The 144,179-nt window shown below is 42.0% G+C and overlaps 1 protein-coding gene across 1 annotated transcript; it reads left to right on the top strand.

Annotated features, from left to right (window-relative positions):
• The first annotated feature begins 48,081 nt into the window (after positions 1-48,081).
• On the top strand, positions 48,082-129,494 carry UQCC1 (ubiquinol-cytochrome c reductase complex assembly factor 1). Its single transcript, XM_075277269.1, has 10 exons — positions 48,082-48,168; positions 56,160-56,261; positions 64,864-64,965; positions 71,144-71,251; positions 80,475-80,547; positions 81,787-81,844; positions 90,512-90,620; positions 116,854-116,931; positions 118,399-118,512; positions 128,948-129,494. The coding sequence occupies exons 1-10, from the start codon at positions 48,145-48,147 to the stop codon at positions 129,080-129,082; spliced, it is 903 nt and encodes a 300-aa protein (XP_075133370.1). The 5' UTR covers positions 48,082-48,144; the 3' UTR covers positions 129,083-129,494.
• Positions 129,495-144,179: the final 14,685 nt, after the last annotated feature.

Raw genomic sequence — 144,179 nt, 5'->3', positions numbered from 1 at the left:
TGTTCCACTTCCATGTATACTAGCATGACCAAAGAGACATAAACTCCAAGATAAAATTGGAGAGACATGCCAAAATAGGCACACAATCGTAGAAGAGAAATATAATGGAAATGTATTACAATGGAAATAGCAATGTACCTCTACATGTAAAAATTAATCAAACAAAACCCTTTCAGCATAATGTGCTGTTTTAATAAATGCAGTAAATTATAAAGGTCACAAAAAAATATTCCATTTGTGTAACAGCCTTTTACAAAGAATAAGCCAGACCCACATTTATGACTCTGGTGTATTCATGAGAAGAAAGTTGCCCCCGCTTCCTTCCCCTTCCCATCCCATGTTGAGTGACTCCATTTTGTATACTATACTCAGTTGTCACTCAGATAGTTCATAGTTAAATAGCTGTACCACTAGCATTAGCTACAAAACTGAGCCACATGCCTTATCACAATCTGGGTGACGTAACTTCAAAGCTTGAGTAGGATCCCCTTGACTGGCCTGTTATCCAAAAAATTAAGGAGGTACAAACATTTATGCTGAGGGGACTAGATATTAACATTTTCATGAAAAATGCATAGCCACGCTGCAAGGGCCAAGAAATACAGGTCAATTGTAATAATATTTCAATATATTTGCATTAAATTATCACTATGTTGAACTTTTTTAAATGAAAATTAAGCTTATAGCCTAAATTTTGATGGGATTGTAGGGGACTAGGAAAAATACATCAATGGCAGCCTCTGCTTACTGCCTGGGATAAAAAAAACAAAAACATTACTGGGGCAACATGATGGCTCAGTGGTCAGCACTGCAGCCTTGCAGCGCTGGAGTCCTGAGTTCAAATCCTGCCAGGAGCAACATCTGCAAGGAGTTTTTATGTTCTCCCTGTGTTTGTGTGGATTTCCTCCCAGTCTACAAAAGACATACTGATAGGGAAAAAAATGCACATTATGATCCCTATATGGGGCTCACAATCTACATTAAAAAAAAAAACATTACTGTTTAGCTATATCTCTGTATGTCCTTTGATAGCCACAAAAGCTACATTTTTTCCCTACCAGTATGTCTTTGGAGTATGGGAGGAAACCCACGCACACATGAGGAGAACATACAAACTCCTTGCAGATGTTATCCTTGGCAGGATTCAAACCCAGGACTCCAGCGCTGCAAGGCACTGAGCCACCATGTTGCCCCAAATAGCCAGGTTATCTGACATATTGTATACACTAAAGATTATGGACTCCTGAAAAGTCATGTTTTTGTGAAACAAAAAAGTGCAACGGATGATAACCCAAGCTGAAACTTTTATCTCCTGTATTACATGTTTTCCTGTATGTAGCACAGAGAGTATACTGTACACTGCTCATTCTGGGGGGTAAGTGGTTGGAGTCCCACCCTGGTTTATAGGTCCGCTTGGATTTAGTGCTCCTTGTGTCAATCCAAGCCTGATGAGAATAACTGCTTATAAGGCAGACTGATCTTAAAGGCAGTCTATCACCACCCCGAGCATATTCAACTATCACCACTGTGTAACACTGCACATTGCAGTAGAAAATGAACATACTTTTTTATGTATGTCACTTTTGTACATTTGAAAAAAAACTTTGCAGTCTTATACAAATGAGGCTTTGGTGCACAGCAGGCAGTTCTTCATTTCCCTTGAGCACTTGCCACTCGGCCCCTTACAATCCCCTGCTTGCACCACCCAGAGCAGTGAGATTTGATCTTCCCACTGCTATGACATCACCCATCACCCATACTGTGATAAATTATGTATTTATCATACCATGTGTTATAAGTTGTGTCCAGTTATGTTTTGGATTGTTGCAATGGGGTATTGGCTCAATGTATCAGTGAGTCTCACTGAACTGAGGGTTTCCTGTGTTCAGTAACTCTAGTTTACATGGAAATTTCCAACCCTTTACCTATGGTGCAGCAGATGAACAGTTGAGCAGGATATGCATTCATTACAGAGAGCCACACATTAGGAGGTCTTTGTGTGTGTCTACCAATCCCAGACATTACAACTCCTGGTCAGTCTGAAGGCATGACTGGTCAGGGCTGAGTATACCAAAGTAAAGTTATGACATCCCAGTCATAGGTGGAAAGTTCCAAGATGGGGAATGGGGATCCATATAAAGCAATGAAGTACATGAGCTCAAGGCCAGATTCTTTGAAGCCACAATGTAATGTTAAGTCTGTCAATTTCTTCTGCGTTGTTCCACCACCAGGCTTATTTTTTATTTATTCCTTTTTATTTGATATTGTTAGCATGTATATGTCTTTTTACTATGCAATGTACCTATTTTTGTTAGCTATATCTGAAATTTAACAAGGTTGCCCTTGGCTCTAAACATCCCCTACATCTCCTACCCTGATGACAATAAATATTGCTTAGGCTTGTAGCCCTTTAGTTTGCAGTTGTTGTGATTGGGATATTGGTGTGGTGTGTGGTGGACACTATTTGTGTGGTTGTGTGGTCGCTTCACTCATGTGTAGCCTAGTGTTATAGGTGTGTATGGATAGGAGTTACCCTTTAAGGTCACATTTATGGTCAATCGTGCATGTGTGATGAGTGAGGTGTATTCATACCTGACAGAATTGGTATACAGTGAGTCAGATATACCTTGTATTAAACCGATTTTATAACACTACCTAAGCAGCAAGCGCAGTGCTCCAAATGCTGAAGATCATTATATTACAACGTTTTTTTTCCTCCATATCTACAGATATAAAATGGTAGTAGTCGAATATCCTTGAAGGAGGTGGTAGACTCCCTTTAGAGTTCCAAGACTTTTCTTTCTATGGATCTTCACTATGGAGTACATACAAACGCATAGAGCATTCTACGATACGAGAGATTAGCTGCTACTCTAGCATGAGATCTTCAGAACCAAAAGATGCCTAGTAGTCAAACCAGCCAAAAGGAACATAAGCCAACGCCAATACCTTGAAGTGGTTCCCATGAGCTAAATCACTTTCTTGGACAAACACCATGAAACAAGAGTCCATTGGAGATCCCATCAACAATAACTGTGGCTGTAGTAGTGGTTGATCCCATGTGACTGTATGTTGATTCAGTTCCTTGCTTTAGGTGTACTGCAGGCCTCGGTAAAGCCCAATCCTTTTCAAAATAGCTACTGTGCATCAAGTAACACATCAGTTTAATAGCTATGTGTAGCCTTCTGAGTATTTTCTGGCATTTTGTGATCTTAACGTTCATAGCTTGCCCTTAGAAAGGGAACTATTCCAAAAAAGCAGAACACGGCAAAGCAGATATGAGTGTTGTATTTGGCTTAGGCCAAGCTCTGAATTTGGAAATGTAAAGCAAACAGTATGGCATTCAAAACAATACATTTCCATTACCAAGTGAATGTGATCCTAAACCTTATGTACACTTTAAAGTGTCTATGTCATTTCCTGCGTAAAATGTACTTGTTTGTTCAAGAGATGTAGTAAACCTCTGTGAGGACCATATGAACTTAACCGTGAGTAACATAAAAATCCCACGACACTAGCATAATAAAAGGTGTGAAAAGATATTGTTTTTCTAAGAACATGGGCAAAACTAATAAAAATGTTCAAACTGAAGACAAATATATTCGGTCTCTTAAATTACTCTGTTTTTTTCAAAACTAATTCCTGATGTAGTAAATGAGGACACCATAAAATATAGAACAGACCCAATATACACAATAAAAATGTAATGTAATCAATGCAATGCCTGTAAAACTGTCGTCTTAAGGCGTGATGTAATAGGAGAAAAATTCCCACAAAGGGACTCCTCCCTTTATCTGAGAGGATTGATTTCGTGTATTGGTGGAGTCCATTGGAATCAACAGATAGTTATTGGTTTCAATAGCATGGGATGCAATACTTTCTATTCTAGACATTACGTATGTAGAGAAAAAAAGGATTTATTCTTTAGTTCTCTCACATAGAAACACATAGGAAAGCAAATTGTAACTGTAATCTTCTATGAGAACCTAAAGGACTATACTAAATAATATGTATAGAGCACTAAAGATTCATGCACACAGGTATATGCATTGTGTCATATTTTTCTACATTAGCACATGGTTAATGTTCTTAGCACAGGGTCTACAGAAACCAAATATCATTATGCTCCATCTTATGCCATATGTAAAAAAAAAAAAAAAAAATTGTCCCATAGAAGAACTGTTTTAAGTTCTCCTATGGGGAAATATGGGCAAAATAGTGCAATAATCAGTATTCACCACATGCATTATATGCACACAACTGTGTGTATGAAACTTTAAAGGTATTCTCCACTTGGCACAAGCCTTGTTCAGTGGCATAACGAAAGTTTTGTGGGCCCGGGTACAATCTTTTGTCCGGGGCCCCCTACCTCATCCCTACAGCGAATTCTTGATAGTGATGGTTATGGGTGCTAAGGAGCTTAATCATCCTTAGTGTGGTTCGGGTAATCTGTGGGTCTTCTTGGCTTATAGTCCAGATGGAAGCTGCAATCTCAATACTGATGCCAGTGCTTATGGGCCCACTAAGGCTCCTGGGCCCTGGTGCGACTGCACCCCTCAAGTTACACCCCTGGCCTTGTCCTGTGTAGAGTGGAGGGCTACGGCAAGAGTATGTTTCAGTTTAGATAGCTCAGTGATGTATTTTATGGTCATCTATTTATTGCCATATTTCTTCCCTGATTCTTGTCATCAAAGATTTTAGTTGTGGGATATGTGGCTGATCAGCGTAACACCAATTCTAAAACTACTTTTTTATAAATGAGTACTACAGGTGAGTATAAGAAAATCTGTAATATATCTTAATAAGGGCTCGTTCACATTTTTGCCCAGTCTCCGTTCATGCAGGTTTCCGTTTCCTGCACAAAACAGAGCAGGAGAAGCAAAGCTGCAGGACTCTTTCAAACCCACTCAGGCCGTGAGCACTGGTGAGCATTTTATGTTCTCAGCCACTAAACCGATTTTTTTAAAGCGGACACAGAGTCAGACATGCAGTACTCTGCGTCCGGTTTAAAAAAAATGGTGTTGCGGCGGAGAGCATAAAACGCTCACCGGTGCTCACGGCCAGACCCGGTCTGACAGGTTTTCGTCTTCTGCATGCAGAAGACGGAAACCTGAAAACGGAGTCCGGGCGCTAGTGTGAGCCCAGCGTAAAGAAATATGTCTCCTTATCCATTTAGCAGGCTACTTTTTTTTATACAGAAGACTATGGATAGGGGCTGCAGGAAAAGACACAAATAACTGCAGCTGCAAAACTCTAATACACTTTAACTGAGAGAGCTCCTCTGATACTTTTGTACCTTCAAGATAAGACTCTGCCATTGCACAGAATAAGACAATAACTCAGTTATCAAATCCCCCTCCCATCTCTATAGACTTCTATGTGTGAGTATGCAGATGAATTCTGTGCTATTAATTTATAAAAAGTTGTTTAATAATTGGAGCTAAAGTTAAGGTCTTTATTTTGTTAAAATGGGAGAACTCGATTAAAATAAATCCATGCCTTTCTCTTAAAGAGAAAGTTTCACCACCTTCACCCATAAAAAGGATGCAACTGTTTGCATCCTTTCATAGGTACCACTCTTTCTGATTCTGGAACTTTTTCTCTAGCTCCTGCTGTTTCTGATCAATCAATGATGTTAGTTTCAGGACTGCATATACCAATTAGACTGTCTACTGTCAGATGAGTGTTCCCTCGCTATCTGTTCAAGCCTAACACTGCCCACCTTACAGTAGAGAGTCAAATTAGAATATTAATATAAATGGTGGGGGCTAGAGGAAATATTTAATCTATGCTGGAATCAGTGGATCAGCAGCTATCGATGGATACAAAAAGTTGGAGTTGGAAGAGGCGGTAAAAGATCCCTCTAATTTACAGCAAGTACATATCACTACTTATTTTATAGGATTTTTTGGTTGGATAAAATGTGTTGAAAGAAGGGGCACCCAATGGTAACAGCGGTGACCGGCCTCAGTCAGTGAATGGTTAGGTGGCAATTCTTGTCGAGATAGGACTTGCAAGTAGAGACTCAGTAAGCCTCATAAAGAGAGGCAGGGCATAGGTAAGAAAACTAATGCTGATTTGATTTTTAACCCATTCTGCTCTTCATACACAGTTAATACACAGAAATAACCTGGGTTGTGAGTGGTAGAACTCAATCTAGCTCTTTCTTAATAAAATAGCTGAAGTGAGTACAATAGTTATATAAATACACTAATCTTTCATGCACAGATTTGAGGTATATATTACCGCATGGTTTCCAGAATATTTATACATGTATGTATTACATATCTAGCCTGGTGTTTTACTGCTTACAAGATGTGTTGTAAAAGTGAAAATTTCCCTCTGATCATACATCAATGACAATTAGTCAAGTACATTCCAGGAAACACACGGTCTGATCCCGGTGTGATCACAGCCCATGCACGTTAATGGATCTTTCCCCTTCTCCTTCCCACATGTGAAAGTCGGCATTCTAGTTAAAAGCTACAGCAGCAATATCTCAATCAGCATGTAGGGCCACTGGGGAGCAAGGCATAAGGCATTTATTGACGCAGGAAGGAGGGTTTCCAAAGCTTGAGTGCAGCCATGGCTTGAGAACACACAACTCAGCCACCAAGAAATCCAGGTGGATTATAACCCCATTGACCTACAGTCCCAGGGTAGTCTACATGATGCTGCAAATAGGTATCTATGCCAAATAAAGCAAATGATGAATTTGAAAAGCAAAATACATCATAATATAGACTGGTAAAATGATAGATTGCTCCAATATTAAAAGGGCCGAGTGACAAGCCCTGTGACTGAAGCTGGCTAATTTGGAAAGTTTCTGCTACAGAAAACGTATGGACTCCTAAGGACACCAAAGTTCATCAAACATTCGTTACAAAGGACTAAAGACTATAGGGAGATGTACAAATGTAACGAGTGAACATAAAAGCATACATGTAACACCGGGCCCTGCATATGTTCACTGTCACATAGGGTCTATTTTCTTTGTCAGACATGGAGTTACACTCACTATGATATACGTTTCTACTATTAAGCCTACAGACGGCAACAAGTACTGTTCAGAACTGCTCTGTAACATCATCCATAGAGAGTTAGTGAAAGGCTTAGGGAACAGAATCGCCAGTTTCCTCTATGTGCTATAAAAGTCATATAATGGCCAAAAATAGTGTACACACATGGCACCTTATCCTGAAATGGAATCTGTCATCATATCCTATGACCTCTTGAGTTGTACATACCCATAGACTGATGCACAAATGTTTGATTTTTTTTGTTAGGGTCCCCTATTACAAAGATATTGGTGCCAAATCCAAATTAGGCAATGGAGGAGTACCCACGTAACAGTATACCTGTACATGTAGCCAAAAGTAATGGCACCAATAGCTTTAGAACAAAGGGCTTTAGAGGAAACATAATAACAGCTGGGGAGCACCAGTCTATGGCTATATAGATCAGGTGGACATGATAGGTCCACTTTAAAAACTTTCCCAGTTTAATGTTGACAAATGTAAGGTTATGCATTTTAGTTGACGTAATAAAATGTATGACTATGTACTTATAATAAATTACTGGGTAAGACTGCCAATGAAAAAGACTTGGGGATTCTGGTGGACAGTAAGCTTACCTTTAGTGACCAGGGCCAGGCAGCTGCTGCCAAGGCAAATAAAATTATGGGATGCATCAAAAGAGGTCTAGAGTCTCATGACAAGAACATAGTTATGCCTCTATACAAATCACTGGTATGACTACATTTAGAATATTGTGCACAATTTTGGGCCCCTGTATGCAAGAAAGACATAATGGAACTAGAGAGAGTGCAGAGAAGGGCAACCAAAATTATTAGGGGAATGGGTGGACTGGAGTACAATTATAGATTACCAAACTTGGGGTTATTCAGTTTAGAGAAAAGACGTCTACGGGAAGATCTAATAACAATGTACAAATACATGAAGGGACAATACAAAGAACTTTCTAAGGATCTTTTTACTCCTAGGCCAGTGACAGTGACAAGGGGACATCCTCTACGTCTGGAGGAGAGAAGGTTTCACCAGAAACATAGAAGGGGATTCATCACCGTAAGGACAGCGAGGCTCTGGGACTCTCTGCCCCAGGAAGTGGTGATGGCGGATTCACTGAACAAGTTCAAAGAGGGTCTGGATGACTTTCTTGAAGAGAACAATATTACATGTCCCCGTCGGGCCTCATGGATGAGGCCCAAAGAAGAGACAGACGGGGCGGACGCAGCTGAGGAAGAAGGCGGCGCTGGCTATGGCAACAGGTAGGAGACGAATAGCCTTTTTTAAGGCTATTCCGACGTGGTCAGAGGAAAGAACTTCTTTTAATGGAAGAATCCATTTAACTCCTCGCGTGCCGAGCGCTTCCATTTATTTCAATGGAAGCGTGCCATTGAAATGAATAGAAGCGGCTGGCACGCGGGGGGTTAAGCGGCCGCCGGCAAAGTCCTTCTTCACAGCGCAGTGCTGTGAGAGCCGGGGGGAACGCCCCCCTCCCTCTCCGGGGAGTTCCCCCCGGCTCTCACAGCACAGCGGAGCCCCGTGTTTCCCCGATACAGTAACATCCCCCCCCCCGAAAGTAAGACAGTGTCTTACATTCTTTTTACCCCGAAAGTCCCACTATGTCTTACTTTCGGGGTATGTCTTACATTAGCCGACCTCCCTAAAACCCCCGCTACGTCTTACTATCGGGGGTGTCTTACTATCGGGGAAACATGGTATGTACCAGAGAGAGCTCCGCAAGGAAACTCAAGACCTTTCGTATTAGTGTAAAAAAAATTTAGCAGCAGTAAACAATTTCTTCCAAGGAAGGAGTCATATGAAACATTTTGCTAACCATGGCTACTATTCTAATAGGATTAATCATTGTATGGCAAGAAGTTCTTCAACTTTCTAAAGTTCCTCGAATTTAAAGGTCTCAATAATGTCATTAACTTTGCTTGATGTCATTCAATGGAAACATTAATTTTTACATCCAGAGGTTGTTTAAACATCTGTTTCTTCAAACAGCTGATGGGTTTGTTACAGTGTATTAGTGTAGTCACTGCAAATGTCTGTGCTGCCAAGCAATTCTTCTAGGTGTTACCTACTGTACATTGTTTGTAACAAACTACAGCTGTATTAACAGGGCTAGGCCAGACATTGAATATTTTCATTGACTCATCTTGATAATGGTGCTGAAGTCACTGGTCTATACATGGATTATGTTTCATCGGAATGACTATTGTATACAGTGGGTGCATTAGGAATGTTAAACAGATTATAGCTTTACTTTTGGTTGTACTATGTGGAAATAAAATTTGCTTGAAGAAATACAGTGAATGGATTTTCTAAGCAGAGTAAATGTGCTGACACTTTTAGTGTGTATGGTGCAGAGCTGCAGGAATTCTTGGATGCTACCATGAATGATGGAGACAGTGGAAATGTAATTGGTTTATGTGCGGAAAGTAGAACTAGACAACTTGGCTTTTTCAACTTTATGATCATTGTAACCATCTTTCATCACTAGTCATTTACTGGTGTTATAGCCGCCCTGAAAATTATACAATTAGATTAACATAGTATGAGGGGAAGAATGAATTTTGTAGGATTTTGTAGGATTATAGCTTTAAGAAAGGATGCAGAACTTTATCACTTTCATATCAGAGTCCCTGTGGTGATACTATCCCAGGGGTGTAACTATCATGGTAGGTGTGGTAGCAGCTGCCACAGGGCCCACGAGATTAGAGGGCCCAGGGAACCCCACAAACACTGCTATCATTATGCTGCGGGGTCTTTTCAGACCCCGGAGAACAGTGATCGGAAAGTGTGGGGAGGTGAGACAACATAAAGAACAATGTTCCTTACCTCTCCTGCGCTCCGGGCAGGCTTTGGGCCTGTTTAGTGATGTCACAGATGTCGCACAGGCCAGGCCAGTATGATTATGCGTTGTGACGCCGGCCTGGGTCAGGTGAATTCTGATCCATCATTGAATATGGCAGGGAGTGCACTGGACCACAGGAGAGGTAAGTAACAGTGTTTTTTATGTTTGTATCCTCCCCTGAGTTTCTGATCATTATACTCTGAGGTCTGAAAAGACCTCAAAGTATAATAATTGTCCATGGGTAGTTCACAAGGGACATAATACTGTGTGCATGGGACACTATGGAGCATAATACTGTGTGCAGGGGCCACTATGGGGCATAATAGTGTGTGAAAGGGCTTCTATGGGGCATAATATTGTGTGCAGGGGCCTTTATGGGGCATAATACCGTGTGTAGAGGCTACTATGGGGTTTAATAGTGTGTGTAGAGACCACTATGGGGCATTATAGTGTGTGCAGGGGCCACTATGGCGCATAATAGAATGTGTGTAGGGGCTACTATGGGTTTATGTGCAGGAATACGGTTTGCTCGCATGGTGGTGGTGGTGGTGGGGGATTTGGGGGTGGTCGGTCAGGGTCAGGGAGTTAACACTGTGCAACTGTAGTCCACTATACTTACCTAGCAATACTGTTTGTTCATTCTAAGGTTCCTGGATGAGTCAGAAACCCACATATCAGTTATGGCATATCCTAGCATTTAAGCAACTGCTCCAAAACAAACCATCACCTGCCCAAATAATAAGACTGAGAACAGAATAAGAGAATTATGAACATACAGTATAGCATCATGGTAAGTTTGTTTGCAAATATTTACTATTCATAAGACCAACCAGAAGATATAAAGTCTCACATGTGCTGCTGGGGACATACAGAAACTAGAGACTATTATGTGTCGAGTTCTAGTGTGTCTATTTGTCATATCTATTTTCAATTGTTATTTCAGGACTATGGAGAGCACCATGTGTCTCCCATTTTAATTCCATCTAAAAGGAATATGCCGCTAGTTTCTACCTCTGAGTAATTGTCTCCAAGTGCTGTTAGCATGAAGCATAAGTCTTTCCTTTTAGATCTTTTACGGTACAATTTTGTTTTCTTTTTTTTTCTGACTATATAGGCTTAATAAGCACTTTATAGATGGCCCTAATAATATTCTAATAAAACAAATTGTAGAGGAACTGTCACCACTCCCCATATGTCTGTCTTAGTAAATACCTGCAATTTCCATGAAATAACAATTATGGGGCATCGTCTTATAAAACTGTGTTGTGCCATTTCTATGTAATATGCCCTTTAAATTTATGAATAAATTGCCAACTGGGTGTTACCATTCTCCTTGTCAAAATGCTATACAGTCTGGCACTTTCTCCTTTGACTGGACAGTGGGAGATGGCGTAGGGGTTCACCGCTAACTGGTAACGTCCTGCTACCAATTTACAGAGGAGCAGCACAATGCAGAATTATAAGAAAAGATGCCCCAAGATTGTTGTAGGGAATCCTCTGTGCTCCTGAGTCACTGCTTCTGGGTCTCTGGAGACAGGCTGGAACCTCCACAGCATTGTGTGGGGTTGCTGGTCTGCTCCTGAGCCGGTCGGGGGAGTTCCAGTTTTGGCTTACCGTGATGGAGCCTATTTAAGGAGGGCTCTGGCTCTGGACCGCTGCTGGCTATTCAGCTGCACTTCATTGTCCTGGCTCCTCTGATTCTGATTACCTGTGTTCCTGACCCTTTTGCCTTGACCTTTGACCTTGCCTCTGCCTCCTGATTTTGTATTGTCCCTGTTCCTATTAATGATCTCAGCTTGCTTCTAGACCTCTGCTCCCTGAACTCTGCTTTATACTTTGCTATCGCTCCTGTTACCGACTCAGCCTGCCTGACGCCCCATTTGGATTTCCCTCTGTACTGCACTGCGCTCTTGCTGACGACCCGGATGCTATGACTACTCTCTGCCACCACCTGCTGACCACCTGCCTCAGCCTTCTGGACCCCTGGACCTACAGTGCAACCCAAAACATGTGCTGGTAAGAGTTCTCAGTGTCTGGTTTACTGTGATTTGTGGTGCGCTGTGTGTTTGGTGTGTCCCAACCCAAACAACTCTGCACGGCACTGCAGCCAAGTCCATCCCCACCATCTGGGGCTTGGTGAACACCACTGTGGGGTTGGAGATGGTGCGACCCGGGAGGGGTTAGACACACGGCGCCGTCTTTACCATTTTAATCAGTGTATCTAGTACTGGTTTTTACTTTGGCTCTGAACTGCATCTGCTGTAACAGTGAACATCATATAAGATCATGTCAGCAGGCAGAGCATATTGTGCTGCACGGGGCGGATGGTTTACTTCCGTAGTTGTGTGCCCCTTCCTGTCAAGCATCAGCTTTATTGATGTTGATGTTCACAACCGAGACATTATATAACCCGTCTCCTTAAGAGACATTATATAACCCGTCTCCTTAAGAGACATTATATAACCCGTCTCCTGTTACAACCCTCTTATGTGGCCACCTCACCCCTACACAGCTAACCCAGCCTCCAAATGCATCACTCAGATGCATCACTTTTAACCTAATGTTATAATGCCCAGTGGCTGACAGCAGCCAGGAGGCTATACCATAAGGTTAAAATGAGGAGTTGACGGGGGTGTCTACACATCGTAGACAGAAGTAATTTATAGGGAGCCGAAGGAGTCTGCACTTTTTATTGAGCCGATCCACATGATCCAACTCACTAAAAAGAGCCCATGTTCCCCTCACTAATAGGCTCCTCACTTATCAAGAGAAAGTCTCTGTTTCTACCAGCTTTGTTTACATTGTAGACCAGAGCCCATAGAGGGGGAAGGGATCACAGCCTTGGCATCTGCAGCAGTATTACTTCTGACTAGTCATTTCTTCAGTCACACACACGTTTATTGACCCCTGCTACATGAAACCATTGCCTGCACGACACAGAACCAAGATAAAAGATATGCATGTATGAGTTGTGTATATGTGCAAATGAATACATGTATGACTGTGTAAGTGAATGCATGTAGGACTATGTAGAGGCAAAAACATCAAGGTAATTGTACACTGCAAATAACTATATATAGTTCTTTCCCTGTATGATGTATTGGTATGTAGAGAAATATCTCTCTACAAGTATATAATTTTCAGAATACAAAGTACGGACATATAGGAATAGCTCTATATTTCAATTATACCAATACATTATGCAGGAAAAGATATTTGCAATTGAGAAAAGTGAGGTAAGAGGAAATAATTCCCACTGAACTTAAGGGAGCTTGTGGCTCAGTCAGTAGGATAAAAGCTAATGAAATACACTTTAAGCATATGAAAGGATCTCATGGTGGAGTTAATATCATTGACCTTGTATCAGGGTAAAAGTGACTATTGCCTGGGTGAGTTGAAATGTCTGTAAATGAGTACATGTAGATATAGAATAATTGTGCACATATAAGGATACAGTAACCCTTTCCCATGATTTTTGGCCACACCTTGCCTTAACTTTTTTATTTTTATGTTCACAGAAAAGTTTTTGGTGAAATGTTTTCTGTTCTGTTGCATATGAGAGCTCAATGTCTTTGGGACAAATTGTACTTTATAATGATACCATGTAATATTCCATAAGATGTACTGGGAAGCTGGAAAAAAAATTCAGAATGTGGTGGATTTTTTTTTTTATGTTTTAACCCCTTTAAAAAAAATCCAAACCTTTGCAAACAAAAAATTTCTTGGAGTATATATTAAGACACCCGTACCTTTATTATATTTCTGTGTACAGGGATGCAGAAGGCTCCTTATTTGCAGGTCCAGATGCACTTTTTAGTTATACCATTTTGGGGATTGTCTAATTGCTTTGATAAACAGCAAAAAAACGTCATTGACCGAATCCGAAAAATCTTTTAGTAGTTTTTTTTTTTTTTACTGTATGTATTAGACCCTCTATTAATTTGATTTGATTAATATGATGCATTGCATAGAAACAGCATTTCTATTACAAACTGCATAGGGAAATTGGTTCCTCGGTCAGTGTTGATTGAGATGCTGGGGGCCTTAATGCCTAGAAACAGGCCCAGCAGCCATGGTGATTGCTCATCTCATCTGCCGCCACCATACTTAAATACGCAGCATCTGCCGTACTGTTAGGATCCATTCACACAGAGTAACGCGAGGCGTTTTTTGTGCTTATTTTGTGCTTATTTTTACGGCCGTAAAAAGACGTTTCCATTGAGTTCTATAGTAAAATACGCCTGTATTTTTACGTCCGTAATTTTACGTCCGTATACAGGCGTATTTTACTATAGAACTCAATGGAAACGTCTTTTTACAGCCGTAAAAAATAAGCACAAAAAACGCCTCGCGTTACTCCGTGTGAATGGACCCTTATGGCGAATGTCAGATAGAGTTACGAATTAGACTAGCAGTTTAATTGTGACTTTACAGTGATTTTTGCTGTGGTTCTTCAGAAAATCTTGCCAAGACCTTCATAAAACAACCATTTAACTGCAAAATGTATTTATACCTTAAATGTAATTGCAGGTGTAATATACATCTTATTTGACTGTTATATAGATATGGCACAGTGGTAGCTAATAGAGATGAGCGAACAGTAAAATATTCGATATTCGTTCGAATAGCCACTCAATATTCGACTATTCGAACGAATATCGAACCACATTATAGTCTATGGGGAAAAATGCTTCGCTACAGGGGATCCTACCATTCGACTCAGGAGAGTCACCAAGTCCACTATCACACCGCAGGAAATGATACCAACACTCTGGAAAGCAACTGGGACAGCAGGGGAAGCATGTCTGGGGGCATCAAGTACCTTTATTATGGCGGGATACCTGTCAGCTTGCGATATGCGGAAGCTGACTTTTTCCCATATGAATATATGGGATATGAATTTTTACTGCGTTTGCCTCATGGTATTCGATTCCAATCGAATACCCCGAACGGCCTGATATTCGATCGAATATGTATTCGATCGAACAGTGTTCGCTCATCTCTAGTAGCTAAGCTTGTATAGCGGTCTCTGACCAGCCGCAATAGTAATGTATAGAATCTCCCATAAAATAGTGAAAAAAAAGAAGCTTTAAAAAAATATAATAAAGAAATAAAATAAATAAAACTTCTAAATCCCTCCTTTCCCTAGAATACCTATAAAAGTAGAAAAATACTGTGAAACACATACACATTAGGTATCCCTGTGTCTGACAGTGCCCGGTCTACTGAATATAGGGGATCTGCAGTGCTCCTGTTCCATCTGGAAGGGGTTAATAGGAGCACTGCAGATACCCTATATTCAGCCAGGCTGAATTCCACGTGGGGCAAAAAAAAAACAGTCCTCAAGCTCGGGGAAGGGGCAGACAGACAATCAAAACACCCCCTCCCCTTCCCCAGCACCCAGCAACTACTGCACCCAAAAACCATTTTAATTTTTGAAATTTTCCAGTAGCTGCTGCATTCCCAACCCGCCCCCCCCCCCCCCAGGCTTATATTCAAGTCAATAAGTTTTCCCAGTTTTGTGTGCTAAAATTAGGGGGGTCGGCTTATACTTGTTTCAGCTTATACTCAAGTATATATGGTATATATAAAGTACTCTTTTTATCCAGATATACGGTGTTACACTGTATACCACCACAGTTTATTTTAGACACAATGGGAGTTCAGCTCTAACTCCTTTGGCATGTTGGCTTATTTAAATAATGTGAATTCTCTGATAGGGGTCTTCCTTTGTCATCTCATCAGCTCCCTATAATGCATTCATGGGGTACTATGGCAACTGAGGGTAGGCCTCTTAAAAAGTTTTCTGTGGGACCCAGCCATTTCTTCTTACACTCCTTTGTAGATCCTTCAATGTTAAACATTTTTTAAACATAAATAATTAAAAATTTTGCAGAATTTTAAAGATTTCCTCTAGCCATTTTAGTGTGGACATTTTTTTATTTTGATTGTCATCAGATACAACCATAAATGCAGGAATTTTCTATGGTTTGGGATATGTCAGAAACCCAGCCTTGATTTCTTATTGTGGACAGGTTATCAGGTAAGGAGACAACATGCGTGAAAAGATGACCTGGTCGCAATAAGGTATTCATGACTGGTTTTCTGACAAATGTCAGACCATAAAAAGTTGGGGATTCCTGGTCCTATCCATTAACAACTGATCAAGACAGAAGACTGTAACTAGATGATTAGAAAAAAAAATCTTTAAAACTGCGCAACATTTTTAATTATTTATATTTACAAAAGTTTTAACTGATAATTGTCTGCAAATCTATATTTGGTTATTTTCATAGGAAACCCTCTAGGATAAACAGCTGGTAGTTACTGCCTTGTCGAGTCAAATATGCTTTCTATACCTTGCAGAGGTAATATTTTACAACTAATGTAATTATGTCACCGGCAACTGATCAGTGTAGAATGGGGACAGTGAGGGAGACACTCAATGTGAGCTGTCAGACTCCTCTCGCTGGCATGTTCAGACACAAGTTGTGTGGAAAAATACAGAGGCTAGAATTGCCCTACTTCCCATGTTCCCATCTTGAGTCTGTTGGTTTCTAAAGACTGAGTTGCCCTAGTAACAGGAAGCGGACAGCAAATTAGGACTAAGGAAGAAACCTAGTGGCAAGAACTTTAGAGAAGATTTATAGGCAGAAAACAGCAACATTTTCAAATATACTGCATTATGTTTTGGTCCTGTATCCCATGCTCTGTTACATGAGACTACGTTGTCTTAATAGTGACGGTTTAGGGTAGGATTGTTCTTATACACAAAGTAAACATTTTGCCATGTTTAGCATCAGTGTACATCATGGTATAAGGTTAGAGGTTACTTTTTTAGAATCCCATTAGACTGGTTCCAATTATGGAATGAAACATTGCATGAACATAGATAATGCACAAATCATTAATTCCCTTAAAAGTTCATATGTCAATATCTATATGACATGAGGCGATACGATAGAGTAAATTTAGCATAAAGCCCCTCTGTCTTTTTCAGCTGTGATGACTATGTGGCTGTTGCATGTTTTCTTTAACTCAAGTAGAGCTGTTAAAGATTTGCTTTAAGTATCTGTTACTATTTCACCATAGGAGTACACTGTATTACTGTGCTTCTTCCAGACGCTCCCATTCTACTCTTCAGTACATGGCCTCAGGTTCTAGTACTTCTCTTCCTTTTAAATAAACTGAACTATGTGGTGTCTCATAAAGAGCGGTTTATAATAGCACCCTCACGTACAAATTGATGATTGATGAGTAAAATATTTTCTAGAGACAGTAGCTAACAGCATATAACTTTTTTTTATTTGTCAAGAGTCTTACTATTTATTGTTCTTTTTTTAACTCCTTCCTTACATGGTGATTTTTGTATTTGCATTTGTATTTTTAGTCCCTGTCTTTATTTAATTTTCCATTCCCATAACCATATGAAGGCTTGACTTTTTGTGAAATAAATTTTACTTCCTAATGGCACCATTTAATATTCTGTACAATGTAGCTGGAAGTTGGATACATTCAGAATCAGGTGGAAGTAGAAAAAACACATTTGCGCTATTTTCTGCCCACTGTGCAGACAGCCATTTTCCTGTGGCTGAACAGGAGAGAAGAAGCGAAGGCGAAGATCAAGAAGAAGGCGGTGCTGATGAGTTTTCTCGCAGCACAGGGGACGCCAGTGCTGCGAGAAGACTCAATACCATAATGAAGAAATCAGGAATATATACCGAATGGTGGTGCAGAGAAGACTTCTAAACTTAGGGGAAGAATAGCCTTTCTTAAGGCTTTTCCGACATGGGTTTAAGTAAAAACAGTTTCAAATGATAGAATCCCTTCAAGCAGTATTAGTGCTTTGGAAAGGCAGAAGCCACTGTTTGCAAATTGACACTGTGATATAGTTGTGCTGCATTCCTATGTGCTTATGCCCATGTCCATTTTTGGTGGATCATGTAAACAGTCCATTTAAGACATTGTAAGGGAATTGCTAGGAGAGCAATTCCCCAGTAGCTGCTGGAAAACCCTGGAGGAAGGGGCACAACAAGACAGTGAACCCTAACGCTGCCCCTACCTGCTTGCCTCAGTGCCCTAGGTGGCAGAGGACAGTTGGTCGACAAAGCCCTTCTTTTATAGGTGACAACAAAGAATGGAGAGAAGACAAACAACAACAAAGGAAGGTTAGCTAGCCAAGGGTCCAGAACAGTCAAGCAACGCAGTACAGAATCAAATACAAGAGGACAGTCAAAAGGGACGCCAGAGGTCAGTAATACAATAGTAGTGGACAGAGGAGCTTAGCAGGGACAAAGTCTAAGGACAGAGTCTCAATAGCCAGCCAGTCTGTGTGGGTGGATGGCATGTATATAGATAGCCCAGGACCAGCTCTAGACTTGATTGGAAGAAAGGCTGTCAATCACAAAGGCAAGGCTAGAATTAGCCATTTGAAGAACAAAGAGAACCACGGTACAGGAGATGGGTGTGTTGGAAATTCAATTACAGAGATACAGCAGTGTTCACACAGTGCAACGAAAAACACTAAGGAAAGAATCAAACTGAATTTGCCTCCTGCGCTGCAGTGTGCGAGCAGGGGGTGGCATAGAGACCAGAGCAGGCACAGACGCTACTATTTTAGCCCTTTCCTTGAATCATTGAATAGACAGATACCAGTCTATCAGGAATCAGTGAACACGGGTGCGGCAAGGATGCAAATCATCCAAGAGGATTCTACAGTCCTCCGGTGGACCAGTCTGACACTGGATACACTCACTAAACTCACTACACCAGCACCAGAGAAGTCATTGGACACATCTGTGACGAGATAAAACAGTTTTCCTATTATTTTAACTTAGTAGCTAAATGCAGTAATGCAGTGTACATTGTATAGGCCATCCCAACATGTATCCAAGGATTGCCAGTCTATTGCACTCTATTATCGCTCATCGTGTTGCAGTGGGTATTTTTGCTCTTTTTTTTGCCTTCTTGAACTACTTTACTTAATTATTACTGGTGGACTTCATCAACAATAGATAGGTATGCAAATGATTATTGTCCCCATCACCACCACCACCCCCCAACCATCCTTCAGATATGGGACAGGGCTTTGTTTTCTATCTTATCCTTTACCTTGGGGGTTCTGCTTCATAGCGTCTGCTCCCTGGTCTAAGGTGTGCAGGACGCAGGGTCAGGATGTCTTTGTCAGTTGACCACCTGGGGCCACCCAGTTTCTTCTACCTGTGCTGCTGGTGAGAAGGCTTCCGAATTCTCTCTTGGCAACAATGGTCTGGCCACCCATGACAGTCCCACCAGATCTCCTATTTCACCCTCCACTTCATGGGAGATAGGGGCAGATGTTGAGGGAGTGGACTCCTTCTCCCCCTGCTGCTCTTCATCTTGGACAACAAGGAACCCCAACTGGGTTTGAGATTCCTCACAACTTCTAGCAGATCTGTTAAAAAAAATAAAAATAAAAAAATATGTGTAACAATGCTTTGTTGATATGAGGCAGGATAAGACAAAGGTTATACTGAGTTCAACATAAAGCAATGTATAAAACAACTTAGGTAGTGGACCCTTAGTCCCCAACCGGATGGCAGCTGCTTGCGGTAGCGAGAACATAAAGATTGAAAGATTGATGCCGTGAGGAAGGCGCATGGGCGCCGAAACGCGTAGCTAACGAGATTGTTCACAACCTTTTTTAATGGATTACCAATAAAGTTTATACTTTTTAAATAATCTATATACCTCGGATTGTGTTGGAATTGTCCTCCTGGTTTGGAGCCGGTTTTTACCTATCTTTTGTGGAATATTTCTTCGGGAAAAGTCCGTTCCGACACCCGGTCTCCCAGGAGAGTTCAAACTTCATATGGACTGGTGAGCTGATTACATACATATTTTTCTATAAAGATTGAAAGATCCAATCAGTTAACTAGACAGTGTAACCAGACAGTCCAAAAACAAACAGAAAAATCAGCAGGACCTAATTCAATATATGAAACTGGAAACAAAGACGTGACACACTCACACACTGGAGTAGTAGCGCAGGACATGGCGGATGTCATAGTGGCATACAAAGAAATAGCAATGTGGGATATATATATATATATATATATATATATATATATATATATATAATGCTCTATATTCACTGCCTAACACTAAGGCATTAAAAAGCACAGTTTGTCAGCCACAGCCAGTGAGACACCAAGAATTTACAAAGCATAGGAGTCCACCATAAGAAACAAAACAGATAAGGTATCAGAGCTGACTCTATACTAAAGGCTTAAAGGGGTTGTCCCATCACAAGGATCCTAGCTATACTGCTGGTTAATGTGGATGTAAGACTTTTCCTAAATATATTGCTTCAGCAAAACTGCTTTGTTTGGCCACTATCTTACTTCATTCAATTCTTTGTGGCCACAGCCCTGACCTAGCTGCTCCTGAGTCAAATGATGTATCTGCTGCTCTCAGGGGGGAGGGAGGAGGGGCTAAGTGCAGGGAGCCAGCCTGTGTATCTAGCTATTCCTGTGTCTACACCATGTGACCTAGCTTCCTGCTATCAGATAGAGGAGCTGCTTTCATTTCTTCTGTTCTCCCAGTTATCAGGCTAGCTAATTCAGTTGTGTTCATTATGGCAGAGACAGGCAGTCTCTGTATGTAACACAGAATGGAGTTGCTGCTGCCTGTACTTCATAGTCCAATGTGGGTGGGCGGGGCTACACGTGAATTTGGGGCGGAGCTAAACGGCAGGTTGCCCGTGAAACCCCGCCCACCAAATGATGCAAGAAACCAGGAAGAAAGAAGATTTTACAAGAGTGAAGACTGCTGAGTATGTGAGGTGGGAATACCCCTTTAAATCCAACCGAGTCAAAAACCATTCAGCCAGTAAGGGCGAGGTAAACAAGATTGTAGTTTGTGGCAATATATAGGAATACAGGAAATGGATAAACCAAAAACCAATGCACTCAACATAGCCATTGTCACCTGCTGGGCAAGATGAACATCATCACTTTATAGTATGTTCTCCCTGTACAGTCATGGCCAAAATATAAATTTTTACAAAGTCTACTGCTTCAGTTTTTCTAATGGCAATTTGCATATACTCCAGAATGTTGTAAAGAGTGATCAGCCTAACAGCAATTACTTGTAAAGTCAATATTTGCCTAGAAAATGAACTTTATCCCTCAAAACACATTTCAACATCATTGCAGCCCTGCCTTAAAAGGACCAGCTAACATTGTTTCAGTGATTGCTCCATTAACACAGGTGTGGGTATTGATGAGGACAGGGCTGGAGATCAATCTGTCGTGATTAAGAATGACACCACTGGACACTTTAAAAGGAGGCTGGTGCTTGGTATCATTGTTTCTTTTCTGTTAACCATGGTTATCTCTAAAGAAACACCTGCAGTCATCATTGCACTGCACAAAAATGGCCTAACAGGGAAGAGTATCGCAGCTAGAAAGATTGCACCTCAGTCAACAATCTATCGCATCATCAAGAACTTCAAGGAGAGAGGTTCCATTGTTGGCAAAAAGGCTCCATGGCACCCAAGAAAGACCAGCAAGCGCTAGGACCGTCTCTTAAAATAGTTTCAGCTGCGGGATCGGGCTACCAGCAGTGCAGAGCTTGCTCAGGAATGGCAGCAGGCGGGTGTGAGTGCATCTGCACACACTGTGAGGTGGAGACTCTTGGAGCAAAGCCTGGTCTTAAGGAGGGCAGCAAAGAAGCCACTTCTCTCCAGAAAAAACATCAGGGACAGACTGATATTCTACAAAAGGTCCAGGGAGTGGACTGCTGAGGACTGGGGTAAAGTCATTTTCTCTGATGAATCCCCTTTTTGATTGTTTGGGACATCTGGAAAACAGCTTATTCGGAGAAGACGAGGTGAGCGCTACCACCAGTCTTGTCTCATGCCAACTATAAAGTATCCTGAAACCATTCATGTGTGGGGTTGCTTCTCAGCCAAGGTAATCGGCTCTCTCACAGTCTTGCCTAAAAACACAGCCATGAATAAAGAATGGTACCAGAATGTCCTCCAAGATCAACTTCTCCCAACCGTCCAAGAGCAGTTTGGCCATCAACAATGCCTTTTCCAGCATGATGGAGCACCTTGCCATAAAGCAAAGGTGATAACTAAATGGCTCAGGGAACAAAACATAGAGATTTTGGGTCCATGGCCTGGAAACTCCCCAGATCTTAATCCCATTGAGATCTTGTGGTCAATCATCAAGAGACGGGTGGACAAACAAAAACCTACAAATTCTGACGAAATGCAAGCATTGATTGTGCAAGAATGGACTGCTATCAGTCAGGATTTGGTCCAGAAGTTGATTGAGAGAATGCCAGGGAGAATTGCAGAGGTCCTGAAGAAGAAGGGTCAACACTGCAAATATTGACTTGCTGCATTAACTCATTCTAACTGTCAATATTAGCTTTTGCTACTCATAATATGATTGCAATTCTATTTCTGTATGTGATAAAAACATCTGACAAACACATATAAAAACCAGAGGGCAGCAGATCATGTGACAATAGAAGATTTGTGTCATTCTCAAAACTTTTGGCCATGACTGTATATATATATGGGTTTTCAACCACACTCCAAAGATACACTGATAGGGAATGTAGATTGTGAGCCCTATATGGGACAGTTTGCACTGCATAAGTAAGTAAGTAACATAAATAACTAAATATAGTACCATATTTTCCGGCGTATAAGACGACTGGGCATATAAGACGACCGGGCATATAAGACGACCCACAACTTTTCCAGTTAAAAAGACTTCCCCTCTTCTGTGGGGTACCTTTTTTTAATGCAGACTTACCCCTTGGCATACTCTTTAATGCTTTTTTATTTGCTATCTAGTCCCGAATAGAGATGAGCGAATAGTATTCAAAACTATAGTTTCGAATACCTCGCTCCATAGGAATGAATGGAATGGAGTGAGGTATTCGAAACTATAGTTTTGAATACTATTCGCTCATCTCTAGTCCCGAGCCATCTTTTATGTAAAGGAGGGTTCACATTACCACCGCTGTCCGCCCTGGGATTTCCGTCCTTAACCCTGGAGAAACTGGACAGGCGGCGGCTTGCCAGCGGTCTGCTTTACAACTCATTCATTTGAATGGGTTGTAAAGCAAGCCGCCGGTGTCCATATGCGGCCTCTCCACCTGGATAATCGTTTTTTTTGCACGGACAATCTGGCGGGGCCAGATTTACCGTAGATATACCATTTTGGGGAATGTCTATTGCTTAGATCACCTTTTATTTAAATCAGAGGCAAAACAATGAAAGAAAAAGGGGGTTTGGCACTTTTGATTTTGACATTCACCGTACAGGAAAAATATTTTATAAGTAGTCCGGGCATTTTCGGACATAGGTGTAACTAATATGTATATGTATCACAGTAGTTTTCTGCTTTTATATGTATTCTAGGGAAAGGAGGTGATTTAGAACTTTTTTTTAAAAATGTTTTATATATATATATATATATATATATATATATATATATATATATATATTTACATTTTTTAAAATTTTTTTGTTTTAAACTATTTTTATTAGCCCCCACCTAGGGGCCTTGAACCTGCAATCATTTGATTGCAAGTCCCCATAGAAGGCAATACAAGTGTATTGCTGTCTATGAGAGATTCTGAACACTACTATCGCGGCTGGTCATAGACTACATGCGATAGTAATATTGCTATGACAGGCCTGGGAGCCTTCATTAGGCTTCCGGCTGTCACTGGAACAGGTCAGCTCCTGCGACCTTGTCACGCAGGAGCAGGCCTACAACTTTAAAGGTATGGGGCCAATGGGTACCTGTCCTGGCGGTGTTTTTTGCACTGTTGGGGTGGGTTAAGTTTTAATGCCCACAATTAGAATTCATTCTGATTGCAGGCATTAGCAACGGGCCTCCGCATTAGCAGAGCCGTCGACATTAGCTTTACATACCTGGATGATGCCGTGGAGGCCGGGGCTGGATTATCACTCCACTCCTGCCGCTGCAGGAAGCCAGCGGTGGTGGCAGGAAGGTTGCGTTCCCGCTCCTCCACCCTCTGCCCCACCGTATACCTGGCGTATAAGACGACCCCCAACTTTTCAGAAAAGTTTTGGAGGTTAAAAAGTTGTCTTATACGCCGGAAAATATGGTATTCAACCTTCTTCTTGAAGGAAGAGGACCAACCTACTCTTCATAGCTTTCCACCCCTCCTTCATGAAGCAGACATGCATACTTTTCCACTGTTATAATATAATTTTCTTTTCAGGGAAAGTCATACAATAAGAAACTTAAAATTTTGGGGTGGAGACATGATGTTCTATTTCCTAGAACCACATATTGTTTTAGTACAGTTTTTGTAAATGAACAAAACCAAAAATCAATGAGGACGTTCAGGCCGTTATTTTTCTGCCTGGGAGGCAGACATTTTTTATGTAGATTTTCAGATGTAAAACCTTAAAATCTGCCCCCAAAACTCTTCTAAACATAAGGTTAGAAATTATGAAGTCAGTGCCCAGGAGGAGTAGCATATTGTTGCATGCCACTCTCTGTCGGGGGTGGGTTTTGCTGAGTTTTATGACTCACAGGACAGTGGTAGCCAAAATAAAGATTTCATAGCGAGCTACTGCCTTGCTAAAAAAAATAGCATTTGGGGGACCAATTCCTTAAACTTGTGTGTTTATTGAAATTTGGTCCATCAACTATCTTTACATACGTTCTATACGGCTACTCATCATTTGTTGTTTCATTATTGCCTATAGAATAACAAAACAAAAAACTTGAGAGTCTTCAGTAGTTGATACCTTTTTTAATGGCTAACTAATAATGATGACAGATTACAACGTTTCAAAGCTCCCAGCTTCTTCTTCAGGTATATCTAAAAACAATTTCTGAAGGATGCATATTTATGTACAGAGGGACACATAGGGATAGAATTCTAGTAGGGGGGCTGGAAGAAGGTGTCAAAACATTTCAGCAGTGAAGATCATATCACCAATGACATGAAAATTTTGGTTTTAATAGAGAATTTTAAATCAAGGAAACAGACGGATTTATGAGTACAAGCTGATGACCTTATCTAAAGAGGACCTTTCACCGATTTGGGCACAGGCAGTTTTATATACTGCTGGAAAGCTGACAGTGCGCTGAATTCAGCGCACTGCACTGTCGGCTTTCCCGATCTGTGCCCCGGGTAAAGCGCTATCGGTCCCGGTACCGTAGCGCTTTACAGTCAGAAGGGCGTTTCTGACACTTAGCCAGGGACGCCCTTCTGCCCAGCAGCGCCTATCACACTGTACTGTGGAGCGGGGAGGAACACCCCCTCCCCTCCTGCTAATACTCGTCTATGGACAAGCACTGTGAGCAGAGGGAGGGGGCGTTCCTCCCCGCTCACACAGTACAGCGCGATAGGCGCTGCTGGGCAGAAGGGCGTCCCTGGCTAAGTGTCAGAAACGCCCTTCTGACACTAAAGCGCTACAGTATCAGGACCGATAGCGCTTTACCCAGGGCACAGATAGGGAAAGCCGACAGTGTGCTGAATTCAGTGTACTGTCAGCTTTCCAGCAGTATATGGAACTGCCTGTACCCAATCTGATGAAAGGTCCTCTTTAACACTCTCGAGAATGGGATGAATCTGTCACATGGGTTCATGGCATCCTACAGAAATCACTGAACTGAAACAGCCATAAAAGACATCCTCTGAACTGATAAGAACATTTCAAACTGATGAATTGTTTAGTTGTATAACCAATAACCTTCTTCCAGCCCCTACTAGAATTCTAGTCCTATGTGTCCTCTGTACATAAATATGCATACTTCAGAAATTGTTTTTAGATATAACTGAAGAAGAAACCGAGAGCTTCAAAACGTTGTAATCTGTCATCATTATTAGTTACCCATTAAAAAAGGTATCAACTACTGAAGACTATCAAGTTTTTTTGTTTTTATACTTCCTACCCACTGGCTAACACGGTACAAAAACAACATTTTCCTTAGAGAATAACAATGCATGCTCAAGGACAATACATTTTTCCTCGACTATATAACTTTATACTTCATAATAGTACAATGCAGAGTGAGAATGGGTTAATTGTGTTTTCCGTAACTTTGTATATTATGGATTTTTTTGTTTATATATGATTATGGATTTGACTGAATAAAGATGAATTTTGTATATATTGATTTCAGAGTTTGGGGAATATTTATTGGTTTTCTAGATTCTGTTTTTGTTTTAACAACAGGATTGGCAGAACCGTGGAGAAATGGCTTAATCCCACCGCTGGTGACTGGGTGCCAGGATTGCACCCAGTATTGACTTCAATGGGAGCAGAGCTGCAGTGATGGTACCCAGCCACTATACAGGTATACAGGGCACGGAGCTCTTTGCTTCCAGCTCCATGCTGTTTATGAGCCGGTACAATTGATCTGAGTGGGGGCCACCTGTCAGCCCCCACCAACTAGGCAATAAATAAAAATTCCTGGCCAACCCATTTAAATATGAGTTTAGAATTCCAAGAACTTCATAGTAAATATTTCCAGGTTTTACATATACATTTCTTTTAGTTCTACAATACCAGAGAATGGGCTAAGAAATTGCAGGGGGCTTTTTTTAAACCCAAAGTAAAGAATTGGTAAGGCCTGATATTTCTCTTTTTTAACAGAAATTGATGGCTCTTGTCAAACAACCAGTGTAGATGAAAATGAAATAGGTTAAGAAAACACTCTACTATTTGTTACACATGTTCGTTATCATTATACTGATGGATATTGCTGCTGCCACTTGACCTTGTAGTTTCAGACAACACATCAAATTGCCAAGTTCAGATTGAATCAAGGCTATATCAACTCTTCCTTCTGGACATTTGCTTGACATTCCAAGGGACTACCTGTTCCTTCCTCTTTCCTGGCCGATTAATGTAAAATAAACAAAGTTCAAGTAAGGGCACATTCCACAGGCTGACATTTATATGGAATTTCACTGCACTATATTGATCTTATCGGGTTTGTCTGACCCAATCTACTTTGCATGTCATCCAATGATGAGCCATGCAAACATGTCGGGGCATATTTATCAATACTATCAAAATTTGCACTTAAACTACAAATCCCGTTCGCAGTTTTAGACATATTTATGAATCTGTCGTATGGACTTTCATAAATATGGAGTGTTTCTAGAAGCTCCAAAATTCTGACTCACCATTAGACAACTATATGGCATAAAAAATGACAAATCTGTACAAAAAAAATCTACCTTGCAGGCTATAAGGAAAAAATATTTGGTGCACACATCATTTTTGTCACGACATAAGCGGATGCAAATCATGTCTCTCTTATTGAAGGACACAAGAGGAATTTATGGCGCACAAAGTAAATTATTGTAAATTCATGACACCATTTTAAACTTGGTCTATTACATGTTCGTTCTTTCTGTTTCATAAATGTGTCGTAAGGTGAGGCAGTTCTATCTGGGGCTCATTTTTCAAAAGTGTCGAGCCTGTGGATCTTTCTGTTCTTTCTGGTGCACACTGTTCAGAAATATATTTTAAATACTGTGTACCATAAATTTTGGCAAAAAAGTAGAAAAAAAAAAAGTGTTGGATTTCGATTGATAAAGTGGTAAAGTGATATAGTTCCAGTTCTAGTTACAAATGTATGATGGCCCTATGGGGGATGCCCTATGGGCATCTTTGCTACTCCCAATATTCAGTATTGGAATTAGTTCTGCACCAGGGCCAAATGGCTTGCAACTATGAACCAAGAGGTTCAAGATACGATCCTAAGGCTAGGTTCAAACTACCATTATTAATGTCCATTACATTCATCTTTCATATGATGAGACCAATGAACATTACCTTCTGGTGACTGCCTGTGTTCACCCCAATGTTTTCTCTTCTGCCGGAAAAAAACCCCTCCATGCAGAACATTTTCTTCCAGTACTAAAGTAAACAAACATAATGGAAGAAAGTCCATTGTTCTCATCCTATACTACACAAAGGTAGTGTGAAAGTCCCCTAAGATTAATATAATTAAAAGCAAAACGTAACTTATTACTGGAACTCTTTTTAAATGGTATTATTTCATTTTAATCTATCAGTTGCTGTCAATGTAACGTAATGTTTCAGTTCATCTTAGACTTGTGGCTTCAGCGGAACTTTGGAAGAGACCCGCCAGAGCAGAAAACTGGGACACGCGGGAGGACACCAGAGCATTGGGGACAAGTGAGTATGCGTGTTTTTTTTTTTTTATTATTCACTGCCCTTGGCTGATTTAAACATTAAAAGGGTTGTCCATTTTTGCCTAGACAACCCCTTAAAGTCAACAGAAATAGTTCAGATTTTAGTGGAGTGACCATCACTTAATGTGGAGTGATGAACATGAAACTCAGTGACCAGAAATGAAATTGGATCAGACTGCACAAGCTGCCTTGTGAGGAATATGGCTTCATCACATATTAGTAACTTAAACAGTGTGGGTCTCTTGTAGCTTCCATCTTTGCATTATAAACATTGAAAGCCGCAAGTAAAATCAGCAGCAATATCTGACATGGTGCAACTTTTGCATGTGGATGAGATTTGTAGATATTTCAACCACTCTGCTGCTACTGTATATCACAGAGGGTTATCTTCTGGCAGGAGTTCTGCCTGTCTCTACCCTAAAAAGATTTACTTAAACCATGACCAAAAAACGCCGCGGTTTACAGTCACTACAAGGTGGATGAGATTCTAGCTAAACTCCTCCACTCCTTGCAATAAATACATGTTGCAGACACTCTGGGATTTCCAAAACCGTTGCAGTTTTGGAAATCTCAGCATGTCAATTATACCTACGGAAATGGCAGCATTTTTCCTATAGGTATAATTGAAGCAGAAAGTTCGCAGAGGAAAATCAGCGGACTTTCTATAAGAAATGCAGTGTGGTGCCGCTACATTTTTTTTTCTCACATTGCTTTTTTGCAGTGGCCCCCTACGTGGGGCATTAGCCATACAGAGGTTTTAGAAAATTCTTGGAACGCCTTAACTCAGGATCCAGTTTACACATACTGAGCTGTATGAAGTCCATAGGGATAGGTTTGCTGGGAAAGCTAACCGTGAGCGTTATCACTGAGAAGAGCTGTACTGCTGCAAGTGGAAGGGAAGAGTGAGAGGAAACACAGACATGACTGCAATAAAGCCTAGATTCGGTTTACATAATATTATGATTTTAATCTTCCACTAGGATTTGTGCCCACTAAATTAGCTCAATATTTTTCTAACATTACAAATTAGGGACTTACGTATAAACATTCACTTAACAAATGCCAGGAATAAATAGCTGGCATTATTCCTTTGTGAATTGAAGTGTTGCAGTTTGCAGTTACTGAAACAAAATTCCTTTTATAGTACTTCAGTGGACCATAAATGACTACATCAGTTGAACTCAACTATTTCCTGCCTTTGGGGGAAAATAATTGCATGTGAAAAGATAATTATACCATTTAGGCAAGCTAAGTAACAGGATAGCACTGGCATGTATGGGGCCCACAGGTTTTATTGGTGTCAAGAGCCTAATCTGTCCATACTACCTTATCTATTTCTGAATTTGACCATTTTTGCTATTTATTTTTAATGAGCTGGTTTGGGCCGGCCATAAATGTCGAGATTCACCCTCATTCTGCCTAGCTTTCATAATTTGGGCATTCTTCAGTAGAAGGGTATACATGCTAAAATATGTGATAACAATAGTCCAGTTGTAATGTATATGCACTGGTGGTTCTTTATTGAGTACCTTCAATTATAAAACAACTTTTCATAAATTCATAGTATGGATGAATATATAACGTGTGATATAACTTAAGGAAATATGTTTCCTTCTCAACTTAGCAAGCTGAGTTACTTTTTACATATTAGTTTACAGAGAGAGGTGGGGGAATAAGGAAGCTGTTGGAAAAAGCACCCTAAAAGTTGCAGCTGCTACACTCCGCTACTCTGTGAGTGAAGGAGCCCTTCTAACACTGCTATGTTTCAAGAAAAAGGTCTATCACTGCAAATAACAAAACAATAAATCAATCAACAGCCACCACCTACTCCCCCCCCTCTCCATAGAGTTCTGTGTGAGGTGAATACAGAGATAGAGATTGACTCTATGTAAACAAACAGTCTGAACAACGATAAGGAGGAGAGGATTTTACCCAATAAGTAGAGAAAGAAACAGATTTCCTTAAAGGGATTCTCTTATTCAGAAAACTGATTTTGAAATTTCAGCTAAGCATATGCCTGAATAGCCTTTAAAAAGGCTATTCAGGTACTGCCTCCAGTTCCTGTTCCAAAGACACCTGCCCCCCCGTTTTTAGTAAAAATGGGTAAATACTATATGCTAATGATGCTCACCGAGCACCCTCGGTGTTCCCAAGGGCCAGTGAGCACCTCCCCTTGTCATACCTCTGTAACGCCCCTCCATTGCTTGCACTCCAAGAGACTTCTTCCTGCACGGGATTTCAACCGCCAGGAGTGAGAGAACAGCAGATATAGGCAGTACAGCAAGTGTGAAGACGAGGGTCTTTTGGGGTGCAAGCAACAGAGGAGCGTTACAGACAGGGGTGAACCTGCCCCTCTCGCCGCCCGAAGCGTACGAGAGAAAGCCGCCCCCCCGCGCCGGGGAGGGGCTTGGTGGAGGGGCGGGGCTTAGTGCCGTTCACAGGCATGAGAGCAGGCCTGCTCTCTGCCTGAGTGTGAGGGGGCGGGGCTTAGCGCCGTTCACAGGCAGAGAGCAGGCCTGCTCTCTGCCTGAGTGTGAGGGGAGGCTGCCGGAGCAGCGCTACTTCAGTGGCCTCCCCAATCCACCGCTTCGTACTAAGCCAGTCCAGGACAGCTTGTCCTGGACTGGCTTAGGTAAGAAAAAATGACGCCCTCCCTGAGGCCCTGCCATAGCGCCGCCTGAAGCGCTCGCTTCAGGTCGCCTCATGGGAGGTGCGGCAGGGGTTACAGAGGTATGACGCGTGGGGGATGACTCCAAATCCAGGCCTCCATGGGTTAATCAATTTTATTTCCATTGATGATTTTTGTGTGATTTCGTTGTCATCACATTGTACAGAACAAAGTATTCAATGAGAATATTTCATTCATTCAGATCTAGGATATGTTATTTGAGTGTTCCCTTTATTTTTTTGAGCAGGTTATTTTCAACATATCTGTAACAAAAATATCTTAGTTTGAACAATTACCAATTCTTAGTCCATCCTATATAAGAGTTTAATAAGATATACCGTATATACTCGTGTATAAGCCGACCCGAATATAAGCCGACCCCCCTAATTTTACCACAAAAAACTGGAAAAACTTATTGACTCGAGTATAAGCCTAGGGGGGAAAATGCAGCAGCTACTGGAAAATTTCAAAAATTAAAATGGCCAGAGTTTTTGGTAGCAGTAGGTGCTGGAGGAGGAGGGGGCGTTTTGGTTGTCTGTCTGCCCCTTCCCTGAGCTTGAGGACTGGGTTCTTTCCCCCCTACTTAGAATTCAGCCTGGCTGAATGTAGGGTATCTGTAGTGCTCCTATTAACCCATTCCTGACGGAATAGGAGCACTGCAGATACCCTATATTCAGTCTGGTTGTAGTCAGACTGAATTCCAAGTGTGGGGGGGGTGCCCCTTTAAGCTCAGGGAAGGGGCAGACAGACAACCAAAACACCCCCCCCCCCCCTTCCCCAGCACCTACTACACCCCAAACCCCTATGGATAGGGGATAAATAGTTGAAAGATCACTCTTACTTATTCATTTCAAGGGGGGGTGGGGGTGGAAGGGGACATTGTTATATACACTCCAGACACTGTATTGTTTGCACGGTGTAGGTTGTACTCACATTCTGCTGCAGTTGTTCCAGGGAGAGAAGGTTGTTCAGCCAGAAGGTCCATGGGGAGTGCAGCAGGATGCCCTCACTGTCCGGCTCCTGCGACAGCTCCAGGTGATGGTTCAAGTGCAGCTGCTTGTCGCTCTCTGCCTTCAGCTCCCGCCGGCCCAGACCCACAGGGAGTGCCATCTTCATCTGCCACTCCAAGAAATTGTCATACTGTTATTGCCTCAAAGATAATAGTGGCACACATAGCATCCAAAGAATATCTGTGCCCCTAGAAGTAATCACTGCCGAAAATAGTGCCCCAGAAAATAACTGTATAGGGATAGTGGCCTAGCGTTAGATGTGACATTATGTTGTTACCTCCATTGTAAAAGAAGCCATTATGGAGATGTGAAAAAAAGTATTTTACAACGAATAATGTGGAAAATCTCAAAAATAAGAAATATGCAATTTTCATGAAAATCTCTTTCATTACCAGCACTTTCTATCCTATTTTGAGAACCTCTAACAGAAAAGTCAGAATTCCTAAGTGGCCAATCCATGACATTAAATAATTCACTGATATTTTGTGTCCTTTGAGTCAGGTTGACTGGCTGCATCTTATAACTTACAAAAATATAATAACTTATCCAAGAAAAAAGGTGGAATCGGCTTTGGGCCATCACTAGTCCATTAACCTGCCTCGAAAGACAAACCTTTAGCAGGAACTTGTGAGTTTGACCTGGTCCGCTGCCAGTCAACTTATTCCTAATGGAAGGGCAGTGATAAAATGTTTTTAGTTACTAACTAGCTTCAAAGTTATGTTCCTGTTTTGAAATTCTCAATATCTGCTCCCGCAGCAAAAAAAGATAATTTGCAGCAATATCAATAATACCGAGAAGAGAACAAATAGTGTTTCTTCTTCAACAGAAACATTATTTCACTGGGTTTGACCTCATCACTCAATCGTTCTGCTTTCACTCTGAGCTCAGTTGACCACATTATAAAGTTCTTTATCTTCTGGCAGACATTTCGGCAGCACATTAACATTTTGCTGTCTAGGAAGAAGAAAGTTAACAATGTACCTTTTTACAGATCTCATTTGCTTGAATGAGGCACTTTGCCAATTTGTACACACGTAGAACCACAGGCTGGAAAATCTTACTTTCTGAATCAGTTCAGTTTCTAAGTATATTTCATTTTTCCAATTCATTTCAACATTCATATTTATCTTAAACTTGCTCAAAGTTAAAGTCCACCATTTATGTGGTGGTCTTGTCAGCGCTGACCTTTTATGAATATACTTATTTTACATGATGATTAAGTCTTTGGAAAAGAGGAGTCTGAATTTGGTTTGGGTGATGCTTCTAGGGTAGCATCCACCTTGTGCCCATTGTGCTTGCTGAAGCAGTATGTGCAATAACATCTGACCTAAAGATAAATAAGCAGGAATGTCATGCATGGTTCTGTTTTCTACTAAGTTTTCACACTAAGGTGTGAGAGATGTTTCCTAGTTTAGCTTCATCATGGTACCTATATTTGTATATGTGAGAATATATAGTGTGCAACTCAAATGCAAGTCTGGAAGCCTACACTATAACCACTGTTGGTTGGCTGGATGGGTTGGCGGTCTTCTAACACTGAGCCAGACAGGTGTGAGGAACTAAATCAACCCCCTGATGTTGGATGGGCCTTCGTAGGCGGTGGGCCCAGTATGAGCAGCTATGTGCAATACTGAACTCTCTTCACATTGACATCCCTTCATATAGGACTTGATTATTTTGACATGGTAAAAATAGGCACTGTATGACTACCATCGATAAGATCTGTCACATGAGCCCAGTTTAGTCTAACTACTTTATATAAATATATAGATGAGCTTCAGCCTGGGCATTATGGACAAAAAAAAAAACTGAGGGGTCACACGGTGGCTCAGTGGTTAGCATTGCAGCCTTGCAGTGCTGGAGTCCTGGTGTTCAAATCCCACCAAGGGCATAAAACCATCTGCAAAGAGTTTGTATGTTCTCCCCGTGTTTGCATGGATTTCCATCCCATATTCCAAAGACATACTGATAGGGAGAAAATGTACATTGTGAGATCTATGTGGGGCTCACAATCTACATTTAAAAAAAACCAAAACGGGTGCAGAGTGTATAAAAGGGTGTAGAGGTCCACATTTATGGATTACATATGATAAACAGATAACATAGTTGGATAAAATCCACTGGACCCACTGCTACTGTATTACTTTTAATCTTGGACTAATTCAGAGGGTGAAATATAAGGTCTCGTTCACACGGGGCAAGAGGGGGTGGATTCTGATGTAGAATCCACCTCAGAATCTGCCCCCTTACAATAGAGGTCTATGTAGACCGCTAGCTTCCTTTTTTCTGTGAGCGGTATGTTCCGGCTCACGGAAAAAAGAAACAGGCTGTCTTTTCTTCAGGCGAAATCCATGGCTGAGTCAGCCCCGGCGTCCGCCTCACGACAGAACCCTCCGGACTAGGCCCATTCATTTGAGTCTATTCCCGGGGAGGAGGGGGGGGGAGCCGTGACTGTCGCGACAGGCACACTTTAGTCCTATTCTGACGAGATTTCTCATGTCAGAAACATGACCAAAATAAGCAGTCCTGTGCCCCGTATGAACGAGGCCTAAGGTATCACTTGATCTTCACCTTTAAAAGCCATTCGCAAGGGTATGAACTTTCCGAAGGGAAACCAAGGTTGTGTCTTCAGAGTAGTCTTCAATAACAAGAGCTAATGACTTGCAGATGGTATTCAGAAATGTGGTATCAGAATCAATATGGAGAACTATGGTAGTAGAAATCTGAGGTCATGCAATACACTAAACAGTAGCATAGCAGGAAGTAATCAATTAGTATAGTCAGGAAACTCAGTCATGCCAAAATACCAAATGAATAGCATCTTTACAGACTCGGAGGAACCATAGAACCTTGTTGCCCAGGCAAGGTATGGTAATTGTGAGCAGGTTTATATAATCAGAGGTGTTTGTTGTAAGCTGAAGTGTATCTGTCCCTTTAAGAAGATACATGCTGCTATGGAGAGCCTGGTACAAAGGTACGTGTTTCAGCTGGCATCCTGTTATAGTCACAATAACTGTAATGAGCTGGTTTTCTCTTTCTTCAGACAATGAGACTCTGACCCTTTTTATGTTTTCTGAATTTACAGACTGGGGCTGGTACAAGTGAATGGAGTTGGCATCCATGAGTCATATGAGGTCATACTTACATTAAGAAAATAAAATTGGGCCTCTGAGACGCCTCCTGTTTGAGTTGTACCGCGTTCTACCCCTATAGGGGTTCTACTTCCTTTCACATGGTGAAAACTTCCAAACCATAAGGGGGGAAAAAAGACAAATTTACGGCTTTTATCTGTTGTTTAATGGGATAGCTGTCAAAGCCATTTCTATATTTCTTACACATACACATAAAACTAGATAGGTCACTACAGGAACAACACGAGGCAATAAAAAGTGCTTCATACATAGACTAAATTGTTGATGGAATGTTTTTCTTCTCCGCTAAACTCCTAAAAAAGCATATATTTGTCCAGGTCTCTGAGTTTTTTCCTCCTCCTGACCCTTTGACATAGCCTAAGTACCCAGGACTGTTTGTGATTCTTATTAAAATACTGCCGCTTGACACTAAGTGACAGAACAGAAACATTGGCCATTGCCTTGGTTGGCAGCAGAGTGATGCCAGATTTCTATAAATCAATGACATTCTATCACAGAGCCCTACTGAACATTAGTCCTGCAGCCAGCTAGTTCAGCGAGACCCATGGCGTCTGTACACAGGAAAATGAGCAGTCTCTAGTTTCAGCTTCAGTGATTACTGGGAAGTCAAATAGGAACCTTGGAAATGAAAAGAGCTGGCAGAGGAGCCGCCATCTATCCCTACAGGTGGAAGAATCTTCTCCATCACTTTGACGCCATATAAGGCTTATTCATTAGGGAAAGCGCTGACTGTAGCACTATTGAATGTGAAATCCCATTGACACTAACACTTGTTAAGCATCTACTTTTCCCAAGGTGAATAGCTGTAAATTGACATGATATATGGCTGATATTTAAACAGTAATAAAAACTTTACTTAATTTGCTCTCGCTTGTTTTATTAGAGGATGTCTCTGGATGGCTCTACTAGTGGAATAAAGCAGAAAGTGCATTTAAAGAAGGCTTAGAGGATACTCCAAGATTGCTAAATAGGTTAAAGAGACAGTAACATAGTTTTACATTAGTGATGTCCAGCACTGAGAACATTACATGTTATCCTGTTACCCTGCACCTCTTGTGGCAAGTTCAACCCATACATGTGTTAGGAACCTGAAGCAACAGATAACTCAGTAAGTCCTGGACTACTAGAATCCCCAATCGCTGAGGCAAAAACAGTCCTGGGTGTGCTATACTATCCTAACCGGAGCGGAACCAGGCCCCGGAGTTCTTCACCAGAGCTCCTGATGGTGGAGATGGACTTGGTAATAGTCTGAGGCCTGGACCCACAACTGCCCAGAGAGCGGCACAGACCCAGCGAACCCCAAGTAAGAGGACCCAGAAAGACCCAAACACTAACCTTAAAGTGAATTCCAAGAAGGCAGGAAGGAATGGAGTAGTAGATGAGCAGGAGGGTTATCCAGGGAATACACGCAGATACATCAAATGCATCAAACGTTTCAGCACAGAGGGCGTTAATAAAATTTAACTTTTATTTTGGAACCACATTCCATATTCTTTAAAATAAATAGAAAAAACAGAAAAAAAAATGTATATACACCAGACAAGGGGAGTCAAAAGTAGGAAAACTCACAGTGTGTGTATGTGCAGCATTCCGGCCCAAGAAGCCTACGTGTTTCGGGACCTCTGTCCCTTACTCATGGCAATACACGCAGATACACGAGGAGCAAATCCGTGGTCAAGCAAGTCGGGTCGATAACTGGAGGTCATGAGGTAGTAGAAGGCAGAGGCAGAAACGAAGTTAGGGAAGCTGGGTTATGCACAGGAGGTCAACGGAGTAGCCAAATCAAGATCACGGAGGAGAGGTCTGTAAAGCAAGCCGAGTCAGCAATCCAGGAATCCAAGAGCAGGGACAGGAGGCAGGAAACAGTTGACGGGGAAGCAGGAAAGGCTCATCGCTAGGGAGCTGATACTGCGGAAAAAATGAATAACCAGAAGCGGGCCAGAGCCAGAATGAGGCCTAAAAAGCCTCTGGCCCGCCGATGACCCCCTGAACCCAGAAGTGCCGATCCCGACACTAGGGAGAAACCGGAACCTCCGCACACTCAAGCAGAGGCCTCTGGCCTACCCCAGCGCTGGAAGCAGCAGTGACTCCGGTGCTGGACAGGGATCGGGTCGGGCACCTCAGCGCAGCACAGTGGAGGCCCCGGCTCGTCCTAACAATATGTAAACTCTTCTAGAACACCCAAGTAAGGAGGGCTTCTGAACTACTGAAAGAGCCATCAAATATCCTGGTCTTTGCTAATATGAAATAGTTTGGATATGTTTACAGGGTAAAATATCTTTTCGGACTTCAAATAAATGTTGGTCCATGTTGATTCTGCTCTTTGGTATCACTGTCACCTAAGTAGCTTTGAAACAGCCTTGTGCACTGTGAAAAATGTATGGGCTGCAGGAGGAGGGAGATGCACAAAACATGCCTTAAAAATTATCAGGCCGTGCCCCCTTTAAAGCAAAGGTATGCCCCTTTTGGAGATCACCAAAAGTCCTTCATGAGTGCCCAATGCACTCGACATAGGCTCTCTTCACTGCCCAGGGTTCAGGAGCAGGTTGATTATTAAGAACTGAGTCAACAGGTTGGGGAGAACCAACTACATCCCATATATTGCAATATGGGCCTGCTTTTCGTCATGTATAGAGTAATCCCACTTAGCATAAAGTAAGCATTAAAGAATTAAAAGAGTATTAGGTTTTTAGCAGTATCGTACAAGAAGGAATAGGCTTCAGTGACTACTGTCATGCATAGCATACCGCACTGCTGCTGCTACTGTGGATGTGGCTACTGGAGTACAAGATCTCATAACTGAACATAGAGTAACCTGGAGAGACCACAAATCAAAACCAGAATATCAACTGTAACGGAGCTAAGGTATACGTCTTCCTCCGGATGGTCTTTTGAATCAACACGGACGCAAGAGGTCGGGAGACAACAGCAATTTATTGTAATCCACAAAGTTAGTAGCCGGCGGCGGTCACATCAACCGTAATAACAATAAGTCCACAGAAGTCACAATCCAATGATAGCTTTGGTTCCTTGGTCCTGTAACTAAGTCCTGGCTCTCTGCAGAGCTGTGCACAGGCCGGCTAACACATACTAACTGCTAGCTACATCTATATACTAAACTGTTACTTCCTATATCTGGGGGGGGAAGGGCTGAGCCACAGATCCTTCCCCCCTCACCTATGCCAAGGAGAGCAGACTCCCTGTCTACTATGGACAATGCACCGTCCAACATCTTCTTGGAGACACCGATCAGATTATCTCCACCCATTGTCCTCACTAGTTAGAGGTATTTGCATACAATGTGCTAACACACTAGACCCTAATCAGCCAACTACACATTGATGTATACAACAGGTTAGAGAATACATTCCACATGAAATATATATTACACATTGCCTATAGTATAGACTCTAACCATCCCGTGACAACCCCTCCCCCTCTCAAAACATGTGCATGACACAATTGGCCTACACAGGTAAATTGGGGAATGCACATCAGTCTCTATAGGTCATATGTCCTCCTGCCGGGATAACCCATCTGCGTTCTGGTGTTGGCTCCCTCGGCGGTACTGAATGGTAAAGTTGTAGGGTTGAAGGGCCAGACTCCACCTCAACAGTCGTCCATTGTCCCCAGAGACTCTCTGCAGCCAAGTGAGGGGGTTGTGGTCGGTCACTACGGTGAACTCCCGACCATACAGGTACGGCTGTAACTTCTTGAGGGCCCAAACTACTGCCAAGCATTCCTTCTCTATAGTGGCATATGCTACTTCCCGGTCCTGCAGCTTCCGGCTGAGGTAGGCAATGGGGTGCTCCTCCCCGGCGGCATTTACTTGGCTGAGGACGGCTCCCAGTCCATATGTGGAGGCGTCTGTCTGAACAATAAACCTTCGTTTATAATCCGGGGCAGCAAGGACAGGTGAGCAGGCAAGGGCGTCCTTCAGTTGGTTAAAAGCTCTGTCGCAGGCCGGGGTCCAGCTCACCACTCTGGGCAGGTTCTTCTTCGTCAGGTCTGTCAGGGGCTTGGCCACGGAGCAGTTGGGAAGTTGGGGCCGCTGGGCTGGAATCTGGCAGCAAATCCGGTCGATCCATGTTGGCTTCTCTCTGAGCTTGGCTTCGGGTCACTGCTCCCACAAAGTGGCACTGTAGATTTCCAACATAGTTGCCTAACAGAACATCGGCCGGCAGCCCGCTCATCACACCAATTGTGCATCGTTTTGGTCCATAACCATAGTCAAGTTCCACGGTAGCTTTAGGAATACGTTTCCGAGTACCCTCTGCCAACTCGATAGAAATGCCAGGGCCCTCCTCTAGGGCCTCGGGTCGCACAACTCGGGGGTCCGCTACCGTTAGGAAAGCTCCCGAGTCCCGGAATCCAACAACTGTTCGGCCATCCAGGAGGACCTCCTGCAAGTGCTTCCGCTGAAGGTTTGCAGGATGTGTGGCAGAAGGCTGAATCCCATAGACCCCTGGAGGTGGAACAGATGGGTCATTCATGGAGTCATCTGGAAATGGGGCCAAACTTTCTGTCCTAGGGGTGGTTCCCAGGTAGTGAATAGGCCGGGATGCCACGGTGGCCCGTGCCCCCATGTTAGCAGGGCAACTAGCTTGCAAATGTCCAGGCCGCCCGCACCCAAAACATCTGCGCTCTAGCATTCTTCCAGTAGGTTGTTGTCTAGGGACAGGGTTGTTCATAGCTGGAGGCCGATGGGCTGGGGCAGGGGTAGAGGGGGAATTGTAATCCTGAGGCCGGACACGAAAGGTGGGTGGCTGGCTGAAGGGTGTCTGGCGGACTGTGGTAGTTTTCCGCTCCTCTGCAAACAACCTCTTCCACTGCGGCTTGATGGTCAGGCCCTCATCTGCAAGGGAAGCAGCTTGCTCAACTGTGGCTGGGTTCCTTTCCAGCACCCACTCACGGATCTCAGCGGGGCACTGGGAAAAGAACTGTTCCTTAAGTATGACTTGGAGGATCTTATCGACTGTGACAGCCTCCTCTCCTTCTAGCCAGCGCTTGCATGCTTGCTTCAACTTGTGGGCGAACATGTGGAAGGAGCTTCCCCCATTGTAAGACAAAGAGCGGAACTGAACTCGGTAGGTCTCTGGAGTGACTGCATAATACTTCTGCACCGCTCTTTTAATGGCCTCATAGTCCCGCTGATCACTAGGGTCCATGGCTCTGAGAGCTTCCGCAGCCCCATCCCGTAGGTGCCCCACCAGATACCGGACCCAATCCTTCTCTGGGACTTCCATCAGGCGGCACTGGTGTTCGAAGTCCTGAAAATATCCATCAACATCCCCAGCCGCTTCCTCAAAGGTCTTGAAGTGTTTATGGGAGACATATGGTGGTTCTCTCACTGTTGGGCTGGGGGTCGACGTTTGATTATAATTCCTCATAGTTATCTCAGCCATTCGCATTTCATGCGCCATTCTTTCCTTTTCATGCGCCATTCTCTGTTCCTCCTTCTCCGTTTCCTGAGCCCTCTGTAATGCTCTACTCCTTTGCTCTGCAGTTGCTTCTAGCCCCAGCACTGCCAATTCCTCCTCATACAAAACAACCCATCTGCTCTTTTGGGTCTGTACCTGCCACTCCCGTATCTCTACTGTCTCCTGGGGGCAGCCCTCCTCATGGTCGCTTTGCAGGGTCATCTCCTCCAGTGCCTCGATCAGTTGCTCTTTCGTTCTTCCCTGGTAACTCAGGTTTAGTTCCCGGGCCCTTACTTGTAGACTTGCCATAGTCCAGTTCCTGTATTCTGAGGTTGTGGCTCCATTAATCGCTGGGCTGCTGTAGTCCATCTCGCTGTCCGCTGTTGATCCCACCGCTGCCACCAGTTGTCACGGAGCAAAGGTATACGTCTTCCTCCGGATGGTCTTTTGAATCAACACGGACGCAAGAGGTCGGGAGACAACAGCAATTTATTGTAATCCACAAAGTTAGTAGCCGGCGGCGGTCACATCAACCGTAATAACAATAAGTCCACAGAAGTCACAATCCAATGATAGCTTTGGTTCCTTGGTCCTGTAACTAAGTCCTGGCTCTCTGCAGAGCTGTGCACAGGCCGGCTAACACATACTAACTGCTAGCTACATCTATATACTAAACTGTTACTTCCTATATCTGGGGGGGAAGGGCTGAGCCACAGATCCTTCCCCCCTCACCTATGCCAAGGAGAGCAGACTCCCTGTCTACTATGGACAATGCACCGTCCAACATCTTCTTGGAGACACCGATCAGATTATCTCCACCCATTGTCCTCACTAGTTAGAGGTATTTGCATACAATGTGCTAACACACTAGACCCTAATCAGCCAACTACACATTGATGTATACAACAGGTTAGAGAATACATTCCACATGAAATATATATTACACATTGCCTATAGTATAGACTCTAACCATCCCGTGACATCAACATTTAGAAGAGCAGGTAGAATTAGTGGTAGTCAGATGAACAGTGTACTACAAGTACAACATTATTCTACAAACTGCTAAGAAATCTGATACAGAAGCTAACACAGAGCCATCTTACAACTATGTATAGTGCAGAAATATGAAGCAAATTGCGAAAGAATTTTGGTGGAAATTGTGCCAAAAAATAAGGGAACGTGGTATGTGCTTCAGACATTTTTTACACCCTACTTGAAAGATTTGAAAAGTATTCAGAAAAACTGGTTGCTAACAGGAGTCATAAAATGGGTCAGATTTATTAACGTCATGCGCCATTTTTTGGCACAAAATATAGATACAATGCCTTGTAAAAGTATTCATATGCCTTGACCTTTTTCACATTTTGTCACCTGACAACCATAAACTTAAATGTATTTTATTGAGATTTTAAATGATAGACCAACACAAAGAAGTAGATAATTGTGAAATGGAAGGAAAATCATGCATGGTTTTCATAATTTTAATCAAATAAAAATCTGAAAAGTGTGACATGCAAAAGTATTCATCCTCCGTATCTAAATACTTTGTAGAGTCACTTTTGCCTGCAATGACAGCTACAAGACTTTTGGGGTAGGTCTCTACCAGCTTTGCACTTCTAGACACTGAGATTTTGAATGGGCCCATTCCTCTTTGCGAAATAGCTCAAGTTCAGCCAGATTGGATGGAGAGCGTCTGAGAACTGCAATTTTCATGTCTTGCCACAGATGCTCAAGGTTATTTTGGTCTGGACTTTGACTGAGCCATTTTAACACATGAAAATTCTTTGATCTTCACCAATCCACTGTAGCTCTAGCTGTGTTTAGGGCCATTGTCTAACTGGAAGGTGAATCTCCTTCCTAGGCTCAAGTCTTTTGCAGCCTCCAACAGGTTTTCTTCCAGGATTGCCCCATATTTAGCTCCATCCATCTTCCCATCAAATCTGACCAGCTTCCCTGTCCTTGCTCAAGAGAAGCTTATCCACAGCACAATTTTTCACAGTGGGGATGGTGTATTCAGGATGATGAGCAGTGTTACTTTTCCTCTATACAAAGCGCTTTGCATTTCATCCAAAAACTTGAACTTTGGTGTCATCTGACCAGAGGATCTTCTTCCACATGTTTGCTGTGTCCCCTAAAATGGCTTGTGGCAAAATAAAAATGGAACTTCTTCAACAATGGTTTTCTTCTTGCCACTCTTCATAAAGGCCAGATTTGTGGACTGCACCACTTATACAGTAGTTGTCCTGTGAACAGATTCTCCCACCTGAGCTTGTGGATTTCTGCAGCTCCTCCAGAGTGACAATAGACTTCTTGGCTGCCTCTCTACCCAGTGCTCATCTATTAGTACCCATCTGTTAGTTTAGGTGGACGGCCATGTCTTGGAAGGTTTGCAGTTGTAGAATATTTTTTCATTTTTTGAGGTTGTATTGAACAGTGCTCCTTGGTATTCTCAAAGCTTGGGATATGTTATAACCTAACCCTGCTTTAAACTTCTCCACAACTTTATCCCTGACCTGTCTGGTGAATTCCTCAATCTTCATGATGCTGTTTGTTCACTAGTGTTCTCTAATAAACCTTCACAGAACAGGTTTATTTATACTTGCTGGCTATGAGACTAAATTACACACAACTGGACTCTATTACCATAATTAAAGGGATTCTAAAATTAAAATGCAATTTTTTCTGGGTACCACATCGAAATAGCCTTAAGAAAGGCTATTCTTCTCCTACCTTTAGATGTCTTCTCCGGGCCGCCGTTCGGTATTAATCCCGGTTTTCGTCGATATGAAAATGAGTTCTCTCGCAGCACTGGAGGCGGGCCCCACCGCTCAAACAGCACCGGGGGCGTCCCCAATGCTGCGAGAGAACTCTTCAGCGCCGCCTCCATCTTTTTCTGGAACGGCCTCTCTTTGCGTCTTCCAGCGCTGGCTTCAAACTTCTAGACCTCGGACCTAGGGCAAAACTGACTGCACATGTCCACCAGCCACAAGAAAATTACATCTTACACAGTATTGTAAGCGGCCATTTTCTAGTGGCCGGCAGGCATGCACAGTCGGCTACCCTAGAAGTTTGAAGCCAGCCCTGGAAGAAGACGCGAACAAAAGGCCGTTCCTGAAAAAGATGGAGGTGGCGCTGGAGAATTCTCTTGCAGCATTGGGGACACCCCCAGTGCTGCGAGAGAACTCATTTGCATACCGACGAAAACCGGGATTTATACCGAATGGCGGCCCGGAGAAGACATCTAAAGGTAGGAGAAGAATAGCCTTTCTTAAGGCTATTACGACGTGGTACCCAGAAAAAACTGCATTTTTGTGATAGAATCCCTTTAAGTTACTTCTGAATGCAATTGATTACATTGGATTTTATTTAGGGATATCAGAGTCCTGGGGGCTGAATACTTTTGCACGTCACAGTTTTCAGATTTTTATTTAATTAAAATTTAGAAAACCATGTATTATTTTCGTTCCACTTCACAATTATGTGCTTTGTGTTGGTTTATCACTTGAAATCTCAATAAAATGCATTTAAGTTTGTGGTTGTAAGGTGACAAAATGTGAAAAAGTTCAAGGGGTATGAATACTTTTGCAAGGTTCTGTGTGTATGAACAGATTCTAAGAATTAGTTTATGTGTAATAAAAGTATTTACTAAAACTGAAATATCAGAAAATAACAAGGCAGGTCACGTTTCAGATTACGTCTTAACATACCTGCAGCTCAAAGGTCCTTTCGGCCTCATGTTAAGAAGGACTTTACCACTTTACAGACCAATATGTGTTTAATGCATGCATTTTACTAGCAAATCATTTTTCTAAAGTCTGTGAAGTTTGATATATCAGTGAAGCCTCACTACCTTGGTTGGCAAGCTTTGATGGCTGTGGATGCAGTGTCATGTGACCAAACATCCCAAGTCATGTTCCAAGACGTCTTTGTAAGTCAGACATGTACTTATAGGGAGCTATCTGTGAAGAGGTGGCATTCGAGAACAAATTAGCTTTTTTATGAGTAGACAAGTCATCATGCCAAGCATATAACAACTGTAAGACCCCATGTACACGACTGAGCTTGTTCAGTTCTGATGATTATAAAGCAGGTCCTATCCTGCTCAGTGGCATTGGAATGAACCCCCCCCCCATGTCATCCAAATTCATTCTGCTATAAAATCACCCTCCCCCAATCTGCCTACTTGGTCATGTTAATCTTAAATCCTAATATTATAACCTACATGTGAACTTTGGTGGCACAATATCAATTTTATTGTTTCTATGCTGTCCTGCTGTAGACAGGCTTGGAATGAAGAAACAGATGAGCCTCTATATTAGTGTCTCTGAACAGCAGACAATGAGCATCCGTGATGTTCTTAGAAGACCTACAGATGTTTTGAGCTCTGGTTAGTAGTTTTTGTAAACAGTAAGGCAAATAAATTCATTAAATTGAATAAGAACTCTTGCAATTTACACTCAAAAAACGTAGGCATCTTATCCACAAGGCTCTCCATAATGCCGCACCTCCCTACATTTCTTCCCTCATCTCTGTCTATCGCCCAACCCGTGCTCTCCGCTCACTCAGTGACCTAACACTTACATCCTCTATTATCAGAACCTCCCACGCTCGTATACAAGACTTCTCCCGAGCTGCACCACTTCTCTGGAATGCTCTACCCCGGACAATCAGATTAACTCTCAATTTCTACAGTTTCAAACGCAAAATGAAGACTCATCTTTTCAGACAGGCCTATCACGATGTCTAATGTAAACCCTTTCGTACCATAATTAGAATCCCCAAAATTTAACCTTCCTCTGTCCCCGCTCCCACATTACCCCACATGATATGATGCCATATCAGAATAACTTTATATGTCCAAGCTCCATCCACATGTTAAAGGACACGACTAGTGATGGCTCATAAAGTTTTAAGTTTGTGTAATGACAGTAACCTCTATTACAAAAGTATCTGACCTCTGCATAAGCAATGCCGCCCCTGCTACCTCTTGTGTCTCCCCCTCTACCTCATAGATTGTAAGCTCTTGTGAGCAGGGCCCTCAGTCCCATTGTGTGAAATGACTTAGGGGGCATTCACACTACGTATACTGAAGCTTATTCTGAACGTAAAACACGTTCAGAATAAGCGGCGTATAAAGCAACTCCATTCATTTTTATGGGAGCGGCATGCGAGCGCTCCCCATAGAAATGAATGGGCTGCTTCTTTCACTGCGAGCAGTCCCATTGAAGTGAATGGGAAGTGCCAGTGTGTACGGCTCGGCATGAGCAGAGCTTGCCGTATACGCCGGCACTTCCCATTCACTTCAATGGGACTGCTCGCAGTGAAAGAAGCAGCCCATTCATTTCTATGGGGAGCACTCGCATGCCGGCTCCCATAGAAATGAATGGGAAGTGTTCGGCAGCCCTGCTGTAACGCCGGCGTGTACGGCTGTGATACACGCTGGCGTTACGTAGTGTGAATGCCCCCTTTCTTTGTAATACATCTTTCTGTCTGTATTTGAACTAAACAAATTGTACAGTGCTGCGGAATATGTTGGCGCTATATAAATAAAATTTATTATTATTATTAGGCATTGATTTATTATTTGTTGGCCAGAAAACTGGCGACCAAGCAAAGAGAAAGTCGGAAATTCTTTGCACAAAAATTATGATTTCTTCTGTGTTGCACAACACTTTGCCCAAAGAAGGTGTGATGGGGAGATGGCCATTATCCCATTAAAATTATCATCACTTACACCAGTTTTCTGTCATAAATGATGTCATAAATCTATGCAAGCAAGGAACTGACATTTCTGTTTATGGGAACAGACCCCTGAAAATGTGCCTAATTTATAAGACGAGTACCTTGTCCAGGCCAGGAATTATCAAGATGGATGTGGAAAATGCCAATGTGCCTGGCATATAACAGGGCTCTAAAGTGGCTGCTGTGGTTGGTGAATGACTAGTATTCACTACACAGTGACATCACCTCAGTTTAAAGCTTAATATTATTAATTTTTTTTCCATTAGGTATTTGCAGGGATTGGAATCCAGGAAACAGAATATGTAAGAATGTTACTCTACTGACTGAGTCCAAGATCACATCTGTAGAAACCATCAGAAATCGGAGCACAGAGGACTTTTCTCTCCATCCCTTTCAGTATGAAAACGGCAGTCACTTGGCAGACCCAAATAATGGAGAACCCAGCGCACATGTGCCTGAGCCACAAGCTCTATTGCTTTCAATACAGGTTTTTTTCTCTGATACCAAGCTCCTTAGTAAATACCAAGTGTACTATAGGTATATATTTTCTAAGCATACAATGTATGGGCATATAGGGAAATTTCTCTATATATCATACATATGCAGAGAATGAAAAAAAAAAACTAGGTATGATTAAAAAAACATACCTAATGAAAAAAATAATTAAAATAAGCCTTTATATTTCTTCAATATTGCCAAATATTTTTTACAGCGATCACTAAATGGTGTGAGTTAAAATGGCGCAAATGTTTATTTTAATTACCCAGTAACAATCTGGGGGTCAGATATTATTTTATGGGGTCTGGATGTACGTAACTGTACCCTTTTATTACGGCCACGCCCTTTTATAAAGAGCACTCCCACTTTGGTTGTGACTTGCCATTTGTGAATCACTGTTTAGGGCTCTCCCAGGATGGCGTCTCTGCCTTCAATATTATGGCACTATGGCTGATCCTTTTATTGCGGTGTCACTAATATAGGCATACCTCCCAAGTGTCCTGCATTGTGTCTGTCTGCCTGTCATTATACTGGGGGCAGAGATGGAGGGGGGACATAAAACTTGGGGCTGAGATGGAGGGGGGACATGAACCTGGGGCAGAGATGGGGGGGACGGGACATGAAACTGGGGGCAGATGAAAGGGGATATGAAACTGAGGGAGAAATGGAGGGGGGTGGGGGGAAAGATGAAACCGGGGGCAGAGATGGAGGAGGGGACATGAAATGGGGCAGATGCAGGGGGCACTTAAACTGGGGGACATTAAACCGTGGGAGTAGCTGGAGGGGGACCTGTCTGCCTCTAGTTGCCCCCAGTGTAATGTCCCCCTCCAGCTACACCTACGGTGTAATGTCTGCTTCTAGCTGCCCGAGTTTAATGTCCCCCTCTAGTTGCCCCCCGTTTAATGTCCCACTTCATCTGCCATTAACTTATTGTCCCCCTCCAACTACCCCCATTGCTAATGTCCCCCTCCAGCTGATCTAGTTTCATGTTTAAACTGGGGAACCAGGAGAGGGACTTATTACTGCGGGGCAGTTGGAAGGGAACATTACAATATGGGGGCATATAATGTACAGGTGACTGTAGGAGGATTATACTGTGTGGGGGCTGCACTCTAGGTGTCCCTGTTTTTAGGGGACTGTTGGAGCTCTCAGAAAGGCATGTGTGCTCACAGATATAAAATACATGTTCTCAAATAGGAGGACAGTACTTATATTTTCAATCAAGACCTATGTGGGATATTTTCAGTCAGGAAATATGGGGAACATTATTGTCTCAGTACCTTAATATCCTAATCCTAACTAGTATGTACTACAGTGAAAATTCAGGTGAGCTCACAAGAAAACACTATATTGTATAACTACTATGATATTAGATTAGACTCACACACCAGACACATCGCCAACCACAAGATGGCGGCCGTAGTTCTTCTCAGCCTGCACCACAGAGCTGGAGGCGGATGCTGCTCTGCTCACCCCGGAAGTGTTTAGGTTCAGTATGGAATGAACAGACCGGGGCCGCAGCAGCAAGTAAACTCCCTGGTATCACTATGGCAGCGCTCGTCAGATTAGGTGTAAGTAGCAATGTACGAGAAAACCCCCCCACATGGGTGTGCGAGTGGTATAGTCTACATCACCTGCAGGCTGTTCGTCCGGGCTTATTATAAAAATCAAGGGTGGAGTAGTGCACATATAGTGGTCACTTTTTGGGAAAGGTATAGAGTGTGACCCAAGGTGACCTCCTGGTCTTGTGTGCATCAGTGAGATTTCTGAACCGGATTGCATTTTAAAGTGCTACTAGTTGTAATGTAATATGATGTTATGTAACAGGTTATGTAACACATAATACAATAATACAATTTACGGTGATACAATATATAACCTACAGTATCAGGCTTGTCACATGTTCCTGACATTCAAACATACCAGACACCGTTCTTACCTGTATGATGGCCGTCAAATTCAAGGTTCGACCCACCTTGACCTGTCACATTATATATGAGATGATTCATGTACACAGGATTCATAGGAAAGTGCCCTTAGGCTGTTGTGAGCAAATACGACATATCCCTGTGCCCTCACTTAGAATACTATGTCCTTGTGCCCTCACTTAGAATACTGCGTCCCTGTGCCCTCACTTAGACTACTACATGTCCCTGTGCCCTCACTTAGACTACTACATGTCCCTGTGCCCTCACTTAGAATACTACATGTCCCTGTGCCCTCACTTAGAATACTACATGTCCCTGTGCCCTCACTTAGAATACTACGTCCCTGTGCCCTCACTTAGAATACTGCGTCCCTGTGCCCTCACTTAGACTACTACATGTCCCTGTGCCCTCACTTAGAATACTACATGCTCCTGTGCCCTCACTTAGAATACTACGTCCCTGTGCCCTCACTTAGAATACTACGTCCCTGTGCCCTCACTTAGACTACTACATGTCCCTGTGCCCTCACTTAGAATACTACGTCCCTGTGCCCTCACTTAGACTACTGCGTCCCTGTGCCCTCACTTAGACTACTACATGTCCCTGTGCCCTCACTTAGAATACTACGTCCCTGTGCCCTCACTTAGAATACTACATATCCCTGTGCCCTCACTTAGAATACTACATGCTCCTGTGCCCTCACTTAGAATACTACGTCCCTGTGCCCTCACTTAGAATACTACGTCCCTGTGCCCTCACTTAGACTACTGCGTCCCTGTGCCCTCACTTAGACTACTGCGTCCCTGTGCCCTCACTTAGAATACTACGTCCCTGTGCCCTCACTTAGAATACTACATATCCCTGTGCCCTCACTTAGAATACTACATGCTCCTGTGCCCTCACTTAGAATACTACGTCCCTGTGCCCTCACTTAGAATACTACGTCCCTGTGCCCTCACTTAGAATACTGCGTCCCTGTGCCCTCACTTAGAATACTACATATCCCTGTGCTCTCACTTAGAATAATATATGTCCTTGTGCCCTCATTTAGAATACTACAGGCTCCTGTGCCTTTACTTAGAATACTACATCTCTGTGCCCTCAGTTGGAATACTACATATCCCTGTGCCCTCACTTAGAATACTACGTGTCCCTGTGCCCTCAGTTGGAATACTATATGTCCATGTGCACTCAGTTGAAATACTATATGTCCATGTGCCCTCAGTGATGCTTTTTTTCATTACTCAAATTACTCTTAAGAAGTATACGCTGCCTCCTAGATGTAACATACAGGGGCACAAAGTGTTATCTTAAGGAGGACCTTTCATGTCCTTAGGCACGTGGTTTTATATACCACTAGAAAGCCAACAGTGCACTGAGGCTAAGCCCAGCGATGACGCTAAGCTGTGAGTAACGCCCCCCAGTGCTAGTCTCTGGACGAGTATACTTGAAGGGGAGGTTCCTCACAGCTTAGCGTCATTGATATCTCCAGCCTCGGGGCACATAAGGGGAAAGCCGAGAATGCGCTAAATTGTCAGCGTTCTAGCGGTATATAAAACCGCATGTGCCTTAGAACATCTATGGCCAGAGCCCCATTCCTGTCACGGGAAAAATCATGGCGTTTTTTAGTCAGGGCAAAGTAGATGGGATTCTAGCGAATCCCAGGCCCATTTTGTAATAATAGCCGTGGTGTGGACATGTCGCGATTTCCAAAACTGGTGTCTAAAGTGCTGCAGGAAGAAGCGTGATGCGTTGCCACCATGTTTTTTTGCTGTAGCGCTTTTTTCCTGCGGGCTGCGGGACGCCCAGTGGGTCCTTAGCCTAAAGGACTGTTTTTGCTGCTCTGTACCCCTCCGTTCTCCACTCTCCCCTGCTATAAACCCACAGGTAATAAATATCTCCTACATCGTAGGTCACATGCTGCAGTGATGTTTCATTTGCTGGCTTGAACTGCTCACAATGAGAGTTCGTAAGCTTGCAAAGTCACAACGTCACAACTGAGGTCAATACCCTAAAAAAACCTTTGATATACGGTGCTAAATTTAAGCAGGATTCCCCGTTAGTGAGCGATCAGGGCGGCGGCACGCGTGACATAGTTTCACCATCATTGACCTATTCTATAGATTGGTCATCAGTATCTGATCTGTGGGGATCTGACATCTGGACCCTGCACAGATCAGCTGTACTGTCAGCCTCTGGGTGGGAAGTAGAAGCAGCTCTGCTCCCATTAAAGGAATAGGAGTGGACCTGCAGTATCCTGGCACCTCGTTATAAAGTGCACAAGACTGTAACTCCTATTACTTCAGTCTGAGAGAACTGCTTCTGGTACCTGAGGACAGCAGAATTAGCTGATCTGGATGTCAGACCTCCACAGATAAGGTATGAAACATGCATTAGGGGCCGAACCCCCCCCCCCTTTAATAGGGTTGAACAATGATGAGGGTCTGTCATGTTCAACCTATATTCCTTCAGTGTTGATCCAGAGGAGAGCAAAACCCATATGAGATGGACGCCAATTTCTTTCCAAACTTCAGATATGGCAAAGAGAATAAACCTGTCACCTACATGGTGCGTATATTCTTGACAGCAGGCAGAGAATGTAAAGATAGGCAAGAACTGAAGAAGATCAATAAATAATGACCTAACTTCCATTATACAATGTTGTACTTAATTAATTTTATTGCATCATTAATGCTATACATAATATTCAGCAATGCTCCTAGTTCTCAGCCAGAGCTGCCATTACCTGTATTACCTGCATTGTTACTAGAATTCTATTCGCTAGCTCTTCATTTTAATTCATTTGAACGTGTGAAGATTTATTGACATTTCTAAGAAAATGTCAGCGTAGTGTGAAATCTGCCTTAGAGCCATACCGCTACAGGCAAGTGTCCTGCACTAACATGAACCAAGATATGGGAACAAAAAATTAGCTTGTATTTCTGCATGTTAATTCCGTTTTACTGTGTTACCCTTTAGGCACAGCTACACATGGCATGCTGACGGGTACACACCTGTTTTATGTAGTTTTTGATAATTTTTTTCCTTTTTAATTTGATTAGTTGACATGGTGTTAGGAAGATTCTGTTGTACATAAATTGGTCTTCAACAGAACATCACCTATACTAGGAAAGGCATCTTTGAAGTGTAGAAGTAGCCCCACAAGGTACTGTCATTAGTTTGATACTGACTTTCCTGCTGACAGACTCCTTTTTTAAGCTCCCAAAATTGGTAAACTCAGTCCCATGCAAATTATAGTGCAGAGTACTTTCTCCACTTCAACAATGGTGCAGTGTGCATGTGCCAGTAACTGCTAAATGTGAGTCCAGGACTCCAGCAAATTAAAGGGATCCTATCATTAGAATCCCTTTTTTTCTCCCTAACACGTAGGAATAGCCTTGAGAAAGGCTTTTCTTCTCCTACCTTTAGATGTCTTCTCCGCGCCGCTGTTCAGTAGAAATCCAGGTTTTCTTTGGTATGCAAATGAGTTCTCTTGCAGCACTGGGGGCGTCCCCAATGCTGCGAGAGAATTCTCCAGCGCCCCCTCTGTCTTCTTTTGGAACACCCTCTTCCTGTGCCTTCTTCCATCCTGGGTTTCAATCTTCTAGGCCTCAGGCAGAGCCGACTGCGCATGATCGGGCCACAAGAAAATGGCCGCTTCCACCAGCTTACTGTTTATGCGGCCATTTTCTTGTAGCCCGGGCATGCACAGTTGGCTCTGCTCGAGACTCGAGGCTTAGAAAATTGAAACCCAGGACGGAAGAAGACACAAGGAGAGGGTGTTCCAGAAGAAGATGGAGGCGTAGCTGCAGACTTCTCTCGCAGCATTGGGGACGCCCCCAATGCTCTTTGAGCGCTGAGGACCGCCCCCAGTGCTGCGAGAGAACTCATTTGCATACCGAAGAAAACCCAGATTTCTACCCAACGGCGTTGCGGAGAAGACATGGTTTTGGCCATAGGCAGCAATAGTCAGGTGATGACTCACTGAGGTCTATGGAAGAGCTATCTGGCTGTGCTCTGTGCAGGGAGGGGGAGTGGATAATCGGTGACATCCTCTATTGTTAGTAGTGGTTTTAAATGATAGGTCACTTTAGGTGTGTCCTTCTATTGTGATCTTGTCTGACTTGTTTGTGATGTTGTGATAAGGTAACTGCTGTAATGAAAATCCCTACAGAATTGCCAAGTGTCTGTTTTTAGGCATAGTGGTCAGAGTGAGAATTGTAGAATTAAGCACTTCTTAAAAAATATAGCTGGTGACATGGAAAATGAAAGTTAAAATGAACCAATCAATTTGGTTAAAAAAAAAAAAAAAAAAAAATAGGCCCTTTTGGTGAAACATTTCCTTTAACTCCCAGGCAGAAAATGATTTCATGACTAAAGGTTGGTTCAAATTAACATCTGAGGACTCGGTCCCCCATTCTATGAGGGGTCACCACTTTTTAAGCAGATAGGGTTTCTGGTTTTCACGTTCCTAAGCGGAGCCGAAGAACGGAAACCTGAATGCTAGTGTGACCCTAGCTTAAGCAAGACTGGATTCAGATTTGTGTCATTTTGCAGTACATCATTTTTGCTAGGGCTATGTATTATTGTATCAGTACCTAGACTCCCCACGTTTTTACCAAATCTAACTTAGATCACCATAGGGATTCATTAGAGCCAGGAAAAATCCCTATTATGTGGTTCTAATGTAGATGCAAAAATGCCATTTCATTACGGTACCTGCAGCCAGTGTCTGTGCACCAGGATCCAGGCGTTACACAAGTGTTAGGCTAGGTTCACACTAACGTTTGAACTGCATTTGAGGTTTCCGTCCACAAATCCGTTTGAAAAACACGGTGGACCTCATTATTGTCTATGGGGTCCACAGGTTTCTGTTGTTTGGGTCCCCGCGCAGGAGCCGAACACTAAAGTTAGCATATCACATACCAACAATTGCAGCATGCCTCATCCAAATGTGTTTTTTTTTTTGTTAATATTATGTTAGTGGTGTGCCGTGTCATGAGAACTTGTGTCCAGCTTTGATGATCTTTGAATGCACAGAATGGCTTGCTGGAGTTTTTCCGAATGGAAGAAGAGCCTTGGGCCCTAACTTGACACTTAGATTGTTGGCTTTATTAAAGCGGTATTTATGCATGATTGCCCAATAATGTAAATGGGGGAACATTGAGGCATGTAACAGAAGAGATGTGTGCAAGAACTGTGTACATAGCATACTGTATCTTAAAGCCCTGCACACTGCACTGAACTCTGGTTAGAAAATGGATAATAATAAAAATACCAGTAAACCTAAATCACTGATCGTTCTACTGTGTGAACTTGTTGCAAATCCTGGCAATCCTCAGATCTCAGTCAGAGTTTTGGCCCTGGATTTCTATCTTGGTAGCATTGTAAGGGGTTAATGCTTTCTTAGCTACCTTGTGTGGGCACTCTTCTATATGCGTCATTGCATTATAATGTTATGGCTGTGTTTCGACTTCAGGGCAGGTTTGCTACATTTGGTATGGCTTTAGGATCGAAGGTTCTCACCACTTCACATTGTTGTGGACCTGCAAGGGTGCTATATGGCGTAGTCGTCCAGGCCTTGTGCACTTGCATATGCATTAGCTATGACAACAAAGGTAGAGGTAAATGGAGAAAGGCTAAAGCCCCTCGTTGCAGAATTGCAGCCTTTTTTTTTGCTTTGGTTTTTGGAACCAAAACCAAGTGTAGCTGCAAAAGCAATGGAAAATATAAAGGAAGTTCTTACACTTGTCCCTTCTGCTCAATCCACTCCTGGCTTTGGCTCAAAAAAACGCAGCTAAATTTGCAACAAAAAAAGCTGCATTTCTGCAACATGGGGCCTTAGCCTTAAAAGAGTTTTTTTTTTGGAATTGACCAATAAATAAAAAACAATGTTTTTGCTGCAAATGAACAGAAATTGGATTTCAGCACAGGATTTCACAGAAGTCAAAATCCATTACTAAAGAATATTACAGAATGTATCGATGTTTCAAATGCTGATAGAAAATAAAAAGTTGTTAAAAAGTTTAGGTATGCGTCAGGAAAAAGACTTTTGCTTTGATACATTTAGTGAAATCTGATTTTTGTCTGGTGCCGCCTTTGGCTTCTTACAACTTCATAACTCCACAAAGCTGTGAAACACATGAGTCGTAAGCATTAAGATTCTCCTATGGATTCAATGAAGTGATCGGATTCCCTGATACATAAATTAGAGATAATTAATGATAATTAAAACAGGTTTTTATTTAATCATATTGATCTGTCCTGTACTAAATGACGGAACGAGTTCTCTAAGAATATATAACTGAAGACTACAAAATGCTTCTCCAAAACATTACATTGTAAATGGACTCCTTCCTAAGTATGTTCTTCAGTTGTCCCATGAACAGCTACTATAGAGTAACGTGATCCGTGTGACTCTGTATGTACTGGTGGGAACTCCTCAATCCCTCTACGCCAACTTTCTGACATAGAGGGATGATATTGTGGTGCAAGGCACGAAATGTGCTCCACATCCACAGTTCTCACCACATTGTGTGAATGAGGGCAGGGCGGGCTGGGTTGGGGACGCCTTGGCCTGACAGATTATATGAGTTATAATGGGAGTCTATGTCACTTATACACTGTCTACCAATAAGTATTTGGACACGTGGTAAACAATAAAAAACAATATTTCTTCATATTGAATAGTTGGTAGACCCCAGCAGATGCTTCCTTACGGATGGTATTGATAGACACAATACTCCTGGATGCCTGGTGAAACTCCTGGTGTATGTGAGCCATCGGTTGGGGGCGATATCTCTGGCCAGCACACGTCGGTCTCCATCTCCCAGTTTCGGGGGTCTGCCGACTCGGGGCACATTGTGACAATCGCTGTTCACCTTCCACTTCATAATCACATAGTCCACTGTCAATTTTGGGTAATTCAGTTCGCTTGCTATGTCCCTTAAGAGTCGACCATTTCTGTGGTACCCCACAACTACCCCTTTCTCAAAATCAGACAACTCTGCACTTCGTGGCATCTTGCATGGACTGTGCCAGTCGTCGCCTTTATTAAGCTTGGCGTACTGTATGCCAGTCTTAAGAAATCTGCCACACTGTGTTTGGCCTGCTGTCGATTGTATATGCTCAGGGCCTATGTATTTAAGGGAGACGTCATGTGTGACATTCTTCACAGGTAGAGTCTCATTTAAAAAAAATATGTAATGCAATAAGAGGACCTTTCACTAACTCCAACTCTTTGTATACTACAGTGGGTGCTGCTCCACTGATACTGGAGCAGTTGGAGTATTTTCTCTAGCCCCCCCCCCCCATTCCCAGTAATCTCTCTACAGTCAGGTGGGGGGTTCTTGGCTGGGGCAGACCACCGACCTGACAGAAGAACATATTTTTTGCTGAAATTGGAGAGAGCTAGCCAAAAAATTCCAGAGTCAGCGGAGCAGCGCCTATTGATGGATACAAAGAGTTGAAGCTAATGGTGGTGGAGAAAGGTCATCTTTAAACAGTTTGCCAGTGCATATCGGCCATATGCAAAAATGAATAAGAAAAAGGACACTTTTTTGCCTTCCATCTAAGGAAATGTTACCATATAGATATTGCATACAGTCCATTGACTTTTTTTGCTTTTTTTCTAGACCTTACAGGTACGAATAAGTTCTCAGATCGCGGCTTGCAGTGCAATACAACACAGAACAGCACAGAATCTATGGCACAGATCATGTCCCAACACAAAAAAGGTGAGTCTTTGGAAGGGATATCCTTTTTGGATATTTCGTAGTGTATATATATATATATATATATATATATATATATACACTCACCGGCCACTTTATTAGGTACACCATGCTAGTAACGGGTTGGACCCCCTTTTGCCTTCAGAACTGCCTCAATTCTTCATGGCATAGATTCAACAAGGTGCTGGAAGCATTCCTCAGAGATTTTGGTCCATATTGACATGATGGCATCACACAGTTGCCGCAGATTTGTCGGCTGCACATCCATGATGCGAATCTCCTGTTCCACCACATCCCAAATATGCTCTATTGGATTGAGATCTGGTGACTGTGGAGGCCATTGGAGTACAGTGAACTCATTGTCATGTTCAAGAAACCAGTCTGAGATGATTCCAGCTTTATGACATGGCGCATTATCCTGCTGAAAGTAGCCATCAGATGTTGGGTACATTGTGGTCATAAAGGGATGGACATGGTCAGCAACAATACTCAGGTAGGCTTTGGCGTTGCAACGATGCTCAATTGGTACCAAGGGGCCCAAAGAGTGCCAAGAAAATATTCCCCACACCATGACACCACCACCACCAGCCTGAACCGTTGATACAAGGCAGGATGGATCCATGCTTTCATGTTGTTGACGCCAAATTCTGACCCTACCATCCGAATGTCGCAGCAGAAATCGAGACTCATCAGACCAGGCAACGTTTTTCCAATCTTCAATTGTCCAGTTTCGATGAGCTTGTGCAAATTGTAGCCTCAGTTTCCTGTTCTTAGCTGAAAGGAGTGGCACCCGGTGTGGTCTTCTGCTGCTGTAGCCCATCTGCCTCAAAGTTCGACGTACTGTGCGTTCAGAGATGCTCTTCTGGCTACCTTGGTTGTAACGGGCGGCTATTTGAGTCACTGTTGCCTTTCTATCAGCTCGAACCAGTCTGGCCATTCTCCTCTGACCTCTGGCATCAACAACGCATTTCCGCCCACAGAACTGCCGCTCACTGGATGTTTTTTCTTTTTCGGACCATTCTCTGTAAACCCTAGAGATGGTTGTGCGTAAAAATCCCAGTAGATCAGCAGTTTCTGAAATACTCAGACCAGCCCTTCTGGCACCAACAACCATGCCACGTTCAAAGGCACTCAAATCACCTTTCTTCCCCATACTGATGCTCGGTTTGAACTGCAGGAGATTGTCTTGACCATGTCTACATGCCTAAATGCACTGAGTTGCCGCCATGTGATTGGCTGATTAGAAATTAAGTGTTAACGAGCAGTTGGACAGGTGTACCTAATAAAGTGGCCGGTGAGTGTATATATATATATATATATATATATATATATATATATATATATATATATATATATATATATATATATATATATATATATATTCTACATATAAAATGGTAAGGCCCTGATCACATTATTGTCTTTGCTTCTTCTTATAGTCCAGTGTTTCTCAACCTTTTCAAGCAAAGTACCCCCTAGTCAAGTACCCTCAAAGTTGTAATCAGTTGTAAATATTAACAAAATATGGTCTTGTTTGGAGCCTCTGCAGACATTTATGTCAGATGGAATAGGAGGAACAGCACAGCTTGCAACACTATTCTTCTCATCAAAGTGATGGATGCCATAATATAACCCTGGCAAAGAGCAGGTTACACATGTGCAGCGTGTACCCCCTAGGAAATGCATATCGCAGGTTCACAACTACTGCTTTAGACCATGAACCTCTACAGCTGCATACACAATACTGCCAAGCTTACATTTCACTGTATAGCCTGCTTTTTCAATGTCTTCTGTATCTTTTCCTGGTGCTTCTTATTTTGGAAAGGGTAATCTTTATCCCGGGAAGTGTAGATTACTTTTATGTAGGATATCTTAGGCCTGTTTCACATCTGCATTCAGTATTCCGTTCGTGGAGTCTGCTTGGGGACCCCCTGAACGGAATACTGAACGCATTGGCAAGCCCTATAGACCTTATAGACTATAGTGGGGTACTTAATGAATTACTTTCCTCTCCGCATGACTTTTATGGACACCATGCGGAAAACATACGGACCCCATTGTAGTCTATGGGGTCCGTGTGCTTTCATTGCTCACCACTTGTCAATGCGTTCAGTATTCCGTCCGGGGGGGATCCTCAAGCAGACTCCCTGAATGGAATACCGAAATCTGAACCAGGCCTTACTTGGCTATCATGTTCAAAATGCAGTCTGATCTGCAAGCATGTTTAGACCTGGAGGGGCTGAGCAGATTGATACAGTGAAGGAAATAATTATTTGATCCTTTTCTAATTTTGTAAGTTTGCCCACTGACAAAGACTTGAACCATCTATAATTTTAAGGGTAGGTTAATTTTAACAGAGATAGAATGTCAAAAATAAAATCCCGAAAATCACATTGTATAAATTTTATAGAGAAATAAGTATTTGATTCCTCTGGCAAACAAGACTTAATACTTGGTAGCAAAACCCTTGTTAGCGCGCACAACAGTCACATGTTTTTTTTGTAGTTGATGATGAGGTTTGCCCACAAATCAGGAGGAATTTTGGCCCACTCCTCTTTGCAGATCATCTCTATATCATTAATATTTTGAGGCTGTCGCTTGTCAACTCGGAGCTTCCATAAGTTTTCTATGGGATTAAGATCTGGAGACTGGCTAGACCACTCCATGACCTTAATGTGCTTCTTTTTGAGCCATTCCTTTGTTGCCTTGGCTGTATGTTTTGGGTCATTGTCCTACTGAAAGACCCAGCCACGATTCATGGAGGGCAGGAGGTTGTCACTCAGCATTTTACGATACATGGCTCCATCCAGTCTTCCATTGATGCGGTGAAGTAGTCCAGAGAAACACCCCCAAAACATAATGTTTCTCCTCCATGCTTGGCACTGGGGACGGTGTTCTTTGGTTCATAGGCAGCATTTCTCTTCCTCCAAACACGGCAAGCTGAGTTTATGCCAAAGAGCTCAATTTTTGTCTCATCTCACCAGAGCACCTTCTCTCAATCACTCTCAGAATCATTCAGATTGGTCACATGAGACAAAAATACAGACTACAGGCTATAGTCATTGACTGGAGGCTGCCATTGATGAGTAGACCTATTTCCGAGTCTGCTCCCACATCTGATCTATGGTAGTTGACCCAAGAAGGTACAGGTGCTGGTACCTCCAATGTCTCAGGATTGCGCTACCCACATTTATCCCCTTTTCTCCAGTATCCTCACTAATCTGATGTGCCAGCTCTGAATTTGAAGACGCAAACGTATAGAAAATGGCAGGAGATTCCCAGCTGTGTTTATTGTATAACACTAGCTGAGATCCTGGTGGAAGTATGGCTGTGGCATAATGCCTCAATGATCCCCAGATGTTTTTCAAATGACACTTAATCAGCCAAAGGTACATAAATACAGGGGAAAATGTTTCATAAATCACTGTAAAAGTCAGCTGCAAAATTTCAGCATTGAAGTTATTTTAGAGGAAATTCCAGTCCCCGTTGTTTATAAAATTATCCTATGTTAGTAATGTAAATTATCTCCAAAAGTGCAGGAGCGTAATGCAAGTGAGCCATCGAAGCATGAAAATTCCAAGAGTGCACAATACACGCAGCATGGTGCAATCAGCGCTTGCCAACGTTATGGCACTTGAAGGCAGCGCAGACAGTAACGTAGTGGACGATGACCTATATATCATGGGTTGCTGTGCTTCGAGCTTACAGGGTACCCACAGAGAGTGTTTTGATATTGAAAGGCTTGTTGGCAGCTGTTGGGGCACGGCATGCAACTGTGGAACAGTCTACCATTGTGGCAGCTATTCATTTTTGCAGACGCTCTCTTCCACATTTAAACCACAGACCGTAAAGAGACCTGGCAGCGGGGAGACTGGCTGAATCTCTGCTATGTAAATGTAGTCTGTTGTTCACAAAGAAGATATGGATTTTCTGCTTTTGGTTTTTAATGCCTTTATTTTTTTCTCTTTTGGAGATATTTGCACATTGCTCTCAGTGATGGCTGGAACAATGGTTTTTTATCTTTTTATTCACGTTTTTCAGAACTAGAGTGTTAGATGACAAGAGGCTGGTTTATAAATGGAGGCATGAATAACAATTTCAGTGGGCAAATGAGGGTCAAAAGCATAAAAAAGGGAGGACAGTGGGCTGGAGAAAAAAAATGATGGTGAAGATACTCGGGCTTCATGGAAGTTCATGTCGTAGAGATACATTCAGGTGAGTGGGTAGTCTAAGCAATAGGAAGAGGGTTAGGACTGTAAAATGAATGAGTACCTGGTGTCATCTTCAAATGGCTGGTGATACAGAATTGGATTCTGGAAAATTAATAATGCTCTCTAGTGTCCCCCTGGCACTTACTAAGGGCTAGATCACACAGGGGCTACTGACTGCATATTTTGGTCCTGATTTTAACACGGGAAGCTCGTCAGAATCAGGACCAAAATGCGCCTGCCGTGGCGAGCCGCGACAAATGAATGGGCCTAGTCCAGAGGGCTTGTCTTGACGCGGACGCGCCGCAGCGATTTCCACCGCGGTGTCCGCCTCAAGAAAGGGCAGCTCACTTCTTTTGTCCGCGAGCGGGAACAAAAAGCAGAACATAAAGATCTCTAGTGGTCTACATAGAACTCTATTGTGAGGGGGCGGATTTTGAGGTGGATTCCGCACCAAAATCTACTTCCACTATCACTATTATTTAGACAACTTTTTTGACCTTTGCCCATTGAAGGTTTTACATCACTCACTAGTTATTTATTTGAATGGTTGTATGAAAAGCTCCATACAAATGACCGTAGAGTCTCTATGGGTCCATGAAAAATGGAATGAATGGCATGGATGGTTTTCATGTGTTGTCTGTGGTTTTCATAGACTTATGCATTTGAAATAATGGACCCTGACTGCAAAACAGACAAGAATATGGCCAGCGCCATATTTTGACTCCCACACAGACCCCTGAAAAACAAGGTCATGTACATGGGTCCATAGAAATGAATGGGTCTGTATATTGGTTATATATGAAAAATAAACAGTCATGTGTCATGGGGCCCAATACTACATCTCCTCTACAGCATGATCACCTAACATCTTGTGTCCCAGGAGCCATGGTGACTCCCATATTAAATCTGTTGCTTGTCATGAGACAATCTCTTCACGTCCTGATACTTAACCCATGATGTCTCCTCCACCTGTATGTTAAATACATAGAAGTATCATTCCACAGTCATCATCTGGACCACATAGTTAAAGGGATTGTTCAACTGCATAAAAGGTTTTTTGATGCATTATGATGCTTCCCTGATATCCAAATATCAGTACTGGTCCACAGTCCAAGACACTACACATTGGGGTTCATGCCAATACAGGCAGAGAGATGTTTCCTCTTCCCGTAATTAAGGGGGCAGTCTGTTTGTCTCAGTTAATTTGCAAAACCAACCTCCTTTTCTGTCGCTACTTCAGCTTTGATGGTAAAGGGGTCTGACTTAGGTAGTAAATTTAGACAGGCAGCCTCCTTTATCATGTGACTCAGGGAGTGGGTGAATACTCTCTACTGTGTTGGAACAAATCCAAAAGTGCTTCTGGGACCATAGACCGATGCCAAAATCTTAATGTCAGAGAAGCTTTCATAATAAAAAATATATTAGCAAATCAGTTCATTTCCATTTCAAACACTTGGGGTACATTCAGATGGTCAGTTCAAACCAGACTGTAACTGAATTGTGAAAACGGCATACATTTTTTCAATGCAGTTTTGTTCCGTTTTTAACATGCATTCAATTTGACTGACTGAATCCATTCTTTAAAAACAAACAAAAAAACCCAAAACATTTGTGTGTCTGGAAATAGGCCGGGCTGATCAATATCGCAATCAATTGGGCATTTTACCTTGATTATGATTAATGGTGATTATTTTTATTAAACCACACCCCTTTTAAAGTATGACTTTATATTGGGTGAGTCTTGTAAGATTTGCACAGTGGTTTTGTTTGGGGTCTAAAGAGTATAATAGCAGTTTTGGTTTGCACGTGTTTGGTACAGAGTAAGCAGAGGCCCAGAGGAGGTGGTCGAACATAAAATACACCTGTTACTCGCCTCTCCTGGGCTCTGGCATGGCTCCAACTTCTCTTCTGTTCTTCTGACATCAGGACAGTTAGGCCTCAGCGGTCATGTAGCGTCATAATTCATAAACGTAAGCGTTACAATGCTGCATGACCTACGTGACCGCTGAAGAGAAGAGGGAGTTGTGCCGGCATCTGGTTGAGGTGAGTAACACTGTTTTTCATGTTTGATCACCTCCCCTAGGCCTTCGCTAATTATACTCTGGGGTCAGTGTAATAATTGTACATGTTCCGTCAGAATGAAACTGCAGGTGGAACCTCATGAATATTGTAATAACCGAACTGAAACAACTAACATGATCAATGGGCCTATGGGATCTGGTTCCCATTGGTGATTGTTACCTCTCCACTAAAATCAATACTAGTTACATTAGTAATTTCTGTAAATTTTGGTGGAGAGGTGGCAATTCATACCATTTGTAGGAATCTCTTCAAGAAACAGAGCTTCGTTCCATTCATTCTTGGGGGTGTTAGCTGCCAGAACTCCACTAATGGTGCAAGCCTTAAAAAACGCCTGAGATCACATTAAAGTATTAAACATCCGTCCATTTACTACAGCTTTATCCAGATCAAGGATCTATAAATGGATAGAAGAGCCTGCAGAGGGAAATTTCATATTGCTACCTTGTGTCCGTGGGCCGATTGAAGTTTTGCTAAAACATACGACTTAGAAATGTGCTTTCCACGTTGAGTAAAATAAAATTCAATGGATTGCCTTTAGTAGACAAAAAGGAATCACGACAGACTGTATGCATGTCAAATAAAAGGAAAAGCTTTAAGAAAGTAAATTATGCCGAAAAGCTTGTGCCAAGTGAGACTTGGCAAGCGTCTTTTTAGTAAAGGAAGTAAAACGATAAACAGAAATGCAGAAATTGATTTATCCTGTATCACTGTGTCAATAAACACCTCTGACTTGATACTCGACCAGCTGCCTGTAGCACTAACATAATCTGCTTCTGTTAGAATATTCCGTATTCACTTGCTTCCTGCAGGGCAGAAGATTTTTGTATAGTAAGTAAACATACAAAAATGGCATACACGTTAATATAGGTGAATAGCGCATCCTTGGCTCGATCATAGACCATTGCGAACTTTGGGTGTGATTCCGGGGCGCTGTGTCGCTCTGTAACTTTTTCACTTACGGAAGTGAATGGAGTCGCATTATGACCCTGAGGGTGCTGCGATTGTGACTCCTAGATGCAAAAAAAAAATCCAACAGTGCTTGATCCTTTTTTGTGTAGAAGTCACAGTTACTGCACTTCAGGGCCGCGGTGTGACGTCAGTCACTTCCATTAGTGAAGGATAAGCAGGTCGACATGGCGGTCTTTGTCCGCACGATGGGAGTTGCTGTGTTGCCCTAGCCTAACTTTCTGTCTAGGCCTGGCTTTGCACTTTCTGTCCTGGGAACCTGTTTGTAGATTGCGGACTGGCTCTTGCCATGACCTATGGCCTTCATAGCTCTGTATATGAGTGATATGTACTGCCACGTAGCAGCAAAACTCTGCAAGACGATGGGTAATTGGGGCCCTCAAAGTAACATTGTAAAGGTAGGGCCTGGCAGGAAGGACATTGGTCAGCCTGCTCCTGAGCCTGGATGTTATGTACTTAGGATCCAAGTACTTTATTAGATCATCTACCCAGTTTATTATATGGACATATAGGCTGGCTAAGACACTGCACACTAAATATCTGTATGTTATACAATGAGTGTATTACTCCTTACTCCACTCACGCAGGGGGTGGGAGGCTGAGGGCCCATTTGGGCTCAGGGACACACTGAGGGATTCATTTTTACACCTGTTGACTAGCCTTAGCCCGCCCCACTGCCTTTATACTACTGCTTGTCCTGTATGTTTAACATGTTGGTTTTCACATTGTATTTTTGTATTTTGAAGTTCAGGATAGATGCGCCATGGTGTATTGTATTGTACAAGAATACAGAATAGGGTTAATCCAGCTAGTAGGGTAAACTAGTTTATGACAATGTAAACGTGTGGCAAGACTAGAGCTCTATGACGTCCCCAGCGAGTGGGTGGTAGAACCATGAGCTCACCATTGTAGCGAAAGAGTTAATGTAAGTAAATGTTAGATAATTATTGGATTCCCCGGAACATAAAAGTTCTGAAGCAACTTTTATCAAAACTCACTTGTGCCGTTCCTCTGTTATTCCTCCTTGAAATCTATGAATACGTTGGGTTCATTCTGGTAATGCAACCTGCAACCAAAAAGTGGCACAGTATCAACATGTCCACGTACACGATTACTTTTCCTTCTTCACTGATCTCTATCACCTAGGGAAAGGTCTCTGTACTGGGAGTAGCCAATATAGGATGTCTCCCAATCCAGACTCCAGATTTATATCATAGGGGTAGACATGGTGACAGGTTCACTTTAACATCCACACTCAAACACTGTTATCTACTCTAGTCTGACCAATCATCTTAGGAACAGATGGGAAATAAGTTTTCTTGACTTTATTTTTTTCCTCTTTTTAGACTCTTTGTACTTTTACTACAAGGCTGAAAGATGAACCCAAAGGACTACTACGCACAGCAACTGTGGAACAAATATGGAAGACCATGCATACCTCACAAAGAGTAAGACCCAAGTGGTAAAGTTATAAATGGGATTTAAGATGCAGAAAGAGGAGTTGTGTTTAGTTTTTTTTCTTGCATTTGATGTATTTGATGGTTATCATAGACTAAGCAGGGTAATAATACTGTTCCTGTTTGGATATTAACAAGAATAGCGCAGAGATACCCGAAATGCAGCTTGACAAATCACAATAGAAGTCCGTATTTGTTAATATTGAGGGGCTGGGAATCTTTTCTTTGTATGACAAGCCGGTTCAAAAATATACTCCAAAATGAAGTATTCAGTGTGTCGTGTAATAATGGTAAGGATGCCGACCGCTATATTAGTCATGAAATGCAGACTATGACCACAACCAACTAATAAATTGATTAAACTTAGATATCGTTGAGATCCTTGTCCTTAACATGTCTTTTTTTTGTTGAATAAATCCACAAATCTCTAACACTCCCTTTATCATGTTTAGCTGCCATATTATACTTTTGCACTTGGTTCAAAATAGAAAGACGAGTTGCACAGGCAATTGCTGCCTTTTGACATGGCTGACTTACAACGCAGTAGACCATGACACCTTCCGCTTTCCCTCCTACCCTCCCACTGTCCCACTGTGCTTCGATGATCCATGATAGAGAGACATTGTCACCTGGGGAAGCGTATAGAGCTTCCACAGGATAGGTCCTCAGTATGTGGTCTATCTGGGTCCGATACCCAGACCCTGAACTGGTCAGCTGATGTAGCAGGCTCTGGGTGTCGGTAGCTGATGCAGCAGGCTCTGGGTGTCGGTAGCTGATGCAGCAGGCTCTGGGTGTTGGTAGCTGATACAGCAGGCCCTGGGTGTCGGTAGCTGATACAGCAGGCTCTGGGTGTCGGTAGCTGATGCAGCAGGCTCTGGTTGTCGGTAGCTGATGCAGCAGGCTCTGGGTGTCAGTAGCTGATGCAGCAGGCTCTGGGTGTCGGTAGCTGATACAGCAGGCTCTGGGTGTCAGTAGCTGATGCAGCAGGCTCTGGGTGTCGGTAGCTGATACAGCAGGTTCTGGGTGTCGGTAGCTGATACAGCAGGCTCTGGGTGTCGGTAGCTGATACAGCAGGCTCTGGGTGTCGGTAGCTGATACAGCAGGCTCTGGGTGTCGGTAGCTGATGCAGCAGGCTCTGGGTGTCGGTAGCTGATGCAGCAGGCTCTGGGTGTCGGTAGCTGATGCAGCAGGCTCTGGGTGTCGGTAGCTGATGCAGCAGGCTCTGGGTGTCGGTAGCTGATGCCACAGGCTCTGGGTGTTGGTAGCTGCTAGTGGAAGACAGGGGAGCTGCTCCTATTACTTGTATAGGAGTGGCGCTTCATGCACCCCCCGTTCACCAGCATCTTCCAGACCCCGTTCATCAGTATGAAAAAACGGTTTGGGTCAGGAAGACCCCTTTAAATCACAAAAATGCAGTCTGCAGATGGGTTCTTCTTCATTCTGGAGAAGATTCTGGTTTGACTGGTAGGAAATTTTTTTTTTGCTTTTTGGGTTAGGACTAGTTTGCATAGAACATTGCAAAAAAATAAATCTTTATACACCATCTAGGTCTCTTCAATGAGAATCCAGACTAGGCAAGACATTAGATACAATACAGTTGTGTTTCATCTCTGTGCACTATGTTCTTTATTGTGACTGTAAGGCTTCACTTACACAACAGTAAATTTAGTCAATTTAGTAAATTTGTGGGTTCTCAATTGCGGACCATTTGCGGACACATTGTATTCAGTGCAGCCTCTTACACCACCGGATATTTTATCCGTGGTGTGTCGTGCCGTGACCAGGGTCCGCACTGAATACCGCAGGTCGGCAAAGTCACAGACATCACGACACGGACTGTCCCATCGAACTCTATGGGTGCATGCCGTTGGTCTACGGAATGACATTTTGAAATGAAATTTAAGTTGCTGATCAGCAAATTGCGGACCGCCAAAACCACTACGGTTGTGTAAGACCAGCCTTAGGGAATGTTTACACAGAGCTTTTTGGCAGCGAATTTTGACACCGAATCCGCGTCAATGGGAGTCGCTCGCTTTTTTTTTCTGCTAGCTAGTAGCAGAAAAAAGAAGCGACATGCCCCTTCTTACCGTGGATTCCGAGGCTGAATCAGCCGTGGCGCAAGACTCCCTCTCAATTAGGCCCATTCATATGGGCCTAGTCCGAAGCGGAATGCTGCGACGGGTTGCCAGTGCACTGCATTGGCTTTCCGTCGCGGCTAGCTGTTCGGTATGTTCACACGTGGAAGCCATTTTCCGCCATGTGAACATACCCGGTGAATGAAGACATTTCTCTTCTTATATGACAACTATAACTATCTATGCAGTGACACAAAATAGCTCTGACACTCCACATTCTAGAGGAACCTTCTGATGATTGCTAGATGGCTTCTGATGAATATTCCTCTTTGCATGTGAGCAGAGGCTGTTCGCCGTTTTTGTGGACATAAGACTGAAAAAAAAATTCCTGCAGGTACAGATGGCATCTAGTGACTATATACACACGTTGCCTAGAAAGGACCCTTGTTGTTAGTGTATACATCTTTATTTCACCCTGCCGTTGGATTCATGTAATAAAACATTGTGGTTTACCTCTGATATTAGAATATTTTGTCGGGGCACGTGCCAATGTTGGCTGTTTATTTTCTGATCTTCTTCTGTAACTATATATAAAGAAGTTTGTTGACCCATCTGCTTCACCCCTGGTCTTTATAGCTACTTCTGTAAAGAGCTTGCAACCTCCAAACCCCAAGACTGTAAGATAAACACACTGCGGTGTAGTTGTGGTCATATTTATGCCAAACTGAAGTGTTTTGTCAGTTTATGTGATGCGAAAAACATTGTAAAAAAAAAAAGAGAGAGATTAAATAAAGATAACGAAACGTCTGCATGGCTTGGAGTTCATTTTGAAATGGGTAAAGTAGTGCTAGTCAAGTCCTCACCCAGCTTTCTCCCAGTGGTTTATCTTCATAGTCCTTGGAAACCAAATTCAGAAATGATGTAAAAGAAGTATGCTTAAACGGGTTTTATTAAAGATTTTTCAATAAAATACAAAACGAACAAAAAGAAATAAGTCGAGCAACAATGAAGGAGCATATAAGTCAGCAGGCTGGGAAGCCAAAAAGACCCCCCTCCTCATAAACCAAATACAGCCCAACAGGAAAAAGAAAAGGGAATAAGAAGAGGACACGAAACCATCAAACAAACACAAGACAAGGACGAAGAAACCACAAAGAAGACGCAAGAAACAAGGAAAAAAGAGAGACGAAAACAACAGACGGCCATGATACACTCATGCGAAGGCAGTAGAGAAGGCAGACGATTCCTGGAACATAACCCAGGGACGCCAACGAAGTTCAAACCTGGAATAAGCGGGAGAGTCTTCCGCCACCAAAGTCTCCATCCGCTGAATAAGAAGGAACTCCTGGAGGAACTCAAGCAGGGAGGGAGGGGTAGAGCTGCGCCAGTGTCTTGGAATAACAGCCCTGGCGGCCGTAAGAAAGTGCCCCAGGAGGTCCTTCTTAATCTCCGACAGCTTGCCAGGGATGACTGACAGGAGTGCCAGCTGAGGAGAAACAGTCACCGAGCGCCCACTGACCCTGGAATACAAAGAAAACACCGCGTCCCAGAAGGGGCGCAGAACGTCACAATCCCACCAAATGTGCAACATGGTGCCCCTAGCGGAGCCACAACGCCAGCATAAGTCCGAAACAGCAGGAAAAATCCTATGAAGAAGCACTGGACACCTATACCACCGGGACAGAATCTTATAATTCCTCTCCTGAGCGCTACACGGGAGGGCCATCTTGTGAGAAAGCAGAAAGGACCTGTCCCAATCCGCAGATGACAGACTCACAGGAAGGTCGGCAGCCCAGGCGGCGACGTAGGGGGGGGGAGTTCCGCCGTGACATCCGAAAGGAGAACATCGTACAATAGCGAAAGAGCACGAGGAGGGGGAGTCCGTCACCCGAAATAGGATTCTAAAGCCAAGGATGGAGAAGAGAGGCAAGAGGAGAGCGAGAACTGCTTCAAAAAGGACTGAAGTTGGGCGTACTCCAACCACGAGAGGCGTAGGTCAGGGTGAGAGCTACAGAGCTGGGCAAAAGGAAGAAGCGGAGAATCACCCGCCACCTCCTGAAGATGAGTACAATCCGCTCTGTCCCAACAGAGGAACCGATCAACAGAACAGCCAGGGGGGAACATAGGATTGTCGAAGAGGGGAGTCAAAGGGCCCGGGACACGGGCCAAGCGGCCAGAAGAACAAACCAGATCCCACACTTTCAGGAAATGCGAAGGGAGAACGTAAAGGCCAGGGGATTTGGGGCGGAAGTGTGGTGGAATCCATGGCCAAGAGGATAGTGAGGATGATATCAGATCGAATTCGATGGAAACCCACTGCTTATCATGGCGACGGAATTGCCAATCAAACAGACGAAGCAGAACCGAGGCGCGATAGTAAAGGCGCACATCCGGAAGGCCAACGCCTCCCCTATACTTACGCCGGACAAGAGTACTGAACCCATGTAAAAGAAGTATGATACTCTAGCATTGCTCTAAAGAGAACCTGTCATCTCTTCTGACGTGTCCAGACTAAATAATTCATCCATCTACCTTGCAGTAAATCTTATGAGTTCAGTATGCATCTTCCTTCACTTACAAGGTTTTTCCTGCACTTTCCTTCTCAAACCGACATTCACTGTAAAATCTTTGCTGAATTCCGTCTTTGTCTTCCAAGACGGATTGTCTCAGATAACAGTTTACAATTGTAAAACCAAAGAAATTTCCGGCACTCAATGGGTATGCTTCCAAAGGTGAAAATTTATTTTAACAAAAAACGTTTCTGTCTAGAAGACCTTCGTCAGTTTGTCGGTAGGAGATATGAGTAGTAGGAAGCCAAATGTGGTCATGTGGGAAATCCAGAAAATGAAGATGTGCACATCTTCATTTTCTGGATTTCCCACATGACCACATTTGGCTTCCTACTACTCATATCTCCTACCGACAAACTGACGAAGGTCTTCTAGACCGAAACGTTTTTTGTTAAAATAAATTTTCACCTTTGGAAGCATACCCATTGAGTGCACATCTTCATTTTCTGGATTTCCCACATGACCACATTTGGCTTCCTACTACTCATATCTCCTACCGACAAACTGACGAAGGTCTTCTAGACCGAAACGTTTTTTGTTAAAATAAATTTTCACCTTTGGAAGCATACCCATTGAGTGCACATCTTCATTTTCTGGATTTCCCACATGACCACATTTGGCTTCCTACTACTCATATCTCCTACCGACAAACTGACGAAGGTCTTCTAGACCGAAACGTTTTTTGTTAAAATAAATTTTCACCTTTGGAAGCATACCCATTGAGTGCCGGAAATTTCTTTGGTTATACTAATATGGCGGTGAGAGGCCATTTCCGAGCACCAGCATAACACCGAGTGACGGTTCATTATTTGTAGAGTTTACAATTGTAAGAAGGAGGGATGAGAGGCTGAATAAAAAAAAAAGTAGATACACAGACTAACAGACTCTGCTGCAGATAGTAGTAAGCTTTGTGTCTCACTTCATTTGCTTTTGATTACATGAATACTTTTGTTTACTTCTCTTAAAGGGGTAGTCCAGTTTCAGCATAGTTCCTCATGGTTTTACTTCCAGTATGTTTACTTCTAGTGGATAAAAAACAAACAGTCCATAGTCATGTGATGGACAGTCTATGGTCATGTGATGGACACACATGCACAGCTTGGTACCAGTCTGACTATTGTGCTATAACGAACTTTGCACCAGAGTGTCCATCACATGACCATGTACTGATCTTTTTTTAAATTTTCTTTACTATGAGCAAACAAAAAGCCATAGCAAGCCGAGATCTAGAAAACCGTTAGGAATTGATATGAGAAGTATATAGAAAAATTGTTTGTATGTTATACAAAGAACATTTATTTACAACATTTATTTGTTGAAACTGGACAACCCCTTTAAATGTCCTACATAGTGCTGCTTCTGAGTGTGCTGAAAAAAAACCTACAAAAATATGCAGAATATAAGAATGTCTGTATGTAGTATTACTTTTTGTGGTACAGGTCATTTTTTTCTTTAACATTTTTTGCTGTATATGTATACTGTATAAATTGAAATGTGCTTTTTTAATTTTTTTCCCTGCTCTAGAACACTGACACAAAAAGTGACCTTCAACCATCAGAAGAAGAGGTTGGAACATTTACCAGGATAATCGAGGCAATGGGCTTTACTGGACCACTGAAATATAGCAAATGGGTGAGGGGAAAAGAACGATCCTTTGTAAAAGGGCTGATTTTCTATCTTTCTCTTATGTGCAACTTCAGATCTGGGACCTCGGTGGGATGCATGCATTCAGTTTTTTGACCCCAACTTATTGTCAGGGATACAGTTAATAAGACGGAAGAGTAACAAGTAAATGTTAACATTTTGAACATTCTGACAGCTGAAAAATAGAAACCAAGTAAACTACCCTATAGTAGCTGTACATTGAGGCCATCATACATTGCTGGAGCAAATGTCTTACTATCTTCACCAACATTGCTCAAATTTGTCCTCTTTGGAGAATCATTACTTGTAAGAAAGGTCCCTTGAACACACAGGGAGAGATTTACAAGGCAAATGCGCTAGAATTTGGTCATCGTTGTGCCAAAAAATTGTCTAACATGTTGTGCAACACATTTATCAAATGTCTTATAAAAGTTTGAGACACTTCACTTTTAACAACTTATATGAAAAGAGGGCATAAAGCAATTTAAAAAGGAGCTGAGTTTAAGATGTATTACCTTTTGCAAAAAAAAAAAGCATCAAAAATAAATCTGTTGCTGTTTAAGACTGTCTAGTCTAAATTTACACTGTCTAAATTCTATTACTAAATCTACCCCAAAGTGTTCCGCTGCAAGACCTCTAGTGGTCAGTTGTAATCCATGGAAGAACCTGTTCAGATGGCTCATACTGCATCATACTGGTGCATCCTTCCTGTCATCCTTCCTTCCTTTCCTTCCTTCCCTCCCTCCCTCCATTTCCTTCCCTTCCCTCCCTCTCTTTCTTTCTTTCTTTCTTTCTTTCTTTCTTTCTTTCTTTCTTTCTTTCTTTCCTTCCTTCCTTCCTTCCTTCCTTCCTTCCTTCCTTCCTTCCTTCCTTCCTTTCCTTTCCTTTCCTTTCCCTTCCTTCCTTCCTTCCTTCCTTCCTTCCTTCCTTCCTTCCTTCCTTCCTTCCTTCCTTCCTTTCCTTTCCTTTCCTTTCCTTTCCTTTCCTTTCTTCCTTCCTGTCTTCCCTTCCTTCCTTCCTTCCTTCCTTTCCTTCCTTCCTTCCTTCCTTCCTTCCTTCCTTCCTTTCCTTTCCTTTCCTTCCTTCCTGTCTTCCTTCCTTCCTTCCTTCCTTCCTGTCTTCCTTTCCTTCCTTCCTTCTTTCCTTTCCTTCCTTCCTTCCTTCCTTCCTTCCTTCCTTCCTTCCTTCCTTCCTTCCTTCCTTCCTTCCTTCCTTCCTTCCTTCCTCCCTTCCTTTCCCTTCCCTTTCCCTTTCCCTTTCCCTTCCCTTCCTTTCTTGATTCCTTTCTACCCTTCTTCCCTTCCCTCCCTCCATCAGATTTCTGTTCCTTATTACATCTGTAACTTCTGGCCCCGGGAGCTCCCATTTAAAGCTAAGGTCCTACATTGCAGAAAAACTACTTTTTTTTGTTGCAGATCTTGCTGCGGTTTTTGGAGCCAAACCCAGGAGTGGCTACAGAAGGCATGGAAAATATAAAGGGAACACATAACACACTGGCTTTGGCTCAAAAATCCCGCAGCAAAATCTGCAACAAAAAAGTAGCTTTTCCGCAATGTGGGTCCTCAGCTTAACTTCTGCTATCTATATTACTTTGTATTCTTATTTTGTAGAGAGGCTTTGGGCCCCCTCCAGGGCCTGGTAGTAATTGCTACATCTGCACACCCCATAGCTGCACCCCTTATTCCGTAATAGGGTTTATGAAAAGAGATTTTATAGGGTAGACAACCCCATTTGACGTTGCCTAGCTGATCAGTACCGTCCCATGGATTGGTATTAATCATCTAGAGTACACGGTTACTGTTAGGTGATGTTGCTTGAGCGCTGTATGGGGCCTTTCACACTTCTGTAAGCAAGATGACTGATGCATTTTTTTTTCTCCTTTTTAGTTTTTTAAGACATGAAACACTGTATATAGAAAGGGAACATTCGCAGAAGCCTAGACATAGCGAGAGCTAATTGTGCCTGACGTTGTGGATATGTTTTTCCTCAAAGTCAATGCATTAAAACAAAGTAAAGGAACATTTTTTTTCTTATTCTGCAGACGCTTATTGTACATGTGACAACTTTTATTTCGGTAAAGGAAAATAAAATGAGGCAACGCGACGCACATCATTTAATGAACGTCTGCACAAACGTTTATTCGAAAATAAAGCAAATATCAGTTTTAGGATTTTTTTTTTAAAGCGCTGCTTAATGAAGTATGCAGTGTGTAAGCTGTGTAGGACATCTGTTCTTTGTGGTTTTGTGGCATCTGGCATCCGCTAAATGCTGACATTTTAACTCCTTTTAAATAAAGGTTAAGTGATTTAATAAAAACTTTGGGTCCAGATTTTGCCATTTTGGGTGCGTTGAATCAGACTGTGTATTTTATTCCCTTTATACCATTCAGGGAACTTTCCTTCCCAATTTACATATTGAGTCTAAATTCTGATGACTAAATGCAAGGTGTGCGGTGGCGTATGAGGATCTCTGTGGGGTTACCTCACTAGTTTCTGGATTTAGTGACACGGCTTGTTATTGCCGTGTAGGTAAATGTAATGGATTTATTTGAAATAATAAGGGATGTCGCTAAGACACCTCCTTGTTAAATATTCAGGGAAGGTTTAGGTAATGGACGAGGGTTTCCAGTCTGAAACACATTTTATTTCACCATCCGGCGTGGATCCTAGCCTTGGCGCATCAGCTGAGAGCAGTGGTGCAGCCTTTGCCAGTCATCCATTTAAAATGACATATTATTTAATCCATATTTTTAGGAAGAATATAGAATATTTAAAAAAATAAATTACCATCCTGACTCCATAGCGTCTCTGTTTAAGGACTATTACACTAACTTATATAATCTCCCCTCTCGTTCATGTATGGCTCCGACTTCACGAGCCGATGCTTTACGAGCGCACTTGGAGGCTTGCCCCTTGCCCAAACTCTCCTCTGCCGCAGTTGCCGCTTTAAATGCCCCCATCACAGTTGACGAGATTAGCTCCACTCTTAAGGAACTTCCCAACGGCAAAGCCCCAGGCCCGGATGGTCTCACATATCTTTATTATAAAACGTTTCAGACAGATCTACTCCCACATATGTGTCGCCTCTTTAACTCATTCCTAGAGGGTGCCCCTATCCCCCAGTCCATGCTCCACTCCCATATTACCTTAGTCCCTAAGTCCCGTAAGGATCACCAAGATTGCTCTATCTCCCTATAGCATTACTGAATACTGATCTGAAACTTTTTACTAAGGTTTTAGCCAATAGACTTAGCGCTTGGCTCCCTTCTCTGATCCATAAAGACCAGGTGGGCTTCATCCCCTGTCGTCAGGGGGGAGACAACACCAGAAGGACAGTGGATCTGATTGAGGTGGCCAATCGTTCTGTGACCCCCACCCTTCTTTTGAGCCTTGATGCAGAGAAGACCTTTGACCGCCTGGACCGGTCATTTATGAGAGCCACTTTGGCTTGTCTGGAGCCTTTCTCACGGCAATTGAGTGGCTGTACTCCTGCCCCACTGCAGTGGTGAAACTCCCTAATTTTGTTTCAGCTCCGTTCCCTATTCGTAATGGGACCCATCAAGGTTGCCCTTTGTCCCCTCTTATTTTTGCTTTATGTATTGAGCCCCTGGCAGCCCAGATCCGAGCCAACCCTGATATTTCAGAGGTGCTAGTTAGGGATAAACCTTTTAAAATTAGCCTGTTTGCGGATGACGTCTTACTGACACTTACTAACCCTCACTTTTCCCTTCCCAACCTTCTCCAAGTCCTTAAGATTTATGGAGACTACTTGGGTTATAAAGCTAATCCTACAAAGACTGAATCCCTCCCTTTCAATATCCCTACCGCTGATTTATAATTACTTAATTATCCTAGATTATTTAACGAATTGAGAGCTCTCTTGGATAAGTAGCGCCCCCTTCCTATTTCGCTTATTGGCCGCATTAACGTGGAATTGTGCTCCTTTCAAAAATCCATCTTTAAATTTATCTGGAACGGTAAACGACACCGTATCCCCTGTTTGGTGATGCTTTCTGGTAAGGGGGGGGGGCTTCGTTACCGCATGTCCTGCATTACTACTGGGCTGCTCACCTGCGATGCCTGCCATTTTGGTCTGCTCCTAAAGCCTACACAAAATGGGTCGAGATAGAAAAACTTTGGTTGACTTCGATACACCCTAATGCGCTCCTGTGGTCCCACCTCTCCCCCCTTCCCTCCGCTCCCCTTCTGGGCCCCATACGCTTTACGAGAGCTATTTGGCTCACCTGCTCTAAAATTTTCCCCTTGGCCTCCCAGTGTTCCTCCATGATTTCGTTCCTGTATAATCCCCTTTTTCCGGAGGGACTTACATCATCCATGGTTCGTCCTTGGAGTGGGTCGGGTCTTTTCCACATTGCTGACCTGATCGACCCTCTGAAGTTGGAGCTCAGACCCTATGATTATTTTGTATCCGACCTGCACTTACCTGCCTCAGAATGGTTGCACTACCAGCAAATTGCCCATTTTATGCTGACCCGCTTTGGCTCCCTGAGGGTGTCCCCACCATCTGCTTTTGAAAAACTCTGTCGAGCGGGTACCTCCACGGCTGGCCTTATCTCTAGTATTTACGGACTCCTTTCTGTGTATGACAAACAGGTTCCCATTTTACATAAATATGTGGTAAAATGGTCCGGAGCACTGAATAGGCAGATCTCGCTGAACCAATGGCGAATTATCTGGTCTCGGGCGGCCAGATCTTCCACCTGCGTTACATTCTGTGAGACCCAATATAAATTGCTCATGCACTGGTACCATACCCCTGCCTTGTTTCATTCTCTAAATCCTAGCATATCTCTCCAGTGTTGGAGATGCCGGGCAGGGGTTGGTACCTTGTATCGTATCTTTTGGGAATGCTCAGAGATCCGCCCCTTTTGGTCGGAGGTCAAGTCCCTTACAGACGCTCTTTTTATTCATGGGGTTCCCTTGGACCCTCTTTTATATCTGCTGAACCTCTACTCACTTAGGCAAACACACTTCTAAATTGTTCCTTTATCTTTGCACTGCTGCAAAGACACTTATTGCCCTCCGCTGGTGGAAATCCTCTCTCCCATTATGTGCGGATCTTATAGCCCGAGTAAAGGATGTCCGTAGCATGGAAAATCTGACGGCCATGCTCAATCGTACTGTCGAGGCGTTTCAAGCCGTATGGTCATCATGGGATGCCTGTTGTGTCTTAAATGGTCTCTGACTCCCCCCCACCACCCTCTTTCCTTTCCCCCCTTTCTCTCCATTTTTCCCCACACTCACATTTTATGTTTTGTATGCATCATTGGATTCTTGGATCCTATATGCTCTGTTATTCGTTAATATGTTTTATGCCTTTCTTTATTATTGTACTTTGCTCTTTGTAAAAGTTTTCAATAAAAATTACAGTTCAAAATAAATAAATTAATTAAATAAATAAATCAAAATAAATAAATCAGCATTTTTTTTTCCTTAAATTTATCTCGAACCTAGAAACAAAAAAATTGTGGTTTTCACTTTGGCCACTAGAGCGTTCACAACAGGCAGACTTCCTCTTTTCCGTAGCGCAGATTTCACCTCTACTGTGCAGGGGAAGGGTATGTTATCAAAATCACCTTCTTATCAGTCGAAGAACGGGTCTCAATAACTGTTTTATATTACTGAGAGCTCTGTTCATACTGTGTCTATGTACTATAGGTAGGATATGTGGTGTGCCCAGCACTATTTTAGTTTAATTTGGAATTGGTGGAGATCCGTCATGGTCATGTATATTCTTAAAGAGAGTTTGCAGCACTCAAGTAAAAGCAATTAGGTAATAATCATTAGGACTACACTACAGTAACAGTCTTTAGAGTGTTCCAGTCTATTGACCTTCTTCAGCAAGTATCTGGAGTATTGGATGTCAGCAGTATAGTGTAGCCTGATGTTTAATAGCCAAACACAACCCCCAGAAAAGGCACAGCCCCCCTCCCATAATAGCGAGGTAGAACTCCCATATAACAGCTATTATAATCCTCACAATGTCTTGTCTCATACACATCTGATATACAGTTCTGTGCATTACTGATCTAAGGATAAGTATTGCCAATACTAATAAGATATTCACAACATGCAGAAAGAACAAAACACATCTTCATATTGGAAATCCAGTTTATGTGATGCAGGTAGGAAGTGACAAGCTTCTTCCGCTTCTTCCATCTCTATATACAGTAGGTAGAGGATGAGACACATGCTCAGTAGTGAATAGTCAGCTCTAATCTATAGACACTAATATACTGTGCCCACACATGACAATTTATAGAGCTGTCATTCACTGCTTGGACAAACAGCGTTATAGAAGATGTTTTCCTTTAGAACACTTAAAAAAATAATAAAAAAATGGACGCCAAGAAAATATAAGTTAATAAAAGTAAAAAAATATATATATATATTTTAATCAGTAAAAAATTTAAACGGTTACATTATATAAAGAATAACTTTTTAAATTAGAACATTGATATGATGTCCGAATAAATTAAACTAGGGAATATAAATGTATCTACTAAGCCAGGGTAGGCAACCTTCTTGAGGTCAAGATAAGGGTGAGGGTTTTTAGATCTACTTGGTGAGTGGTGACATGAACTTGGAGGGAATGGTGTGCAAGTTATTGGGACACGGTCACTGGATAGTCATTACTAAATACTTTACATTTAGTACTATAGAACACCCAGGAGAATCTGGTGCTGATCAGTGGCTTGCATGGGACCTCTTTAGTAAATCCAGATGTTCTCTCTCTTTAACTTATCCATTCTAGGTAGACCACCATGAATGCGTCTTCCAGTCGTGAATTGTCTTCTGCAGATATTGAACAAATAGCCACAAAGTTATTCTTCCAGTAAAAGTGCCCCATATATACACCTCCCAACTTGGAATAAATGGAAATGGGATAATAATAGGCTGCACAGATCTATTCCAAGAAAACCCTTCTGTTCCACTAGTATAGTGCAAGAGCACATTGACCTGGAGAAGAGGGTGGGGGATTCATAGAGTACCTCAGGCTATTTTTCACCTGTTGGAAAATGCCGAGATTTTCTCACAATGTCTTTCGTGGTTGCAGGCGTCTAACTTGGCTGTTTGACTGGAATAGTAGTCTCCCTTCCTTGTGAGCCCTTCTGGCTTTCTCTACTAATGTCACAGTGTAGAGTAGACAGCCAGTGGAAGGAGACGCTGGTATACAGTGCCTACAAGTAGTATTCAACCCCCTGCAGATTTAGCAGGTTTACACATTCTGAAGTAACTTGGCATTGTGACATTTGGACTGTAGATCAGCCTGGAAGTGTGAAATGCACTGCAGCAAAAAAGAATGTTATTTCTTTGTTTAATTTTTTTTTAAATTGTGAAAAGTTTATTCAGAGGGTCATTTATTATTCAACCCCTCAAACCACCAGAATTCTGTTTGGTTCCCCTAAAGTATTAAGAAGTAGTTCAGGCACAAAGAACAATGAGCTTCACATGTTTGGATTAATCATCTCTTTTTCCAGCCTTTTCTGACTATTTAAGACCCTCCCCAAATTTGTGAACAGCACTCATACATGGTCAACATGGGAAAGACAAAGGAGTATTCCAAGGCCATCAGAGACAAGATCGTGGAGGGTCACAAGGCTGGCAAGGGGTACAAAACCCTTTCCAAGGAGTTGGGCCTACCTGTCTCCACTGTTGGGAGCATCATCCGGAAGTGGAAGGCTTATGGAACTACTGTTAGCCTTCCACGGCCTGGACAGCCTTTGAAAGTTTCCTCCCGTGCCGAGGCCAGGCTTGTCCGAAGAGTCAAGGCTAACCCAAGGACAACAAGGAAGGAGCTCCGGGAAGATCTCATGGCAGTGGGGACATTGGTTTCAGTCAATACCATAAGTAATGTACTCCACCGCAATGGTCTCCGTTCCAGCCCGTAAGGTACCTTTACTTTCAAAGTGTCATGTCAAGGCTCGTCTACAGTTTGCTCATGATCACTTGGACGACTCTGAGACAGACTGGTTCAAGGTTCTCTGGTCTGATGAGACCAAGATCGAGATCTTTGGTGCCAACCACACACGTGACGTTTGGAGACTGGATGGCACTGCATACGACCCCAAGAATACCATCCCTACAGTCAAGCATGGTGGTGGCAGCATCATGCTGTGGGGCTGCTTCTCAGCCAAGGGGCCTGGCCATCTGGTCCGCATCCATGGGAAGATGGATAGCACGGCCTACCTGGAGATTTTGGCCAAGAACCTCTGCTCCTCCATCAAGGATCTTAAGATGGGTCGTCATTTCATCTTCCAACAAGACAACGACCCAAAGCACACAGCCAAGAAAACCAAGGCCTGGTTCAAGAGGGAAAAAATCAAGGTGTTGCAGTGGCCTAGTCAGTCTCCTGACCTTAACCCAATTGAAAACTTGTGGAAGGAGCTCAAGATTAAAGTCCACATGAGACACCCAAAGAACCTAGATAACTTGTAGAAGATCTGCATGGAGGAGTGGGCCAAGATAACTCCAGAGACCTGTGCCGGCCTGATCAGGTCTTATAAAAGACGATTATTAGCTGTAATTGCAAACAAGGGTTATTCCACAAAATATTAATCCTAGGGGTTGAATAATAATTGACCCACACTTTTATGTTTAAAATTTATTAAAATTTAACAGAGCAACATAACTTTTTGGTTTGTAAGATTTATGCATCTGTTAATAAATCCTGCTCTTGTTTGAAGTTTGAAGGCTCTAACTTATTTGCATCTTATCAAACCTGCTAAATCGGCAGGGGGTTGAATACTACTTGTAGGCACTGTACATCGGAGACTGGAAGAGTTGGCCACATCCAGTAAGACACTAGGATAAGATATGTGCAGAGCCCTGGCAATGGGGTGTGGATAAAGCTAGTGGTTCTGTAACTTACTTTGGACCTGGTGGCAATGGACATGGTTCATAACCTCTGCACTTATCCGTTGCTAAATTGTCTGACAAGATGTCGCATGATGTATCACATAATCATCTTGAGATGTGCTGACTGGCCGAAAGGAATCATGTAATAAACCAGTCTCTTAGAGGGTGATCTTAGCCATGGGGCACTTTGATGTAACTTATCTGAGAAGTACTTGGCCTACAAACAATGAGAAACAGTCCTTTAGAATATTAGAAAATTATTTCCTTGCAAGTTTTGCCACAATGTGTATGAGTGCTGAAACTGACAGCAACTGTATCTTTTTCCTTTTCAGAAAATTAAAATCGCTGCTTTGCACATGTATACTTGTTGTGTGGAAAAAATAGACTATGATGAGTTTTTTGAAAGTAAGTTGTTGTTTTTTTTGTTGGGGGGGGCAAGTTTTGTAATACAATAACACATATTATAGTTTTCTGGCAGAAGCAATTCCCCACAGTATATTATTAGTGGCCTTTTTTGAGTGCAGGAATGAGATCATCATAGAACGTACTATGTGAATACACCCCAAAACAGCAAATGTACTCTTTTACACATCCGCATACAAGGGAACTCTCTATGACAAGCACCTACAAGATATTCTTTGGGGTATGTTATTGGTACTGATAGAATGCAGACATGTTTTTTGTGGTCAGTAAAAACTACTATTGTGATCTGCATGTAGCCTTAAAGGGGTTGTCCTGGACTAGAAAAATATGACTGTTTCCTTCCAAACCCAGCACCACACTTGTCCACAGTTTGGGTTTTTCCTGTCTTTGATATGGCAGCTCATACCCATTCACTTTAATTTATCTAAGCTGCAGTACTGGGCACAACTGGCAGGCATAACATTGACTTTGGAAGAAGGCAGCCATGTTATTTTAATTTTTGACAAGCACACTAAGTCTGATTAACATTTCTGTTACTGCAGTCTGGGCTAGCTAATCTGTCCCTTATGGAAATACCTAAAGGTTAAGGTAACATCCTGCAGCTAAAGAGTGCTGCAGGTAAAACTGTGGCTGCAACGCATCGCAGTTTTTTGCACAGCGCTTTTCAAAGAAAGTCCACAGTTTTCCTCTCTGGACTTTCTGCTTCAACTATACCTATAGAGAAACTGCAACGTTCCCGAAGGTATAATTGACATGTTGCGATTTCCAAAACCGTGACTATTTTGGGAAATCACAGTGTGTTCACTGCACGTATTTTTCCGCAAAGCGGGGATGGGATTTGCTTGTGTCAGAACTGTCATTGTTAAAGAGATGCAAAACTGATTTCATTTTGTAACCAAATAAAGTCAAAGGCAAAATCTTACCTTAAAGGGGTTGTCCAGGACTATGATACTGAACTCCACTTCCTCTTCTCAGGAAGTGACATCATCATCATCATGACAATGCTACAGCTCCTTAACCAAATTCATTTGAATGGGACTGAGCTGCAACATGGACATGTGGCCAAGAGATATGATGTTACTTCCCAAGAAGAGGAAGGGGAGCTGAGTATCTTCATCCTGAACAACCCCTTTAACTACTGATATGCTATTTTGGGATAAGCGCTAGGCATGACCCTATTAAAGACCTAATGGAAAACATTTTTTTTATTTTTGAATGCAGAATGCAACCTACCAGATACATTGAATTCCTGGTTTCTTGTGACCCAGCTACATGTATGGTAAGTAACAAGTCTTCTGCGTTTCAGTTGCTCTACAAACACTATAGGATCATTTTTACATTGTGTAGCAGCGCAGCTTCACTATTACAACACAACTCCTATTTAAAGGGGGTTCCTGGTCCCTAATGCATATTTCATACAGATAACCTGTCCATAGGATAGGTCATCAGTATGTTCTCTGTGATCATGAAGTGTGCATGGAGGTCTGGAAAACCCCTTTAAATGAATGGGAGCCAAGCTATTGTAGTGTCCTCGGCACAACACAGACCCATCTACGAAAGAGCTTATCGGTGTGAGGCCAAGTGCCAAACCCCCACTGATCTCAAATTATTCATCTGTAATGTAGAAGAAAAGACCCTTACCCTTCCCAAGACCATGAAAAAGAGACTGTATGGGGACCGTAGGGGACTCAGAAAGTCTGTGCAGTACACGAACTGTAATTGGAATTGTGTATTGCCTCATTTGCCCTGTGATGGTACTACATATGTATTGGACACTTGCTGATGGCTTCACTAACACATTGCAGCCGTGTCCGTGATCAGCTTCCCATCGGCGGACCCTTCTTAAACATATGGCTTTATGTGGACTCCCATAAAAGCTCTTTCCTGTAAGACTGAGAACTCGATAAAGAGATAGATATAGACTACAATAACTACATTAAGTTACTTAAAAGTGATTTCGCTGAAATATCCCTGCTGGGATTCTCAGTGCAAGTTGTCAGTAGACTAGACTATAAGAGTTATTACACTGACATTTATGTTACACCTAAAAAATACACACACAATTTTCCTAAATTGCAGATTTGTTGCTTGTGAAAATATTTAACACCCAGGCAATATTTTTCCTTTTCATCTGTGGAGTAAATAGCCAAAAAAAAATATTGTTTAATCTAGCATTATTGAAAAGGTCAGCGTATGTTGTGGCAAGGGGAAAGGTATATATCTTAATGTGTAACAGGAACCTCGCTGAAGTACATTCAAACATTTGCTAACATGCCGGCAAGAGCTAACACATCATAAATTGAGCTGATTACTGGGGTTGTCTTTAGCTGAAATGTATGGGGCCTTATTTAAACCCGGCAGTATTTTTAATGTCCTAGGTCGCCAAACTGTTTCCTTCTGGGCTGGAATCCCCCTGTCCAGCCGCAGAGATGGAATGCAGCGGTTTTCTGTTCATTTATCCCACCGCTGGGGTTATGATGTGATATTTGGAAATTTAGTTGACCTCCGAAGATTTTGATGGACTTAATGGAGTTTACATTTATATATGCTGAAGATTTTCAAAAAAATATTCCATCCTTATAATCGCCTAATTGTGCTGATCCAATTGTGCCGTCTGTAATTCTTCCTGACATGGAATTGCAATATGCCAGTGTCCCGTAGGTTATAATTTGTGAAATGTATTCAAGTACAGTTAATATACATCATTATTGGAGATTAATGTATCTAATAAATAAAAATTGCAATCACTGTAGATACGGTGCAACCAGAAATGTTGTATCTGAAGGACCTTTTACACAGGCAGATATTTGCTTGTAGGAACATTAGTTTCCTGATCGTTGCCCCTTGTAAAAGGCTGTGCGCACAGTCAAATATGAGCCAATACACGTGTTGGCTGATCACATACATTGTAGCATTAAAAATAATTGGCAGCAGCTCTTAAATTAGATATTTGGTAGGAGCAATTACCACCTTTGGGACACACGCATATGGGTAGAATGTAGTCCAAGCTCGTACCACAGTTGTGAGGGCAACAAGCAAGCTTAACCACCTCTCCAGTGAACTTAACAGAGACTTCATATTTTAGAATAGTAATAAAAATATAATTAATGTACCAGGAATCCTTCTAGTGGTGGTCCGGCAACTATAGTGTAGACTGAATGGGTAGGTGCTGGTGGGTTTTTTTGTAAAAGTGGATTTTTTCTTTTACTTTACTTTCATAGGAATTCAATAACTAGCTTTTTAATTAATTATGCTTAAAGGGATTTTCCGGGCAAAAATTGTTTAAAAAATAAATAAATGTCTGGTGCTATTAAAGGGTTAATAAATGTACCTATATACTTTTTTGTTTGTTTTGAGTGATTTCTGGGTGTGTCTGGGGGCCCCTAGTGTCTCCTACTTTTGTTTACATCCTTCTGTTTCCTGCTATGTAACTTCCTAACTCCTCTCACCTCGTCCCCTCCTTCCTCACTCCCCACCTCCCATACACCCCCTCTCTGTCTATCTATCCTTCTTATCCTAGCTATCCTATATGTCCTACCCTGCCTACTCAGCCCAACTCCTGACTCATATTACATACTTATCCTCCATGGTTTCTTCCTGTGACACGGCCTCTTCTCCTCCTGTACTGTTCCATCACCTCTACTGCACATGCATGAACATGCAGTAGAGGTGATTCACCGACAGCAGTGCGCGCACAATGCTAGGAGAAGAGCGCGCACCCTGCCAGCAAAGGAGGAGGACTTGTTTCACTGGAAGAAGCCGTGGATGGGTAAGTATGAGTGAAATGGGGAAACGGATCGTCACCGTAATATCAGAAACTGTCCCTGGGGCAGTCACATGACCACCCCAGGGATATGGGTAAATATATATTTTTTATTATTAATGTTATTTAGAAAGTAGGAGGGTGTTTAGATTAGTGTAGGGTTTTTAAAATATCCAGGAAAACGCCTTTAATGGTGTATTCCCATGACGCTTGTTCACTAACCTGCAGGCTGTTGTGCTCTCTTCACTTCCTGCTTTTCTCGGCACATAGGTGGGCGGGGTTTCACTTGCACGGGATTGGTTGTAAATGAATTACCACAGTGTGAAGCTGATGTAGCAGAGCTGGATTTGAGTCAGTTTGCATTACATACAGAGGTAATGGACTCCTTATCTCAGCCCTTATCAGCCAAATTCAATTAAACCGACTGATAAGAGCTCAGAAATCCCGGAGCTCTCACCTCCCCTATCTGAGAAGCTCTGCTACTTATCAGACACAAACAGCTCAGAGCTGCTCCCAGCCCCTCCCTCCCCCTATGAGAGCAGGCAGCTACATCACTTGACAAATGAACAGATAATCCTAAGGACCATAGAAACGGAGTGTAAACAATGAAGTGAATAAATTAAGATAGCGGCCAAACAAAGCAGTTTTCATAAAGAAATGCATTTAGGAAAAGTCTTAAATCCACATAAACTAGCAATATAGATAGGATCCTTGTGATGGGACAACCCCTTTAAGTCAAGTTTACATTAGTGTCAACTATCTGTTGTTCAGTTTTGTCAAAGGATCTGCACAACACAGTGATGGACGGCTAACATAGCGGTTACACAAAGATCCTGACAGACTCCACTGAATATAATGGAGTTCGCCAGGTGTCCATTGTTTTCAAACTGAAACCAGCAGACAAAAATCGCTGGTACAGAGATTTTGGTGCAAATGTAAGCGTAGCCTTGTATAATCTTTACTGCTTTTGACTTACCATGGCCTTTAAGGGAGTCCGGGTCAGAGCACAAGTTGTGTCTGCCCATGAACCATCTAGAATGGTAAGGTTACATTCAGTAAGAAACAATGTATGTGACCAAGGTCAGTAGGCCAAAGTTCTGTTTTTGTATATCCTGACCCAGACTCCAGCTGCCAAACCACAGACTCCACAGTCCTGCTTTTGTCCAGAATTAGAGGAGCTTTGCTACTTCTGTATGACCAGGGCTGTAAGTCATTTATGAAGGAGTCACAGCTGGAGTCTGAGATGGAGCTGAGGTCAGGCTATGGAAAAATAGACCTGGTCGCATACATTGTGTATCCCAGTACATTTCTTATCAGTTCCGTCAGATGTATCCCTACCATTATACACTGTCTGTGGGTAGTCACAACCCATTCCTTCTTACCTCTTCTGCCAGCCCATGCCACTTTGATGTGTTGTATTTGTATCGTTTAACTTTTGTGTTAGCGTTAGTCTGCTGGTGTAACTTGGTTAAACAAAAATCTCATTTTGCATGTGGAAAAAATTGCTAACCTTTTGCTAGCAAGGAACTGCGAGTGACTTTATTAAAATTTTGTAAACAGGAATGCAATGTTACCTTTGTGGTTTGACAATGATGAGTCAGACGTTTAATGTGTTACGGGTCTTGCGTTACGAACAGCACTGATTATAGTCGGGGAATTTTATGGACTGAGAAAATATACTTTTAAAATCCAGATTGCAGGTGCAGCAAAAAAATGCCATTTTCGCATAAAAATCATGAATTCCATGACCTCATTTTTATTTTTTTTTTAAGTTGATAAATTGGTACATAATGATACATCAAACATGCACCTTTCCTGCAACGTTGAGATCTCACAAAGTGATGTGATTTCACTTGGAAAAAGACACATGGGCGTAGCTTTGGCCTGATCACTCTGTATCTCAATATTCCATTGAATGGTTTGGAAAAGTATCCCCTATAGACAGGTCATTGCTCAAATGTTTACATGTCAACGGTCTGTTTGGCATTTATTCCTCCCAATTAAGATTTCTATTAACATTCAAGGGTCACGATGACATAGACTGTTTGCATGAAATTATGAAGACTTGGATATAAGTAAGTTTTTCTTCCTTAATGTCTTACCAAGGACATGGCATTCAGGGCACATAACCAAGCTAAGGAGGAGCCGTCACCACTTGGAGTTTTGCTAAATATTGCATTACCTCTGAAATAGCAACGTAAAACATGCCAATGTGTCATGCCATTCCTCTATTATTCATCCTAAAAATGTATGAATCCATTGTCATCTAGGCATTACCATTTCTCTGTCTTCCTTCACAATCAGCATCAATTTATTACACATTTCTAGGCGGATTAACAGAGGAAAAGCAAAATGTAGAGTTCTGCAAAAAACATTGCTCAAGAGTTGGGGAATACAGTTATTTGGTAACAAAGATGTCCGTAGTATGGCGGGCCCTCTTTCAGTTACATCACACTTATATAATTAAAGCAGCAGATCCACAGTGCAGGCTCCTGCAGTCCATCTTACTGTTACAATTACACTTTTCCTTTAGCATTGTGCATGCACAGACTGCTGTCAATCACTGCAGGTGGATGGGGGAGTCAGGACTCTCACTGCTGCACCTAGGAGTCCTTTTAGGATTTACTCTGCTCCTTACTCACAAATCCGGCTCCAAATAATTTAAGCCAATATATCACACAGCTCATCTTCTCTCTCTAACCCTATGTATCACAGAGCTCAGCTTCTCTCCTGCTGTCCTATAGATCCATATATATCACAGAGCTCAGCTTCTCTCCTACTATCTCATAGACCTATATATCACAAAGCTCAGCTTCTCTCCTACTATCTCATAGACCTATATATCACAGAGTTCAGCTTCTCTCCTACTATCTCATAGACCTATATATCACACAGCTCATCTTCTCTCTCTAACCCTACGTATCACAGCGCTCAGCTTCTCTCCTACTATCTCATAGACCTATATATCACAGCGCTCAGATTTTCTCCTACTATCTCATAGACCTATATATCACAGAGCTCAGCTTTTCTCCTATCTTATAGACCTATATATCACAGCGCTCAGCTTCTCTCCTACTATCTTATAGACCTATATATCACACAGCTCATCTTCTCTCTCTAACCCTATGTATCACAGCGCTCAGCTTCTCTCCTACTATCTCATAGACCTATATATCACAGAGCTCAGCTTCTCTCCTACTATCTCATAGACCTATATATCACAAAGCTCAGCTTCTCTCCTACTATCTCATAGACCTATATATCACAGAGTTCAGCTTCTCTCCTACTATCTCATAGACCTATATATCACAAAGCTCAGCTTCTCTCCTACTATCTCATAGACCTATATATCACAGAGCTCAGCTTCTCTCCTACTATCTCATAGACCTATATATCACAAAGCTCAGCTTCTCTCCTACTATCTCATAGACCTATATATCACAGAGTTCAGCATCTCTCCTACTATCTCATAGACCTATATATCACAGAGCTCATCTTCTCTTCTACTATCTCATAGACCTATATATCACAGCGCTCAGATTTTCTCCTACTATCTCATAGACCTATATATCACAGAGCTCAGCTTTTCTCCTATCTTATAGACCTATATATCACAGCGCTCAGCTTCTCTCCTACTATCTTATAGACCTATATATCACACAGCTCATCTTCTCTCTCTAACCCTATGTATCACAGCGCTCAGCTTCTCTCCTACTATCTCATAGACCTATATATCACAGTGCTCAGCTTTTCTCCTACTATCTCATAGACCTATATATCACAGAGCTCGTCTTCTCTTCTACTATCTCATAGACCTATATATATCACAGAGCTCAGCTTCTCTTCTACTATCTCATAGACCTATATATCACAGAGCTCAGCTTCTCTCCTACTATCTCATAGACCTATATATCACACAGCTCATCTTCTCTCTCTAACCCTATGTATCACAGCGCTCAGCTTCTCTCCTACTATCTCATAGACCTATATATCACAGAGCTCAGCTTCTCTCCTACTATCTCATAGACCTATATATCATACAGCTCATCTTCTCTCTCTAACCCTATGTATCACAGAGCTTAACTTTTCTCCTATCTTATAGACCTATAGATCACAAAGCTCAGCTTTTCTCCTACTATCTCATAGACCTATATATCACAAAGCTCAGCTTCTCTCCTACTATCTCATAGACCTATATATCACAGAGTTCAGCTTCTCTCCTACTATCTCATAGACCTATATATCACACAGCTCATCTTCTCTCTCTCTAACCCTACGTATCACAGCGCTCAGCTTCTCTCCTACTATCTCATAGACCTATATATCACAGCGCTCAGATTTTCTCCTACTATCTCATAGACCTATATATCACAGAGCTCAGCTTTTCTCCTATCTTATAGACCTATATATCACAGCGCTCAGCTTCTCTCCTACTATCTTATAGACCTATATATCACACAGCTCATCTTCTCTCTCTAACCCTATGTATCACAGCGCTCAGCTTCTCTCCTACTATCTCATAGACCTATATATCACAGTGCTCAGCTTTTCTCCTACTATCTCATAGACCTATATATCACAGAGCTCAGCTTCTCTCCTACTATCTCATAGACCTATATATCACAGAGCTCATCTTCTCTTCTACTATCTCACAGACCTATATATCACAGAGCTCAGCTTCTCTTCTACTATCTCATAGATCTATATATCACAGAGCTCAGCTTCTCTCCTACTATCTTACAGACCTATACATCACAGCACTCAGCTTCTCTCCTACTATCTTATAGACCTATATATCATACAGCTCATCTTCTCTCTCTAACCCTATGTATCACAGAGCTTAGCTTTTCTCTTACTATCTTATAGACCTATAGATCACAAAGCTCAGCTTTTCTCCTACTATCTCATACACCTATATATCACAGACCTCAGCTTCTCTTCTACTATCTTATAGACCTATATATCACACAGCTCAGCTTTTCTCCTACTATCTCATAGACCTATATATCACAGAGCTCAGTTTCTCTCCTGCTATCTTATAGTATGTCACAGATCAGCTTCTCTCATTTTATATTATAGACCTATATATCACAGAACACAGCTTCTCTCCGTTTATTACATGCTCCTCTCATATATGTTTGTCAAGTGGTGGTTACATATAAAACAACACTATAGAAGCACATCCAGATCTTGGGTTGTTAATGCATGGGATTAAGGGTAAGGTTTGGGTTTAATTTATGTTTGTTGTCTATGCAGGTAAGCAGGTACTGTAGGTTTCTGGTATGGATACTGGATTGGTATAGGTACACTATATTACACCAACATAGAAATAACATTTATTAAAAATATCATAAACAGTAACACAGTCCAACAAGGACAATACAAAACCTCTGTCAAAATGAGTCACAAAACACAGATGAAGAAACAAAAAGGGATGTGTAAATAATACCACGGAGGTGGTGAATAAATCAGTTTGGACAGCATGGTAACAAATACTGTCTGCAAACCCCCATGATATTATAAATGCACACTAAATGTGAGAGTAGGAATCACAATGAATGAATGCAAATAACCCGTCGTCCTATCGTGTTTCCCCAAGCACATTGCTTCATCCAATACCTCCATATAGTGTATCTTCAGTATAGCAGTACCTTCCAGACAACTAAAACCCTTATGCGTGGTCATTCCATTAGCGCTGTCAACAAGCCTTTCTTTAAATAATGGTGAATAGACCCAAGGTATGTATATTCATAGTTCATTTTAAAGGGCACATTGAAAAGTTCATGAATTTTCCACTTGCCAGCGAGCAACAACATAGACTGTTCCTGTTACAGGGTTATAATAAATAGCTAATAAGAAAATTACTTAGAATTAGGGCAAATTCTGGTTATAAAGTGCCTTGTGATGGCACAAATATTACAAATTGATCCTAAACACAATCCGTATTTCTTCTCACAATTTATATCCTGAAATCCTATATAAAAGTGACATAGAATATTATTACCAAACCCTTAAGAACGTGAAAGGTTGGAACATTACATTGCATTGATATTAAATAAATTCTTTTACAGTGATGTGTCCTATGATGATGTTACCCTTTAATGACTGAATGAATCCACAGATGGATTAAAATGAAGACTAGACATTGAAGGGCATTGGATTGACAGTAATGTGTTTTTGTAGGATGTGCCTGGTTCGAATGAAGCAGGAAGGACGAGCTGGAAAATACATGTGCAAATTTATTGTCTTTTCTATGTGGGAAGATGCTGAGCAGCGTGGGAAAGTCATGGGGGTGAGTTTTGTGTTATGCTGATCTATATCGCTTTTCACGATTCATTGTTTTATAACAGAACTCCATATATATATTGCTATTTCATGACATGGAAGGGGCCACATTGTCCATATGTTTATCATTATGCCAGGCAGAATAGTGCTGCATACTGCACTATTTGTACTGTGAAATCTGACACAACTGTCGACTGAGGCTCTGAATGGCGCATTTGATTGTAGTATGAATCCGGTGCAATCTGGATGTTTACCAGTTCCGGACTGCCCATAAAGTATCTACATCCAGGCAGTCCACTCTTAACTCTGCATGGACGTACCCGTATATCCAGTATTAATCAGGTGCACAAAATGGTGCAGCTGCAGAACTGGGGAGTTGGTTGTAACTCAATGAGCGTTGTATACACCAATATACGCCGCCATAGTGTGACTCCCCTCTGACCTAGTAGTAATGTCATCCACTGGGAACCAGAAACTGTAAAAGCTTCTGGGTCCTAGAGGACCTGGATCAGCTCTGCAGTTATGATCAGGAGGTTGTTTTCCTCATGTAACTTGGCCTAAGTATATTAGCCCTAAGTAGGGTGGGTTCACACCAGTGCCCGATCTCCGTTATGCAGGTTTCTGTTTTCTGTCGACAGAAGACGGAAACCAGCATTCAGTGTCCACCGGTGAGTGCCCGTGAGCATCTTCTGCTCTCCGTGGCAAAATCGTTTTTTTCCTGCATGTCCGGTTAGGAGGTCCAAGGAGATGGTGGTGGACTTTAGTAAACGGAGAGGTGCTCCGACCCCAGTGGAGATCCAAGGAACATGTATTGAGATAGTCAGGACCTATAAGTATCTAGGCGTGATCCTCAACAATAAACTAGACTGGGCTGATCACCTGGAGGCGCTGCACAGAAAGGGCCACAGCAGACTCTACCTGCTCAGGAGGCTGAGGGCCTTCGGAGTCCAGGGGACACTTCTTAGGGCCTTCTTCAACTCTGTGGTTGCCTCAGCCATCTTTTTCGGTGTGGCCTGCTGGGGGAGCAGTATATCAACGAGGGACAGAAATAGACTTGACAGGCTGATCAGGAGGGCCAGCTCTGTCCTGGGGAGCCCCTGGACCCAGTACAGGTGGTGGGTGACAGAAGGATACTGTCTGTGGTGACCTCCATGCGGGAGAACAAATCCCACCCCATGTATGGGACCCTGAAGGGACTTGGCAGCACTGTAAGTGACCGACTGCTTCACCCCAAGTGTGAGAAGGAGCGCTATCGCAAGTCCTTCCTTCCAACCGCGATCAGGCTGTATAATCTACATCAGACCAAACGAAGATCACTCCGCACAGAGAACTAATGATTATGACGATGACCATGAGGTCTTCCTCTTTCTCTTCCTTTTTTTCCTTAGCTGCTATGGACTCCTAGTATATATCTGTATTACTATGCTGCTGTAACATGCTGAAATTTCCCCAATGTGGGACTATTAAAGGATTATCTTATCTTAAAAAAAAACAGTTTTGCCGCGGAGAGTAGAAGACGCTCACTGGTGGACACTTTTCAAACCCATTCAAATGGGTTTGAAAACTGCCTGCTTGTAAAAACATTTACTCATGGAAACTGGACAATCCCTTTAAATGTCAACTTGGCAGCTAGGTACAGTACCATCTCATCCTTGATATTCTGCTAAATAATCTAAGAGACCATGATTATACAGTTAGTGATGCTGAACTGATTCCATGAATTTCCACATAGAAAGCAATAACTAAAGATAATATTTGCTGAATTATATATAATGGGTAAATAGATACATGATAAAAGAAAAATAATATACCAGTGTGCTTCTTTAAATAAGGACTGTTTCTGCTCTTATCAGACTGGTGATCTGCTCCTCCTTCTCCCACTACTAAAGTGGCTTTCACTGTGAAAATCACTGCTCTATCTTTCATGAGAAGGACTGCAGGTCCTATAGAAGTATATGGAGAGAGTAGGGTGTTTCATTCCATTCCAGTGATTATAGAGCAGGTCAGATCTTGTTCTGTGCCATTGGTAAATAATGGAATGGAAGCCCCCACAGAACTGCATGCATCATGGAAGGCTCTCAGATGTCACACTGAGTTTCACCCGAGTGCATTCCGATGTAAAATCGCTATAAACTAATCAAAGTATGTTGTGGATCTGTCAGCACAGTTTACAATGATGTATTTCTTATTCAGGACTATTGCTCCATTCTTGTAAAAATCATCCTTTATCCCTATGCAAATAAGCAGAAAAGGGCTTTAGGGGCTTCACTATCTGCTGCTGCTAACTGCTGTTCATCTCTGCCCATTGTGCATGTCTGATGATGTCACACTGCACTCGGAAGTGAAAGAATTGGGTTCAGACGGGTGCAGATGTGTCATCATCAGACATTGGCAGTAGTTCTGTGTGCTAAGAGAGATGTCAGTCAACTAGTGGGAGTAGAGCTGAGCAGAAGTTAGCAGCAGCAGATAGTGAAGTCCATGGATGGGTATTAATGCTGCTAAAGCCCTTTTCTGCTCATTTGCATAGAGGAAAAAGGAAAGTTTTACAAGAATGTTGCAGCAGTCTTGAAAAACAAATACATCATTGTAAAATGTGCTGACAGCTCTACAAAATACTGTGATCAGTTTATATCTAAATTTTGTGCTGACAGACTCCCGTTAAGGCATAGAGTATATGGGGTGGGAAGGTAAAACTGAAAAACACAGCGGAAAAGCAGTCAAATGTGTTTTGGCTGCATTTTTGGAGCTGCTTTTCCACAACATGTGGCCTTGGCCTTAGGCTATATTATTTTATCCCTGGGCACCCCCTTTTAATAGAGCTCTGCTTGTTAAGGCTCCCAGTAATACATGGCTTTATCAGCGAAAAGCAGTCGCTGTAAGAACGCCTCAAGACGTAGGTGCATGTCTATGAGGCAGATAGGTGGAGGAACAGAATGTGGAAAGTAGAGGAACTGCAATCAGCCGGCGTCATTACTGAAAGAATATAATTATCACAAATGAATAGCGGAGTGTAAGTGCTTTACCAAATCACCGGCCAAAATACACTGACTCCCTTCTTCTTTACTTAGTACCAAAATGCAGTTCAGTGCAAATAAATGAATTGAGTTTTTCCGAAATCTGGCAGCGAGCAAGCCACGAGTAGAACCGTGTTTTTTTGTAAAAGATTAAGGAAAATTGGCAGAATTATGGGTAATCCTACACTATGTTGTCATTTTTGGCTACAGATACAGTAGAAAAGGAGTCCTATTTGTATCTTTTACTCTTCTTGGCCCTTTCATTCCAATTACCTTTTATCTTCCTTTTTAAATATATTTTTTTAGGACATTCATCCACAATAAACTGTGACAACTTGGGAAGTTTCCATGATGAAGGGCTTGTCTGCTACAATTTTCAGAAATGCTTGACACTGCTACTATGTTACTCCTCTGTGTATTTTGTCCATTTTTTTTCTATCCTGTCCACCCCTCCTAACACACGAGGGCAGAAATAGGGCAAAGTAATAATTTTTATTCACTTCTGAAAAGTTGCAGTAATAAAGAGAGCCTTGTTAACATCAGAGCGCGCGGCAGCCAGAGGTTTTCATAGGCCTATCATTGTTTGTTTTATCTGTCATTTGGAACCTCCTGAACTCTTAAAACATTGGCAAGAAAATCCTTTAACTGTTGGCCCGCTTCACCCCACGTACACAACCTGTTCTCGGAGCAAGTGTTCCTTTCATAGAGCAGAGACTGTGCTGCCTTGTTTAGTGTGCAACATTCGGGGATAGTGCTGAGTGTGTATGGACCTACATGAGGAGCAGTCGGGATGCACTTTAATGTTAATATTGTCTTTAGGGCATATGAGCATCATAATGGTGGGTCTCCCACTCGGGACCCCTTCTATGAGCCTGTATACCCTATGAGGGGAGGACTCCTTTTAACTGATATACACACTTCGCCAACCAATTTGTGTATTTCTCCAATGCATCTGATATAATAAAGAAGCAGTTTTGCAAATGATCTTTCAAAATCCTTCCAGATTATGTATCCAACACCTGCAATCTGCAGATCTATTGATTTCCAAGATTACAGATTACAAACAAACCCTGGTTGGAGTTTGATACTGCAGTCATACTGTATTAGACATATGTCAGACAAACCAGACTCTATACTTATAAATTTACCAGTAGTATTCGGACTATAAGACGCACTGGATTATAAGACGCACCTTTTTAGATGAGGAAAATAGGGGGAAAAAAATTTGAATTAAAAAATGGTAATATATTTAATATATGGGAGCTGTAGCTTTGCAACACCTGCAAAAACTGGTTTACATTGACAGGTGACCCTGCAGCTGTACGGGGATGCACAGCGTTTTTTTTTGCGGGGCCAGATGTACTTTTTAGTTCTACCATTTTGGGAAATGTCTATTGCTTAGATCACCGGCAAAATGGTGAAAACAAAACAACAGTTTGGTGCTTTTGATTTTGACAGGAAAAATATTAGTAGACCGGACATTTTTAGACTCAGGGATACCTAATGTATATGTGTTTCTAAGTAATTTTCTACTTTTATATTCTAGGGAAAGGAGGGATTTATAACTTTTATTTATTTTATTTTTTACAAACTTTTTCTTTTTTTTCTTTTTTTTTAAACTATTTTATTAACCCCAAATGGGGCTTGAACCTGCAATCATTTGATTGCAAGTCCCATAGACTGCAATACAAGTGTATTGCAGTCTATGGGAGATTCTGTACATTGTCATAGACCAGCCAGAATAGTAATATTGCTATGACAGGCCTGGGAGCCTTCAGTAGGCTCCCGGCTGTCATAAGAACAGGTTGGCTTCTGCGACTTCGTCACGCAGGAGCCAGCCTGCAACTTTAAGGGTATGGGGTCTTAGGGGCTAGTTTACACGGGGACATGGAGGAGGATTTTGACAGCGGAATCGACCTCATAATCCTCCTCCATACAATGTTAGTCTATGTGGACTGCTAGCTTTTTTTTTCTGCTAGCAGAGAAAAAGAAGCGACATGACCTTTCTTCAGGCGTTTTTCGCCTGAAGAAAGCAATGGAAGTGAATGGGAAGCGTTTTTTACCACGCGTTCTTTTGCAAAAAAAAGCGTCACGTTTTTTACAAAAAAAAGTGCGGTAAAAAACGCAATGTGTTTTTAGCGGCCCGTTCTCTTAAAGGATGGGAAAACTGCCTGGAAGCGGTTTTTACAAAAAAACGCTCCACAAACAGCGTGCCAAGGTCAAAAAAAGCTTCCTTATGGTGAGGCATTTTTAGGAGGAGGAATTTGAGTCAGTTCCTGACCAAATTCCTGAGCCAAACAACTCAGTGTGAACGCAGCGTTATGTATATAAGCTGATTGGTGCACTCAGGGGTCACACCTGTTGGAGCAATGGCATTTTTGTGGTCATTGCAAATCGCTGTCCATGGGACAAGTCTTTCTTTTTGTTTTGGGGGGTGACACTAGAAGTTGACCATAAAAGCCTATGAATGCTGCGGCAGGTGTGGCCTAATCCTGAGTGTAAAGGTTCTCAGTGTCACTAATGGGCCCTACAACAGCATATATGAGATTTAGGGTGCGTTCACACGATGTAACGTGCCGCGTGATCTGGCACATATACGGCGTGTGAGAGTTTGCGCGCTATAAAAGCTCCCATTCATTTCAATGGGAGTTAGGATCGTATATGCCGCGTTATTTTGCGGCTGTGATTTTGCGGGGTGAGACAACCTCGAAACGCGTCAGAGTTTTTTTTACTCTTTTGCACGTTTCTTCCTATTTTTCACCATGTGTGTTTTGTATCACGAAAATGGATATCGTTTTTAAGCATCATTAAAGGTTAATTTTTACTGAGCCTGAAGGACTGCGGACCATTTGTCTTTTCAATTTGTCCACATGGAATATTTCTCTTAAAGTCCGGAGAACTCATGGGTTGTGCACCGCTTCGGGACTCAGCATATGGTGAGTCGCAATGTGCACTCATTTTTCGCATTTGCCTTTAGCCTAAGGCTAAAGCCCCATATTGCAGAAGCGCAGCATTTTTTGTTGCAGATTTTGCTGCAGTTTTTTGAGCCAAAGCCAGGAGAAGTTTGAGCAGAGGGTAGAAGTATAACAGCTTCATACTTGCTTCCCATTCCTTTTGTAGCCCTTCTTGGCTTTGGCTCAAAAAAAAAAAAAAAAGCAACTAAATCTGCAACAAAAAGCTGCGTTTCCGCAACGTGGGGCTTTAGCCTAAATGTGATTGCACCTTGGATCTCACCTTTTTCTTTATGCACTAGTTTGCCACAATGCATCATTTCACTGTTGCACCATGTTGTATGTTGAGGGGGAACAAGGTCCTGTTCTCTTGATTGGTGATAGTCCAGAATTTGGACCCCCAGAGGTCTTACATTTATCTCCATCTCTCCTTTAAAATAGCTGATTTATGCACATGGAGGAGCTGGGGGCTCAGGGTGAAGGCGTTTGGGATTAATCCTGTATGATGGGGCGACCCTGGAATGCTTTTAGATTCTCAACTGCTATGAATGACTGGATAGTGGGATCCCCCGCAATGTAAACAAGAACTTGTCTGAAAGACCAGTGGCTACTCCCTACCCCAGATACCCTTCACTCCTTCTCCCTCCTTCCCTTATCCTATTCCTCTCTGCCCTCCATTTCCCTCCCTCCTCTTCTTTTCTCTTGCCTACTCCTGGTTACAGTTATACCCGATGTGCCCTGTTGAGCGCAATCTTTCTTTATTTGCTTCTGTTTGTTGTACGTATAGCAAAATGTTGTGGCACACCCATATATGCCCATGGCCATTCCAGACCATTGCCTAAGGAGACATGTACACAACTGTGTGCCTGTCGTTGTGCTGTGAATGGTTGGCACATGGATGTAATCCATGTGCTTCCCATACTTCCACCGCTCTATTCATTGGAGCCAGTGAGCATAGTCTGCAAAACTCCAGGAATAGGTTCTGTCCTGATCTTTGCTCTAGTTCACGGCCCTATACACCGGACCGTGAATACACAGATAGAAATTCCATAGAAATGAATGTCGTGTGCATGAGGCCTTATTGTGATCTTTGTATGTCTGATGTGCCCTCTTATAAAATTGTATTGAACTATAAAGAAGCTGCTTTATATACTGTTGCGTGCTGCCATTTATACAGCAAAGTAATAAGAGCATGGTCTTGTATGGGAATGATAACGTCATCATGACTGTACAATGTTTTTCAACAATGTATTGTAGACATAGTCTTCAGAAGTACTATATACGCTTTATACTGGGCAAGACGACCAAATAAATCTGGAACCGTATGACATTATCGCGAAAATCAGAAGAAAATAATGACACAGAGGCTTGTGAAAGCCTCATGTATAGTACAGGAACATATAGTAGTTGGAAAAGGATTGCTATTAATTGGGTGATGAAACAATGAAAGCAGTCTTACAGCTGTGCTGGGGAGTGGCATTCTACCAGTCTGCGGCACAGCCCTCTGAAAGAAAATGGATATGTCAATGCCGCAACGTTTGTACAGGTGCAGCGCGGGAAACAATGAGTCACTGTACATCTGGAGCTTTCCACCGAGGTCCAAACTTATGGAAACGTAATGGCAGAGCTTCATTTCTGAAGGATCTCGGCAAAGTTCCAGTACATGCTTTAAGTCTTCCATAAAAAACACTGGAGAATGCTGGGACGTTTCTCAGTGTATGTATATACATATGTGCATATATATCTTTATGTATAATTTATTGTAGGTTATGCAGGTTAGTCTACATTCACATCTGTGGGTTAGACTCCATTCGGAGTTTGCTAAAATCTTGGTTGAAAAAGTCCTGAATAAAGGACTGATGATAATGGTGGCGAAATACGGACGTAACAGATGGCCAACAGAACTCATAATAGTCAGTGGAGTTCCTAGGGATCCGTTTTTGTCACTTAAAAGTATTAGATGGATCCATTTTTACTGTTTAGTCCGTTCTTCTTTTCCATATTTAATACACCCCTGAAGACGCCAGATACAAGTGGGGTGCTTATTCCCCCTCCTTTTGTGGTATATGATACTTTCTGTACAATAATGTGACATTTTTGTTGTTATATCAATTATGGCATTTTTGTATGATGCTACTAGCATTGAACTGTCCATTGTTCTGGTCCGTCGGAGGGCAACTAAAATAGTGGATTCATACAGAGCTCGATGGACCCGTGCCCGTTGTTTTTAAACTGAAAGTGGCAGGCAAAAAAAATTTGCAGGCAGGACTTTTTCATTTGGCGATTTTAGGCGGATACTGAGATGGAGTCTGCTAACTGAGACTCTGATACATATATGAACATAGCCTGAGCTACATTCTATTATATGTGTATACACATTTAGCCACTTTTCATTCATGTACCATTGTTGTAGGTGTGGACTGGTCTATCCTCATGGGGCCTGAGTGGATGATGACTGGATCATTAGTATTTACCATATACATATCTTTTGATTTTTGGATAGTTTTTCTAGTGTTAGTAAGGGGGCATTCACACAAAGGAAGTTGGTGCTGATTCTGGCATGATAACTCGCGGCAGAATTTGTCCCATTGATTTTAATGGGTTCCGTGCGGTAAACGGAACTCATTGAAGTCAATGGGAGTATTTTTTTCAGCGCTGATTCTGCTGCAAGTTATCGTGCCTGAATCAGTGCCAACTTCCTATGTGTGAATGCCCCCTTAGGGTATGTGGCCAGGGTTACAACCTAATAGTGGTGCCAGCCTCTTCTGTGGTATTATAATCTCTTCTTAGGGTGCATTCACATGGAGTAATGTACCGCGTGACCTGGCACGTATACAGCGTGTGAGATTTTGAGCGCTGTATACGCTCCCATTGATTTCAATGGGAGTTAGTCTCGTATACGCCGCGTTATTTTGTGACCGTGATTTTGTGGCAAAATAATGCGGCGTATACGATCCAGGCTCCCATTGAAATCAATGGGAGCGTATACGGCGCTCAAAATCTCACACGGCGTATACGTGCCAGCTCACGCGGCACCTTACTCTGTGTGAATGCACCCTTAGGGTATAACACCAATAAAGAATGAATGTCCGACCATAATTCAAAAAGTAAACCGGCTTTCCAGTTTATTTTTATTGATGACCTATTGATCATCTATCTGACACCTATAAACTCTGCTTATCAGCTGTGAGAAGGGGTTGTGGTTCTCTCTTGCTGTGACCTCTTCACTGTTTTCATTGTACGTCATCTGAATCATAGCGGCTGTGCAATGTAACTGCAGCCTCGTAACACAGAAATGACTTATTCCCTTTTAATTCCTTAAGATTTTCAGCTTTTTATAAGTAAACAAATTAACATATTTTTTGCGCCTGTGCAATTATTCAACATATATATTGACACACACACGATGTAAATATATGCAAGTGGGTGTAGATATGAGTGTGCATATATATATATATATATATATATATATATATATATATATATATGCATATACACATATACACAATTATATATAATATTACAATATTTCAGAGTTAATCCCCATAAAAAAAAGCGAGTTGGTTTTTAGTCCAGGTATATAGAGTGAAGTACTTCAATTAATGGAGCCAGAGTTTATTTTTCTTGCCTCTTTACATTTGCCTGATGTAAGTTTTGTAATAAGTGTTAAGCAATTCTCAGGGTAACAATTTTACTATGCCATAAAAAGAGCGTAGCAAATATATCGTAAGTCGCGGAGTTTGTTTATTTAAAAACGGAGAGGTAATTTATGGAGTGTGCTACATGTAACCGGGTCTGCCTTATTAAAGCCAAGTAATCCTAATTTACAATGTATTCCACTGAGAAAAAACATGTCCCGTGATTCGCATGGAGCAGCGCGCTCCCATTGGCCAGACGTGACCTCATTGTTTGTGAGCACTATAAAATATAATTGAACCATCAGTTGAATTGTAATCATACTATGAACCTTCTAATGTGTCTCTGTTAGTTTATCAAGCCTTATTAAATATTGTAATAACCAGATGTAAGTGGCACCATGATTCTTTAGGCAGGTGTTTACAGCCTACAAACACGAATGATCCACTTGTTGCTTTTATATGCTGGAAAATGGATGGCTTTATATACCCGGTTTAATTACTGGCTTGTTATATAGAAAAAAAAAAAGTTCTTCAACCGCTATAACTCTTGGAATTGTGTCGCAGAATGCTTTGAGCCTCGGTCCTTACAATTAACCCCTTTGTGATACCAGAACGCATTTGGTATATATACTTCACAACGCTAAACTGTAAGCCTTTTCTAAGCACATCACATCCATATATATATACCCTGGTATAGGGCGAATGTCCATCTTTAACTTTGTTATTCAAGAATACAACCTATTGTCATGATTAAGGCGCTGATGGGTTAACAGGAAGTTGTTGACCATTGCACCTAAGAGGTTAAACCGCTAGGATCAGAGTCAGACAATGGGGAATGGTAACACCTAGTTGTCAATTTATTAATACATTCCCAGGAGGAATAACAGAGCAAGGATACAACACAAGTCCAAAAACAAGGTTACTTGGGGAAGGCAAGTATTTACGTAGACATTTCAGAAGTGACAGCAGTTCTTTTTTTAAATATATACATATGTAACATATCTGTAATGAATTTTTGGTGAGGTTTTCAAAAATGTTCCATGTTATTATCTATAGTTAGAAAAACAAAACAAAAAAAATGCAATTTTGACTCTGGCCACTAAACCAACTCCTTCATAAACACTGAGGATGCACATGCTATAATTGGGAAGAGGAGGATAAGCTGCTGCCAGACACCTCAGTGGTTTATCTCCCCATGGTGACAAAAAGGGTCAGTCTTGATAATATTCAACCATTCATTCCCCTGACTTCATCTGTCTGGGAGAGTTGAGAGGCCTCTATGCACCTAAGAGTTAGGCTGCATTCACACTGAGTAACGCTGGCGTTTTTTGTGCTTATTTTGGCACGTAGCGCCGCGTTTGCACCGCGCTATTTTGCGGTCGCGTTGTAGGGCGCAGCCTTAGTTGGTCCTGCCATAATCTGTTGGTTAAGCCAACCGCCACTTTTATACGGGGGCCACTAAGAGGACGCTCCCTTTATTTAACCCTTTGACCCTAATGGAAAAAAATATTTGTTCAAAAACGTATTTGTGAAAAGGTGATATATTTGTTTATTAGCATCAAGTACGTCTTTCTGTATTAACTGTGTAAATCAAGCATGGCAAGCTCTGTACACTGCCAGTTTCCTATTACAAAGCCATATATATGCTATGGTGGTATTTAATTACAATCTGCAAGGTGATTTCTGCTGCCCCATCTGAGAGCAGGATATGATAAAGGAGAGAAGGTAAGCTCTGTGATATATAGGGTTATATGATAGAGAGATGAAGAGCTCTGTGATATATAGGATTATATGATAGAGGAGAGAAGCTGAGCTCTGTGATATATAGGGTTATATGATAGAGGAGAGAAGCTGAGCTCTGTGATATATAGGGTTATATGATAGAGGAGAGAAGCTGAGCTCTGTGATATATAGGGTTATATGATAGAGGAGAGAAGCTGAGCTCTGTGATATATAGGGTTATATGATAGAGGAGAGAAGCTGAGCTCTGTGATATATAGGGTTATATGATAGAGAGATGAAGAGCTCTGTGATATATAGGATTATATGATAGAAGAGAGAAGCTGAGCTCTTTGATATATAGGGTTATATGATAGAGGAGAGAAGCTGAGCTCTGTGATATATAGGGTTATATGATAGAGAGAAGAAGAGCTCTGTGATATATAGGGTTATATGATAGAGGAGAGAAGCTGAGCTCTGTGATATATAGGGTTATATGATAGAGGAGAGAAGCTGAGCTGTGATATATGTTTATAAGATTTGGAGCACGATTTTTGATTTAACAAGTTCATGAAATCCTGACAGGACTCTTAGGCTGGCTGCCTTCACACGGAGTAACGCCGGCTGCCATTCACAGCCGTACACGCGAGCGCTGCGGAAGGGTCCCGAACACTTCCCATTCACTCCAATGGGAGCGCTCGTAACGCCGGTTTTACGAGCGCTCCCATTGAAGTGAATGGGAAGTGTTCGGGAGGCTTCCGCAGCGCTCATATGTACGGCTGTGAATGGCAGCCGGCGTTATTCCGTGTGAAGTCAGCCTTAGGAGAGACAGTGGAGTCCTGATTCCCCCGCCCACACAGTGATTGACAGCCTTCTGTGTAAACACACAGGGACACAGGGAGAGCAGTGTTTGGGTGGGATAACAGGACTCTCCTAGGAGCCCTTAGGGTCCATTCACATGGAGTTTTTGGGCACTGATTTTGACGCTGAATCCACGTGGAAAAAACATCTCCCCATAGAGTTCTATGGGTTCTGCCCGCTTTATTTTTTGACTCGCAGAACTTTTCTGCTAGCGGAAAAAAAAGCTTCCTTCAGATGTATTCAGAATGCAAAAACCATCGCAATCAATGCGAGGCGGAAAATCCACGTCGCAGATTTGGGTGCATAATTGGCAAAAACCGCTAACGGTTTTTTCAAGGTCCATAAACTGTGTTGGAAGAAAAAAAAAAAACAACTAAAAAAGCCTAAAAAAAACTCCAAAAACCGCTTCAAAAAACCATCTCGTAATTCCTGAAGCAGAGTTTTTCCTTGCCAAAATGCTCACCAAAAAACTCCATGTGAATGGACCCTTATAGGATTAAGACTAAGGCTCCACAGGACATTCTAAAGCAAAAAAGCACTGCGGGAAAAACCGCGGAGGCAACGCATCGCAGTTCTTTCTGCAGTGCTTAACACAGAAAGTTTGCAGCGTTTCCCTTCACGGACTTTCTGTTACAGTTATATCTATGGGGAAACTGCCGGTGATTCCGTATAATTGACATGCTGCGATTTCAAAAATGGCTTCAGTTGTGGAAATCGCGGTGTGTCTGTATCGGGGTTTTTACCACAAAGTGAGCATGGGATTCTTGAATCCCATCCACTTTGCCCTTACTGTAAAACACCACGATTTTTCCTCGGCCTTAGAGTTGGTTCACATCTGCTTTTGTATTCCGTCCGGGGAGAGTCTGCATGGAGACCCCCCGAACCTAATACAAACGCAATTGCAAGTGTTGTGTTGTGAAAGCACACGGATCCCATAGACTATAATAGGGTCCGGGTACTTGCTACACACTCCCTGCACAAATCATGCAGATATGATTCGTGCGGGCTGTGCGCGGCAAGCACCCAGACCCTATTATAGTCTATGGGGTCCGTGTGCTTTTACAACACAGTGCTTGCAATTGTGTTTGTATTAGGTTCGGTGGGTCTCCATGCGGACTCTCCCCGGACGGAATACAAAAGCAGATGTGAACAGGGCATTACTCTTCTTTTTTACTCCCAAATCCTGCTCCAAGTCATATAAACCTATTGTATGAAACTACTATCATATTCTGTGCTCAGATCGGGCAGATTCACATATCTCACCGTTTTCATGAAGTATTCTGACTGTTGGAATTTCAGTGAATAGGTATTTCAGAATCTGCTCGGTATTCATTTTCTTTCTGTATGCTTTAGTTTTTATCTTTTTGTAAAATATTTTCCTGTTTGTAAAATGTCCTTCAAAAAATTGAAACCTGTAATAAGAAAAAATACGGCCTTACGTGGGTCGAGAATGATTCTGGGACTTCAAGGTAGGCAGTATCTGATATGTTTGTATCTTTTACGGTTGTCAGACTGTTTTTATTAGAACTTAAGACAGCTGTACGCTTTTTTTTATTTCTGGTCGTCAGGATTTTTCAAATTTTTTTTTCAAGGATATGCAAATAATCTAAAGCCCTGTGGTTGACTTTCGAAGTTTTTATTCATGAAAAGGATTGTTCATATGGGATCTTTTTTAACATGAAACCGATGTGAACAGTGCATGAGATTTTTGGCAAACCCCCTTCCCTCCATAGAAATTAAATACTGCTCAGATGGTATTTATTGCTTATCTCGGATCATCCAGCCGACAGATGACCAGCGGCGAGAGCCAATTGTTACCCACTACTTTGTACTAAAGGTGCTGTACTATTGGGCACTGCCCTCATGTATCATCGGATTATTTTTCTTGGATTTCGATATATTTGACCACCAAGTCTCGGATTAGAGGCCTTTAACGATGAAGGATTTTTTGTATTGTTTTTTAATATATGCAGGAGTGGTCATCTACGCTACGCCAATGAAAGCACTTTGTGTAATAAATATGGACACAAGTGTGCGATGTGTGTGTTGATTTATATATAATGCGTTTATATGTTATGTGTATTCAGAACACTCAAAATCCTCAAACGTACTTGGAAAAAAAGTTGAGAGGTGGCCAAGGCTTCTTTCTAACTACAAAGCATGGCTCTGTCTTGCCTTCACCATATATCTTTGCTAGTAACAAATCTATACAACCCACAGGAAGTGAGCTATATAAAGTGCTTCTGTTTTACAGTCTTGGCTAGATATTATATATTACCAAAAGGAAGGAAATTCATACCGCCGTGACACAATCCATTGCCCATAGCAGCATGAGTATGATTAGAGAGCTCGGTTCTCCCGCAGTTGCTAAGTCACTGAAGGGTAAAACTGTATGTTTTTCATCTTCTCTCTTCTGAAGTTTCATTGAAAATGCTATATATTATTACAGCACTATGTCTTTTTTCCTGTATTTTGGAGGAGGGGAGTTAATTCAGTTTTACTCAGCTTTCATGAAACCACTTACATGAACAGAACATGGATAGTTCTCATGACATTCCTACTTTGCAGCCTCTACTTTTAACTAACACTTTGTATATGGCAACCATTTTACCAGCCCATCCTAGATAGGATGGCTTATTTCTGTCTATTTTCACAGATAGGGTGTGGGTGCCCCATAGGCCTCGTTCACATCTGCGTCTGTAAAACGTTCCCCCCGGCCGGACTACCGAACGTATTTGCAAGCGGTGTGCAGTGAAAGCACACGGACCCCATAGACTATAGTCAGGTCTGTGTGCTTACCGCGAGAACATGTGGACAGGAAAGTACTTCACAATCTACTTTCCTGTCCACATGATTTGTGCGGGCAGCAAGCACACGGACCCCATTATAGTCTATGGGCTCCGTGTGCTTCACTGCACACCACTTGTCAATGCATTTGGTAGTCCGTTTGGGGGGGTCTTCATGTGGACTTCCTGAATGGATTAACAAATGCAGATGTGAATTAAGGGATAGATGCAAAATGACTGGGAAAAACACATTGTTTCATCAATTTTTCACAGCCATCTGAATATGGCCTTAAAGGGGTATTCCCACAACCATAATTATTTGTAGCCAAGTTAAATATTTTTGCAAATATAAATAATTAAACATTTTGCAGAGTTTTAAAGATTTTTACTAACTATATTGTATTCACAAGTTGTTACCTTGATCGGTTAGCAGTGGATACGACCTTTCCAAGGTCAGAAAATCAGCCATGATTTCCTTATTGTGGCCGGGATATCTTCTGATACATGTAGTGTCCCTGCCTGATAACCCAGCTACAATAAGAAAATCATGGCTGGGTTCCTGACAAGTCCCAGACCGTAGAATGTTTCTGCATTTGTGTTCATATCCATGGGCAACCGATCAAGATAACAGACTGTCACCACTAAGATGGTTAGAGAAAATCTTTAAAGGGATCCTATCATTAAAAAGCAATTTTTTGTGACTAACACATATAAGATGGCCTTATGGCCTTAAGAGAGGCCATTCTTCTCCTACCTTTAGATGTCTTCTCCGCACCGCCGATTGGTAGAAACCTTGGTTTTCGTCGTTATGCAAATGAGTTCTCTCGCAGCACTGGGGGCGTCCCTAATGCTGTGAGAGAACTCTCCAGCACCGCCTCCATCTTCTTCAAGAAAGACCTCTTCATGCGTCTTCTTCCAGCGCTGGGGGACAAACTTCTAGGCCTCGGGGAGAGCCGACTGCGCATGCCCACAGCCCACAAGCAAATGGCCGCTTACTTACTGTGTACGAAAACTGGGATTTCAACTGAACGTTGGTGCGGAGAAGACATATAAAGGTAGGAGAGGAATAGCCTTTCTTAAGGCTATTCCTACATGTTAGTCACAAAAAATAGCTTTTTATTGATAGGATCCCTTTAAACCTCTGCAGAATTTGTAACTACTTGTATTTGCAAAAATGTTTCACTTTTAATTCTCTACAAATATAGATATAATTATGTTCATGGGAATACGCCTTTAAGCATGTGGACAATACACCTGTTAATAATTCCATGATAACTTTCATTGGCAACTGTCTATTACAGTCCATTACCCGGATGCCCTGTTCATGCCCCATCTACTCCACGGCGGAGTACGCAATGTCTATTACTATTGACCTTTTTACCTTGCAGAGAATCTTAGCATGCAAGCACAAAACCAAAGTTTGGCAAATGGCTCCCTCTCCAAATCTATTCTCATTGTTGTATGTGGGGCTATGACAGACAGGAGACATTGTGAACCTGATACCTATACTTTAGTCAGCAGGCAGTGCAAAGAGAACAAGTGAACAGATTCCATTGCAGAACATATTGTAATAAATCACACAGTGAAAAGTAAAGATTTTTGGTCTTATGTCAGTGACTCTTTCGGTCAATTCTACCATTGGGACTTTGTGTATAATCAGTTATATGTGATCGCTTTTTCAGAGTGTATTTTGTGGATGAGTGGGTGCCAAATACTGTATAAAAGAAGTGTGGTAGGGGTCTGCTCTAATGATACATTCTGCCTAATGTCGGTGAACCTTTCATTTGATGGATGCTTTCATGCCTGTTGTCTTTAGCTTAGAGGAAGGAAACCTACTGACAGCCGGTATGTTTTCTGGGTACGGAAGGCATTTTTGACTGTAGACAGTCGTTAGTCATTTACTTTTTGTCTGGAGATCATTCTAGTGAACCCTTTCAGATTAATGTTTCCTGATTTCAGATAATTTAAAGGGATCATGTAAGGTAGGGATCATGAAGGTTTCTAACAAAGGAAATGTGTTTTTCTAGAAATTTTCCCCTTCTCATTGCAGTGCCTCTCTCCTCTTTTTACTTAGAGGACCTTTCACGACATGCAAAAACTTGACCTGTTTTCATGTTTTAATAGGAGCCATTCCACTGATTCTGGTGTAGGTGGAATTTTTTCTCTAGCCCCTCACTGTTCCTGAGCAATCGGTGCATTTAGTTTTGGTGCCTCATGGGGTTAACTGCTATTAGGGCCCGTTCACATGGGCACAGAGGGGGTGGATTATGGCGCGGAATCCACGTCATAATCCGCCCCCTCATAATGGAGGTCTATGGAGACCTCCATTATGAGGGGGCTAGCGACATGACCTTTCCGCTAGCGACATGACCTTTCTTGAGGCGAGTTCCGCCTCAGGAAGTTAATACAAGTGAATGGGAGGCGGAAACCGCAGTGCGGTTTGTGCCAAAAAACGCAACACGGTTTTTGGTGTCCAAAAACCGCCAGGTATTTTATCAAGGTCCACTCACTGTGCTGGAGGGAACAACCACCTGGCATTTTTTGAGACAGTTTTTACCAAAAAACGCTCCAAAAAACGCTTCAGTGTCCAAAAACAATAAGAATAATTCCTGACGCAGTTTTTTTCTGGGCCAAATTACGCCACACTGTATTCACGTGTGAACTAACCCTTAATGTGAGGCACATGCAGTTACTGAAACTAAATTAATAACCCCAAATGCCTGACACTACTAGGAATAGTAACTCAGCAGGTACCTGTGTGTTTTACTTTCACTTTACTGTAGCTTCCTCTCCTCGATATGACATCTTCTATAAGACGCAATGAATCCTGCACATAATGACCACTGACTTATCTGCAGATGTTACATTCTAGTGGCTACAGGACCTTTGATGACATCACAGTCATGTGACCTACATGACAAGCCAATCACAGTGCAGTAGCACTAAAGGACCTCCCCCTTTGTTTAATTTATGCAGGTTCTTGCAATTCTCTGTGCTCCCTGGATCCTGATACGAGTATAAGCCAAGGGTGGCTTTTTCAGTATAAAAACTGTGCTGAAAAAGTTGGCTTATACTCAAGTATATACGGTACTCCTGGATCTGATCCGGCCTGCTCCATCCACTTCCTAACTGGTAACTATTATTGGACTCCTTAACCACTTCTGGACTGCCCATAGACTATAAACGTCCGGGAAGTTGTTGCCTAGTTCTGACAGGACGTACTGGTATGTCCAATCAGAACACAGCAGCTGCACGGAGATCGTGCAGCGGCTGAAGCTGGGAGGCGGCTGTAACTTCAGCCGGAGCTCCCAGAGAGATGGCAGGGAAGGTTTATTCCCTTCCCTGCCATCTCGATCGCTGTGTATACAGCGCTCAATGAGCGCTGTATACACGGCTATGGGCGCCGCCATGATGCGGCCGCCCTCTGACCCGGCGGTCACATGATCCGCCAGGAGCAGCGTCTTGCAAGAGCTGCTGGGTCCTACAGGACCCAGATCAGCTCTGTATACTGTACCAGCCTCAGTTGCAGGGGAAATCAGCCTCCAATACAAAAAAAAAAGTGATCAGATGTCCCCAAAGGTCTCTTATCACCTTATGGGGACTCAATCTGAAAAAAAAAATATATATAATAAAAAAAAGTTTTTAAAAAAATGTAAATAAAATAATAATAAAAAAGAATACGCTAATAAAACGCTGTTATTAAAGGTTATAGCCCCACCCCCGATGACACCATACAAAATAAAAATTACTGTAACGGAGAGGGAAAACTATTTTATAAAGTTTTTCAGTGACACTTTGTGTTATTAAATAAAAAAAAAAAATAATAAATTGAAAACCAGACACAATTTCCCTCCTATTTGTTTATATTTTCCTGGACAAAATTTTTTTTTTAACACATTCGAAAATAAAAACAACATAAAAATAAAGTCCTATGTGTCCCCGAAAAAAGACGCAAAAATTAGTTGACTGAGACATATGAGAAAAGTGTCACAGCCCTCAAAAGTGCACATACAAAATAAACCTAAACTGTGTCTGGTGCTGGACCACAAATTGGCCCGGTACTGAAGTGATTAATGTACTGTTGACTCTAAACCATATTAATGGAGAATGTGATCGGTCCAAAACGTCTCTCAAACTTAAAATAATGCTGTGTATGGTGCCTTATGGTGAAGCAATGCCGAGCCCATTATCTTTTTACTGATTTGCAAATCAGCCTGCAAGTGCATTGGGGGCAGGACCTGATTTGCCAGATTATACTACAAGCAGTAAGTGCTTTGTCTCCTTTCTGGGACCCCTGCCCACACTCACCCCTTTATCCACGATTGACTGTATCACATTGTCTATAGCAAAATCTGGCAAACCAGATCTGCCGCTGATGCCTTTGCAGGCTAACTTGCATATCCATTAAAAGATGATTATATTGGCATTACTTGACCTGTTTGTGGCCACAAAGGTACATTTTTGTTCCTAGTAAAGACCTATAGGCAGCACTATTATGGGTTTGGGAGGCATTTTGGGCCTGACAGACTCCCTTTTAAAATGCAGTATGTTGTTGTTTTTGGAACGTGAAAAAAAAGTCACATTTCCATCCTTTTTATATTCGCTAAAAGCCAGGAAAAAAAAAACCTGTGGGCATTTACCCTTATTAACACTTATACACCTTGCTGATGCAGCAGAACGACAGGATGGAGTGGAAAAAGTGTTTAATAAAGACCGGATTCATATAAATATATTTTGCGCAATAATAAAGAAAACCTGATTTACAAGATGTTGATACCAAATAAAAAAAAATGTAAATAGCATGCCATTGTAACATGCACATATATATTGAAATTTGTTATATTTATAAGGTGTGGAAGTGGGGTCTGTATACAGTCACATAATAGATTAAAGTGCATGAGTGTAGCAAAAGGTAAGAAATTATCCCCCCTCCCCCACAGTTGGAGCCAGATGTATTGAAAGGCATTTGGGTGACCTACAAAAAATGACTTCATTATTTAGCTTTCTTTCCCAATACGCCTATAATGTTTAAATTTTATGTAATTTTTTTTTTTTTTTTTTTTTAGTCCAGAAAGTGTGTGTTGGAGGGAGGATTTTTTCTCTCAGCGAGCGGGATAGAACAAGTCGTCTCTTTTGTGATTGACACTCTGCTAGTCATCAGTAGCAGAGAAGGCCCCTGCTGTTTTGAAGGCCCTGTTTGGATGACAGCCCAGTCGAGGTCTGCATCTCAGACCTCCGCTCTGCCGACCTGCTCTTGAGTGTCTCTAGATAGAAGGGCTTCCAAAATATGTCTGCATTCTAAGACGAAATTGGCTCAGCGCAGCCTAGAAAAAGTTCTCATGGGGGTAAGAGAAGGCGCCACTACAGCTGAGACCTGTGTTTTGAACTTTTGTTTTTCAGACCATTACCACCTTTCAGAAATTGTTGCTTTAGTTTATAATATATATATTTTCCAATGTTTACAGAGTGTTTGGAGTAAAAACACAAAAGACCTCTGTCCTTTAATACAGACCTTGTCTTTGTACCTGGATTAAATTAATGCACAATTGATTCCCAGACTCCTAGACACAAGAAGACACTGCTGTGACATATCCTGACCATAATTGCCGCAATGCGTTCCCTCATCACCATTATATATACATTTAGAATAGCAGCCACTATACTGAAGAGGTCATCCACCATTGCCATATCATTCATATAGGCCATGAATATTCAATCTGAGGGGATCCCGTCTGTCAGGACATGGAGCATCAGTTTTAAGGTTTTGCAGCGCCCATAGACTTCAATATGGTAATGCCTAAAGTTAAATGAGCTGCTTAGCTCTTAGCATATACACTGTATCTGGAGCTTTGCTGATCTAGAACAGCTGATCTGAAGGGTCCCGGGTGTCAAACTCCTACAGATCAGTTACCCATAGCACAGGTGACTCTATATGTGAAAACTGGAGAAGAGGGAGAGGATGGAGATACCCAGGGGACAGAAGCTGGTTCCGTACATATGACTCTGGGTCAAAACTGTCCCGGAACTCTTAGATCTAACTTGAATGAATGTACAAAGAAAGTGAGTTAAATTAAAGTCCCTGGACAAGTCCTTTGAGACTCACTTGTTGCTGGGACTAAACTGCTTAACAACTACAGACAAGGATATGACATTATCAGGTAATGTTTCGCTAGTAACCAATCTATCGCAGATCCCTCCAGAATAAACTTATTATTCAGAGCTAAGTGCACTAGCAATGCTGAAACTAAGAATTGGGGATCACTGGTCATATGAGCTGTGCACTTTATTTACTTGAGCGAGGGATATAGGTTGCCAGTAATCCTGAGAAATGGGCAGGAAGGGTAGGACAACCACAAAAGGGGCGTGGTTTGGGCAAAATTTATCCCTAAATTGTGCGCTTTGTGGGTGTTCCATGATGTGAAAGGGGCATTCTTGGATGGGTTGAAAGTAGTACTGGTGAAAATCTCCCAGAATTTTATTACCGACTATGATATAAATAGGCAATGCACTATAGCATAACAGGTACCATATGCAGTCAGGACTGTGGAGTCGGAGTTGGGGCCAGTTTTGTATGGAATCGGAATCAGAAAAAAAGTTACTGACTCTGCCAGCTTTAAAAATATAAAATTACTAGCTATAACCCGCAACTTCGTCCACTGTCCCCTCAACCTTGCGCGAACCACCTGCAGCGCGGCCCGTGCCCCCCCCCCCCCCCGGCCCTTTCCTTGCCGTCGGTGCGGGCCCCTCCACAGCATGGTGGGCCGGGACCCCATGGCGCCAATGCTGCAACTCTGGCCCTCCCCTTTCCCCCCACCCGCGCCTCCGGCCACTTACCCCCTTTAGAGATTGCAGTCACCTCCTGCATCTTCCCCCCACCACCACATACCCGTGACCCCGGTTACCCTCGTCCCCTTTGCATATGTGCAATCTGGCCCCCCTCCCCCCTACTTACTTTGTGCCCTCTGGTGCCAACCCCCCCCCCCCCTCCCCCCCCCCTCCGTGTGTGAAATTTCTATGAAATCCATTCAGCCATTTCGGGTGTGATTGAGGAACAAACATCCAAACACACAAACTTTTACATTTATAATATTAATAGGATTCCTTTTAATTCTATTATACAATTATTAATATTATACAATCTATTAGATTTGTGGTTTGTTACATATTAGTTTAATGAATTGCTTTACTGCTTCAATCAGCCATTTATTAAGAAATTAGAGCAGGAGTTGTAGCCCGAGTCTTATTGAGCTATAGAAAAATAAAGAAATTGGTGTTTTGGGCTACTGACTCCACAGCCCTGGTATGGAAAGATGTGTTTGGGAGCGGTCCTATGTTGCAGCGCCAGTTTCATGTCCAAAGCCCCGCACATCCGCGGTGGCAGAGGTCATACAATGCTGTAGATATAGCCTCATTATTACATGCAGCATTGTACTAGCATTGGAAACCAATCGTGGACGTGGCCTCAGATGTGCATCAGATATTGCAACACAACCTTAATAAAGTATTTTTTTCACTGACCTTTTTTACTTGTCCACACGTGATATTAACAGCATTCACTATCCTTAGTATATTGTCTGAATATGTTTCTGTGAACCCTAGTTTATCCAAGGAAGCAGAGCTGCATACTGTTTCATTTAGCCTATCCAGACCATTTTGTCTTCTCGTTTATGTGGCCAAGTTTGTACTGAATTGGTATTCTTGTGGACTTCTACATAATGCCTAGTGCAGGGGTCAGCAACCTTTGTGACACTACAACTCCCATCATGCTCCTTTCACTTCCTTGGGAGTTCCAAGAACAGCAGAGCTAGTATGCATGCTGGGAGTTGTAGTTTTACAACAGCTGGAGTGCCGAGGGTTGCCTACTCCGGGTCTATTGTCTGCACTGTATTTGTATTTAAAAAAACTGAAATAAATCAAGTAGTGCTTATAGAGTTTCAAGTCACCATAACAATAAAGGGAAAAAAAACTATGTTGTCAACCCGAGCAAAGTACTTTTAGAACAGAGCGTAAGTGTCTTGGCTTTCACAATGAAGTGACGGAATCTCTTTTTACCATCACATTGACAGAAAAGCCCAAAATCTAAAGTCACATTTCCATCTAAATCTATATTTTTCCTCTTTATATCCTGTAGGGAAAAACAATAAGTGACTGAAAAAGTCGATTATCCACGTAATGTACTGAACTCAATAGCTGTAGCCAAAATAACCCTATATAAAAATGGCACGACTTTCTGTTGATGAAGAAAATGTCATTAAAAGTACTTTAATTTAATAAAGGAATTGGTATATGCCTGGCTATGCTGACCTCACTTGTGCAGGCTAGCACATCCAACAGCTCTGTGCTCTGGCTGCTGTCATTGACACAGTCCATCTAGAAGACGGCAGCTTGACCGCTATCCAAGAATTGCTGATGCTTTTTTAGTCGAGCATATTACAGTAAAGGCCAGGGACATGGAAAAAAGTATTTACCTAAAACATGGCAAACATTGGACTGTTTCACTATAGCTATTCTGTAAACAGTAAGCTTCTAAAACTTCTAATAAATCATGTACGCTTGCATAAATACAGATGTTGGATTTAGATAGAAAACAATTGACATTTCTCAAAGAGGACCTGGAAAACCCAATGATATTCATCATGTGATAGGCACGGTCACCCTGAGCATTTTGGTGTGTTATTTATCCAAATCCATTCAGCCCTTCCAAAGATATAAGATCTGTTAGAGTTGATGCACATCGGGTATACTAGCCAAGTGGCCAGTAACACTGCTTGAGATACAGCACAAAGACCTCACCCCAGAGAAGCCACAGTGTTACCACCCGCTTAGCTAGTAGACTGTAATTTATATCAAGGCTATAAGGGCTTATATCTTTTGGAATGGCTGAACGGATTTGGTAAACAAAACAACAAAATGGTCAGGGTGCGGTTTCTGTCGGGCCCTGGATTCTGAGGGGGGCCCAAAGTTTCCTCTACCATATAAAATATACCAGTATCCTACATGGCCCTGAAGCTTTGCGTTACACCAGTACATATCAGAAGATCTATGTCATTGGGCTTTTCAGACTTGGTAACAGGGTCCCTTTCTTGAGGCCTCTGTGGTCACATGATCACAGACAACTTTCAGCGGAAGGGGTCCAGGACGTTACCGCCGGCTAGGAATTTCACTTCAAGAAGACTCCAGAGCAGCAGGACTGGATCACGCTGAGGTGTCACCGCCTTTCAAAATTCATAACTTCTTTATTTTCATGGGAAGAATATGCAAATCTGTCTTCCATGATGTAATTAGGAAGTCAGCTGCTGCCTCAGTGTTGCAAACCAATAGAGGGCGCTCACTGGAATGTGCAAGCCTGTCTTCCCTGATGTAGTTAGGAAGACAGAACTCCAGTGAAATAACCCAATAAAGGCTGCTCCCTTTCGCATCATGCTCGACCTTCCAATATCCCCTTAACCCCTCTTTATTTTCAGTAAATGTAGCTATGTGAGGGCTTATTCTTTGTGTGACAAGTTGTAGTTTTAGTTGGCACCATTTGGGTACACATGATGTTTTGATTAGCTTTTATTAATGTTCCGGGGGGGGGGGGGGGGTCTGTGTGAAAATGTACAATTCTATCAATTTTTATATTTTGCTTTTACGACCTTCATTCTGCTTTAGTGATTACGTGGCAACTTTGTCTGCTAAGTCATTTTGAATACAGTGATAGTATATTTGTATTACCGTATTTTTCGGACTATAAGACGCACTTTTTTTCCCCAAAATTTTGGGGGAAAAGAAGGGTGCGTCTTATAGTCTGAAGGTGGCGCCTGGCATCCGCTGTAATAGAGAGGCGGAAGTCGGCAAGTGATAGACGCCATTACAGGTGCCGGGGCCTGAGACATCGCTGCCCTGCATGAAGCCAGCAGCGGGAGGAGTGATGCTATTCCGCTCCTCCGTCCCCCCGCCGCTGGCTTCATGCAGGGTAGGGCAGCGATGTCTCAGGCCCCGGCGTCTATCCCTCCCCGGCATCCGCCTCTCTAGTACAGCGGATGCCGGGTCAGTATCCGTGGCCCCTTCTCCCCCGGGGCCGGTCCCCACCGGCCCCGTACCTCTGAAGTTGCAGGCCGGCTCCTGCGCGGCGATATCGCAGGAGCCGACCTGTTCGGGTGACAGCCGGGAGCCTAATGAGGCTCCCCGGCCTGTCACGGCTATATTAGTATTGCGGCTGGGTCTATGACCAGCCGCCGTAATACTAATACACAGAATGTCCCATAGACGGCAATACAGTTGTATTGCCGTCTATGGGACTTGCGATCAAGTGACCGCAGGTTCAAGCCCCCGGGGGGGGGAATAAAATAGTAAAAAAAAAAAAAAAAAAAGCTTTAAAAATATGAAATAAATAAAAGTTCTAAATCACCTCCTGTTTTTTTTTTCAATACAAGGTGATCTAAGCAATAGATATCCCCCCAAATGGTATAACTAAAAATTACAGCTGGCCCCGCAAAAAAAACGCTCTATGCATCCCCGTACAGCTGCAGGGTCACCTGTCAATGTGGCCTTGCAGCTGTTGCAAAACTACAACTCCCATATATTAAATATTTTACCAGTTTTTGCTTCAAAATTTTTTTTCCCTATTTTCCTCCTCTAAAACCTAGGTGCGTCTTATAGTCCGAAAAATACGGTAGTTTTGATCCCCGATCTCAAGGGTTAAGTTTTGGGAGTTGGAACATTTTCCAATTCCAGCAGCTTCTACCAGGTCCTGGTTGTGTTATACAGTATATCTGGGGCACGGAAGCAATATAGCAGATACTGCTCCTGTGCTTGTTACAGCTCTGTGCACCATAGCTCTTTACAGTCAGAAGTGCGTTTCTAACAGTCTGTCAGGAACGTCCTTCTCCACAGCAGCGCCTATTGTGCTGTACAGTGTGAGCGGGAGAGGAACGCCCCCTCCCCTCCTGATAATACTCATCTATGGACGAGCACTGTGAGCAGAGGGAGGGGGCGTTCCTCCCCGCTCCACAGTACAGCGCGATAGGCGCTGCTGGGCAGAAGGGCGTCCCTGACTGACTGTCAGGAATGCCCTTCTGACTGTAAAGCGCTAAGGTACCAGGACCAATAGCGCTTTACACCGGGCACAGATCGGGAAAGTCGACAGTGCGCTGAATTCAGCGCACAGTCGGCTTTCCAGCAGTATATAGAACTGACTGGGCCCCGGACCATGAAAGGTCCTCTAAGAATTTACTAGACTGAATTTTGAGACTATTTGAATTAAAATAACAAAATGTTTTTTTTTTTCAGATTGATGCCATCACAATGAAGAACACGTTGAAAGCTTTATTGGAAATATTTTATGCATCTGTATTTGGATATGATGAGGTATGATATATCTGAATTGTACAACATTTTCTGTTCACCCATGTTGTGTTGGTTTTTTTGTGTTTTTTTGTTTGTTTGTTTTTTTAACATTAGCCATACATTTTTTTTTTTTCCATCCACTAAATGGATGTAGAACTTGTGATCTGAATGGAGCCTAACACTGATGCAGGTGATTAAGGAGCCTCATATTAGAGCATCATGGAATAAGTCCTGTGTATGTGTCCCACGCCATTTAAAGGGGTTGTCTAAGATATACCGTATTTTTCGGACTATAAGACGCACCCAGTTTTAGAGGAGAAAAATAGGGAAAAAAAATTTTCAGGCAAAAAATGGTAAAATATTTAATATATGGGAGTTGTAGTTTTGGAACAGCTGCAAGGCCACATTGACAGGTGACCCTGCAGCTGTACGGGGATGTATAGGGCGTTTTTTTTGTGGGGCCAGGTGTAGACCGGGCATTTTCAGACACAGGGATACCTAATGTGTATGTTTCACAGTAATGTTATACTTTTATATGTATTCTAGGGAAAGGAGGTGAACTTTTATTTATTTTATTTTTTATTATATTTTTTTAAGTGTTTTTTTTTTTTTTACTATTTTAATATCCCCCGCCTAGGGGGCTTGAACCTGCAATCATTTGATTGCAAGTCCCATAGACGGCAATACAAGTGTATTGCCGTCTATGAGAGATTCTATACATTACTATCGCGGAGGGTCATAGACCAGCCGCGATAGTAATATATATCTATGACAAGCCTCGGAGCCTTCATTAGGCTCCCGGCTGTCATCGGAACAGGTCGGCTCCTGCGGCCTCGCCGTGCAGGAGCCGGCCTGCATCACTAAAGGTATGGGGCCGGTGGGGGGGGGCTAACTGACTGCCGGAACCTGTGGAGGAGGAGTGGATTTGCAGCATGGCCGCGCTACTGCCACCGCTGGTTTTCTTCAGCGGCAGTAGCGCGGCAATCTGCAGGCCCCGGCAGCTAAGACAGTCCCCGGCATCTGCTGTAATAGACCGGCGGATGCCGGGGAGTGTCTTAGCTGCCGGGGCCTGCAGATTGCCGCGCTACTGCCGCTGAAGAAAACCAGCGGTGGCAGTAGCGCGGCCATGCTGCAAACCCACATTCAGACTATAAGACGCACCCTCATTTTCCTCCGAAATTTGGGGGGAAAAAAGTGCGTCTTATAGTCCGAAAAATATGACCTATTCTTAGGACAAGCCATAAATATATAATAGGTGGGGGGAATGTCAGACTGCCCCGTCACTGATGAGTTGTTCAGGGCCACTTCTGACGCATGTACCATATGTAACACATAACCAGAAGCAGTTGGCTTCGAGCGCTATGTAATGGCTGAACCCTGGTACTGCAGCTCACTTCCTATTGACTGCAATGCAGTATGATTTACCACTTGTTGCAATGTATATTTTGATGGTGAATATAGGTTTAAATACTTTGTTGTTTGTTTTAGGGGATTAAATCTGATGATCGCATTTTGGCCGCTGCCCTTTGGCGTAATCTTTTTGACAAGAAGTGCGATGATCCCCGGCAATTGGAATTAATGGTTGAATATGTCCGCAAACAGGTAAGTCACTCAAACCCTCTTAAATCTTTTCAGATATTATAACAATTGTAATATGAATTGAAGCTTTAGTAAAGGATATGTGCACCTTCTCAAATCAGTTTTCTAATATTCTACTGAATTTGAAATTAAAAAAATTAAAGGTGTTACCCCACGAATATATTCATTTTTAAATTTGTAGACAGTTAAAATTTAAACATTTACATTTTTAAATGTAACCTTTTTTGCAAATATAAATAATAAAAAATTTAGCAGAGCTTTAAAGATTTTTCTCGAAGATTTTCTCTTCCCTCTTCCCTTATAGACTGTAAGTCCTTACAGGCATTGCCCTCTATCCAACTATGTCATTGTTAGTATTATATTTGTTTGTATATTTTGTGTACCGTATGTAATCTCTCAACTGTAAAGCACCATGGAAATAATCTAATATTGTACAGCACCATGAAATTAATCTACCGCATATACTCGAGTATAAGCCGAATTTTTCAGCATTTTTTTTTTTTATAGGGGGGGGGTCCTATGACCAGCCGCAATATCAATGTATAGAATCTCCCATAAGATAGTGGGGGGGGGGGGAGTAGCTTTAACAAAAGTTTAAAAAAAGTTGTAAACTCCTTTCCCTAGAATACATACAAAAGTAGAAAATTCATTATAAAACACATACACATTAGGTATCCCTGCGTCTGAAAGTGCCCGGTCTGCTGAATATAGGGGATCTGCAGAGCTCCTGTTCCATCGGGAAGGGGTTAATAGGAGCACTGCAGATACCCTATAGTCAGCCAGACTGAATTCCAAGTGGGGGGAAAAAAAACTCGGTCCTCAAGCTCAGGGAAGGGGCAGACAGACAACCAAAACACCCCCTCCCCTTCCCCTTTCTAAGCATCTACTGCACCCAAAAACTTTGGCCATTTTAATTTTTGAAATTTTCCAGTAGCTGCTGCATTTCCCCCCTCGGCTTATACTCGAGTCAATAAGTTTTCCCAGTTTTATGTGTTAAAATTAGAGGGCTCAGCTTATATTCAGGTCGGCTTATACTCGAGTATATATGGTAATACTGTACAGCACCATGGAATTAATCTAATAATGTACAGCACCATGGAATTAATCTAATGTACAGCATCATGGAATTAATCTAATAATGTACAGCACCATGGAATTAATCTAATGTACAGCATCATGGAAGTAATATAATAATGTACAGCACCATGGAATTAATATAATAATGTACAGCATCATGGAATTGATATAATAATGTACAGCATCATGGAATTGATATAATAATGTACAGTGCCATGGAATTAATATAATAATGTGCAGCACCATGGAATTAATATAATAATGTACAGCATCATGGAATTGATATAATAATGTACAGAACCTTGGAATTAATATAATAATGTACAGCACCATGAAATTAATCTAATAATGTACAGCACCATGGGATTGATATAATAATGTGCAGCACCATGGAATTAATTTAATATTGTGGGAACTTTATATGTTCTGTGACATGTCAGAAGTACAGGTATGATATGCTTATTGTGACTGGGTTATTATCTCGTGTAGGTCGTATTCCTGTCTGATAACCTATCCACAAAACCCAGGAAATCATGGCTGGGTTTTCTGACAAGTGCCAGACCATAGAAAATTCCTGTTTTAATGATTGAATCCATTGTTAACTGATCAATAGAAATGACTGTCACCACTAAGAACAAATTTAAATATGGCAATGCTCATAGGAAAATTCTTTGAGCAACTTTGTGATCTTAGTTTTTGTGTTTCCAGCTCCCATACAGAGCTATGTGTCTCTATTGGGACAGACTGCAAACAAACTAGTATTAATGACATGTTGGTCAGGTAAATGACTGAGACTTCTTTATGTTGCCCATATTCCTTAACAGGGCATATTGATAAAAGTTATCTCTGAGACAACTCTTTGAGAAAACTTTTTATCTTCAGATATTATATAGGTGAGCAGGATGAGCTCCATTCAGGAAATAGTCTCTGGTGGTTTTGATATGTCTGGACTTTCTGTGAGCCATTTTTTCCCATGTGTGCACACAGGGATTTCCTCTATCCTTAATCTCTGATCCATTAGAAATGTACATGTAAAAGTAATCCTCTTACCGGTGGTTGTACAGATATCCACCTTCTGGTGTCCTGATCAGCAGTGAGTCTCTCCAACTAACACAGCATCTTATGTGTAGACAATATATCAGTTTCGCCATTCATTCCTACAAGATCCCTAATGTGAGTCTCCTTGAAATGGGACAGAGAAACTGACTTATATCTGTCCACAAGATGCAGTCAGGTGGAAAATCAGAGTGTTGATCACATGACACAGCTGAGGACCAGAAGAGAGTAGATAACAAATACAACAGCCAAGATGAAGACAGTATACATAGTGTACCTTTTTGTTACGGGCTAGAAAATATAATTTTTTTGTGAAGTTACTAACCTGCACAGCCTGATTCTTGCACAATCTTAAGAATCTGGACAAAAAGTCGATGTCTGTCTGTTATACACATGGCAATAAGTTATTTGCTTTGAAAACTATCTGCAAATTTATTTTCCCCAGACTTTTAGTTTTTGTTTTATGTATCTATATTATTCTTTATAGGTCCACAAAATACAGTTCCAATGCCAAACCATGGCCATGTCCTGCTATACTTGTTCACTTTTGTAGATGCTCAAATTCACCATGAGATAATATTCCATTAGAAGGGCTCATATCGACTGCTTATTCTGGTAGCTAACAATGAGGGACATTCGTAAAGTCTGTTTATCACGTTTTAATACAAAGCAGCTGGTCACACTCACAATGGAGTATTAGATAGATCCTAAGTCTTTCTCCATGTTTTATTGTGCAGACACATTACACATATAGTTGGCATGCGGTAAACAACCCACTAGGGGCATTTCTTAATAATGTCTAGTGTGTTATTGCTAGCATATGGATGTACTGAGGACGCAGGAGAGCCTTGTGTGCTACCCTCACCGAAGTTTTGCGGAGCAAATCTTTAAGTTTCCAACATCAGTGTCTTTTGTGGTATGGTCTTTGTAGCTAGACTGAAACTTGTTAAACGAAATAAACACCAATGTGACATGCTTAATAATCCTTCAATTCCAAAGAATGTTTTAGTGTTTAGTCTCATGTGGATTTTGTAGGTCCTTCTAAGGTTTGGTTTTAATGATGTCTTTTTCTGCATGGACTGAACTGTACGGGTCTGCAGAAACACCTGTGAGTTACGTAATCCTTTCCCAAATGACTCCATCCTCCTTTCATAGATTCTGTGAGATATTTACCAAATATATAAGTAGTTAGAAGGTGTAACTCTAGTTAACCCTCCTTAGTCAAAGCCTTGACAAGTGGCCATCAGATCTTCTCCCACCTTCAAGTAGAACACAAGTCATTTGGCTCTTCGCAAAGATTTTAAGATCTGTCTTCATAAATCCATTTAGAAATAAAATGCTAAGTTTTATTTTCCAAGTTTTTTTTTTTTCTTTACACAAGGTATTCATTATGGATTATGTGAGATTGGGCTGGAACTGCCATGTTAACAAGTACGGGACAGGCAGGATCTTGAGAGTAGATTGAAATTTTTTTTTAACCTCCTCTCTAACATGTCATTGTTTATTCAGCTGGTCCGTGTTCCTGCCACTCTGCGAACTGGTGCTTTTGCTGGCTGAATACAGGCCAAGCATGGTGAAAACAGTTCCCAGACCTTCGGGACACTCCATGTATGCTAAGCAGTGTTATTTTACCAGACGTCTTCCAGAGACATAGTGTAGTTCACGCGCACCTTGCGGACATGAGTTATTGAGTTGGTTGGGTGAAAGTTGATTCCAGTAGAGTTGCCATCGGGCCCAACTTTGCTTGGTGTTTAGTCAGGATATGTATATATTTGAATGTAAAATTTCTTGGAAACAGCCAGCAGTAGAAATCTGCGACAGAAGAACAGTCAGTAAAGCATTACAGCATTTGCAACCACAGTATGCAAAACAAGCTAGGGATTATTTGGTTTGTCAAGATCTAGATTGAAACTTTTTGCAAAAATTTCAAGTTGTCTGCTGTCCCCCCCTTTTCCCCGGGAAATATACAGTGTAGAACCAATGCCCCCCAACATGACATAGTTCATATGCCTTTATGTAATATGACTGGTGGTGCTGAGCCACTATATACACATACATATAAATATTGGAAAAGGTAGCTCGGTAGAAGCAATGGTGCGAACTCAACCAGTCAGAGACAGGGACACAATGTCTCGTGCAAAGAGGTTGATTTGAAAAATAGCAAAATAAATAAACATTCATGTCAGGTAACAAAAAAATAAGCAAAATAAAATACAGGCAAAAAAGCAAACAAAACTCCTGCTCGTCTGAGCTCTAACTAGTAAGTCTGTGGCTTACTACCAGACACATGAACAAAATAAAACCTTAACAAGTCCCAGTTTGGTCTCACCAAAAACTAAGCTCTGCTGAATGCTACCTACTCACTGTATTGTTCTTGTAGGTGGTACATCTCTGTAGCTTACAGCCCTATAGGATGTAACCATTTCTTTGTTTTCCATATGCATTTTTATGGGCATATTCTTAGTCCTGTGAAATGCCTCCATTGGAGAACTGAAATGTACTAAACATGGCATCACTCATGTGGCCCTCACACAGGTTATATGGTAAGTGTCCAGGAAACAGGTTAATAGTAGTATATTCTGGAGCAGAATATTTACAGTATTATTACAGCATCGCTTCATTATGTCTGTGGAAAAGAAAATCTTAAATTCTTCTTCCTGTGTCTCCTCAGTTTGCTTATTTTTTTTTAATTTTTTTACATCTAATCTTATTATCAACATGACACCACTCACTTATAGACAGATAGCCATGTTCCAAATCACCAAGAGACAGACAGGCATACATTTCCACCATTAGGCTAGCGCTACATGGGTCTTTTGGTTGTAAATCTTGTCACCCAACCAAAGATCGTTGAATAGCCTAGCGACTTCTTCACTCATGTTAGTGAATGACGTTGCAACGCAACTCCATGAGTACTACAACGTCTAGTCACAAAAAAGTCAAACATTGTACAATTTGAAGTCGCTGTTGCCAAGATCGTCGTTTTACCCTAGGCTTACGCTAGATTCACATTAGTGTTTGGGGCGAATCCACCCGAGATTCCGCTTAAATTGGTGGAGAAAAAAGTTTTGCAAGCTGGACTTTTCTTTCTGCCGATTTCGGTATAAAATTGTTGGAAACCCAGCGGACTGCATTATAGTCTGTGGGATCTGTGGGTAACAGTTTTTTTTAGACGAATAGGGTTTCCGTTCTTTGAGTCCCCATGTGGGCCTGAAGGATGGAAACAAAGCGCTAGTGTGAATCTAGACTTTGTTCTTAGTTTTCTCATGGGTGTGTCATTTGTGCCAACCAAACACATGTATGTAACACAGTTTAGTCCTGTTATGTTAGCTCTTGGATGCATTACTTAGGGCTGTACAGATAGGGGGCTACACTTAATTTTTGCAGGAAAGGGCTCCTATGTGGCGAGATTGCGGGAGCTGTTGTGTTCCTATGGCAGCCGGGAGCCTAATGAAGTCTATGACCATCCTCAACAGCTATGTAGCATAACTTCCATAGATTGGACATGTAAACAAAACATTCAAAGTTCAAGTCCACTTAGGGGTGATAACATTTTTTAAAAAAATTTTTAAAACATATTAAAAAAAATAAAATTAAAATCACCCCTAGATTTGAAATAAAAAGAAATAAACAAAATAAAAAAAAATTCTACATCCCCCACTTACGTGATTGCTCAGTCTACAAACATAGAAAAATATTTTCCCATACAGCTAAAGGGAAAAATGTAATAAATAGAGATGAGCGAACAGTAAAATGTTCGATATTTGACATTCGTTTCGAGTAGCCGCTCAATATTCAACTACTCGAATCGAATATTGAATCCTATTATACTCTATGGAGCAAAAATGCTCGTTTAAGGGGTAGGCATCGTTCGATCAAATAGAACTTACCACGTCCACGAGTGAGGGTTGGGCTGGATTCTCCGAGAAGTCTTCTCCGTGCAGAGTCCCCGCGGTGTCTTCCGGCTCTGAATTCACTCTGTCAGGCACCGGGGCTGGGCAGAGCCGACTGCGCATGCCCGCACTACAAGAAAATGGCCGCTTACAGTCAAAGCGGCCATTTTCTTGTAGCGCAGGCATGCGCAGTCGGCTCTGCCCAGGCCCGATGCCTGGCAGAGTGAATTCAGAGCCGGAAGACGCCGCGGGGACGCTGCGCGGAGAAGACTTCTAAAGGTAGGAGAAGAACCAGCATTGATTGGCCGACTGTATAGCATTCGGCCAATCAATGCTGGTTCTGTATCGAATTTTTCCATTCGAATAGCGAGTAGCATTCGATCGAGTACGAGTATTTCGAATACCATAGTATTCGATCGAATACCTACTCGATCGAATACTACTTGCTCATCTCTAGTAATAAAGCTATACAAATTTGGTATCCCCACAATTGTACCAACCGATAGAATACAGGCAACGTGTCATTTTGACTGCACAGTAAACTTGATAAACACAAAGCCTGTAAGAAAGCCGCACAAACACAGTTTTTCTCCAATTCCACCCAATTCTGAATTTTTTCCCCAGCTTCTCAGTATATTGCACAGAATAATAAATGTTACCATTACAAAGTACGTTTTGTCCTGCGCACGTTAAGCCCTCATATGGTTCTGTGAACTGATAAATAAAAAAGTTATGGGGTTCTGAAAGTGGGAAATTAAAAAAAATAAAAATTGAAAATCAAAAGTCGAAAAGTGCCAGCGGCAGGAATGGGTTAAGGCTTCTTTACTGTAGCGTCTGCTTGGAGATCTGATGAGGTACCTCACACTTTTTTATGATTCATAATGATATTTGCATAACTACGTGTTGAAATGGCTGAATAAATTAGGATAGTACTGAATACATGGAAACACATTGACCTGGCAGCTCAATTTGGGCATCAAGCATTTTAAATCTGTAATACTAACAGTTTAAGCCTGACTACAAATTAGAAAAAATTACTGAAAATATGAGTTTACATGTCACACCTCTGCTCCCCCTGGAAACGCTTAGATCTCCTGAAAGATAAATATAATCTGAAGGAGCCATGAGTAGGTAAATGCTCAGCCATGTGATATTTGCCAAGTGGATGGGTGTTGGATGGAAAACAAGTTGCTCAGTCACGGAGATGTGACATTAGCTGCAAGCTTCTTTTCAAAAAGACAGGTACACGAAACGCCTTTACTTCTCTGAATACATTTATTAAAACTCTCCCAAATCAGTCAGTGAATTTCCACAATGTCCTTCACTTTTATGGATAAATTTCCTACTTTTAATGATATACACCAAATTTGCAATGATAGTACTGTAGTAACACATTGTATTCTTTTTCAACACACAGAGCATGTGACAACGCATAGGATTAGTTTAATTTTTCTTTGATTAATATTTTTTAGCATTCAAAATTCTACTTGGAAACTGTTAACAATATGCTTATAGACATACATTGGCTAGGAGTATTTTTTTTTATTATTTTTTATCAATCTATTTTAGGGGTCCTAGTATAAACACAACAGGCATCGGCATTCCATCGCGTGTAGCCACGCAGTATGTTCACACAGAATCCATTTTCCGCCGTGTGAACACACCGTTAAAGAGAGTTTGTCAGCAGAACCCAGCATATTGCCCCCAACTCCAAATCATGGATCATGTGAGTTAAGTGGTGTTTTCCCCTGTGAAACAGTGCTTCGATTACCAAGATATTACTGCTTTTGTCAATATGCAAATGTGGGCATTACTATTGTTCCAAAGAAGTTAGCAGCAACACATTTGTGGCTCCTAAAAGCTCATTTTAATGTTGACAAAAACAGTGATAGAGGAATGGATTCACAGGGGATAAAACACTGTTATAGTCAGGAGAGCCTAACAGCATGGTGGCTCAGTGGTTAGCTGGGTTTGAATCCCGTGAAGGACAACAACTGCAAGGAGTTTGTAGGTTTCCTCCAGGTACTCTGGTTTTCTCCCAAACTCCAAAGACTTACTGATGGGAAATTTAGATTTTGAGCCCTACTTGGGATCATGTTGACAGTAACTCTGTAAAGTATTGTGGAATATGATGGCGCTATATAAGTGATGCTAGGTTCACACACATGGGGACCTGAATGACGGAGAGCCTGTCCACTAAAAAAGCCATTACCTGCAGACCCCATAGACTAATGTAAAATGTCTGAAATTGTCAAAATCTGCAGTGGAGTCTCCTATGGTTAATAAATAAATATGTATCTGTGCACTAGGTTGTTATTCTGGGTTCTGGTGATAGACTCTACGTAATGGGTTATTCTCAGTACCTTCAAACCTTAAAATATACCAGAAGGAATATACAATGGATCTTTTTGAAATTGGCTTATAATGGTCTACTAGTCCAAGATAGCAGAGCTTTAAGTTACTGAATTAGACTCAGCTTGCTGTTCTATGTCTATCTCATGACCATATTACTGTTTCCATTTCTTTCAAATGTAACATTGTCTTACTTTATTACCTGGCAGGTCAACTCTGATTTATTCAGTCATGACTCACTCCCGATACCCTGCAGGGGTCAGAGGCTCACCTGGCTCACCACTCTGTGGCCAATATTGGTACACTTGAATATGTACCAGAGTAGGATGCTGCCCATTCATACTCTGGCGGGGCAGGTCTAGTGACAGGCCAAAAAGGTGGTGGTATTCTCTGATACATGAGACTCCACTATGGAACATCCTGAGTCTACCCGGAGCCCAGATCTGGTCTCAATATGGGGTGGTCTCTGTTGGTAACCTGTACACTCATAGCTCCTTTATAACGTTTGACTCCCTAGAAACTTGCCATGACATCCCTAGAACACAATTTTTTAGATACCTCCAAATCTGACATGCACTGTCCTTCATGTACCCTGAGCAGTTAATCAGGATTTATGACTATCCACTAGGGGTTCTTTGCTCACAGGGACCTAGGGATTTCCACCTTATATGCACACTTGATCCAAGTTAAGGTGTCCCTACTAGATACCCCGACTTTGATACGTTGGCGTTTAGCTATTCCTGCTATTACAGATGAGATGTTCCAGGAGAGCCTTGAATCTCCCCAATATGTATCTCCCTCAGCTAATAACAAATTGATACAAATATTCATTTTACACCAATGTTATTTGACCCCCTCCTGTCTCTTTAAAATGGGACCATTATCACATCAGAGTTGCCATAGGTCTACCGTCAGACTTGGCACATGCTTTGGGCTTGTCCAGTTACACTAGACTTCTGGAATGGGGTCGTGGAGCTCTTGGCGGAGGTGTTGACTATACCTGTACCATTGGCCTCAGAGGTGTGAATTTTTTGGTATACTGGACAAGGAGGTCTGGCAACATCATGTCAGAATCTTCCTGCGGGAGTCCTTGTTTTATGCCAGGAAGGCTATTGCACTGCGCTGGATGGCACCGTGACCTCCATCAGTGTTGATATGGAGAAAACCCATTAACTCTATCCTTCCCTTTAGCCAGATTGTATACAAGGGTAGAGGATGATCTCAGAAGTTCCATAAAGTGTGGGGGTCATGGTGCAGTTCTCCTATAACTCAGTATACTGCCCCATCTTTGTGGACGGCTCTGCATTCATTTATGAGGGGTAGGGGGCTGCCTGGAGTATCCATGACTCCTCGAATTTAATTTGTTGTGTTCCTGTGTGTTATCCAGTTCCACTATTCATGTGTCTTGCCTATTGATAACTATTATGCCGTATTGCTCCGATTTTCAGTCTCTGGACGGTTTGAGGCATGCGGGCTACATTGTGAGCCCACTATGGACTGAGGGGATGATTGTTTTTTTCGTTCATGTAACTGTTTGCTGTCTTTTTTTGTGCAATGATACATGTTTTTGCTTTATTATTATGTCTGGTACGCACTTTTCAATAAAACGGATTTGAATCGAATTCACCATCCACATCAGTATCTGTATCCTGAATACAGTAGCTATAATAGTCACGGTTATATGTGTGTGTATACAATATGGGTGGACATTGATGTGGCTTCTCATTGGGATTGTCTAATATTCCGTCTATCTATGTATTTCTTTCCATTAAGGCTAGTCTTACACGACTGTAGTTTAAGTCTGCAAATGGTCCGCAATTGAGGGTTTTCAATTGCGGATCATTTGCGGACATATTATACTCAGTGTATATCAGTGTTGCTGATCAGCAACTTGCGGACCGCAAAGGCATTACGGTCGTGTAAGTCCAGCCTAATTTTGCCTTCATTGGCAATGAACATACTGATCAAAAAGCAATTATCACTTATATTGCAGATAAGGAAACCTTTTACTTTATTTTGTGCATAAAATCACCTATGTTCCCCCGTTTTGTTTTTGCTAGATGCAGTATCTGGATTCACTAGATGGTGAAGATCTTCTCTTAACTGGTGAAGTATCCTGGCGCCCCCTTGTGGAAAGTGATCCTCAAAGCATCTTAAAGCCATCTCCCCCAACATACAATGATGAAGGACTTTAAGGATGTTCCAAGACAATGTGTGTCTCCTGAAGATAGCATGTGGTGTGTCTAGCCCTAAAGAAAGGAGTATGTTTGTGTGGAATTGTTTGCAGACTAGTTTTTTTTTATATATGTTCAGTGGATTGGTTTACATAAAGTTCAGGGAATAGGTTAAAATATTATGGACTCGTCCACTGAATCTTCCCTTGCCAGGACAGTCAGTGTGTGGTATACTATGCAATCTCCTCCATGGCCCAATGGTATTCAATATTCTGACAAATTTCAGCACACCATAGCACTGTGACTACCCTAGTTATTGCTCTTCATCCAGGACTGACATAGATACATAACATGAGATTGGTATATAATATTCTATTGGTCTGCTTTGGGGAGCCCGGAAATGCTGTTCATTTTATTATGTTGAACTAGAATATTAGTTTTTATTATTGGAATAAATGTTAATGTTTCAATGTCTTGTCATTCATTTTTGTAGATCTTTCTTGTTGGATGAGGTCTGGGAGAATATCTGAAACCTGCAAATGTATTTTTCAGAGGCACAGACTAAGGGTCCTGGTGCCGTATGTTAGCTAGACCCTCAATATACTTTTATAGTTCTGCTATAGTCTTGCGTGGCAGAGGTGGGCACCAGTACCTAGTGTAATTTCAGCCTCTGTGCACTATATACAGCTGACTTTGGGTATGAATGATTTAACCAGGAATATACACTTCTTCAAGAAAATGTGGTTATTCGGATGACTTGTATTAAAATAAAAAAACACCCCGAAGTGGAGAAGCTACAAAATATATTATATCAAACAGACCAGTTAAGGAATCTCTTGGAAGTGACAGACTGGATCTTTCAGGATTGTGTTTAACCTTTCCTCCATCTTGAGCACCATGGATGCTTCATGGCCTAAGTGTTACTATGCTGCTGTTAATGGATTCTATTAAAGTTTAATATATTTGTATTTCGGACACTTTGTAAACCTGATGCCATTCTTGGGGTCGAGGATAGATGAATCGTATCGGCTCAGTTATTGTCTGCGTCCAGTGTCTGGGTGAAGAGAAATTCAGATCTTCTGTTGTAGAGCGGTAGTCTCCAACCTGTGGCTCTCTAGCTGTTGTCTATCCAGTCCATGGTGGGTGTGCTTGAATTTGACATTTACAATGAACATTTACATGAAAACTGTGAACAAATGTATTAAATATATGCACTGGTTTAAAAATAATCCGTATTTCTGAGGACCATGACCTTAGATCTAAAGGGAGTCTGTCACCAGAAGGTACAGAAACAGGTTGCCCAAAGTAGAAGTACTCTTCTTACTGATCCTCCGTCTCTCTGGCTGCAACCCCTCCCCCTCTGGTCTCTATTTCATTGTTCTAGCTCCATAAACAGGAAATAGCCGCATCAATGGCTTCATCGGTGATCTGCCTCAGCCAGTGATTGGCTTCCTGGGCATTTCTTAGGCTAGTTCACACGGGGCATCACAATAGGGCCAAAATGCGCCTGCCACGACTCGCAGATTCTGACAATCGCGGCTTCCCGCTCCTGAATAGGCCCAAATGAATGGGCCTAGCCTGGAGGGTGCTGCCGCGAGGCGGACTCCTGGGCTGAATCAGCCGCGGAATCCACCTGAAGAAAGGGCAGCTCGTTTCTTTTTTCCATAAGCTGGCGGTCTACATAGACCTCTATTGTGAGGGGGCGGATTCTGACGTGGATTCAGCGCCAAAATCCGCCCCCTCTTGCCCCATGTGAACGAGCCCTTAGGTGTCATGATACGATAAGGGAATAGTGACCAAAGGTGACCCAGTAAGCATTGGAGCAGAAACTTCAGGGAATCAGTGAGTAGAGGACTACTTCATATTTACCCATTCCAAACCAGGTTCAATGCCCCTATAAGGCTGCTTTCACACTATTTGTGAAAATCAGATGTTGTACATCCTACTGTGTTTCCATTTTGCATCTGTATCTGTTACGTGTGCCTTTTGTCTGTACTCCATTTTTCTTTTTTTGTTTTCGCAAAAAAAAAACTATATCAGGTGCTTCAGTCTTTATTTTTCACCAATCCCCTAGCAGTATAGCTCTGAAAAACAAGACGGCACATGGTTGATGTCTGTTTGTTTTTCTCAGACCCATGGACGTGAATGGCTCCATTTACTGACTCTGCGTGCTATGCGGACAAAAAAGTAGTTAGTGTGAAAGGGCGCTAATAGTTGGTGCACTAGATGGACCCTACAGAACAGATGTGTGAAAGGTGGCCAATATTAAATAAACATTAAATATGATATTATCTCTTCACCAGTCAGAAGCACTCAGACTCCTGAAAGTTATTGTATAGCATATTGAGAGGTACATGATTGGAACTTACAGGGGCTATTCAGCACAAGTTATGGCTTCTTATAGGTGCCAAATGATCTCAAGCACTACAAATATATTTGATAAGAGCATATTATTGAAGTTTGTAATCTCAGATCTGCTTACATTTCCAAGGTCTCTGTCGAGTGTTAGGACTCTTCTGTTGTTGCTCAGGGATTTCTGTTACTGAAGAAAAGGACACAACGTTCTAAGCATACTACCATTGAAATGAATGGAGCTTTGCTTAAAATATGCGCCAGATTTCCAGTAACATAAATCTTGAAGTAGCTCTTATTCCTGAAACTAGTGACTGTCTGGATCATAGTCATCACCAATGTATTCTTGTGTAACAATGACAATTCACTTTGACCAAATTTCCCCTGTTAAGTAGTGGGTCTAAGTAACAGACGTCCCCTGAGTCAAAGTGTAAGGCGAATAATAATGAATAAAGTCATTAAAAGGGTTGTTCCATCAGTACAGATGGCAATAAGTAAACTAAAAAAAAGCATTTTAGAGTAACTTAGTAAAGAAATATTTGCTTATAATATCATCCCTGGTGTTCAAAATGTATAGGTCTGTGCACAGCATGCATGCTCAGTAGAATACAGTACAGCTTCTGTTGTATCCTTTATGAAAGAAGCAGGGATACCATTTAGGCTAGACATAGGCTTTACTTCTGCTGCTTAGACGTTTACCGTTTACTGTTATAAATGAACTGCTGTCCATGCTGGAAATTCTCTCTGAGAAGTAGAGGATAGTCAGTCTATGTCCAGCCATAATGAAACCCCTGCATCCCTGCTTCTTTCATTGAGGATGCAGCAGAGGCTGTGCTGTATACTAGTGGGCCTGCGCGACTAACAGCCTCACTAATATGACATGCAAACATTTTTTTTAAAACAATGTTACTAAAATGCATATTCAGTCTCATCAATATCATTAGGATCAATGGTAATAATAGCTTCTTTTTTATAGTGGTGAAAATGTCTGTTTTGCAAATGCCACAATGCTGCTGTTTGCTCACTGTTATCCTGCTTTGCATGGACAGGCTAAATAGAAAGCCCTAAAATGTTTTTGAATATTTTTTCTTCACTTTTTTTTTATTATACATATATTATATATTGTAAAAATATATGTATGTTGTATATACATCTTCCAACCTCCCCCCAGTGTTCCACCCAATGAGTCCAGGAAATGAGATGAAACCAGAAGTCATAAGTCCAAGGGTGATTTGCAGAGGTCCACAAGCAATAATCCAGGTATCTGTATAGATATGGGGTAGGAACGTACGGCTCTCCAACTGTTGCAAAACTACAACTCCCAGCATGCATACTTGCTCTGCTGTTCTTGGAACTCCCATGGAAGTGAATGAAGCATGTTGGGAGTTGTAGTTTCACAGCAGCTGGAGAGCCGAAGGTTCCCTACCCCTGGTATAGATGATTCCACATTACATTAACAAAAAGTTCTCCCCCTCCCCTCCTTTCCACATCTCAAAATGGGGTAGACAAAGGCAAATAGCATTTTCCCAGTATTACAGCATATATTATTTTTGTGTTTCCGAGTCTACAGTGTATAACTAATACCTATTGGCCATGTGTAGTATAATTTGTAGGGAGAATGGCAGCGTATGGGTCTCTTTTGGAACTCTGGTTCAACCAGATTCGCTACGAAAAATCTAATGTTTACTACCAACTCAGTTTGGGGCTTTTTTCTGCTATTACAAAGAGAACAAGAGGTACAGGGTAGTTACATCAATGAAATATATCTATCATAATTATTATACTGTGAATTATCAGGTTTATGGGAGTTATTCATTATATTGGGCAAAAAAATATATATTTCCACTTGTCATTCAAGTGGAATTTTGACGAATTAAAGAGAATATCTGACTTTTTAAAACATACTTGTGGCTTTTGCAATTGTTTTTAAAGACCTACCATATTGATTTAAACCATGACTGCTTTCTTTCAAAAACTGCTAAACATTGGTCTATGGGTTGTACCTGGTAATATAGCTTGGCTTGACTCCATTGATGTGGATGGAGGTAACCCTGATGGGTTTTTTTACATTAATGCTATATTGGGATGTTCTATGTTTTTTTTTCTTCAAACATATTAAAATTTGTATATTGTCATATGCCCCCTTTAAGCCTAAAAGGGAGCTTTTCATGTGCACAAAAAGTATTCAAAAGTCCTTCCACAGGGCCCATTCACATTTTGGAAGCAGTTTGACAAAAGTTTCCAAATATGACATATTAAATGGGTTTGTGCAGTTTTTCTGTCATAGGGTGGGTTCACACCAGCTCCCGATCTCCGTTTTCAGGTTTCCGTCTTCTGCTGACAGAAGACGGAAACCTGGCAGACAGTATCCGGCTGTGAGCGCCTGTGAGTGTTTTGTGCTCTCCGTGGCGAAACCATTTTTTCTTAACCGAACACAATGTCCTGCATGTCCGACTTTGTGTCAGGTTAAAAAGAAAAACGTTCTCGCTGCGGAGAGCACAAAACGCTCACAGGTGCTCACAGCCAGACACTTTCCAAAACCATTCATTTGAATGAGTTTGAAAAATGTCTGCAGGATTCCATCTCCTGTCCAGTTTCTGGGAGGAGACAGAAACCTGCAAAATGGAGACCGGGGAGCAGATGCGAACCCGCCCTCAGCCACATGTCCTTTCTGATATTTTGGTAATGTTATTCTCCTACTGACTTCAGTTGGCATAATTCAACCAAGGAAAAAAAATGGTCAAAATGGTAAATTCATTTTATATAGAAAAAGGTTCACAATTTAACTTGTTTGCACAATATTTAAAGGTAGATTTTGGCTTTTGGCTCGGAGATACAAGCTTATCGACTATTTCCCGCTTCCAACACCACCCCATGCAGACAACTGATTTTATAGAAGAAAGCTGTGACTACATAGAGATTTACCTTGCAGTGGCCAAGCTTGAGACCCCCTCCTCTATGACATCCAAATGCTGTAATGGGGAATAAGGACAGGAGGTTTTTTTTTTTTCTTGATAACATTCCTTTAGGCTAAGGCCTCATGGGACGACCCGCAGCAATAAAGCGCTGCTGGAAAAACCACGGCGGCAAAGCATCACAGTTCTTCCAGCAGTGCTTTAGACAGAAAGTTCGCAGAATTTTCTTCCACGGACTTTCTGTTACAATTATACCTATGGTGAAACCACTGGTGTTTCCATAGGTATAATTGACATGCTGCGATTTCTAAAACCACGCCGATTTTGGATACCACGGCGTATCCACACGGTGGTTTTTACCGCAAAGTGGGCACTAGAATCCCATCCACTTTGCCTGTACTGTAAAACGCCACGATTTTTCTCACAGCATTTCCACTGTGGGCAAATCACTGTGTTTCCTTCCCGTGGAGCCCCGACCTCAGTGTGGAAATTAAAAATTGGGAAAATAACAGGGACAATCATTCTGTGTTTTTTAAAATGATAGATATTTTCTATTATGCAATAGGATCACTTGATATGTATACCAAAATGAATTAAATCTGATGCGTCAACGTTCACTAACTCACATTGTCAATGCATTTGTTGTTGCTTGAGTATAGATATATATATACTGTATATACACAATTACTCCTTGTCTAGTAGATGTCATAAGAGTGATATATTTGGTTATTAAATAACTTATTAGATTCCTTTCCTAGAACATAATTATAAGAGTAAAGCGTGGTACAGATTTACAGCATCAGTCAAGAGTTTGGACACTCCTTTTCATTCCATGGTTTTTCTAGTATTTTTTATTTTCTACATTTTAGATTCATATTAAAGACATGAAAACTATGCAGGAACACACATAGAGTTAAGTTAAGTAGTAAGCAAAAAAAAGTGTTAAACCAGACTATATTAGATTCTGCAAAGTATCCCCTTTTTACGTTATGACTGCTTCGCACAGTATTGGAATTTTCTCATTCAGATTCATAATGTAGTTTAATATGACTTGTCAAGTCAATTTACGGAATTTCTTGTCTTCATAATGTATATGATACCTTTAGTTGTGTTCCTCACCGCTTAGTATCATCGCTGGGCGGTAAGCAATTCCCCCTCTCACAGTACAGCGCTGTAGACGCTGCTGTCAGAATGACTGTCAGAAACACCCTTCTGACAGTGAAGAGCTATGCTACTGGCACTGTCGGCTTTCTAGTGTTGTATTACACCACAGGTGGCCCAGGAGGTGAAAGGTCCTCTTTAAAGTCATGAAGGTCAATCAGTCCAGAAAATTTCAATAACACTGACAGTATCCTCAACTGCAGTCATGAAAATCCTCTAATGCTATGATAAAACAGGCTCTCAGGAGAAAGGCTGACCCAGGAGAGGAAGAATTTAGAATCTGATGGCACCTCAGATTAGAGCCCTCATAAATGCTTCACAGAAATCATGTACCAGATATATCTTGATACCAAATGTTCCAGAAGAGTCTGTGAGAATCAGGGCTTGATGGTTGATTCTCGGTAAAGGAGCCATTAATGAGGAATAATAAGAATTGCTTGGACCATGAAACACAATCAGTGGACATTAGACTAGTGGAAATCTGTATATAGGTGTAATGAATCCAAATGTAATATTTTTGTTTCTAACCTGCGTGTCTTTGTGAGATCTAGAAAAGGTGAACCCGATGGTTTCTACATGTGTGATTCCCACTGTGAGGAATAGAGGAGGTGTGGGGGTGCTCTGCAGGTGACGCTCTTGATTTTTTTCAAAATTCAATGCACACGTAACCTGGATGGCTACCACAACATAGAACATTCTTCAGTGACATGCCATCCCAACTTATTTGCACCTAGTGGGACTATCATATCTTATTCAATAGGATATTGACACCAAGCAAACTTCTTACCGCTATATTAGGGTTATCTGACCAAGTAAGGGAGTGATGTAGTGCCTCCTCAGATGGCATGGCCTCTATAGTAACCTGACCTAAACCTGATTGAGATGGCTTGGGATGAGTTGGACCATAGAATTAAATGGATTCCATCATTAGAATACCTTTTCTACAACTACCACGTCGGAATAACCTTTGTTATTCTGATCCGTGCTGCCATTCCTGAGAAATTTCTTATTTCTTCTTATGCAAATGAGACTTCAGAAAGCACAGGGGATATTCCTGTATGCCCAGACTCTCCAGCAACACCTCTGTTTTCTTCTGCTGATGTCTCTCCTCTGAGTGATCAGCTGGCAGAGCCATCTGCATATGTCAGTTGGGCCATTTTCCTGTGGCCGCATGGACTCTCGTGTAAGAGGCCACAGGAAAATGGCTGAACGGACATGCGCAGTCGGCTCTGCTGGCTGAAGATTCGATTGATGACGCGGAGGACATGCATCGGCAGAAGAAGACAGAGGGGTCACTAAAGAGTCTTTGGGGAGCACAGGGGATGACCCCTGTGCTATCTGAGCATGGGAGGATCGCCCCCTGTGCTTCCTGAAGACTCATTTGCATAAGGAAGACATAGGAAATTTCTGAGGAACAGCGGCACAAATCAGAATAAGAAAGGTAGGAGAAGAATAGCCTTTCTAAAGGTTATTCCAACATGGTATTTATAGCAAAAGGGATTCTAATGATAGGATCCCTTTAAAGCAGGGGTAGGGAACCTTCGGCTCTCCAGCTGCTGTGAAACTACAACTCCCAGCATGCTCCATTCACTTCCATGGGAGTTCCAAGAACAGCAGAGCAAGTGTGCATGCTGGGAGTTGTAGTTTTGCAACAGCTGGAGAGCCGTACGTTCCCTACCCTTGCTTTAAAGAAACTTGCTCTAGGCTGTTGGAAAAGGAAGAGTGTGCAAAGCTGTCATCAAAGTAAAAGGGGGCTACTTTAAAGAACCTAAAAATATAAAAGATATTTTGGTTTGTTTCCATGTTTTCCTTTGTAGTTTCCAATCTTCAATATGAATCTACTATGTAGAAATTGAAAACTAAAAGTGTGTCCAAACTCCTGACTATTACTGTAAGTAAGGTACATATATATATATCTGATATTTTGAAAAAGAGATGTACATTACACTATTGAAAGTTGATATCAATGTATTTGTATGTGCTTATTAAATACTTGTAATATCAAGTCTACGACTGTTGTCATGTTGAATTACTTATGATGATGTAGTAGAATCGCTGCCTCTAAACTTAGTCAGGCTTAGGGCGGGTTCACACCAGCGCCTGATCTCCGTTTTTAGGTTTCTGTCTTCTGCCGACAGAACACGGAAACCTGGCAGACAGTGTTCGGCCATGAACGCCTGTGAACGTTTTGTGCTCTCCGCGGTGAAACCGTTTTTGGGTTTGTTTTTTTTTAATTGGACTCAAAGTCCTGCATGTCCGACTTTGTGTCTGGTTAGAAAAAAAAATGGTTTTGCCGCTGACAGCACAAAACACTCACAGGTGCTCACAGCCGGACACTTTCTAAACCCATAAATGAATGGGTTTCAAAAGTGACTGCAGGTTTCCGTCTCCTGTCCACTTTCTCAGGCAGGAAACGGAAACCTGCAAAACGGAGATCGGGCGCTGTTGGGAACCCGCCCTAACTGGCAGAATCACTGACCTAAGAGTGCCTCATATGAGACTTCAAAACTGGTTTGCCACTCAGAATGACTTCTTTTTTTTTGTATATCATTAAGCCTGGTCCAAGTCTCCCTCCAGTGCCACAGGTCGGACTACAAGAATGGAAAAATAGAGGACATGAATGGATTCTGGATTCATCAGTTACTTCTTCAATAGTAGAAGGATCTTGGGACCTCCTAGTTATACAGGCCAAATGCAGTTGTGGCTTCTCTAGCCATACCGTCTGTCTGAGGATATGTAAAATGGAGATTAATCCATGTTTTCCTTTGCTCAGTAGATGCTAAAAACTGATTTACTTATTACTATAAGTGCCTACATCCATGAAGCACAGTACATTGATGTCAGCACATCCTAGAATGCCTGATTTTTGGAGACCTTCCAGATGTAGAAGCAATAAACAAGCTCTTGTTCATTACCTTAGTCTTTCTCCAAGATGAAACAACTTGTACAGTAAAGAGAATTACTTTTTAAATGCACCATTTGCTGTTGTATAATTGTAACATCCTGAAGACTAAAGCTGGCTGTACGGTAAGAGCATATAAAGGGCCTTTTCTAATCATTCATTGATTAATATTAATTAGGTGGATTAGACTGTTTAGCACATGATGTCATGTATTTCTCCATCTCCTTTGGTGTTATACCGAAGGGAGTTCAAAGAATCTGATCATCTAGCGATGGTTCACTCCTGTAGAGATTTATCATGTGTCAGATCAATTTTACCAATTTCCCCATTAGCACCTGCCGGTGTAAGTGTAATGCTACATTCAAACTACCATAATTAATGTCCATTGATGTCATCCATCAGAGGATGACAGCAACAGACAGTAATTGTAGTTATTTGCTGGGCAAACGCCACGGTTGTGGTGGAATGGACAACTGTGATGTTGGTGGGGGCCCACTAAGTCTCCCCCGATGTCAGGGCAATAAGAAAAATAAGCCACAATCATTAGAGGTGTCTAAAAGAGGTCTACTCTACTTTCCATATTGACAAAAAATGCACACCAAGTTGAGCCAAACATTCATGTATATGGGGGTGTCGAGAGCAAATCTAATGTATATGACCATCCTTAGAACAGTAGTCCAGGGTTCTATGGCTACTCATTGTAGCATTGTAACATTGTCAGCCATTTCAGAGGCTATAAACTGTGTTTAATCACTCCCTGTCACTCAAATGTGCAGAAACATTTGCATTACATTTGGGGTACAACCTCTATAGGGTTTTGCATTCACTGCTATGGTTTTTCTAACCTTTGGAATTAACTTTCCCTGAAACACAGTAATCAAGAATTTACTCGGGGACTCGAGGACAAACTTATCTTATTTCATTTAAGGGTGACATATTCTTAACTATAAAGAGGATTGGCCAGAAATACCAGCAGTTACCTCGATCCTCCTACCTGTACATTTACTTAGTAGTGGTGATAACAGGTTATTGTAGATATCTGCCATGCAAATCAATAGGATGAAATTGTATTACCCTTTCTCCTACAAATGGCTGAACAGCAAGGGTGCCAAAATCCCCTACGATTATATACTCATCTTGGAAATCTTTAACTTTCCTTGCCAGTAAGTAGAAGACATCTCTGATTGGAGTTGTCCATCCATTCTTTCTGCTTGTGCCAATTTCTGACTTTCCCATCAACATGGTACAACAGTAATCTGTATTCATCTGGTATGATTTAACATTGCCCATTGATCCATTGTTTTTGTTTCCGCCTCATGGATTCCTGTCTTTCTGTATCCTTTACACAATGGCAAACAAACTGGTCATGTGCTGTTATAGCCCATTCACGCTAAGGAATAATTGTTGGTGTACCATTGTTACATTCCACTGCAATTTGCTTGTGTTCCGAGCTGAATGTTTCCACACGATCATACCATTCTTCGTATACTCTCAACAATGTTCATGAGAACACCCCATAAGACTGGTCGTTTTTAAGATACCAGCCCTAACTAGTCCAACACCGATGAGCATGCCTATTTCCATGTGACACAGTTCGCCTGGTTTTCCCATTGTTATATGGATTCACACTGAAACTGATCCACAGAAGACTTGCTCATTTGATTTGATTCTGCGTTCAATTTTCCAAAGGGGAAGTTGCAATCGTGAAAGAACAGGTGTCTCTGATAAAGTGTCCATTTCAATGTATATTTTTCATCTCACCTACCTTATTGATACCTTCAGAGCTTCATTACATTGGGATTTACTCAAAATTCATCACAATTTTTTTTAAACTTTTTGAAATATTAAATTTTGAGTCGTAAATGTATGTTTTCCTTCCAAAGGGCACATATTTCATCGTATATCTTTCCTTTGAGAACGCAGCACATTTAGAAATATCTGTGTGAACATTTTGTCAACCACCATGGAATTATTTTTACACAGAAACAGGTTGGTTTTGAGTCGAGAGAACGCAATTTTGCTAATTCTGTTTTCCAAGCCAAACTTCCTCACTTTAACATCTTATAAAATGAGTCATATAAAGAAACTTTATAAGTGTAAGGTATATCCCACTTCTTTCAAAACATTACAAAGCAAACAGAATTTTCTCAGTTTATTTAACATGCTTTTGTTGCAAAGGTAGCTGCAGAGAACCTACTTATGTGTAAAGCATTCTAAAGTAAATTTCGAGCAATCTCACCTTGTAATGTATTACAGCTGTGTTATATTTACAGAAAGAGGGCTTAACTGTGTAGGAATTTGCTGATTAATTTATTTTTAATGGGAGAAAAGTACATCAGTGCCCAAAATAAACTTCGCTCTGTGTATTTTGCCATTTCTATTATATATGGAAAAATTAATGACAGCCACTCTGGCATATTTTACCGCATATAGAAATGTGTTATTTAATCCCTAAGGTTTTATAGACAACGCACTTCCCTTCTCATTTTTCCCCTCCATTTCTAGTTATTGCTGTTCGTTAATTTTAATATATGTTGGTAAATAGAAAAATATTCAGGATGTTGAATCTACTAACCATTCAGTGTGGAATATAGTGATGGGAGTTTAGAAATCTTTCCATGTGTATTGTACAATAGCTTTATAGGGATTTTCTAGGCTTTTTAATGAATAGGTCAACAATTAACGATTGGCAGGGTTCCAACGCCTGGGCCCCCTACTGATCAGTTGTTTGAAGAGTTAAGTGAGCACTGGAGCCTCTTCAGCACTTTCTAAACACAGCAACATACACTCACCGGCCACTTTATTAGGTACACCTGTCCAACTGCTCGTTAACACTTAATTTCTAATCAGCCAATCACATGGCGGCAACTCAGTGCATTTAGGCATGTAGACATGGTCAAGACAATCTCCTGCAGTTCAAACCGAGCATCAGTATGGGGAAGAAAGGTGATTTGAGTGCCTTTGAACGTGGCATGGTTGTTGGTGCCAGAAGGGCTGGTCTGAGTATTTCAGAAACTGCTGATCTACTGGGATTTTCACGCACAACCATCTCTAGGGTTTACAGAGAATGGTCCGAAAAAGTAAACACATCCAGTGAGCGGCAGTTCTGTGGGCGGAAATGCGTTGTTGATGCCAGAGGTCAGAGGAGAATGGCCAGACTGGTTCGAGCTGATAGAAAGGCAACAGTGACTCAAATAGCCACCCGTTACAACCAAGGTAGCCAGAAGAGCATCTCTGAACGCACAGTACGTCGAACTTTGAGGCAGATGGGCTACAGCAGCAGAAGACCACACCGGGTGCCACTCCTTTCAGCTAAGAACAGGAAACTGAGGCTACAATTTGCACAAGCTCATTGAAATTGGACAATTGAAGATTGGAAAAACGTTGCCTGGTCTGATGAGTCTCGATTTCTGCTGCGACATTCGGATGGTAGGGTCAGAATTTGGCGTCAACAACATGAAAGCATGGATCCATCCTGCCTTGTATCAACGGTTCAGGCTGGTGGTGGTGGTGTCATGGTGTGGGGAATATTTTCTTGGCACTCTTTGGGCCCCTTGGTACCAATTGAGCATCGTTGCAGCGCCAAAGCCTACCTGAGTATTGTTGCTGACCATGTCCATCCCTTTATGACCACAATGTACCCAACATCTGATGGCTACTTTCAGCAGGATAATGCGCCATGTCATAAAGCTGGAATCATCTCAGACTGGTTTCTTGAACATGACAATGAGTTCACTGTACTCCAATGGCCTCCACAGTCACCAGATCTCAATCCAATAGAGCATCTTTGGGATGTGGTGGAACGGGAGATTTGCATCATGGATGTGCAGCCGACAAATCTGCGGCAACTGTGTGATGCCATCATGTCAATATGGACCAAAATCTCTGAGGAATGCTTCCAGCACCTTGTTGAATCTATGCCACGAAGAATTGAGGCAGTTCTGAAGGCAAAAGGGGGTCCAACCCGTTACTAGCATGGTGTACCTAATAAAGTGGCCGGTGAGTGTACATGTGCATAGTGGTTGAGCTTGATATTGCAGCTTAGCCTATTAATCTGAGTGCCACTGCTGCTTTGAACAGCTGATCCACAGGGGACTCGGGAGTTGGACTCCTAAAGATCTTCAATTGATTACCTATCTTAAAGAGGACCTTTCACCTCCTGGGGCACATGTGGTTTTATATACCGCTAGAAAGCTGACAGTGCACTGAATTCAGCACACTATTGGCTTTCCCTTTCTGTGCCCCCCGGTGAAGATCTATCGGTGCCGATACCGTAGCTCTTCACTGTCAGAAGTGTATTTATGACAGTCAATCAGGAATGCCCTTCCTCACAGTAGCGCCTATTGCGCTGTACTATGAGAGCAGGGGGGGAACGCCTCTCTCCCCTCCTGATAGTACTCATCACTTCACCGAGGGCACAGAACATGAAAGGATAGGTCAACGGTTTAAAAGTCCTGGAAAAACCCTTTAAAACAGGTCTGTTGGCTTAATATGCTCCCCCATATAGGAGAAGAAAATTATAGCTACGCTTCTGTACTAATAGTAGGCAAAATTGCATAACAAAATATTGTACCTTTGTCTGCTACTAGCACTGAAATTATACGTTGGTCTCATGGGTCATAAGGAGTACTATGTTTCATTAGGGAGTCATTGCTTCAAAGAGGCTGCTTTTCAGTATGCAGGGACTTATTTGACCATATGTGCCCTAAAATACTGTGAAAAAGGGAAACTTGCTCTAGTACCACCTTTTAGAAGGTAACTCCCTATAGATAAATGCCTGATTTTTCTGAAACCTAGTAGCATAATCTGGGAATAAAGCCAAACCAGAATATTGCTTCCAAAAACAAGAGGAACCTATCCTCAGACAGTTATTTCCAACAAAGAGGACTTATTTGCATATTCCTTTCTGCTGCAAAATCACTTCATCGAGGCAATGTCTAGTTAATGAGACATAGCACCCTCTTTGACTCATGTCTAGGACTTCTTACCCAACTAGCCAGTTCTCTGCTTTGCACTGATGAGAGGCAATAACCTCAAAATGTCTGTCTTAGGCCCAGTTCACATCTGCGTTTGGGTCATTCTGTTCCCCTGGCCACATGAGATATGCAGAAGAAAGGTCCTGCAAGTAGCACTTTTCTTTCCACATTTTTCATTTGGAAAGCATACGGACCCCATTATAGTCTATGGGGTCCAGGGGTTTCCTTAGGTAACCGCTTTTTTATGTGGATAGGTTTCCGTTCAGGGATCCCCAAGCAGACTCCCCGAATGGAAACCCGAACCAGATGTGGATCAGGCCTTCGAATCGTTTCTCACCTTTCGTCTAAGGTCAAGTGTAATATCTTTCTGGTGCTGCCTTGGTCTTGGCCGGAGGTGCTCTGGGTACCCTCTCTCTCTGTCTGGGGGGATTTATTCAAGTTCATAGATTTCACTTTACATACCTTCTTACAAGGGGGAGAGGCTTAGTCCCAAACAACGAGGAGCGCTTCATTGACAATTATGGAAAAGATCCAGGAATTTGCTCGCATCTTCAATGCGGTTCAGATTACGACGGCTAAGAAGTTAACTTTTAGTGTATTCTGACTAAAGAGAGAATAGATCCTTACTAGAGATGAGTGAGTACTATTCGAAACGGCAGTTTCAAATAGCACGCACCCATAGGAATGAATGGACGCAGCCGGCACGCAGGGGGTTAAGCGGCAGGACGCCGGCCCCATTCATTCCTATGGTTGCGTGCTATTCGAAACTGCCGTTTTGAATAGTACTCGCTCATCTCTAATCCTTACTGTTA

Source organism: Leptodactylus fuscus, chromosome 6 (assembly GCF_031893055.1).
Source record: "Leptodactylus fuscus isolate aLepFus1 chromosome 6, aLepFus1.hap2, whole genome shotgun sequence".
Classification (NCBI taxonomy): Eukaryota; Metazoa; Chordata; class Amphibia; order Anura; family Leptodactylidae; genus Leptodactylus; species Leptodactylus fuscus.
This window is presented reverse-complemented; position numbering and strand designations above follow the sequence as displayed.

What these genes read in the sequence shown, in the direction of transcription:
- UQCC1 (XM_075277269.1), top strand. Translation starts at nt 48,145, where the DNA reads ATGGCAGCGCTCGTCAGATTAGGT. An exon ending in CATGTCCCAACACAAAAAAG is followed by an intron (nt 56,262 to 64,863) that starts GTGAGTCTTTGG and finishes TCCTCTTTTTAG; the next exon opens with ACTCTTTGTACTTTTACTAC. An exon ending in AGCGTGGGAAAGTCATGGGG is followed by an intron (nt 90,621 to 116,853) that starts GTGAGTTTTGTG and finishes TTTTTTTTTCAG; the next exon opens with ATTGATGCCATCACAATGAA.